Genomic DNA, 140,247 nt, shown 5'->3' on the forward strand with positions numbered 1-140,247 from the left:
CATTTTTGTTGCAGGTTATTCTTCCAAAAATATTGGAAATATATTTAATATTATCTCATCTATAGAAACTCTCTGCATTAAGTTGTTCAAGTATGTTCTAAAGTCCACTAGAGAGAATAGATCACACTTCGGATATTTACTGTTGTATTTCCTTCATGCTGGACTCATTACTACTACCTTGTTAATACTTACACATGCAAAAACCTAAGAGTAAAAATCGTCATGGTTCTTATCAGATAAAAAATACATACGGACTTGATTCTAGGGATAATAAACACAGGGAAGACAATGTTTATCTAAGGACAAATGCTAGCCATATGTTCCAGAAGATGGTAAACAATCTTTAAGACTTTAAGTACTAAATTATAAGCCATCAATTCTTGGTTGTCTGAACTGTAGTTTCCTTTGGTCCATGCAACATTATTTTTTTTAGACAGGGTTTCTCTGTGTAAAAGGACTTGCTGACCTGGAACTCACTCTGTAGACCAGGCTGACCTTGACCTCACAGAGATCCACCTGCCTCTGTCTCCCAAGTGCTGGGATTAAAACATGCATCACTACCACCTGGCTTCATGCAACATTCTTGAACATCAAAAACTTTTATACCAGAAACTCTAATTTACATTTACATACCAATGACTGGATGTTTCTTCTGTCATCAAATTTATCACAATCTTCCTCTGATGTTACTTCTAAGTCTGGCTCTACTAATAAATATATTTAGTTAGACAATATTAATACATTGCACATAAAACTATAGTCTTTATAGCAGTAGATGGAGGTATCTTAAAATTTGTGTTCCTAAGAATTGCATTTTGCATTTTCCCAATTAATTTGTATCCAGCTTAACAGTTAGCTGAATATTCAATGTTGCTTTCATTCACCACCAGTATTTGAATCAACACTAGATTCTGAACAATTCTAGATGTAAAAAGAGCTTTTGTGATTCATCCATACATTCAAACATTCAACATAAAGAAGCAAGCCCTCCGAAGTGAAACTTAAAAATATCACAGAAATGAATAAAATGCACGTGAGTACACTCTTTTTTATTTCATACTATTAGCTTTTAAATAACCCACTAATTATTTTCTAAACAAAATTTCCATCATGCTTCACACCTTTGTCTCTGCCACCCTGTTCCTTATATTCAATTTATTTCTGTCCACTATTCTAACAGTTTTGTTTCATCTTTTTTATACTTAGTTGGCTATATAAAGTACTGAGTTCTGACTCTTCATACATAAATAAATCTTTTCTTGTGTCTGTCTCAGTATTTTATTGATTTTCAGCTTCATCTTTACCACCAGACCTGCAAATTATTTACTTACATGTTTAATCCTTTACATATGCCCTGGAGGGAACTATTCTTTAAGTCATTTCAGCGTAAACAGCCTTTATTTCATTTTACTCAACAACTGTTTATTGTATTCTTATTAGGTGCTGATACCTTATATAGAGGAATATAAATAATGTATGTATAGACTTTTTTTTCTAAACATAATACCTGCTTGATACTTAAAATATGAGGTTAGCCAGACATCAGTAAAGAATGTGCAAGCGTATGAAAGGGAGAAACAAGGGAGAAGTACTGTGTTTAATAGTGATCTATCTAAATGCAGATTGTTAGAAAACATACCACCAGCAGTCTAGTAGTTTCACAGAAAATAGAAGACCGGAGGATGTCTAAAGATGCGCGGTTGGACACAAGTCATGAAAATCTTTCTGGAATTTTAAGAAGGTTGGACACTTTCATTTCAAAATGTTAGTATGCTAACATTTTCAATGAAGACAAATCAAGTTAGTTGCAGGATGGATATGCACAGTACATTCATAAATGGAGGTAGATGCTTTATAAGAAGTTACTGGGGCAAGATAAACACTATCGAGACCATAACTGGTGGAATGTTTACAGGGATATCTAGGTTATAAATTTACCTATGTGTGATGCAGACCAAATTTTACTAAATGAAATAATGTATAAATAGGTTTGTATCATTGGAGAAATAGACTTGTCACTTGAGAAAAACCATAAAGTTAGTTATGTTTAAGTTGCTCGTGTTCGTCATTTTTCTGGTGCACATCTTATTATGGTGAGGGTTCCAGGTTAGTGTTTGTTTTGAATGAACTGATTCTTTAATCTACTAAATTCATCAAGCAATATTATCATTGCAGGGTATTGACTTCTGGGTAAATTACATGAATGGCATCTGTGAAGCAATTGTATGAGTTTATGATGTTGCATGTAAAGATGGGTGCCACTACAGAGCAACTGAAGTCTATAAAATGCAGTCTTGCACCATCACATAGTTCTTTTTAGTAAAATGCTATTCCTACCTTTCATTTGTCTGTTTATATTAACTTTTCCCATTTCATATCCTGCATCAGATAAATGTCCAACACTCATCTGTGGAAGATGCTCCAAGACACTCTTAAAAAAATAAGTATCAATAAGTTACATAAATGTCTCCTAGCTCCCTTCTAAGAAGAGGTCTGACTTTCCAGCTTTAAAAGCAATTAAACTAGAAAATAAGAGTAAGTTGTACGGAGAGTAAAACTCTTGATGGGGACATTGTATATGTTCTTTATATCAATTTAATCCTTTTCTATCAATTGATAGCTGAACATGTAAACAGATCATGGAAGGCCAGGAGAAACAAAGTAACATTTAGAATATTCCTACAATGACAGAAACTGTCATAGAGACAAGAGAAAATATTTTATGTAAAAAGAATTCCTAGCTTGTCATGCTGGCTATACACAAAATACTGAACAAGTTGTTTGTTACATGTGAATAATTCTTAAATCATACATGTTTTTACATAAAATGTTTACTGGTAGAAAAAATACTTAAATGAGTGTGGTAAGTTACAAAATTTCTATTTATGTTGTATTTAAATAATAGCATGAAACTCAATCATTCTCTCATATCCTGTACAAAATTCAACTCCAAATGGATCACAAACGTCAAAATAATACCTGATATCCTGAGAAGGGTCATATGGAAGGCTACTAGTGTAGAAGCTTCCAGATGTGTGGATAGATTCAATTACTGATAAGTACATAATGATTATAGAATGGTGATTTATAGATAGACAGACAGACAGACAGACAGACAGACAGACAGACAGACAGACAGATAGATAGATAGATAGTCAGATTTTTCTTTGGGCCACACACTCATAAATAATGACATGAAGACTTATTATTAATTATAAAAGCTTGGCCTCAGCTTAAGCTTGTTTTTTAGCTAGCTCTTATAACTTAAATTAACCCATTTCTATTCATCTATCTTCTGTCACATACCACTCATCCTACTTTCTCCATGTTTCCTTGAGTCTCTCTCTCGCACACCTAGATTCCTCCTCCTTTCGCTCTCTGCCCCGGAAGTCCTGCCTATACCTTGCCTAGATATTAGCTGTTCAAGCTTTTTTTTTTGGGGGGGGGGGGGTAGAGACAGGGTTTATCTGTGTAGCTTTGGAGCCTATCCTGGCACTCGCTCTGGAGACCAGGCTGGCCTCGAACTCACAAAGATCCACCTGTCTCTGCCTCCCGAGTGCTGGGATTAAAGGCGTGTGCCACCAACGCCCGGTGCTGTTCAGCTTTTTACTACACCAATCATAGCAGTGCACTTTCATACAGTGTACAAATATCTCACAACAGAAATATATAAACAGATGGATGATAGATATAAGCCTGTAGCAAGGCAACAATATCCCTACTAGACTCCAGAAACTATCTAATAAAAAGCCCAGTGTCAGGAATTGGTTCTTTCTTTTGTGGCTGTTGGCCAGTGAGGCAGCATAGATGCCAAACAGCACATGTTGGATGTTTTTACTCTTTTGCTCTTTTCTCTTTTGGAGAGCCCACCATCCAGCTCCTAAATAAATTACACAGAGATTTGTTTCTACTTATAAATGTCCAGCCTTAGCATGACTTATTTCTAGCCAACTTTTCTGATATTATCCCATCTACCTTTTGCCTCTGAGATTTTTCTTTTCTTACTTCTGTAATCATACTTTCACTCTTACTCCATGGCTGGCTGTGTGGCTCAGCGGCTGGCCCCTTCTTCACTTACTCCTTGATCTCTTTTAAGTTAGTATGGAGTTTAAGAATATTCTGAAGTTTTGTCTTGTTTTTGTTTTGAGGGTTTCTCTGTGAAGCCCTGACTGTCTTGGAACTTGCTATGTTAAATTTTATAACAAGGAAAAATGTTTTCAACATTAAGGATTTAGTTACGATCTATTAATTCTATCAAGTAATCTAAAATATGGTTTCATGTGGCTAATGCTATACAATATTATGTGATATTTAAAATTAAATATTTTCATACCAGTGGCTGATTTTTTTCACTTTCATCAGACATGTCTTCTTCCACTGACATCAATTCTAACTCTGGTTCTGTTGGCAAGTACATTTATTTAATTAAACTGCAGAGAATTCTTATAAAGCAATAGTCTATATATTAAAGGGGCTGTTTAAATGACTTAAAAGTAACATTATATTGTTATTTTCTAAGGAAGAATTTCAATTAAATATGTATGTACACATGTATGTATATATGTATGTATTGAGCTGAATAGTTCCAGTTGCCTAAAGCAGTGGTTCTCAACCTGGGATCACATATCTGATCTCTGGCACATCAGATATTTATTGATAACCAGCAGAGGGTGCCATACATCATAAAGACTTGCACATAAATTCATCCACTCAATCTAAACAAATAAAGCCTCAAGAAACAAATTTCCAAAGACCCTAGCAGTGAATAAATTCATGATGTATATTAATTTTTATCCTATGTTACATTTCAAACAATCTGCTAAGCATTTTGATCACAAAATAATAGCTAAGTCAAACATTTTGTCTGTGATCACACAGTTTCCAACATGTGAAGAGGTTTTCACCAAGTATCAGACAATTTTTTCTTCCAAGCCTCAAACTAATGCGTAGAGTCTTCCCTGGTCACAGTTTTCCTTTGTCTGCTTCAGTATTTCAGTGAATTATTACTATAACTGTAAATTATTCCTCCCAGGTCTCTCCTTCACCCCTGCACGAGAGCTATCAATCTTTGCCATCACCCTTGTATAATCAGTTTTTCTTGTTTTACTCAATAATTATTTTGTATCCTGGTAGTAAATGGCATGAGATTTTGGAAAATGGAAATCAAATATTAGGTGAGTATTCTTCTAGAGTTAGTGGGTGGTTTGATAATTAGGTAAGGTGGGACCAGATATAGGGTTTTCAGGGGGAGAGGGGAATGAGGGAAAAAACACAAGTGCAACCAGAACACTTTTATGAGTATCTTTGGCTTTGAATCCTAAAGTCAATTGTATAATATTGTAATTAGTGAGTTGTGGATGCAGATAGGATACGTGGTTGAATAAAAGAACTCATTTCACAGATATAAAAAAAAAGAAAGAAAAGAACACACTTTAGATCCAGACAGCAAACAGACTGAAATCCCTCAGTAGAAATATTTTTTTTTATTTTTAAGTTAAAAAAATATGTTGCTTTGTGCACACACTAGTCCAAAATCTCCTGAGAAAAATGAACATCTAGTCAGAGCTTCTCAAGGGTCTGGGATCACAGGCATGCAACTGAGTAACCAGTTCTCCAAACAGTGTTTTTTAAACTGTGGAGAAACCTCGTGAGTGTAATAATTGCCCTCTGTAAATCATTATGATGAAGATCCTACTGAAACACAAAAGTGGAAGTCCCTCATTAAACTTACATTTAAAAGATTCCTTCTGGCACTCAATATGCTATTTTTAAAAGCATGGATGCTAGCCTTCCCCCTCTGCCAGCCCAACCTCTCCTGAGGTGAGTGTACCCTCTGCTCCTGCTGGAATCCTGCCCATCTCCTGCCATCATCCCCATCTCTCTGGGCCTGTACCTGGCATAGAGTAGACACTCCCAGACAGGGAGGACCTACCTGAGTCCAGAAACACCTCACTCTTCCTTTCCACTCTGCTGCCCCGACCCTCCTGAGCTGAGTGAGGAGACTACCAGGAGAGGCAAGACCATCCAGAGCTGCAGACATTGAAGTCTTGGCCCACACACACCACCAGGAGACAAGAGGAGATAGAGAGACCCCACCTGTACCCACAGGAGAAGAGATGGGAAGAAGACAGAATAAGAAGACACTCAACAACAGAAAGACTCCACACCAGCAAGATCTGAAAAGCACAGCACAGAGGAAGAAGAAGAGACAGACCTACAACTCTACTTTATAAAGATATTCAAGAACCTTAAATAGGAAACAAGAAAAAACAATGAAACAAATGAAGGAGGCACTCAAAACAAGTTCAAGGTATGAAAGCTAAAATAGAAACAATAAAGAAAACACAGAATGAGGGGATGCTGGAAATAGAAAGGCTGGATAAACAATCAGGAACTAAGGATGTGGGTATAACCAATAGAATACAAGAGATGGAAGAGAGAATCTCAGTTGTTGAAGACTCACTGGAGGATATACAGTCATTGACCAAACAAAATCTCAAGACCAACAAATTCCTAACACAAAATATCCAGGAAATATGGGACACAGTAAAAAGACCAAACCTAAGAATAATAGGTATAGAAGAAGGTGAAGAAATACAGCTCAAAGGTACAGAAAACATATTCAACAAAATCATAGAAGAAAACTTCCCCAGCCTACAGAAGGATATGCCTTTGAAATGACAAGAAGCTTACAGAACACCAAATAGACTGGACCACAAAAAGAAGACCCATTGTCACATAATAATCAAAACACCAAACTTACAGAATAAAGAGAAAATGTTAAGAGCAGCAAAAAAAAAAAAGTCAAGTAACATATTAAGGCAGACCTATCCAAATTACACCCGACTTCACAATGGAAACTTTGAAAGCCAGAAGGTCCTGGATAGATGTCCTACAAACACTAAGGGAACATGAATACCAACCCAGATTAGTGTACCCAGGAAAGTTTTCAATCACTATAGATGGAGAAAACAAAATATTCCATGACAAAACCAGATTTAAACAATCCATATCCACAAATCCAGCCCTACAGAAAGTTCTGGAAGGAAATCTCCAAACCAGCAAAGATAACTACACTCACAAAAATACAGGCAATAGATAACCTAAATTTGCCAACACAAAGAGAAAAAGTAGGGCAAAATCCACACACAATGACACCAACAAACAAGAACCAACAATAAATGGACATTAATATCCCTAAATGTCAATGGTCTTAACCTGCATATAAAAAGATACAGGTTAACAGAATGGATATGAAGACAGAATCCATCCTTCTGCTGTATACAAGAAACATGCCTCAACTTCAGACACAGGCATTACCCAAGAGTAAAGGGTTGGGAAAAGATTTTCCAATCAAATGGGCCCAAGAAACAAAGTGGTGTGGCAATCCTAATATCAACAAATTAGACTTCAAAGTAAAATCAATCAAAAGAGATGAAGAAGGGCATTTCATACTCATCACAGGAAAAGTCCATCAAGATGAAATCTCAGTCCTGAACATCTATACCCCAAATATGAAGGCACCCACATTTGTAAAAGAAACATTACTAAAGCTCAATTAACACATAAAACCCCATACACTTATAGTAGGAGATTTCAACACCCTGCTATCACCACTAGACAGGAACATCAGACAGAAACAAAGGATCTAAAAGAAGTTATGACCCAGTTGGATTAACAGACATCTATAGCACATTCCATCCAAACACTAAAGAATATACCTTCTTCTCAGTGTCACATGGAACCTTCTCTAAAACTGACCACATACTTGGCAAAATAGCAAACCTCCACAAACACACAAAAAAATTAAAATAATACCCTGTATCTTGTCAGGCCACCACACTTTAAAGTTAGAATTCAACTGCAATACAAATTACAGAAAACCTTCAAACTCATGGAAATTGAATAACACCCAACTGCACCATTCCTGGGTCAAGGAAGAAATAAAAAAGAAATTAAAGACTTCCTAGAATTTAATGAGAATGTAGACATACCCAAACTTATGGGACACTTTGAAAGCAGTGCTAAGAGGAAACTTCATAGCACTAAGTCACCACATGAAGAAACTGGAGAATAGTCACACTAAAGAATTGACAGAACAAATGAAAGATTTAAAACAAAAAGAAGCAAACTCACCACTGACTGAGGAGGAGTAGACACCATGAAATAAACTGAGGGCTGAAATCAATAAAGTAGAAACTAGGAAAACAGTACAAACAATCAATGAAACAAAGAGTCGGTTCTTTGAGAAGATCAACAAGATAGACAAACCTCTAACCAAACTAACCAAACAGCAGAGAGAGAGCATGCAAATTAACAAAATCAGAAAGGAAAAGGTGGATATAACAACGGACACTGAGGAAATCCAGAGAATCATCAGGTCATATTTTGAAAACCTGTACTCCACAAAATTTGAAAATCTAAAGGAAATGAACAATTTTCTGAATAGATATCACTTCCCAAAATTAAACCAAGAACAGATAAGCAGTTTAAATCTACCTATAACACTTAATGAAATAGAAGCAGTCATCAAAAGTCTCCCAACCAAGAAAAGCCCAGGGGCAGATGGCTTCACTGCAGAATTCTACCAGAAATTCAAACAAGAGCTAATACCAGTACTCCTCAAATTGTTCCACACAATAGAAGCAGGAGGGACATTGCCAAACTCTTTTTACAAGGCTCAATAACCTTGATACCCAAGCCACACAAAGATACAACTAAAAAAGAGAACTACAGACGAATCTACCTCATGAACATAGAAGCTAAAATACTGGCAAATTGAATCCAAGAACACATCAGAGAAATCAGCATGATCAAGTAGACTTCATCCCAGGGATGCAAGGTTGGTTCAACCTACGAAAGTCCATCAATGTAATCCACCATATAAACAAACTGAAAAAGATAAACCACATGATCATCTCACTAGATGCTGAAAAAAGCCTTTGACAAAATCCAACACCCCTTCATGATAAAGGTCGTGGAGAAATCAGGGATAACAGGAACATACCTCAACATAATAAAAGCAATATACAGCAAGCCGATAGCCAAAATTAAACTAAATGGAAAGAAACTCAAAGCAATTACTCTAAAATCAGGAACAAGACAAGGCTGTCCACTCTCTCCATATCTCTTCAACATTGTCCTTGAAGCTCTAGCTAGAGCAATAAGACAACAAAAGGAGATCAAGGGAATACAAATCGGAAAGGAAGAAGTCAAACCTTCACTGTTGGCAGATGATATGATAGTCTACATAAGTGACCCAAAAACTCTACCAGGGAACTCCTACAGCTGATAAACACCTTCAGCAAAGTAAGAGGATACAAAATTGACAAAAAATCAGTAGCCCTACTGTATACAGATGATACATTCCTGGAGAAAGAAATCAGATAAACACCCTTCGCAATATCAACAAACAACATAAAATATCTTGGGGGAATTCTAACCAAAAAAGTGAAAGACCTGTACATTAAGAACGTTGAGTCTTTAAAGAAAGAAATTAAAGAAGATACCAGAAAATGGAAATATCTCCCATGCTCTTGGATAGGTAGAATCAACATAGTAAAAATGGCAATCTTGCCAAAAGCAATCTACAGATTCAACTCAATCCCCATCAAAATCCCAACACAGTTCTTCACAGACCTTTTAAGAATAATACTCAACTTTACATGTAAAAACAAAAAAGAACCCAGGATAGCCAAAACAACCCTGTACAATAAAGGAACTTCTGGAGGCATCACCATCCCTGACTTCAAGCTCTATTATAGAGCCATAGTCCTGAAAACAGCTTGGTATTGGCACAAAAATAGACAGATAGACCAATGGAATTCAATTAAAAACCCTGATCTTAACCCACACACCTATGAACACCTGATTTTTGATAAAGATGCTAAATCTATACATTGGAAAAAAGAAAACATCTTCAACAAATGGTGCTGGCACAAATGAATTAGGACATGCAGATGATTGCAGATAGATCCATATCTATCATCATGCATGAAACAAGTCCAAATGGATCAAAGATCTCAACATAAATGCAACCACACTGAATCTTCTAGAAGAGAAAGTGGGAGATACCTGTGAACAAATTGGTACAGAAGACTGCTTACTAAACATTACACCAGTAGCAGAGACATTGAGATCTATAGTTAATAAATGGGACCTCCTGAAACTGAGAAGCTTCTGTAAGGCAAAGGACACAGTCAGCAAGACAAAACAACAGTGAACAGAATAGGAAAAGATCTTCAACCCCACATCTGACAGAGGGCTGATTTCTAAAATATACAATGAACTCAAGAAGCTAGCCACCAAAACACCAAACAATAAAATTAAAAAGTGGGGTGCAGAACTAAATAGAAAATTCTCAACAGAGGAATCTAAAATGGATGAAAGACACTTAAGAAAGTGCTCAACATCCTTAACCATCAGAGAAATACACATCAAAACTACTCTGAGATACCATCTTACACCAACCAGAATGGCTAAAATCAAAAACAACAATGACAAACTATGCTGGAGAGGATGTCAAGAAAAAGGAACACTCTTCCATTGCTAGTGGGAGTGCAGACTTGTAAGACCACTTTGGAAGTCAGTATGGCAGTTGCTCAGGAAATGGGAATCAGTCTACCTCAAGATCCAGCGATTTCTCTCTTGGGCATATACCCAAATAATGCACATTCATACAACAAGGACATATGTTCAACCATGTTCATAGCTGCATTGTTTGTAATGCCAGAACCTGGAAGCAAACTAGTTGTCCCTCGACTGAAGAATAGATAGAGAAAATGTGGTACATTTACACAATGGAGTACTACTCAGTGGAGAAAAGCAACAGAATCTTGAAATTCTCTGGCAAATGGATGGAACTAGAAAAAACCATCCTGAGTGAGGTAACCCAGCCACAAAAAGACAAACATGGAATGTACTCACTCATATATGAATTTTAGACATAGAGCAAAGGATTACCAGCCTACAATCCTCATCACCAAAGGAACTAGGAAATAAGAAATCTAAGAGAAAAATGCATGGATCCCAGAGAATGGGAGGGGGCAGGATCTCCTGAGCCAATTAGGAGCATGAGGAGCCCTCATCCAGTGGCTGATGGAAGCAGAGGCAGACACCCACAGCTGTACACTGAATTTAACTCTGGAACCCAGTTGCAGAGAGGAAGGAATGAAGATCATTGGGGTCGGGACCAGGCTAGTAAAACCCACAGAAATAGCTAACCTGAACAAGGGGGAGCACATGGACCCCATACTGCTGTCTGGGAAGCCAGCATGGGAAGGATCCAGACCCCCAAAAGTGGATGTCAATGAGGAGGCCTCAGCACTCTATGGGCCTGCTGGTAGTAGATCAGTATTTTTCCCTTGTATAAGAAGGACTTTGAGATCCCATCCCATGTGAAGGGATGTTCTCTCGGCCTGAACACATGGGAGAGGGGCCAGGTCCAGCCCAGGATGATGCTGTGGACTTTGGGGAGCTCCAATGGCGGGCCCTACCCTCCCTGGAGAGCAGAAGGGGGATGGTAGTGGGGAGATGGTAGGGGTCTGAGTGAGAGGGAAGGGAGAGGAGATGGACATGTGAAGCAAGCTTGTTCTTAATTTGAACTAATAAATAAATAAATATAAAAAATATGGATGCTAGCATAAAGTTCACATTTATATCAAATCATACCACCAACTTGGGGGGATCAGAATTAGGATGGCAAAGTCTGCAAGCATTTCATATACTCTATTTTTTTCCAAAATGATTTGCTTTGCAAAACTTACCTGGTATGGGTTGTAGCAGTTCTATTATTTCTACTGCTTCATTTGTAACAGATTCTCTTACTTCTGTGTCAGGCTAAATAGGATTCAAGGCAGGATATTTAAATGTTATGTATGTCACATAAGATATACTTAATAATTAATGATAAAAAATATAAAGCTTATTACCTCCGAGGATAAATCTTTCTCAACCCACGCTAAAAAGCAAAGGGAAATACGATCATTTCTATGCTGATACAACACCAATCATATGCCCAAATAATTAGAACAGAACCAAATTCTCATTCTTATCTTTCCAATTATCACTCTATGATTTTAATATTTGGAAGACTTTTACAGGTCTGGGCAGCAACACAACTGAAATGTGCTAAAAAAAAAAAAAAAACCACAAACAAACAAACAAACAAAAAAAACAACCATGAGGCTCAAGAGAAGACTCAGGATTTTCCCTGGTATCTAACACACCCAGAGACTGCCAAGACCCTGTTACCAGTCCCACCTCCATCCACTGGAACAGGTAGGCAAGGAGCTGTTTCCATTGAGGTTCTGCTGCCATTATGGGGGACATCTGAGGCCGGGGGACTACTCACGAGTTCTGAACTCAGCGGGATCCAACACACCCAGAGACTGCCAAGGCCCCAGTACCAGTCTTTCCTCCATCCACGAGAAGAGGACAGACATCAAAGTATTGGAACTGTATGCATCTACCAGAAGGGAACCTTGGTCTCATACCCACCAAGAGAGGAAGAGACTTCTGCTATTCCCACCGGAAGAAAGGATGGGAAAAAGACAATATAAAAAGCACATTCAACAACAGAAGAACCAATAGAATCCACTGGAGACTAGGGTCCCTACCCCAGCAAGACCTGAACATCACAATGCAGATGAAGCAGAAGAGAATGACCTTAAAAACATCTTCATGAAAATGATAGGGGGCCACAAAGAGGATATGAGAAAATCCCTTAAAGAAATGAAAGGGAAAAACCAAAAAATACAAGATATCAACAAATCTTTCAAGGAAACAGTTCAAGACCTAAAAATTGAAATAGAGACAATAAAGAAAGCACAATCTGAGGGAATGCTGAAAATAGAAAAGCTGGGTAAATGATCAGGAACTACAGATGCAAGCATAACCAACAGAATACAAGAAAAGGAAGAGAGAATCTCAGGACTTGAAGACACACTAAGAGAAATAGACTCATCAACCAAAGAAAATCTTAAGTCCAACAAATCCCTAACACAAAATATTCAGGAAATATGGAATACCATGAAAAGACCAAATCTAAGAATAATAAGTATAGAAGAAGTTGAAGAAATCCAACTCAAAGGCACAGAAAACATATTCAACAAAATAATAGAAGAAAACTTATTCAACCTAAAGAAAGACATGCCAATGAGAGTACAAGAAGCCTATACGTCATCAAATAGACCGGATCAAAAAAAAAAAAAAAAGGTCTCCTCATAACATAATAATCAAAACCCAAACATACAGAATAAAGAGAAAATATTAAGAGCAGCAAAGGAAAAAGGTCAAGTAGCATATAAAGGCAAACCTATCAGAATTACACCTGACTTTTCCAAGGAAACTTTGAAAGCCAGAAGGTCCTGGATAGATATTCCACCTACATTAAGAGACCATGGATGCCAGCCCAGACTATTATACCCAGAAAAGTTTTCAATCAATATAGATGGAGAAAACAAGATATTCCATGACAAAACCAGATTCAAACAATACATATCCAACAATCCAGCCCTACAGAAAGTTTGGAAGGAAAACTGCAACCCAAGAAAGTTAACTACAACCAGAAAAATATAGGCAATAGATAATCCCACTTTACCAACAGACAAAAGAAAAAAGGGGTGGAAACCCACACATAATTCCACCACCACCACCAAATCAAAAACAAACAAGAATGAACAATCAATGGTCATTAATATCCCTCAATATTAACTGTCTTAACTCACCTATGAAAAGACACAGGTTAGCAGAATGGATAAGAAGACAGAATACATCCTTCTGATGCATACAAGAAACACACCTCAACTTCAAGGAGAGATGGTACCTAAGAATTGGGGGTTGGGACAAGATTTTCCAATCAAATGGACCCACGAAACAAGTGGGGGGTAGCAATCCTAATATCCAACAAATTGGACTTTAAACTAAAATCAATCAAAAGAGATGAAGGAGGTCACTTCCTACTCATCACAGGAGAAATCCCTCAGGATGAAGTCTCAATTCTGAACATTTATGCCTGAAATACAAAGGCATCCACATTCATAAAACAAGCATTACTAAAACTCAAATCACACATGATTTATGCCTGAAATACAAAGGCATCCACATTCATAAAACAAGCATTACTAAAACTCAAATCACACATGAAACTGCACACACTTATAATGGGAGACTTCAACACCCCCCTTTCACCACTAGACAGGAACACCAGACAGAAACTTTACAAAGAAGCAAAGGAACTAATAGAAGTTATTCCCATTTGGGTTTAACAGACATCTATAGAACATTCCATCCAGATACAAAAGAATATACCTTCTTCTCAGTGCCACATGGAACCTTCTCTACAATACTTGGCAACATAGCAAACCTCAATAGGTACAGAAAAGTTAAAATAACTCCCTGTATCTTATCAGACCACCATGCTTTAAAGCTAGGATTCAATAACAAAAAAAAATTGTAGAAAATCTACAAACTCATGGAAATTAAATAATGCACAATTGCATAATTCCTGGGCCAAGGAAGAAATAAAAGAATGAAATTAAAGATTTGCAAGAATTCAATGAGAATGTGGACACAACATACCCAACTTTATGGGGCACTTTGAAAGCAGTGCTAAGGAGAAAGTTCATAGTGCTAAGTACCCACATGAAGAAACAGGAGAATGGTCACACTACAAAATTAACAGCACAGCTGAAAGCTCTAGAACACAAAGAAACCAATGCACCCCAGAGTAGTAGATGCCAAGAAATAATCAAATTGAGGGCTGAAATCAATAAAGCAGAAACTAGGAGAACAATACAAAGAATCCATATAACAAAGAGTTGGTTCTTCCAGAAAATCAACAAGATAGACAAACCTTTATCCCAACTTACAAAACAGCAGAAAGAGAACATGAAAATTAATAAAATCAGGAATGAAAGGGGAACATAACAACAGACACAGAGGAAATACAGAGAATCATCAGGTCATATACAAAAATACCTGTATTCCTCAGAGTTCAAATACATAAAGGAAAAGGACAATTTTCAGAATAGATATCACATACCAAAATTAAATCAAGAACATATAAGCAACTTAAATAGGCCTATAACCCTTAATGAAATAGAAGCAGTCATCAAAAGTCTCCCAAACAAAAAAAAGTCGAGGGCCAGATGGCTTCAGTGAAGAATTCTACCAGAAATTCAAGGAATATCTAATACCAGTTCTCCTCAAAGTATGACACACAATAGAAGCAGAAGGGTCATTGCCAAACTCTTTTTACGAGGCTTCAACAAACTTGATACCCAAGCCACACAAAGACACAACTAACAAAGAGAACTACAGACCAATATACCTCATGAACATTGATGCTAAAATACTGGCAAATTGAATCCAAGAACACATCAGAGAAATCACCATGATCAAGTAGGCTTCATCCCAGGGATGCAAGGATGGTTGAACTTATGAAAATCCATCAATGTAATCCACCATATAAACAGACTGAGAAAAAAAAACACATGTCCATCTCACTAGATGCCGTAAAAGGCTTTGGCAAAATCCAACACCCCTTCCTGATAAAGGTCTTGGAGAGATCAGGGATAACAGGAACATACCTAAACATGAAAATAGCAATATACAGCAAACTGACAGTCAACATCAAACTAAATGGAGAGAAACTCAAAGCAATTACTCTACAATCAGTAACAAGACGAGGCTGTCTACTCTCTCCATACATCTTGAATATTGTCCTTGAAGTTCTAGCTAGAGCAATAAGACAACAAAAGGAGATCAAGGGGATACAAATCGGAAAGGAGGAAGTCAAACTTTCACTATTTGCAGATGATATGATAGTCTACATAACTGACCCAAAAAACTCTACCAGGGAACTCCTACAGCTGATAAAAAACCTTCAGTAAAGTAAGAGGATACAAAATTGACTCAAAAAATCAGTAGCCCTACTATATACAGATGATACATTCCTGGAGAAAGAAATCAGAGAAACATCACCCTTTACAATTGCCAAAAACAACATAAAATGCCTTGGGGTAATGCTAACCAAAAAAGTGAAAGACCTGTACAGTAAGAACTTTGAGTCTCTCAAGAAAGAAATTAAAGAAGATACCAGAAAATGAAATGATCTCCCATGCTCTTAGATAGGTAGGATCAACATAGTAAAAATGGCAATCTTGCCAAAAGCAATCTACAGATTCAACTCAATCCCCATCAAAATCCCAGCACAATTCTTCACAGAACTTGAAAGAACAATTCTCAACTTTATATGGAAAAACAAAAGACCTAGGATAGCCAAAACAACCCTATACAATAAAGGAACTTCTGGAGGTATCACCATCCCTGACTTCAAGCTCTATTACACAGCTATAGTGCTGAAAACAGCTTGGTATTGGCACAAAAATAGACAGGTAGACCAATGGAATAGAGTGAAAACCCTGATATTAACCCACACACCTATGAACACCTCATTTTTGACAAAGAAGCTAAAGCTATACAATGGAATAAAGAAAGCACCTTCAACAAATGGTGCTGGCATAACTGAATGCTGGCATGTAGAGGACTGCAGATAGATCTGTGGCTATTGCCATGCACAAAACTTAAGTCCAAATGGATCAAAGACCTCAGAATAAATCCAGCCACACCAAACCTATTAGAAGACAAAGTGGGAAATACCCTTTAAAGAACTGGTACAGGAGACCGCTTCCTGAATATTACACCAGTAGTGCAGACATTGAGATCAACAACTGATAAATGGGACCTGCTGAAACTGAGAAGTTTCTGTTAGTCAAAGGACACAGTCAGCAAGACAAAACGGCAGCCCACAGACTGGGAAAAGATATTCACCAACCCCACATCTGACAAAGGGCTGATCTCCAAAATATACAAAGAAATCAAGACGCTAATCTCCAAAACACTAAACAATCCAATTAAAAAGTGGGGTACAGAACTAAATAGACAATTCTCAATAGAGGAATCTAAAATGGCTGAAAGACAAATAAGAAAGTGCTCAGCATCCTTAGCCATTAGGGAAAGTCAAATCAAAACAACTCTGAGATACCATCTTACTCCTGTCAGAATGGCTAAAATCAAAAACACCAATGACAGTCTATATTGGAGAGGATGTGGAGGAAGGGGCTCACTGCTCTCAGGAGTGTCATCTCGTACAAAAACTTTGGAAATCTGTATGGCAATTCCTCAGAAAATGGGAACCAGTCTACCACAAGATCCAGCAATTCCACTCTTAGGCATATACCCAAAAGAATTACATTCCTACAACAAGGACATCTGTTCAACGATGTTCATCGCAGCATTATTTCCAGAACCTGGAAACAACCTAGATGCCCCTCAACTGAAGAATGGATAGAGAAAATGTGGTACATTTACACAAGGGAGTACTACTCAATGGGGGGAAAAATGAAAACTTGAAATTCGAAGGTAAATGGATAGAACTAGAAGAAACCATTCTGAGCGAGGCAACCCAGTCACAAAAAGACAGGCATGGTATGCACTCACTCATATGTGGATTTTAGACATAGAGTAAAGGATTGCCAGCCTGCAGCCCATGCTGCCTGAGAGGCTGGTAAACAAGGAAGACCCTAAGAGAGACATACATGGTCCCCTGGAGAAGGAGAAAGGGGAAAAAAATCTCATGAGCAAATTGGGAGCATGGAGGAAGGGAGAGGGAACTAAGAGAATGAGAAGGGGATAAGAGGAGGGGCAAAGAAGGCATGATGGGGCAGGGAGGTTGAGTTGGGGGAAGAACAGAAGAGAGCAAGATAAAAGATAATATAATAGAGGGAGACATTATAAATTTAAAGAGAAATCAGGCACTAGGGAAATGTCTGGAGAGCAACAAAGATGACACCAACTAACAATCTAAGCAACAGAGGAGAGGCAACCTTAAATGCCCTCTCCTGATAACAAAATTGATGACTAATTCATATGCCATCATATAGCCTTCATCCAGCAGCTAGTGGAAGTAGAAGCAGACACCCACAGCTAAACCTCGAACTGAACTGAAATCCAGATGCAGAGAAGGAGGACTGATGAGCAAAGGGGTCCAGACGTGGCTGGTGAAACCCACAGAAACAGCTGACCTGAACAAGGGAGAACTCTTGGTCCCCAGACTGATAGCTGGGAAACCAGCATGGGACTGATCCAGACCCCCTGAATGTGGGTGTCAATGAGGAGCCCTTGGAAATCTTTGGGGCCTCTTATAGTGGATCAGTACTTATCCCTATCATAAGAATGGACTGTGGGAGCCCATTCCACATGGAGGGATACTCCCTGAGCCAAGACACACGGGGTGGGCCTAGGCCCTATCCCAAAGAATATGACAGACTTTGAAGACCCACTACGGAAGGCCTCACCTCCCTGGGGAGCAGAAAGGATATGTAATACGTAGGGTTTTAGTTGGGTAGGTGATAGGAGAGGAGGGGAGGGAGAGGGAACTGGGATTGACAAGTTAAACAATCTTGTTTCTAATTCAAATAAAAAATGGAAGAAAAGAGAGAGAGATGACTCAGTGGTTAAAAGCACTTCTTACTTTTCCAGAGGACCCAAGTGCAGTTCCTAGAGCCCACACTGGGTGCCTCACAATTGCCTAAGACTCCAGCTCCAAGGTATCAAATGCCATCTTCTGACTTCTGCTGGCACCCTAACCCTAACCCTAACCCTAACCCTTACACACATGGCAGACATGAACACAGATGTGAACAGAAATTTTAAAATAAAATATATCAGGAAAAAAATCTGTGCAAAATTGAATAAAAATAACAATTTTGTATGACACCTATGATGTTTATCATTTCCCATATTAGGATGTGATGTATGTTAACTGTTTGAAGGACAGCTAATGTATGTTAAATAAGACACATTTAGCGAGGCTAATGTCACATGTTTTACCTCCCGTGTAGCATCTAGACCCACACATGTAAAAGCAGCATAAAAGCAGAGATGGTATTTTACTCAGAGAGGAGCCCCAAGACAAGGAGTGGGGCTGAACAACAGATTTTTAATTGGAGAAACAAACGTGGACACAGTAAAGATGTATTGTGAAATGTGGTGATTAAATAAATAATTGTAGGGGCTAGAGAGATAGTTCTGTGGTTAAGAGTACAGGCTGCTCAGCAGGGGACCTGAGTTCAATTCCCAGCACCCACATGGTATCTAACAACCATCTATAACTCCAGTTCCAGAGAACTCAATGCCCTTATCTGGCCCCCACTGGTACTTTTACTCACACAGATATATACACATACACATAAATAATATAATAAATCTTTAAAAATAAGTAGGAATAGACCCCACTCTTCCTTCCCTTTCCGAAGACCTGATCCTTAACGAGCACCATTCACACCATCTCTCTGGGCCTGAGCCTGCTTGGGGTAGACACGCCCAGGCAGGGAGGAGCTCCCTGAATCTGGAAACACCCCATTCTTCCTTCCTGTCCCACCGACCTGATCCATAATGAGGTGAATGACCCTCTGCTCTTACCCAATTACCGTCCAAAGCCTATTCACCCCTATCTCTCTGGTCCTGCACCCACTTGGAGTAGACCTGCCCAGGCAGGGAGGAACTCCCTGAGTCTGGAAACACCCACTCTTCCTTCCCATCCCGCCAAACTGACCCCTACAGAGGCCTAACTCTTTCAGAGTGAGGAGACTACCAGGAGAGGCAAGACCATACAGAGCTGCAGTCATGGAATCTCTGGCCGACACACACCACTGGGTCACAAGAGGAGATAGAGAGACCCCACCTGCACCCACTAGAAGAAGATATGGGAAGAAGACAGAATAAGAACTCACTCAACAACAGAAAGACCAATATGACACCACCAGAGTCTAGGGACTCCACACCAGCAAGATGTGAAAAGCCCAACACAGAGCATAAAGAAGATATGGACCTCAAAAATTATCTCGGCAAGATGATAGAGACATTTAAAGAGAAAACAAGAAAATCCCTTAAAGAAATAGAAGAAAAAGCAAGCAAAAAATTACATGAAATGCAGGAAAAGACAAACCAAAAAATTCAAGAAATAAACAAATCTCTTAAAGAATCTAAAGAAACCCAAGAAAAAACAACCAAACAAGTGAAGGAAGCTCTTGAAACAGTTCAAAGCATGAAAGCTGAAATAGACACAATAAAGAAAACACAGAATGAGGCGATGCTGGAAATGGAAAGGCTGGATAAATGATCAGGAACTAAAGATGTGATTATAACCAATAGAATTCAAGAGATGACATCCATTCATCAACCAAATAAAACCTCAAGTCTAACAAATCCATAACACAAAATATCCAGGAAATATGGGACACCAGGAAAAGACCAAACCTAAGAATAAGAGGTATAGAAGAAGGTGAAGAAACACTGCTCAAAGATACAGAAAATATATTCAACAAAATCATAGAAGAAAACTTCCCCAACCTACAGAAGGATATGCCTATGAGAGTACAACAAGCTTACAGAACACCAAACAGACTGGACCACAAAAAGAAGTGCCCGACACATAATAATCAAAACACCAAATCTACAGAATAAAGAGAAAATATTAAGAGCAGCAAAGGAAAAGGCCAAGTAACATATAAAGGCAAACCAATCAGAATCACACCCGACTTCTCAATGGAAACTCTGAAAGCCAGAAGGTCTTGGATAGATACCCTACAAGCACTAAGGGAGCATGGATGTCAACCCAGACTACTGTACCCAGCAAAACTTTCAATCACTATAGATGGAGAAAACAAGATATTCCATGACAAAAACAGATTTAAACAATACATATCCACAAATCCAGCACTACAGAAGGTTCTGGAAGGAAAACTCCAACCCAACGAACATAACTACACTCACAAAAAGACAGGCAATAGATAATCTAATTTTACCAAACACAAAAAGAACCAGAAGGGCGAAATCCACACACAATGACACGACCAGCAATAAATCCAAAACAAACAAGAACCAACAATCAATGGACATTAATATCCCTAAATGTCAATGGTCTTAACTTACACATTAAAAAGATATAGGCTGACAGAATGGATATGAAGACAGAATCCATCCTTCTGCTGTTTACAAGAAACACACCTCAACTTCAAAGACAGGCGTTACCTCAGAGTAAAAGGATGGGAAAAGATTTTCCAATCAAATGGGCCCAAGAAACAAAGTGGTGTAGCAATCCTAATATCTTTCAAACTAAAATAAATCAAAAGAGATGAAGAAAGGCATTTCATACTCATCACAGGAAAAGTCCATCAAGATGAAGTCTCAATCCTGAACATCTATGCCCCAAATACAAAGGCACACACATTTGTAAAAGAAACATTACTAAAGCTCAAACCCCACATAAAACCACACACACTTATAGTAGGAGACTTCAACACCACCCTTACACCACTAGACAGGACCGTGAGACAGAAACTTAACAATGAAACAAAGGATCTGACAGAAGTTATGACCCAACTGGGTTTAACAGACATCTATAGAACATTCCATCCAAACACAAAAGAATATACCTTCTTCTCAGTGCCACATGGAACCTTCTCTAAAATTGACCACATAGTTGGCATAAGAATTATGCCAACATAAGCAGTTACATAAGAATTGAAATAACCCCCTGTCTCTTATCAGATCACCATGCATTAAAGCTAGAATTCAACAGCAATACGAATTGCAGAAAACCTACATATTCGCGGAAAATTAATAAGACCCAATTGCACCATTCCTGGGTCAAGGAAGAAATAAAAAAAGACTTCTAGACTTTAATTAGACTAAAAAATTCTAAGACTTCTTAGAATTTAATGAGAATGTAGACACAACATACCCAAACTTATGCAACACTCTGAAAGCAGTGCTAAGAGGAAAGTTCATAGCACTAAGTGCCCACATGAAGAAACTGGAGGAAAGTCACATTAGAGAATTGACAGAACAAATGAAAGCTTTAGAGCAAAAAGAAGCAAACTCACCAAGGAGGAGTAGATGCCAGGAAATAATCAAACTGAGGGCTTAAATTAATAAAGTGGAAAGCAAGAAAACTTTACAAAGAATCAATGAAACAATGAGTCAGTTCTTGGAGATGATCAACAAGATAGACAAACCTCTAGCCAAATTTACCAAAAGGCAGAGAGAGAGCATGCTAATTAACAAAATCAGAAAGGAAAAGGTGAATATAACAACGGACACTGAGGAAATCCAGAGAATCTTCAGGTCATACTTTGAAAACCTGTACTCCACAAAATTTGAAAATCTAAAGGAAACGGGCAGTTTTCTGGATAGATAGCACTTACCAAAATTAAACCAAGATCAGATAAGCAGTTTAAATCGACCTATAACCCCTAATGAAATAGATGTAGTCATCAAAAGCCTCCCAACCAAAAAAAGCCCAGTGCCAAATGGCTTCACTGCAGAATTCTACCAGAAATTCAAACAAGAGCCAATTCCAGTACTCCTCAAACTGTTCCGAACAATAGAAGCAGATGGGTTATTGCCTAACTCTTTCTACGAGGCTACAATCACTTTGATACCTAAGCCACACTAAGATAGAGAACTACAGACCAATATCCCTCATGAACATCAATGCTAAAATACTCAATAAAATATTGGCGAATCGAATCCAAGAACATATCAGAAAACTCATCCACCATGATCAAGTAGGCTTCATCCCAGGGATGCAAGGATGGTTCATCATATGAAAATCCATCAATGTAATCCACCAAATAAACAAACTGAAAAAGAAAAACCACATGATCATCTCACTAGATGCTGAAAAAGCCTTTGACAAAATCCAACATCCCTTCATGATAAAGATCTTGAAAAGAACAGGAATAACAGGAACATATCTAAACATGATAAACACAATATCCACCAAACTAATAGCCAACGTCAAACTAAATGGAAAGAAACTCATTTAGTTTCCTCTAAAATCAGGAACAAGACAAGGCTGTCCACTCTCTCCATATCTCTTCAATATTGTACTTGAAGTTCTGGCTATAGCAATAAGACAAGAAAAGGGGATCAAAGGGATACAAATTGGAAAGGAAGAAGTCAAACTTTCACTATTTGCAGATGACATGATAGTTTACATTAGTGACCCAAAAACTCTACCAGGGAACTCCTACAGCCGATAAACACCTTCAGCAAGGTAGCAGGATACAAAATTAACTAAAAAAAATCAGTAGCCCTACTATATACAGATGATAAGTCCAATGAGAAAGAAATCAGGGAAACATCACCTTTCACAATATCCACAAGCAACATAAAATATCTTGGGGTAACACTAACCAAAAAAGTGAAAGATCTGTACAATAAGAGCTTTGAGACTTTAAAGAAAGAAATTAAAGAAGATACCAGAAAATTGAAAGATCTCCCATGATATTGGATAGGTAGAATCAGCATAGTAAAAATGGCAATCTTGCCAAAAGCAATCTACAGATTCAACTCAATCCCCATCAAAATCCCAACAGTTTTTCACAGACATTGAAAGAACAATACTCAACTTTATATGGAAAAATAAAAAACCCAGGATAGCCAAAACAACTCTTTACAATAAAGGATCTTCTGGAGGCATCACCATCCCTGACTTCAAGCTCTATTATAGAGCCATAGTTCTGAAAACAGCTTGATATTGGCACAAAAATAGACAGATAGACCAATGAAATCCAATCAAAAACCCTGATATTAACCCATGCAGCTAGGAACACCTTATTTTTCACAAAGGTGCTAAATCTATACAATGGAAAAAAGATAGCATCTTCAACAAATGGTGCTGGCACAACTGGATTCGGACATGCAGAAGATTGCAGATAGATCCATACCTGTCACCGTGCACAAAACTTAAGTCCAAATGGATCAAAGATCTCACCTTAAATCCAACCACACTGAATCTTCTAGAAGAGAAAGCGGGAATTACCCTTGAACAAATTGGCACAGGAGACCATTTCCTGAACATTACGCCAGTAGCACAGACAATGAGGTCTGCAATTAATAAATGGGACCTCCTGAAACTGAGAAGCTTCTGCAAGGTAAAGGGCACAGTCAGTAAGACAAAACGACCACCCACAGAATGGGAAAAGATCTTCACCGATCCCACATATGACAGAGGGCTGATTTCCAAAATATATAAGGAGCTCAAGAAGCTAGCCACCAAAACACCAAACTGTAAGGGGGCGTTTTCCTGCATTATAATGGTGCCTAAAGACACCAAGATGTAAATTACTTCACAGGCGCTGGGTAATCTCCATTCCTTTGATCTCTGCCTATCCCGTGGCTCATTTTGGCCTGAGGAGCTAAAGCCATTCATAGGATATCTGCCTATCCCGTGGCTCATTTTTGCCTGAGGAGCTAAAGCCATTCATAGGATAACACGTCCCAGGCGGCTGGTCAGCCTTTATATAGGGATGGTTTTCTTGGTTCAATGTCTCCACTCTGGTAAAATGCATTAAAGCTTGTCTGCAGAAGGATCCGAGTGTCCTGCGTGTATTTCTTGCTGGCGAGGAATACAGAGCGGGCGCGGGACACCAAACAATGAAATAAAAAGTGGGGTGCAGAACTAAATAGAGAATTCTCAACAGAGGAATCTGAAATGGCTGAAAAACATATAAGATAGTGCTCAAAATCTTTGGCCATCAGAGAAATGCAACTCAAAACAGCTCTGAGATACCACCTCACACCTTTCAGAATGGCTAAAATCAAAAATACCAATGACAATCTATGCTGGAGAGGATGTGGAGAAAAAGGAACACTCCTCCATTGCTGGTGGGAGTGAGAACTTGTAAGACCACTCTGGAAATCAGTATGGCAGTTGCTCAGAAAAATGGGAATCAGTCTACCTCAAGATCCAGCCATTCCTCTCTTGGGTATATACCCAAATAGTGCATGTTCATACAACAAGGACATATGTTCAACCATGTTCATAGCAGCATTGTTTGTAATAGCCAGAACCTGGAAGCAACCTAGATGCCCCTCAACTGAAGAATGGATAGAGAAAATGTGGTACATTTATACAATGGAGTACTACTCAGCAGAAAAAAGCAATGGAATCTTGAAATTCGCAGGCAAATGGATGGAACTAGAAGAAACCATCCTGAGTGAGGTAACCCAGTCACAAAAAGACAAACATGGTATGTACTCACTCATATATGAATTTTAGACATATAGCAAAGGATTATCAGCCTATAATCCTCTTCACCCAAGGAACTAGGAAACATGAAGGACTCTAAGGGATAAATGGACCCCACGAATGGGAATTGGCATGAACTCCTAAGCTAATTGGGAGCATGAGGGTAGAGGAGAGGGAGCTGCCACAATAAGAGCAGGAGAAGAGGAGTAGAGGAGAGGAAATGGATGAGCAGAAATATTGAGTTGGGGGAAGAATAGAGGAGAGAGAGCAGAATGAGAGATACCATATTAGAGGGAGCCACTATAGGTCCGAGAAGAGATCTGGAACTAGGGAGATCTCCAGAGACCTACAAGGATGACACAATCAGACAATCCAGGTCATGGTGGAGAGGATAACCTAAACACCCATCCCCTAAAATGAGATTGATGACTACTCTTTATGCCATCCTAGAGCCCTCATCCAGTGGCTGATGGAAGCAGAGACAGACATCCACAGATATACACTGAGCTGAAATCTGGAACCTAGTTGAAGAGAGGGAGGAATGAAGATCGAAGGGGTCTGTACCAGGTTGGAGAAACCCACAGAAACAGTTGGCCTGAACAAGGGAGAGCACATCGACCCCAGATGCTGTCTGGGAGGCCAGTACAAGACTGATCCAGACTCCTGAACATGGATGTCAATAAGGAGGCCTCTGCACTCCAGGGAGCCTCTGATGGTGGATTAGTATTTTTCCCTGGTGCAAGAAGGGACTTTGAGAGCCCATCCCACATGAAGGGATACACTCTGGCCCTGGACACATGGGGAAGGGCCCAGGACCAGCACAGGAAGATTTGGTGGACTTTGCATAGCCCCCCTTGAGGGCCCTACCCTACCTGGGGAGTGGTAGGTGGATGGGGTGGGGGGATAGGTTGGGGGTGGGGAGGAGGTATGGGAGTGATGGGGGTGAGGGGAGGGAGAGGGAGAAGGGACTTACATGTGAAACAAGCTAGTTCCCTAACTTGAACTAATAAAAAAAAATTAAAAATAAAAAAATAAGTAAGAATAAAAATAATTTTAAATAGCATTTTCTTCTACTTTCAATTATTTATTATTGATTTATAACTTATCAATTCAGCATCCATCTTCAGTGCCTGATAATTATGGAAAGGTGAATGAGTGCTGCAGTTTACTACATTTTAGCATTCCTTCAACCCAACCCTTTTCGAGGAGCAGCAATGGTTTGAATACGCATTTATTGAAGTCATCTGAACTAAGGTCACTTAAGTTCCCTAATTAATTCCAGTATTGTGGAAAATTCTTCTCAATATTTCATTTTTCCTTTTCCTTTTCTCTTTTTCTTTTTTGGGGGTATGTACATGGGTGCGTGCGTGCGTGCGTGTGCGTGTGCGTGTGCGTGTGCGTGTGCGTGTGTGTGTGCGTGTCTGAGAGGGGGCTTCATGTTTCCCAAGGTGACTTTGACCTCACTGTGTAGCAGATAATAACCTTACATTTCTGATCCTCCTGCCTCTGTCTATGTGCTCTAGTGAGAGGCCTGTGCCCAGCCTGTGAGATGCTGGACACAGGGATCCTGCCTCCCAGGCAAGCCCTCTGCTGACTGAACCTCGTCCCCAGTCCTCCCTCTTCGTTTCTCTTTTTTTAACTTTTTTATTGGTTGTTTGTGGATTTCACATCATGCATCTTGATCTTACTCGTTCGCCCATCCCTTCCTCATGTGCCCTCTATTCTTGAAACCTCCCCTGACTAGGATAAAACAAAATAAAATTTAAAAGAAAAGAAAAAATTGTCAATGTGGAAGCTGCAGTGCAGCACAGTGAGTCACACAGTATACATTCCAGTCCATGTATCATTACTTGCAAGTGCTCAAGCGCCTTCCTCTCCTTTAAAAAAGGGACATCCACCTCTCTGGTCTTCATACTTTCCATTTTTCTTCTTTCTGTGTGTTATTCTTACCATGAGTTTCCTATTTAACAGTATCACTGTAAGATTATGATTTCTTTGCTTCCTCTACATTTCCTACAAACATGACTGGAAACAAGAGCGCATTCATTCTCTGTCTTAATTTTATTGCATCACTGTTCATTACCCAATAGACTCTTGTCTGTATTTTGCTAAAAAAAAAAAAAAAAGTGGTATGATAGACAGTGGTATTGAGAGGGTGGCTGACCCTTGGGGGCTGAGAACTAACTGCAAACTCAGTTCCTGATGCCCTAAAGCACCCATGTTTAACCAACTATGTTTAACAGCTGCCACATGTTTCTGTGAAGTGTAGGGACCACCAGCTCCCGTGAAGTCTGTTTCCACATCCCTTTACATTAACTTGTATCTTTTCATGTAGCCTGCAGTTCCTCCCTGCTATGCCTGGCAACGGCTTGGCTGAACTTCCTGTAACCGGGCCCTCACATCCCTTCTTTCCAACTTTAATTTTGTCCTATGTAATGCTATCTAGTAAAGCAGTAGCATTACATCACATAACATTGTATCCTATATACATATGTCTGCTCACATAGTCTTATGTTCATCCATGTGCATCAGGCCTCCCTCCCCATGGTTGGGTACATCAATTATTGGTGTCTTTCCAACAGTGAAGGATACATACTGGAGTGGGGGAAAGTTTTCCTACTTCCCAAAACAGTTCTGTACCTAGATTTTTCTTACATTTCTGAGAAATTACCATCTTTTTTTCTAAAGAATAACTTTCTTTCCCCACAGTCCAGTTACACATTTGATTTGTTTCTTTCATTTTCCCCCTGCTCCTCCTGCCTTTTTTTATTCCTCGCACCCTGTACACATTCCCTTTTCCTTATACATGTGTGGCCCTTGATTCTAAGAGTATCTTGAAACGGCCGTCCTAATTTAGTTTAGTGCCTTTAAACTGAAACGACAGTCTCAGTTTAATGTGCTTGGGAAGTTGAGACAAAACACAGCTTATTGGCAGTTCACCTCACTCTGTTGTTACTGTCCATTAGAAGGAAAATGTATTTGGTTAGAAGATCACCAATGCTCATTTTGTAAACAACATTCTCCAAAATGACACTTTTACAAAGTAGAGGGCATACCTTCAACCTTTCTTTTTGCCGTATTCTCAAATATTTTGTCCGTAGCCACAGATGAATTGGCAGCACAAGTCAGAGGAGCACTGTCAGAGATGCTCTGTTAAAATTAATATTAAAATTCACTGCATAAAATTTCTTTAATTGCTTTAAGATATATGAATTGGTTGTTTTTAAGCCATTATACAAAAAAATGGGAAAATGTGTTTAAAATCTCAGTGTTTCAATACCGAACCTTATATGTGCCTCTCTAGATCAAGCCCATCTTCGCAGCTTTATGTGGAAACCTTTTTAAGGCTTATAATTCTGTAAACCAGACATGGCCATTTAGGGGAAAAATAATCCCTGGGCAGGATACTTACTCATATGCATATTTCCAAAGAGGAACTACAATTATAGAACCTAACTCTTATATTCCACATCAAAAACAAAGGGGCATTTTTAAAGTGTTCATATGTAAATACGTTCTTGTAACATGAATAATAAAAACCCAGAGGCAGATACTGGGATTCAAGCTTCAAGCTGAAGATCAGAGAGGCAAAGCAGCCAGCTACCAGCACTTACCTCTACCTCAGACTGAAAGGGTGATCTAGCTAGCTCCACAAATCCTCAGAGACAATTGGTCTCCCTGTCTGGAAACTAAATCTCCACATGAGACCATATGCTCCTTCCTTTTATACCTCTCTCTGCCCAGCCATATCACTCCTGTAATCCTAAGTGCTGAGATCATCTTTTTTAGATGTTTCTCTTTTAGACTGTTTCATGTAGCTCAGTGTGGCCTCAAACTAATAGAGATCCATCTGCTTGTCTCTTCAGTCCTGAGATTAAAGGTGTGCCTCCATTGCCTGGCTCTATGGCTAGCCAGAATGGCTCCTGAGATTAAAGGCGTGTTTCACCACTGGCTGACTCTACAGCTTGTGGCTAACTTTGCATTCTGAACCCTCAGGCAAGCTTTAGTAAATCATAAATAATATATCACCATACATTCTTGTAAATATGATTGATACATTAAAGCAGTAGACACTAAAGTATTTCAGATGAGTGAAATCATTCCAGTGTTAAGGTACTTTGCTTGGGTCTGAGAGATGGATCTGCAGAGAGAAGTATCTGTTAGGAAGCCTGACACATGATCTTGAGCCCAAGAACCCACACATGGTGGAAAGAGGGAAATGACACTACAAAGTTGAACTTTGACCTCTACATGCTCACTGTGAAACATGCATATCTGCACAAATACACACACATAATACACACACACACCACAAACAGTAATAAATAAGTACAATTAGAAGGCATTTGGCTTGAAAAGGTATTTCTATGTATATTAGTTCATGTGAAAACAGAGAAATTTAGAAACTGGATCATTTGGGCAAAGGCCTCCTCAACAAAATTGTTAGTATAAAGCACCCACAGTGGCTAGGGTGTGTTTTTCAGTGGGAAAACATTTGACCATAGGGTGTAAGATGCTGGGTTTGAGCTCCAACACTGAAGAAAAGAAAATATTCCAAACAGAAATACAACAGAAGCTTTTGTAGAGGGTATATGTGTCCAGGAATGCTGTTGTCTAAATGTTGTGTTGCCCTTTGTGAGTATCATAAAATAAGTATTTTATTACTGTAAAATAAAGTATTTAATAGGTATACAACTATTTACCACTAGCTGAAAACAAAGCTAAAAGAAGTACACTAAATGAAATCATCTCTCAATTTTCCACTTGGAGAAAGAATTGATGACCATAATTCTAATATGGCTGTAGACAGGATATTTTTCAAGTGCCTGATTTTTTTAAGTCTCATCTAACAACCATATCTAAGCTTATTACTGGAAGCTGTATAGCCCTTCTTTCCTGTTTATGACATCTCTGATTTCCCCCTTTAATGACACAGTTCCTCTGTGTAACTCTCCTGACCTTGAATAGCCTGAAGGCTGAGAATTATGAGATGCATCACACATATGGCATTATGTACAATATTCCATGATAGAAATCCATGTGTCTATTCATTTATTAACATTCAAATATAATCAAAATTGTCTCATCTGTAAAATCTGATTCTAAATGTTCCAGGGTACATACAAATCTGTTGTCTAAATTCCATTGTGAGTTTTAAGTGAACAAATAAACAGGTCCAAAGCATCTGAAACTTGAAATTGGAGGACATTTTAATGATTGGTACTAGAAAACCAGCCAACTACACATGGCTAGTAAAGATATGAGTCTTGGAGGGAAACCTGCAACTACCGCTTTACTAAACCAGCATAATCCCTAACTACACTCTAAATATTTGTCCTTATACCAACAGATAACTGTAGTTCTCACCCATCATCAAGTAAGCTTTTCTTTGCAACAGACAGAGAGCATTACAGAAAACCATAAGCAACCAAAGTGCACAGTTGTGGAGCCTGGGTCCCAACAGATACAGCTACATCATTACTTCAGCACCTTGCTCAGGGAGCACTGTGGAGAAGAGGGCAGAAAGACTGTAAGATTCAGGGGAACTGGGAGTTTCCTGGGCCAGAGTGTCTCCTAGGAATGTCAGGAGCTACACCCATGAAGTCTCACCAACATGCCTGCCTAACATGTCCATATACACAGTCACATAGACAAAATAAGGCTCACAAGGCCACAACCCAACACAAAAACTATAGGCAACTGATGAATACTGAGAGTGGGAAAAAGAGTCTTCCCAAGGAAGAGCAAACCAACTGGTTACCCAATACTGAATGTTCATCCTTGAAAACATACACATGTGAGAAACACTATACAGACTAAGAAAATTGTATTTATATATTTAGGAACACACACACACACACACACACACACACACACACACACACACACACAATGTAGCTATTTTTTAAAGAGGCCATGAATTTAAAAGAGAGAACAAGGGAGGTACATGAGAGAGTTTGAAGGGAGGAAAGGGAAGGAGGAAATGATGTAATTATAAACTTAAAAAGTGAAGTATTTGACCTTAAGAGAGACATACATGGTTCCCCAGAGAAGGGGAAAGGGATAAAATCTCCTGAGATAATTAGGAGCATTGTGGGAGGGGAGAGGGAGTTAGAAGAAAGAGAAGGGGAGAAGAGGAGGGGAGAGGAGGACAGGAGAGAGCAGGAAGATTGAGTCAGGGGAAGAATAGAGGAGAGCAAGAAAAGAGATACCATCATAGAGGGAGCCATTTTGGGTTTAAAGAGAAATCTGACACTAGGGAAATGTACAGAGATCTACAAAGTTGACCCCAACTAACAATCTAAGCAATAGGCAAGAGGTTGCCTTAAAAATCCTTCTCCGATAATGAGATTGATGACTACCTTATATGTCATCCCATTGCCTTCATCCAGTAGCTGATGGAAGCAGAAGCAGACACCCACAGCTAAACACTGAGCTGAACTCTGGAATAGAGTTGCAGAGAGGTAGGAGTGATGAGCAAAGGGGTCAAGACCAGGCTGGAGAAACGCACAGAAACAGCTGACCTGAACAAGGGGTTGCTCATGGACCCCAGACTGATAGCTGGGAAACCAGGATAGAACTGCTCCAGACACCCTGAATGAGGAGGTCACTTTGGAGGTCTGTGCAATCTATGGGGCCTCTGGTAGTGGATCAGTAGTTATCCCTGGTACACGAATGGACTTTGGGAGCCCAATCCATATAGAGGGATACTCTCTCAGCCTAAACACACCAGAGAGGGACTAGACCCTGCTCCAAATGACATGACAGACTTTGAAGATCCACCATGGAGGGCCTGACCCTCCCTGGGGAGCAGAAAGGGGATGGTAGGGAGCAGGGGAAGAGGGGAGGAAGAAGGAACTAGGATTGACATGTAAAAGAAGCTTGTTTCTAATTTAAATTTTAAAAAAGGAAAAAATGAAGTATTTTTTAAAATATAACATTAAACTTTTGCTATGCATTTATTATTAAAGTTTCTGCTTTTAGAACTGGATTTTGTTTGAAGTGAAACATGCCAACTTTGATCTCCTTAGCAGCTTTCCTTACATTCCTCATTAGACAATTTAGAAAATACTCAATATTCCCTTTAACACGAATTTTGAGAAACATGTTTTTTAAATTCTAGATTTTCACATTTCTAATACTATTTCAATTTAAATAGAGAATCAAAGATAAAAATAGAGAATAGTCTCTCCTAAAAGCTTATAGGATGCCAAAATTCAAAGTATCCTAAAAAATAACAAAAAAATGATACCTCACTCTTTCTTCCCCCTCTGCTGCCCTGACCTATCCTGAGCCCTACTCCTGCCCAAGGCCCTCATCAGCCCAGGAGCTCTCTGGGCGTGGGCCTGGGCCTGCATAGAGTGGACCCGCCCAGACAGGAAGGACCTCCCTGAGTCTGGAAATACCTCACTCTTCCTTCCCCCTCTGCCACCCCGACCTCTCCTGAGCTGAGTGAGGAGACTACCAGGAGAGGCAAGACCATCCAGAGCTGCAGACATTGAAGTCTTGGCCCACACCCATCACCGGGTGACAAGAAGAGATGGAGAAACCCCACCTGCACCCACTGGAAGAAGAAATGGGAAGAAGGGAGAATAAGAACACACTCAACAGAAAAACCAATATGACACCAATAGAATCTAGGGACTCCACACCAGCAAGATTTGAAAAGCACAACACAGAGGAAGAAGAGACAGACATAAAAATCTACGTTATGAAGATGTTCCAGACCCTTAAAGAGGAAACAAGAAAATCTCTTAAAGAAATAGAAGAAAAAACAAAAAAATTCAAAAAAATAAATAATTCTCTTAAATAACCTGAAGAAAAAAATAACTAAACAAGTGAAGGAAACACTGTAAACAGTTCAAGGCATGAAAGCTGAAATAGAAACAATAAAGAAAACACAGAATGGGGGGATTCTGAAAATACAAAGGCTGGATAAACAATCAGGATGTGAGTATAAGCAATAGAATACAAGAGATAGAAGAGAGAATCTCAGTTGTTGAAAACTCGCTAAAGGATATACAGTCATTGACCAAAGAAAATCTCAAGTCCAACAGATCTCTAACACAAAATGTCCAGAAAATATGGGACACTGTGAAAAGGCAGAATCTAAGAATAATAGGTATAGAAGAAGGTGAAGGAATACAGCTCAAAGGTACAGAAAACATATTCAACAGAATCCATAGAAGAAGACTTCCCCAACCTAGAGAAGGATATGCCTTTGAAAGTACAAGAAGCTAACAGAAAACCAAATAGACTGGACCACAAAAAGAAGTCCCCTTGCCAAATAATAATCAAAACACCGAACTTACAGAATAAAAAGAAAATATTAAGAGCAGCAAAGGAAAAAGGTCAAGTAACATATAAAGGCAGACCTATCAGAATCACACCTGACTTCTCAATGGAAACTTTGAAAGCCAGAAGGTCCTGGATAGATGTCCTTTAAACACTAAGGGAACATGGATGCCAACCCAGACTACTGTACCCGGGAAAGCTTTCAATTACTATGCATGGAGAAAACAAGATATTCCAAGACAAAAACAGATTTAAACAACACATATCCACAAATCCAGCCCTACAGAAAGTCTTAGAGGGAAAACTCAAACCCAACGAAGATAACCACACTCACAAAAACATAGGTAATAGATAATCCAACTTTACCAACCAGGAAAAGAAACAGGAGGGTAAAATCCACACACAATGACACCACCAACAATAAATCCAAAACAAACAAGAACCAACAATCAATGGACATTAATATCCCTCAATGTCGATGGTCTTAACCTGCCTATAAAAAGATACAGGATATCAGAATGGATATGAAGACAGAATCCATCCTTCTGCTGTATACAAGAAACACACGTCAATTTCACAGACAGGCATTACCTCAAAGTAAAGGGTTGGGAAAAGATTTTCCAATCAAATGGACCTAAGAAACAAGCTGGTGTAGCAATCCTAATATCTAACAAATTAGATTTTAAACTAAAATCAATAAAAAGAGATGAAGAGGGGCATTTCAAACTCATCACAGGAAAAGTCCATCAAGATGACGTCTCAATTCTAAACATCTATGCCCCAAATACAAAGGCACCCACTTTTGTAAAAGAAACATTACTAAAGCTCAAACCACACATGAAACCACAGACACTTATAATAGGAGACCTTCAACACCCCCATTTCACCACTAGACAGGATCACCAGACAGAAACTTAACAAAGAAACAAAGGATCTAACAGAAGTTATGACACAACTGGGATTAACAGACATCTATAGAACATTGCATCCAAACACAAAAGAATATACCTTCTTCTCAGCGCCATATGGAACCTTCTCTAAAATTGACCACATACTTTGCAACATAGCAAACCTCCACAGATACAAAAAAATTGAAATAACCCCCTGTGTCTTATGGGAACACCACGCTTTAAGATTAGAATTCAAGAGCAACACAAATTGCAGAAAACCTACAAACTCATGGAAATTGAATAACACCCAGTTACACCAATCCTGGGTCAAGGAAGAAATAAAAGAATGAAATTAAAGACTTCCTAGAATTTAATGAGAATGTAGACACAACATACCCAAACTTATGCAACACTCTGAAAGCACTGCTAAGAGGAAAGTTCATAGCACTAAGTGCCCACATGAAGAAACTGGAGAATAGTCACACTAGAGAATTGACAGAACAACTGAAAGCTTTAGAACAAAAAGAAGCAAACTCACCACAGAGGAGTAGATGCCAGGAAATAATCAAACTGAGGGCTTAAATTAATAAAGTGGAAAGCAAGAAAACTTTACAAAGAATCAATGAAACAATGAGTCAGTTCTTGGAGATGATCAACAAGATAGACAAACCTCTAGTCAAACTAACCAAAAGGCAGAGACAGAGCAAGCTAATGAACAAAATCAGAAATAAAAGGGGAGACATAACAACAGACACTGAGGAAATCCAGAGAATCATCAGGTCATACTTTGAAAACCTGTACTCCACAAAATTCAAAAATCTAAAGGAAATGGACAATTTTCTGGATAGATAGCACTTACCAAAATTAAACCAAGATCAGATAAGCAGTTTAAATCTACCTATAACCCCTAATGAAATAGAAGTCGTCATCAAAAACCTCCCAACCAAAAAAAGCCCAGGGCCAGAAGGTTTCAGTTTCAAAAAAAATCCAGTAACCCTTCATGATGAAGATCTTAAAGAAAACAGGAATAACAGGAACATATCTAAATATGATAAAAAGCAATATATAGCAAACCAACAGCCAACATCAAACTAAATGGAGAGAAACTCAAAGTGATTCCTCTAAAATCAGGAACAAGACAAGGCTGTCCACTCTCTCCATACCTCTTCAATATTGTCCTTGAAGTCCTAGCTAGAGCAATAAGACAACAAAAGGAGATCAAGGGAATACAAATCGGAAAGGAAGAAGTCAAACTCTCACTATTTGCAGACGATATGATAGTCTACATTAGTGACCCGAAAAACTCTACCAGGGAACTCCTACAGCTGATAAACACCTTCAGCAAAGTAGCAGGATACAAGATTAACTCAAAAAAAAATTCGTAGCCCTACTCTACACCGATGACACATTGGTGGAGAAAGAAATCAGAGAAACATCACCCTTTACAATTGCCACAAACAACATAAAACATCTTGGGGTAACACTAACCAAAAAAATGAAAGACCTTACAGCAAGAACTTTGAGTCTTTAAAGAAATTAAAGAATATACCAGAAAATGGAAAGATCTCCCACACTCTTGGATAGGTAGAATCAACATAGTAAAAATGGCAATCTTGCCAAAAGTAATCTACAGATTCAATGCAATCCCCACAGTTCTTCACACACCTTGAAAGAACAATACTCAACTTTATATGAAAAAAACAAAAAACCCAGGATATCCAAAACAACCCTGTACAATAAAGGAACCTCTGGAGGCATCACCATTCCTGACTTCAAGCTCTATTATAGAGCCATAGTCCTGAAAACAGCTTGGTATTGGCACAAAAATAGGCAGATAGACCAATAGAGTTGAATTGAAAATCCTGATATTAACCCCAACACCTATGAACACCTGATTTTCGACAAAGATGCTAAATCTAAACAATGGAAAAAAGATAGCATCTTCAACAAATGGTGCTGGCACAACTGGATTCGGACATGTAGAGGACTGCAGATAGAACCATATCTTTCACCATGCACAAAAACATTTTTGTTTCAGACATAGAACAAAGGATTACCAGCCTACAATCCTCTTCACCAAAGGAACTAGGAAACAAGAAGGACTCTAAGAGAAAAATGCATGGTCCCCGGAGAATGGGAAAGGCCAGGATCTCCTAAGCTAATTGGGAGCATGAGGGTAGGGTAGAGAGAGCTGGCAGAATGTGCGGAGGAGAAGAGGGGGGAGAGGAGGAAATGGAGGTTGAGTAGGGGGAAGAATAGAGGAGAGCAGGATGAGAGATATCATAACAGAGGGAGCCATTATAGGTCGGAGGAGAGATCTGGCACTAGGGAGATTTCCAGAGATCTATAAGTATGACACTAACTGACAATCTAGGCAATGGTGGAGAGGCTACCCTAAATGCTGTTCCCCTATAATGAGACTGATGACTATTTTATATGCCATCCTAGAGCCCTCATCCAGTGGCTGATGGAAGCAGAGGCAGACACCCATAGCTATACACTGAACTGAACTCTGGAACCCAGTTGCAAAGAGGGAGAAATGAAGATCAAGGGGGTCGTGACCAGACTGGTGAATCCCACAGAAACAGCTGACCTGAACAAGGGGGAGCACATGAACCCCAGACTGTCATCTGGGAGGCCATCATGGGACTGATCCAGACTCCTGAAAGTGGATGTCAATGAGGAGGCCTAGGCACCTTATGGGGCCTCTGGTAGTGGATCAGTATTTTTCCCTGGTGTAAGAAGGGCTTTGAGCCGGGCGGTGGTGGTGTAGGCCTTTAATCCCAGCACTGGGGAGGCAGGGGGAGGCGGATCTATGTGAGTTCGAGACCAGCCTGGTCTACAAGAGCTAGTTCCAGGATGCCCTCCAAAGCTACCGAGAAACCCTGTCTCAAAAAACCAAGAAAAAAAAATAAAAGGCACTTTGAGAGCCCACCCCACATGAAGGGATGCTCTCTTGGCCTGGACACATGGGGGAGGGCCTAGGGCCAGCCCAGGATGATGTTGTGGAATTTGGGGAGTGCCTGTGGAGGGCCCTACCCTCCATGGGGAGTGGAGGGGGAAGGAGGACGAGGCTGGTAGGGGGCTGGGGAGGGGGGAAGAGGGAGAAGGGCTTGATGTGAAATTATAATTTTGTAAAAATTAAATAAAAAAATTTAAAAAGCAGGCAAGCAAATAAAACACCTGAAATTAAAAGAAAAAACAAAAAGACAAGAAACATGAAATTTTTAAAATATAAGTTTAAAATGTAATGGATAAAAAGTATGCTAGAAAATAAACTTCTAGATGTCCTGTGCTGTTGAATCTAAAGGCACTATGGAAATTGACTACTATAATAACAAATTGAGTCTATTAAAGACTTACTTGGGCATTATAAGTCACAGTAAGTTACGTTTGTCCAAATAATTGTTGGCCAAATTTCAAATATCCTTTATTACTGAAAGCCTACTGCTAATACAATTTCTCTTTGGCTCTGTATTTTTACCCCATTTTCCCACAGCCTCAAAGTAACCACTAGTCCTTTTTGTTGTTTACCATATTGACAATTGTTTTAGGCTACTCACAATCTTGTTTCCACTTATTAATTTTACATATGTTAAAATTACACCCAGAACACTCTAAACCTTAAGAGTAAAAAAATGCAAACCTTGGGCAAGGAAGGTAACTCCTCACAGGAGCATCCCACCTTGGCATCAGAGTTGTAGTTTTCTTCCTTTATTGTAGCCATGGGAGGTCCAGGACCGGGACAGCTGGAAATCCTACAGAGCAAAGTATGCAGTAAAGATGGGTGGGAACAATCTGAAAAATCTTGTACAAATTCAGCCAATTGCATGTGAAATGGGACTTCTTAATCTGTGTAAATATGATGTGACCTTACTGTATCAAAGCTTTCTCTTACCTTTACTTGTCCCTTCCAATTTGGGAATTACTCAGTGAGGACTCACTCTATGTCCCATATTCACCAATTGCCTTTAATGAAGGTGGAATTAGCCAATGGCTCATGTCATTTGGACTAGAATACCTGAAATGAACCTGATCAGCTTAAATAGGAGAAACGAGGCACCATCCTCTCTCCATGTCTTTCCCTGGGTTGAAGAACACTAAGATTGAGCTCTGTAACAGATGGCAGGCATGGTTTCTCAGCTTGAAAAACAACCACTTAAATGAAGCCATTCATCCTCTTCAGTCCAAAACATTTTAAATCTTTTAAAGCTATATAACAATCAAACAAAAAATTATGGCTGTGTGGTTAGTGAAATGTCCTTCCCAAAAAGATTAGACATTCTAAGTTCCTAAATTCCAATTATTATTGAGGTCTTTAATGCACTTGGACTTGAGTTTTGTGAAGGGTGATAAATACGAATCTATTTGCATTCTTCTACATGTAACATATCCAGTTAGACCAGCAACATTTGTCGAAGACATGTTCTTTTTTTTCCACTGTGTATTTTCTGATCCTTTATCAAAAATCAGGTATCTATTGGTCTGTGCATTTAAGTATGGGTCTTCAGTTCCATTCCCTTGTCTGTTTCTATGCCAATACCATGCAGGTTTTTTTTTTTTTTAATACTATAGCTCTGTAGTACATCTTGAAATTAGGGATGGTGATACCTCCAAAAGTTCTTTCATTGTTGATGATTGTTTTAGCTATCCTTTATTTTTCCATATGAACTTGAGGATTGTTCTTTCAAGGTCTGTAAAGAATTCTGTAGGAATTGTGACAGGGATTGTGCTTGATCTGTAGATTTCTTTTGGTAGGGTGGCCATTTTTTACTATGTTGATAGATCCTACTGATCCATGAGCATGGGAGATCTTTCCATCTTTTGACACCTTCTTCAATTTCTTTCTTCAAAGACTTGAAGTTTTTATCATACACTTCTTTTGCTTAGTTGGTTAGAGATAACCCCAAGATATTTTTCCTTTTCGCTTGCATTTTTCAGGTTAATATAAACTATCAGGCACTTAAAAACTCTCAAAAGTTCCCAGACTCTCAAGGGGAAAGACTTCTGGAAAACTAGTCTCCTGTTAGTTGCACCTGGCCCTGCAAGTCTTCTAGAGATACTTCCTTCCAGTGACACCACATCCACTTCTGTGGGTCTCAATAATGACCTCCAAAATGAAGATCTCAAGCACAGGAAAGTCTCAAGTGAAGATGTGTTCAAAGCACCAAGCTAAATAGAGCTTCAACTATTCACGCAGCCGTTTTCCTAACTATCCAACAAAACCTCAGTGATTACAGTACCAGGTGATCTGCAATCACTTTCCTACCCATCATGGAGACTGAAAGATGTCCAGTCTGTTCAGCAAAGCTGGAGGGAGATACTTGTCACATCCACAGGTACACTTTGTTCCTCGACTTCTAGCCCCTGGTGCTTAACAGACTCTAAGGCACCTCGTGTAAATTGAGGTGATGTGAATAGCACCATACTCCTAGCTGCTATAGAGACGTTACCCAATGGCTCAAATTATCTTAGTGATTTTCAACAGAAATGTTGATGTTTTCCAGTTACTACAATTCAAGAAACAAGCCGTGTCTTTATCAAGACTTTCATGAATTCCAGTTTCAATGTGCCTCCCTATAAACTTTCAATATCCTGTGTCCTTAATCCCTGTCTTATTCTTATCATATTTGTCAAAAATGCCTGTATTCCAGTCTTCTCTCTGAAACCTGAATCCAACTGAACCCAGTGTCTTTTCCTCTGTGTGTGTCACCTATTGGTTAACACTATTCTTGTCCTGTGCCATCTTTATTTTATTCTTATTTTGTGCCTGTGGATTTACTGGGATCACTTCCCAGTAGTTTTATTAAAATGACCATCTACTGAATCAAATACAAGAATGAAAATTGGCCTTAATATAAGGTACATGAGTCTAAATTTTTTTCCATCCAGAAAAAGTCATATTAATACATTTTAAGTTTTACATCTGGATGAAATACAACAGTATATTTTAATTAGTACTTTGATTCCTTAAAATTCTGAAATTTCTTATTTTTTTTAATTTTCTCTGCAGAAAATATTTAGTTGATGGAAATTTTTAAAACAGAAGCAAGGGAAAAAGGAAAACAGAAAAGTTGATTTACAGAGAAAAAGTTATTATCACCAAAAAAGAACAAGATTAGGTAGAATTAAAATGTCATTGCACTAGGTATATACAGAAGCTTAAAGAAGAACTTAAAGTTAAGACCATACTAGGCACACAAGGCTCTTTGGGATCTCCTGGCCTGGGGACTGCAGGTATGGCTACCAGCCCCAGGTGGACCAAGCCATCCAGAGTCTGCTGACATCAAGGTACTAGTCCCACCCCCACCAAAGGGGAGAGGTGGGCGTAGACCCTTGTCTCAGGACCAACTTCTGCTTGCCCTCATTGTATTCTCCTGGCCTGAAGACTGTAGGCAGGTCGATTTGCCCCCAACAGACCAAGCCATCCAGAGTCTGCTGACATAGCAGTGCTAGTCCCGCTTCCACCTATGGGGAGAATAAGTATTTCAGACTGGCCTCACCCACCTTGAATGACATTGGAGTATTGGACCTGCTTGCACCCACCAGAAGAGACCAGTACCCACCAGGAGAGGAAAAAAAACCCACCTGCACCCACTGGAAGAAGGGATGAGAAGATTAAAATATAAGAACACATTCAACAACAGAAAAATCAATATGAGACCACCGGAGTCTAGGGACTCCACACCAGCAAGACCTGAACATCCCCACACAGTTGAAGCAGAAGAAAACGACCATAAAAGCCAAGAAAGAACAACCAAACAACTGAAGGAAACAATCCAAACAGTTCAAGGCTTGAAAGCTGAAATAGAGACAAAAAAAAAATAGAGACACAGTCTGAGAAAATGCTGGAATTAGAAAAGATGGGTAAACAATCAGGAACTACAGATGTAAGCATAATCAACAGAATACAAGAGCTGGAAGAGAGAATCTCAGGTGTTGAAGATACACTAGGAGAAATAGATTCATCGACCATAGAAAATCTTAAATCCAACAAATCCCTAACACAAAAATATCCAGGAAATATGGGACACCATGAAAAGGCCAAACTTAAGAATAATAGGTATAGAAGAATGTGAAGAACCCCACCTCAAATGTGCAGAAAACATATTCAACAAAATCATAGAAGAAAACTTTTCCAACCTAAAGAAGGACATGCCTATGAAAGTACAAGCTTACAGAACACCAAATAGACTGGACCACAAAAAAAAAAGTTCCCTTGCCACATAATAATCAAAATACCAAATGTACAGAATAAAGAAAGAATATAAAAGCAGACCTATCAGAATTAAACCTGACTTCTCCATGGAAACTCTGAGAGCCAGAAGGTCTTGGATAGATATTCTACAAACACTAAGAGACCATGATGCCAACCCAGACTACTATATCCAGAAAAGCTTTCAAACACTGTAAAAGGATAAAACAAGATTTTCCATGACAAAACCAGATTTAAACAATATATATCCACTAACCCAGCCCTACAGAACATACTGGAAGGAAAACTCCAACCTGGGGAAGTTAAGTACACTCACAAAAACATAGGCAATAGATAATTCCGCTTTTCCAAAAGACAAAAGAAAGGGAGGGATAAATCCACACACAATACCAACAACAACAAATCCAAAACAAACAAGAATTAACAATCAATGGTCATTAACTTCCCTCAATATCAATGGTCTTAACTCACCTATAAAAAGACACAGGCTAACAGAATGGATACGGAGACAGAATCCATCCTTCTGTTGCATACAAGAAACACATCTCAACTTCAAAGACAGAAATTACATCAGAGTAAAGGAGAAATTTCATCAGAGTAAAGGGTTGGGAAAAATTTTCCAATCAAATGGACCCAAAAACCAACCTGGTATAGCTATCCTAATTTCTAACAAATTAAACTTCAAACTAAAACCAATCCAAAGAGATGAAGAAGGTCATTTCATATTCATCAAAGGAAAAATCCATCAGGATGAAGTCTCAATTCTGAACATCTTTGCCCCAAATACAAAGGCACCCACATTCATAAAAAGAAACATTACTAAAACTCAAATCACACATAAAACCACACACACTTATAGTGCGAGACTTCAACACCCCACTCTCACCACTAGACAGGAACACCAGACAAACTTAACAAAGAAACAAAAGAACAGAAGTTATGACCCAATTGGGTTTAACAAACATCTATGGAACATTTCATCCAAACAAAAAAGAATATACCTTCTTCTCAGCACCACAAAGAACCTTCTCTAAAATCAACCACAGACTTGGCAACATAGCAAACCTCAACAGATACAAAAAAAAAATGGAATAACACCCTGTATCTTATCAAATCACCATGGTTTAAAGTTAGAATTCAACAACACAAATAGCAGAAATCCTACAAACTCATGGAAATTGAACAATGCACAATTGCACAATTCCTAGGTCAAGAAAGAAAACAAAGACTTCCTAGAATTCAATGAAAATGAAGATACAACATACCAAAACTTATGGGTCACTTTGAAAGCAGTGCTAAGAAGAAAATTCATAGTACTAAATACCCACATGAAGAAACTGGAGAATAGTCACACTAGAGAATTGACAGAACAACTGAAAGTTCTAGAACAAAAAAGAAGAAAATTCACCCTGGAGGATGCCAGGAAATAATCAAATTGAGGGCTGAAATCAATAAAGTGGAAACAAAGAAAACTATACAAAGAATCAATGAAAACAAACAGTTGGTTCTTTGAGAAAATCAGTTAGACAGACAAACCTTTATCCAAACTAACCAAAAAGCAGAGAGAGAACATGCAAATTAATAAAATCAGAAATGAAAAGGGGGACATAACAACAGACACAAAGGAAATCCAGAGAATCATCAGGTCATACTTTGAAAAACTGTACTTGACAAAATTCAAAAATCTAAAGGAAATGGATAATTCTGGATAGATATCACTTACCAAAATTAAATCAAGAACAGATAAGCAATTTAAATAGACCTATAACCCCTAATGAAATAGAAGCAATAATCAAAAGTCTCCCAACCAAAAAAAAAAAAAAAAAAAAAAAAAAAAAAAAAAAAAGCCCAGGGCCAGATGGTTTCAGTGCAGAATTCTACCAGAAATTCAAATACAATACTTCTCAAAGTGTTCCACACAATAGAAACAGAAGGTTCATTGACAAACTTTTTTTGTTTTTAACGAGGCTATGATTACCTTGATACCCAAGCCACACAAAAACACAACTAAGAAAGGGAACTAAAGACCAATGTCCCTCATGAACATTGATGCAAAAATACTCAATAAAATACCGGCAAATTGAATCCAAGAGCACATCAGAAAAATCATCCACCATGATCAAGTAGGCTTCATTCCAGGGATGCAAGTATGGTTCTACACATGAAAATCCATCAATGAAATCCACCATTTAAACAAACTGAAAAAGAAGAACCACATGATCATCTCACTAGATGCTGAAAAGGCCTTTGACAAAACCCAACACCCCTTCATGATAAGGGTCTTGGAGAGATCAGGAATAATAATAGGAACACACGTTAACAAAATAAAAGCAATATACAGCAAACCAACAGCCAACATCAAACTAAATGGAGAGAAACTAAAATCAGGAGAAAGACAAGGCTGTCCACTCTCTCCATATCTCTTCAATATTGTCCTTGAAGTACTAGCTAGAGCAATAATAGCACAAAAGGAGATCAATGGGATACAAATTGGAAAGGAAGAAATCTAACTTTCACTATTTGCAAATGATATGATAGTTTACTTAAGTGATCGGAAAAATTCTACCAAGGAACTCCTACAGATGATAAACACCTTTAGTAAAGTGGCAGGATACAAGATTAACTCAAAAAATTAGTAGTCCTACTATATATAGATGATAAATAGGCTAGGAAAGAAATCAGAGAGCATCCCTCTATGTGGAGTGGGCTCATAAAGTCCATTCTTGTACTAGGGATAAATACTGATCCACTATCAGAGGCTCTATAGATTGCCAGACCTCCAAACTGACATCCTCATTCAGGGGATCTGGAATAGTCCTATGCTGGTTCCCCAGCTATCAATCTGGGGTTCATGAGCTCCCCCTACTTCAGGGGAGCTGTTTCTGTGGGTTTCTACAGCTTCGTCTTGATCCCTTTGCTCATCACCCATTACAATAGCCACAAACAACATAAAATATGTCAGGGTAACTCTAACCAAACAAGTGAAAGACCTGTATAACAACAACTTTGAGTCTTTAAGAAAGAAATTAAAGAAGATACCAGAAAAATGAAAATATGTCCCATGCTCTTGGATAGGTAGGATCAACATAGTAAAAATGGTAATCTTGCCAAAAGTAATCTACAGATTCAATGCAATCCCCATCAAAATCCCAGAACAGTTCTTCAAAGATCTTGAAAAAACAATACTCAACTTTATATGGAAAAAACAAAAGACACAGGATAGCCAAAACGACCCTGTATAATAAAGTAACTTCCAAAGGCATCAACATCACTGACTTCAAGCTCTATTATAGAGCTATAGTACTGAAAACATCTTACACCGATCAGAATGGCTAAAATCAAAAACACCAATTGCGGCTTATGCTGGAGAGGATGTGGAAAAAGGGAAACAGTCCTCCAATGCTGGTGAGAGTGCAAACTTGTACAGCCACTTTGGAAATCAGTATGGAGGTTCCTCAGGAAAATGGGAATCAGTATACTTCAAGATCCAGCAATTTCACTCTTAGTCAAATACCCAAAAAATGCACATTCATACAACAAAGACATCTGTTCAACGATGTTAATAGCAGCATTATTTGCAATAGCCAGAACCTGGAAGCAACCTAGATGCCCCTCAACTGAAGAATGGATAAAGAAAATGTAGTACATCTACACAATGGAGTACTACTCAGCAGGAAAAACAAAAACAATGTAATCTTGAAATTCACAGGCAAAAGAATGGAACTAGAAGAAACCATCCTGAGTGAGGTAACCCAGTCACTAAAAGCCCAACATGGTATGTACTCACTCATCATATATGGATATTAGACATCGAGCAAAGGATTACCAGCCTACAATCCACACTATCAGAGAATCTAGGAAACAAGGAGGACCCTAAGAAAGACTTGCATGGTCCCCAGAAAAGGTGAAAAGGACAAGATCTCCTGAGCAAATGGGAGCATGAGAGAGAGGAGAGGGAGTTAGAAGAAAGAGATGGGGAGAAGGGGGGGGATAGGAGGACATAAGAGAGCAGAAATATTGAGTTGGGGGAAGAATAGAGGAGAGCAAGAGAAGAGATACCATAATAGAGGGAACCATTATAGGTTTAAAGAGAAATCTGGCATGAGGGAAAATATCCAGAGATCTACAAGGATGACCCAAAGGATGACCCTAACTATGAATCTAAGCGATAGTGGAGAGGCTACCTGAAATGCCCTTCCCCTATGAGACTGATGACTACCCTATATGCCTTCATCCTAGATGAAGGATGAGTATCCTAGAGCCTTCATCCAGTAGCTGATGGAAGCAGAAGCAGATACCCACAGCTAAGCACTGAGCCAAACTCCTGGAATCCAGATGCAGAGAGGGAGGAGTGATGAGCAAAGGGGTCAAGACCAGGCTGGAGAAACCCACAGAAACACTGACCTGAACAAGGGGGAGCTCATGGACCCCAGACTAATAGCTGGGAAACCAGCATAGGTCCAACACAGGCCCCCTGAAAGTGGGTATCAGTTAGGACGCCTGGGCAGTCTATGGGGGCCTCTGGTAATGGAACAGTATTTATCCCCTAGTGTACGAATGGACTTTGGGAACCCATTCCACATACAGGGATGCTCTCTCAGCCTAGACACATAGGGGAGGGCCTAGGCCGTGCTCCAAATGATATGACAGACTTTGAAAAAAAATCCCCCAAGGAAGGCCTCACCCTCCCTAGGGAGCAGAAAGGGGATGAGAAAGGGGGTCAGTGGGGTACAGGGGAGAATGGGAGGGAGAGAAAACTGAAATTGATATGTAAAACCAGATTGTTTCCAATTTAAATAAAATTTTAAAATGAAAAAGAAGCTTAAAGGAGAAAACAAAAATGAAAAATCAATAGGTAGGGATATTAATTTCCAATTATCCTCTAAAATATATTAAATATAATTTGTATCACATGCTCTGCATATAGATATATATTCTTGATTCCCATAAAAGAAAATCCTCTCCTGGCTTTTTCCTGTTGTCAAAAGTACATGTAAATAAGGTGGGCCAGACAACTCTCATTACTCAAGACAGAGTACTAGCTGGCACTGCGATTATCAAAATTCTAGATAAACTGGTGAGGTATATCTGCACTTCTCAAGAAAACACTAAAGGAGTTCGTATATAAATTTGACTTTTGATATTGATCTGACATAGACCTTATCTAGATTTCAGGGCTACACAGGTCCTTGCCATCCTGTGGACGAGCAAGAGAATGAATGGGGGAGTCAAGCAAGATGACAGTCAAATCATGGATGTGGGGCTCTCAGCTACAGCTGATATAACTGCATATACTTTGAATGTCTATTGTGAGAATTATAATAAACACCATCATTTTAAATATAAAGCATGGTGCCCCCAGAGTAGAATGCCAAACAAATATTGGTTTCTCATCTGCCCATTCCAATATTTAGATAACATACAGATTTTATCTACAAGTAAAACTTACCCAGCTAATGAGTCATTCCCAGAATCCATTTGTTCTTCTAAAGAAAAATATAAAACGCATTTTTAAAAGATGGAAGAAAAGTATCAAATATTACAGATCTGTGACTCAAAAGCATTGCTAGAAAACATTCATTTGGAAACACATCATGGGAATCTTCTACAGTAGATATGAATTATAGTGCTGCTGGAGCAGTTGATGCATTAAGACCATCTCTGTTGTTTGTATTTATGGGACACGAGGAGGAAGGAAAAATATGTATGAAATTTATGAAAAGTACAATGCTGTGTACAATGACCATAATCCCAATGAACTACTAGGAGACTAACTTAAGATGTTGCCATCATTTTATAAACTGATAGTGTCAAGCAAGCTGCCTGATATACCTGGACTAACAGCATTAGGAAGACGAATAAGGGAATGTAGTCTATGGCCATACCACCCTGAATACTCCTAATCTTATCTATTAAGAGAATGTGTTTATTTTGTTGTAAGAGAATAGAGATTTTCCAAGTAATCAGTTGAATTTTTCAGTTTAGGATGAATATACTATCGCAGTGACACTTATCTATGGACACTGCATCCTGCAGGGGACAGGTTGAAAACACAAAGGCAGACTAGGTACCAGAGCCCAACAAAGACTTCTCACGTCCTAATGAAGAGTTCAAAAATTGCCTGTGTGCTGCTTGTTCTAGCTAATCCTTTTTTTCCCACTCTCTTCTTTATTTATCTTTTTTGTCTTCCACATCACACATCTCTATATGATTCATGTACATGGTGCATGCCCATGGCATGTTTCCACAAACATAAAAATAATATATATATATATTATATATATATATATATTGTATGAAGGACTCTGAGGTGAGAGCACCCTGAGAGGCACCAAGTTCCTCACTGCTGTCCTCCTCTGTGGCCACATTCCTAGCAGGCAGTGGATCAGGAAGTAAAGGCAGCCTGGATCCTTCACTTGGAAGTGGAGGCTGAGAACCACTAGTGGCTGACAGCACAAAAGTGATACAGGCCCAGAGGGCAGGGTTCAGGTTTTTGAGGCCATCAAGGCAACAACCACTTCCAAGTTCTCCAAGCATAAATACGTTGCAGACCAACAAGGCCATATCAACATCTGGAAGAAATGGTCCTAACCCTGAAGAATGGTCCTAACCCTGAAGTCCTTTACGTTTATGAATTCCAGACTGCTCTGTCCTTACCTGGTCCCGGAGCTGAAAAAAATATAATTTATGTTTCAGTGTGACATCTTTGACAAGAGTCTTATTCAAACAAACATGATTAATAAATATATATGATTTGTTTCACATGAAAAGTCTTTGTCATCATAACCTGATGATAAGGAAAAGAAGCTGGAGGTAACCTAATTATATAGCACTTACCTAAAATGCAGGAAGTCTTGGTTTCAATTCCTAGTTCCACAGAGATGTAGATATTGATTACTTTTGTTTTCTCCTCTCTCTCTCTCTCTCTCTCTCTCTCTCTCTTCTCTCTCTCTGTGTGTGTGTGTGTGTCTGTCTGTCTGTCTGTCTGTCTGTCTGTCTTGTCTTTTTTTTCTGCCTGCCTCTCTTTCTCTCTGTCTGCCTCTCTGTGTGTCTCTCTCTCTCTCTCTCTCTCTCTCTCTCTCTCTCTCTCTCTCTCTCTCTCTCATATGAACCACACATATTATTGGATTTGGGGGTTGTCTGTGTACATATGTGCACATGCAAGTGGAGTCCAGAGGTCAATATTAATAGTCTCCCTCAATGACTCAGCATGTGAATTTTTGAGACAAGGTCACAATTCTGATTCTAAGTTTCATGTAATTAATATCTGAGATCATTCTGATCTGTATACTATTCAGAAAAAACTTAAGTAAATATAAATGCAATTTTCCACTCTTTTTAAATGAAAACTTTCTTAGTTCAACATTTTTTGTGTGTGGTAGGACTGCAAAGAGCATTGTAAGTCTTACCTTGTTCACTATCGTTTTTGTTATTATGTACGTTTTCTTCAAAATCCAGAAGAATCTGTCTACTATCATTTGAAAAATAATAAACACAATTATTATTTTAATATTTACTTTAAAGCATTTTAGCATACTTAATTCTTAAGAATACTCCAGAGGTTAGAGGTATATCTCCACTGGCAGAGTGTTTGCCTAGCATGCACTAAGCCTTGTCATCTCTAGTCTCACATCTAAACCAGACATAGTGGCACACACCTGTAATCACAGCATTTGGGAGGTAGAGGCAGAAAGAGCAATTGGTTCAAAGTCATCCTCAGACACATAGCTAACTCAAGGCCATATGGGGAACATTAGACCCTGCCTCTAAATAGAGATTATCACTAGGCACTACTAAAAGTTTTTACTACACGTTTGAAATTTATGGGCTCTAAATCTTGTAGCTAAGCCTATAAGAAAAGAAAAATTGAAGTAAAAGGGGGAATGAAATGAGAGAAATAAAGCTTAAGGAGTAGACTGGATTAGCTAGACAAGCAGTGAAGTACCCTGATATCAGAAGACATCCTTGCTCCGAAACTACAGCTGTCAGCTACTGCACAAGTCATTTTCCACAGGCATTAAGTCTCATTCAAAATAAATAATAAATAAATAAATAAAATAAGGATTTGTACTGCTTGTGTTCAGTAGGTTTCTTTTAAGATTTTATTTCATAGTATTAAAAAAAACACATTCAGGGAAGTAACAAATCAACAAGGTATTTCCTGATACTGAGCTCTTTTTAAACTCCAAATGTGTCTAAAATTCAAATGTTGCAACTGTTTGGAAAGTGTTAGGCCCTCATTTTGGTTATTAGCTATTCTATTCTGTGGCTTGTGATTCACAGAAAATGAGTTGCTTAACAATTTGAAGCTAAGTACTTCATGATATATTCCCTCCTTAATTAAATGACTGCTTGCTGTTACTAAAAAATAATCAGTCACTCTGAGGGCAGAGGGAATCCATTCCAAGACATGGCTTTACTCTCCTCTTCATCCTCCCCTGCCTATTTTAAATCATTATATGTACCTCCAAATGACTCATAAACAAAACCCTCTATTACATGTAGATACTAATAAAATCTGACGTGATCTTGTGCTCCTAAGTCCAACTGTTCTTTGGATCCAGAGACATGCTTAGTTGCTTCTTTGTAGGGTAGAACTCAAAAATCTCTGTAAACATGAGACTAGGACTGAAACAATTGGGAAATTGTTACTACTGTAGACAAAAAGAGAGAAAATTAGTTGAGTACTTGCCCAAGAAAAGGTGGACAGCAACCCTAGACAGGTTGATGTGGGGCATTCTAGCACCTAGAAAAAGGTACACAGAGGATATGATGGGGCCTTTGGCTCAGCGTATGATGGGATCTGGTATTAAACAATAAACTGTGATTTTTTTTTGCAGCTTGATTTGAACTTTTATACAGTTCATATTTGTAAGCAAAAAAGACACACAAATTTCTCAATGTGAATTGACCACAAAGGTCTGAGCTAGCATGTGGATTCTATATGAGATTATGGGCAGGTGGGAAGGGTCAGATTGCTAACGATGTATGTGGCAGAAGCTAAAGAGTCCCATTGCCAGAGGATAGTGTGGTTTGAGAATTATAGCTGAGTCTAAACATGTAAGTCCATGTGAACTTGAGATACTGTAACTTTCGGTTCTGAGTGTATATTATTATAAAGCCTTTCAAGTCTGGCTCATCATGGTAGTTAAGATCAATTGCTATGGAATTTCAGGGCATATTTTATAATGATGGAACCAACAGAATTAAGGACTGATAGGCTATCCTCTTCCTTCTTCTCCATCTGTATTTTCTAAGAGAATTGGCTTGCTTGGATCTAAGAACCTCTTCAGCGACAGGAAAGTCAAGGAGGAGGGAACAGAAGACAATCTCCCACAGGAAAGATGTCTACTAAACTAGGCATTTAAAGATCCAAGAAGCTGGCCCTGGGATCTGCAGGCAGACAGAATCGGTCCCTGAGGACCCTGGGATCCTGTCTCTGCTGAGATCGCTGAGCCATTCCAGGCCCCCACAGAGTGCAGATAGTCCAGAGGTGAGCTGATTCAGCCCCTTACTTGGGCCCAACTTCCATCTGCCCACCCTGGACAACCCTGCCCAGGAATCTTCGACAGGACGACTCGACCCCTGAGGACCAGGTAACCCAGAGTCTGCTGACATCTCTGCTCAAGTGCTGCTCTCACCCACCTGGAGAGCGAGTACCTCCGACCTGCCTGCACCCAACTTGAAACCCATCAGAGTATCAAAGTCAATTGCACACACCTGAAGAGAACAACGGACCCATACACACCAGGAAAGGAAGCAACACCAATTGTACCCACTGGAACAAGAGATGGGAAGATGACAATATAAGAACACATCCAACAACAGGAAAACTAATATGACACCACCAGAGCCTAGGGACTCTACACCAGCAAGACATGAACATCCCAACACAGAAGAAGCAGAAAAGAGCAACCTTCAAAACAACTTCATGGAAATGATAGAGAATCTAAGAGAGGAAATCAGAAAATCCTTCAGAGAAATGGAAGAAAAGACAAACCAAAAGATGCAAGAAATCAAGGAAAGCCAAAAAAGCCAAGCAAATACAATTAAACAGCTGAAGGAAACAGTTCAGGACCTGAAAACTGAATTAGAGACAATAAAGAAAACACAAACTGAGGGAATGCTAGAAGTGGAAAAGCTTAGTAAACAATCAGGAACCACAGATGCAAGCATAAGCAATATAATACAAGAGATAGAAGACAGAGTCTCAGACACTGAAGACAAACTAGAGGAAATAAACTCGTCAAGCAAAGAAAATCTGAAGTCTAACAAATCCATAACACAAAATATTCAGGAAATTTGGGACACCGTGAAAAGACAAACCTAAGGATAATAGGTATAGAAGAAGGTGAAGAAACCCAACTCAAAGGTGCAGAAAACATATTCAACAAAATCATAGAAGAAAACTTTCCCAACCTAAAGAAAGACATGCCAATGAAAGTACAAGAAGTCTACAGAACACCAAATAGAGTGGACCACAAAAGAAAGTCCCCTTGTCACATAATAATTAAAACACCAAACGTACAGAATAAAGAAAAAATATTAAGAGCAGCAAGGGAAAAAGACCAAGTAGCATATAAAGGCAAACCTATTAGAATTACACCAGACTTCTCCATGGAAACTCTGAAAGCTAGAAGGACCTGGATAGACATTCTACCAACTCTGAGAGAACATGAATGCCAGCCCAGACTACTATACCCAGAAAAGCTTTCAATCACTATAAATGGAGAAAACAAGATATTCCACGACAAAACCAGATTTAAACAATATGTAACCACTAATCCAGCCCTACAGAAAGTACTGGAAGGAAAACTCCAACCTAAGGAAATTAATTACTCTCACATAAACATAGGCAATAGATAATCTCACTCTACAAAAACACAAAATAAAAGGCAGGGTAAATCCACATACAATACCAGTACCAACAACAAACCAAAAACAAACAAGAATAAACACTGAATGGAACTTAATTTCCCTCAATATTAATGGTCTTAACTCGCCTATAAAAAGACACAGGCTAACAGATTGGATACAAAGACAGAATCCATCCTTCTGCTGCATACAAGAAACACACCTCCAATTCGAAGACAGACATTACCGCAGAGTAAAGGGTTGGGATAAGATACTCCAATCAAATGGGCCGAAGAAACGAGTTGGGGCAGCTATCCTTGTATCTAACAAGATAAACTTCAAACTAAAATCAATCAAAAGAGATGAAGAAAGTCATTTCATATTCATCACAGGAAAAATCCATCAGGAAGAAGTCTCAATTCTAAATATCTATGCCCCAAATACAAAGGCACCAACATTCGTAAAAGAAACATTATTAAAACTCAAATCACAAATAAGGCCTCACACAGTTATAGTGGGAGACTTCAACACCCCACTTTCACCACTGGACAGGACCACCAGACAGAAACTTAACAAAGAGACAAAGGAACTAACAGAAGTTATGACCCAATTGGGATTAACAGACATTTATAGAACTTTCTATCCAAACACAAAAGAAGATACCTTCTTTTCAGCATCACATGGAACCTTCTCAAAAATCGACCACATTATCGGCCACATAGCAAACCTCAACAGGTTCAAAAAAATTGGAATAATCCCCTGTGTCTTATCACACCACCATGCTTTAAAGATAGAAATCAAAAACAAATCAAAGTGCAAAAAACCTACCAACTCATGGAAACTGAACAACATGCATTTGCAACATTCCTGGGTCAAGGAAGAAATAAAGAAAGAAATTAAAGACTTCCTAGAATTCAATGAAAATGTTGACACAACATACCCAAACTTATGGGACACTTTAAAAGCAGTACTAAGAGGAAAGTTCATAGCTCTAAGTGCTCACATGAAGAAACTAGAAAATAGCCACACCAGAGATCTGACATCACAGCTGAAAGCTCTAGAAAAAATGGAAGCAAATTCACCCCGGAGGAGCAGACGCCAGGAAATAATCAAACTGAGGGCAGAAATCAATAAAGTTGAAACAAAGAAAACAATTCAAAGAATCAATATAACAAAGAGTTGGTTCTTTGAGAAAATCAACAAAATAGACAGACTGTTATCCAAATTAACCAAAAGGCAGAGAGAGATCATGCAAATTAACAAAATCAGAAATGAAAAGGGGAACATAACAATGGACACTGAAGAAACCCAGAGAATCATCAGGTCATACTTTGAAAACCTGTACTCCACAAAATTTGAGAATTTAAAGGAAATGAACAATTTTCTGGACGGTTATCTCTTACCAAAATTGAATCAAGAACAGATAAGCAACTTAAGCAGACCTATATCCTCTAAGGAAATAGAAGCAGTCATCAAAAGTCTTCCAACCAAAAAAAGCTTGGGGCCAGATGGATTCACTGCAGAATTCTACCAGAAATTCAAAGAAGTGCTAACACCAATACTCCTCAAAATGTTCCACAAAATAGAAGCAGAAGGGACATTGCCAAACTCTTTTTACGAGGCTACAATAACCTTGATACCCAAGCCACACAAAGACACAACTAAGAAAGAGAACTACAGACCAATATCCCTCATGAACATTGATGCAAAAATTCTCAATAAAATCCTAGCAAATCGAATACAAGATCATATCAGAGAAATCATCCACCATGATCAAGTAGGCTTCATCCCAGGGATGCAAGGATGGTTCAACATACAAAAATCCATCAATGTAATCCACCATATAAACAGACTGCGAAAAAAAACACATGATCATCTCAATAGATGCCAAAAAAGCCTTTGACAAAATCCAACACTCCTTCATGATAAAGGTCTTGGAGAAATCAGGGATAACAGGAACATACCTCAACATAATAAAAGCAATATACAGCGAGCCAACAGCCAACACCAAACTAAACGGAGAGAAACTTGATCCAATTCCTCTAAAATCGAGGACAAGACAAGGCTGTCCACTCTCTCCATACCTCTTCAATATTGTCCTTGAAGTCCTAGCTAGAGCAATAAGACAACAAAAGGAGATCAAGAGAATACAAATCGGAAAGGAAGAAGTCAAACTCCCACTATTTACAGACGATATGATAGTCTACATTAGTGACCCGAAAAACTCTACCAGGGAACTTCTACAGCTGATAAACACCTTCAGCAAAGTAGCAGGATACAAGATTAACTCAAAAAAAAAAAAAAAATCCGTAGCCCTACTATACACTGATGACACATTGGTGGAGAAAGAAATCAGAGAAACATCACCCTTTACAATGTAAGTTTAATTAGCATGTTAATGGAAATACTTACAAAGTACAGTGGCCTTCAATAGCGTACCGTAATGCCGTCCATCCAAAGGCATCCTTGCAGAAGAAGTCAATGCCTTTCTTAAGGAGTAATGTAGCCAAATGTTTTGATCCACACCGTATAGCATATATCAAGGTGTTTCTAAAATAGCAGAAGGATAGATTCACTGTCATAAAATGAATGAAATTAGTTTAATCTACATAGATGTGTCTTACCAACTTAGAATCTCACATTACTGTTGTAGAATTGGCCATTTTCTAACAGACATAGCATCATAGACCCACAATTGTTCTTCTTTGTGAGGCTATCCCCCAGAATAAAAAAGGAAATACCTTTTCCCACTAATCGACTTTGGAGTAGAATTCCTGACCTCTTGACCTTTAAAAAACTAGCTATGCTAAAGTTTTGCATCTGAAATAGTTAAGGAAGAGTTCACATTTTCCTAGCCTAATGTAATATATCAGTTCTTAACCAGCTGAAGATGAAATAATTCAAAGCTATGTGCATGATTTGAATAGTGGTGATATTAAAGTAATAATAATAATAAAATTCATGGTGCTTTTAGTTAATGATGTTGATGACTATGTACTGTACTAAACTAAGGGCCATGTAAATAATCCTATAACTACTTATCAAGGATGTTATCATCTGTTTCACACCAGGGGATATATTTGGGTGTGAGCATCATCCTGAAGATGACATACCTAGCAATTCAGAGACCTGAGAATTTCATCCAGTCTTGAATGAACCTAAAGCTTCCTCTTTTCTCATTCACTTATGATTTATCTTCATTAAATTTTATCCAATTATTGCTTTTATCTCCATTCCAATGTCAAGTAAATATAAATGGGTTAAAATAAATCAGGGATGGTTAGGGGAGAATGAACATTTAATAATAGCAATTAATAGTCACTTAAGGATAACCTGACATCAATATTCTATAAAGAAATGCAATTTAAAGAGTGATTCCACATACTATAATTTTCAACTCCCATTTGGCTGAATATAGTATCTTAAGGATACAAGAAGGAAATGTGAAAATACTATAAGATCTCTGAGACCTCATTAGAGTTTTCTTGTATGGTAAATTATGGTTGTAGCATGAATTCTAATAGGTCTTAATAATAAGAACCCGGAGTGAGATATAGGGATTAATGCTGAAAGATCGGAGAAGCAGAGCAGCCAAATACTCAGGCCAAATGGTGATCCTGTCTCTAGGAATCCTCAGACTAAATGCATGAGCTTGTGTCTCCTCCCGCCTTATATTCTTCTCTAAGCCCAGTGATATCCCTTCCTGTCTCTGCCTCCCTAATGCTGGGATTAGAGGCATTTGACTTCCAAGTACTGTGATTAAAGGTGTGAGCCACCACCGACTAGCTCTGTTTTTCTTTTAGCCTGGATCAATTTTGTGTAGCCCAGGATGGCCTGGAACTAACAGATCTGTCTGCCTCTGTCTCCTGAGTGCTGGGATTAAAGGTGTGTGCCACCACTGCCTGGCCTCTATGGTTAACTAGTGTGGCTAGCTCCCCACTCTGATCTTCAGGCAAGTTTTATTTGTTAAAGCACAAACAAAATGTCACCACATATGGTTAATGCAGAAACTCACAGCTGGTCAAAATCCCACAAATGGGACATCTACCCCTTCCTCAAGGCTAGGGGACCACCAGGAAGAGGACATAGGGAGGATGTGAGAGTCAGATATTGGGGAGGAGTGGACAAAACCATTTCTTCTGTACAAGGTAGGACTGATGTGCTCATGAAGTCACAGCAGCTGTGGTTGCCTATACAAGATCAAGACAACCAATGTCAACCTTTTGTATGCACTGGGGAGTGGCTCAAGAGCCCCTACTCATAGCATAGGAACTATTGACTGTTATGGCTTCTAGGGGAAGGAGAGTCAGATATCTTTAAGGGTGTGGCTCCTAAACCAAGCTTCAGTGGATGGCACCACATCCATAAGTACATGGACAGCACGAATTGGAGTGGATAAGGCATTAATTTATTTTTAAAAAAAAGAGTACACAAAATTGGCGTAGGAAGATGAAGGAATAATCAAAATGCATCACATTAGATTCTCAAAGAGTTACTAAAATATTTTAAATAAAACAAATAAGTAAAAAGTAAATCTAAAAATAAAAAGGGAAATACCATTAGATAATTAGCAATCTTATTGTGAATCAAAACAATCATACAAAAAGTTCATACATTTTAAGAACAAATGAAAACTCATTTAGCTTGTAAATTCCTAAAATCAAAGGACCAAAAAAGTCAGATTACAAATAACAATCTTTAATCAGTACTACAAGGCAATGTGACATTATAAACATATATGTTTATAATCATATATAGAGATACTATTTGCACTGCTCACTTCAAACAATTACTTTTCTTCTCTAACAGACTAAACTGATGCTTATATCTATGCTTTCACTGTATCCTTGGTAATTTAGTCCTTCTTCCAACCAACCATGTTTCTGAGTTGCAAGGTTGCTACAAGTCCAAATACCACTAATGTTCTACCTCTTTTTAGTTCAAATGACTTTACCTTTGCATGTCATCTACAACATGTATATCTGCTCCTTTTTTCACTAAAAATTCTGCCATCTCTATCCTCTTTTCTCTGAGTGCCAGCAAAAGTGGTGTGAAGCCATCCTGGGAAACAATAAAACCAATTTTTAATTTAAAAGTTACATGTTCTCAACTTACCTAAAAATCTTATAAAGAACCGTACAAATACAAACATGTGATAAAAGCATAAAATCACAGTGGATAAATGTTGCCTTTCACTTGCTCTGCTCCCTATCTTTAAAACGATCCTTTCCTGCCTAGGGTAGTCATATGAACCTAAGCCTCTCCAGTCCCATTTCAAACCTACATTGTTGTCTCAAATATTTGCTTCTCTTACAGCACTCATTACTTGAAGTCATGTGACTGCTCTCACATACACTAAAAAACTTCTTAAAAGTAGGGGCTGCATCTTCTTTATGTCAACAAACCAAACCCCACCACACAGTGGCAAATGAAATTTTTGAGTTAGAGTATCATGAGTTCTTTTCTACATCAAGATTTTAAAGTAAGTCACTTGGGCCTCAGCAACATGGCCGCCTTCTGCCTGGGCACCCAACAGTAAAGATTCAGGAGAGACCGGGCTTAATTCTTTAGGAGCAATGTGAAGTTCAGGTTTTTGCAGAAATCTCCTGAAGCCTAACAGTGGGGTCAAGTCATGCAGCAAACTCAGTGTAGCCAAGGCCACTTTGAGCCTGTATCCCCTGTGATTTCCTTGTTGCTGGGGGTGTGTTTTCCAGTGCCTGTATACAAAGCAAGTGTGTTTTTTAAGATCAGTCTCCTAAACTGTAATTTAAAAAAAAAAAAAACTCATAATACTTCATTCTTTCTGCCCTTGGTAATTTATACTCCACTTAAGATCAATTCTCCCAGTGTTCACAAAATAATTACTAGTCAGATAGAAGCTGATTCCTGTGGACTTCAGTGTGTGTGTGTGTGTGTGTGTGTGTGTGTGTGTGTGTGTGTGTGTGTGTTTAAAACTGCCAGACTAATCATGCCAAGGCTCTATCAACTGAACACCTTCACTGAGATTGGCTACAAAATGGACAACTGTTCTTCAAGTGACAAGAAGATTCATGTTTTCTACTCTCCTGACAGAGAAAATCCTGCTTGCAATTCACATTTTGGGATCTGTTAACTTGCTTAATACAATAGTGGTATGAAACCTTTAAAACAGTCTGTACTTACTAAACTATTGAAAACCTTCTAAGAGTAGTAAATTATTATTGATGGCTGGAAGAAAAGTGGTCTAGTCTGTAAGCCAGTAACCATTGTTGATTTTGATGGTAAGCTTTGATTGCCAACTTGACACGACTTAGAATCATCCAGGAAGAGAATCTCAATGAGGAAATGCCTACATTGAGTTGACCTGTGCACGTGTCTGTGGTAGATTGTCTTAAAAGATGTGGAAAGACCCAGCCTACTATGGGTGGCACCATTCCCTAAACAGAGGCTCCAGAACTGTAGAAGAGAAAAGAATTCAAGCTTTGCACTAGCAAGTATTCATGAGTTCATTTCTCTCTGCTTTTGACTATAGAGGTTATGGGACCAGATGACTCAAGCTTCTGATACTGTGACTTCCCAGAAATGATGGACCTAGAATCATGAACTAAAATAAACCCTTTCTCCTCTAAGTTGCTTTTTTGTCAGGTATTTTGTCATAGCAATGGAAATGAAACTACTTGATAGTACTCCATTTAGCTTCTCAACACAGAGGTAAAAGGAAAGTTAGGGTAGCATTATTAGAAAAGACACTTTGGTAGGAAACAGTATCTAATCAACATCTGATCAAATTCTAGTCCTTCTAGACATGTCCAGATTTTAGAACCCAGGAATGCCTATATTGCAGTTATCTATTTATGGTTTCTTTCATAAACTAGAAGTTGTTTCAGAATCCCAAGGAAGTATTTTGGGAGATGCATGCCCATTACTTAGTAGATGTACTGAATCAAACTCCACACAACCACAACTGAGAATTAGAGCCACATAAACAGAACTGTTATATGGACATGGATAATTCTCTTCTTCATTTGCTTATTTGACTAATAACAAGGACTCAATCGCTAAAAATGGGGAGCATGCCACTCAGAATGCAACAAAATTTCAATATACAACAAAAAGCAAAATTAAATATCCCTCTCACCCAGCAAGCCATTGTAGATTTGAGAACAGAGTTTAGTTTTTACCTAAGTGGATGTTTCAGCCAGAAAATACACTTGTGAACTGTTTGATTGTCCCTATAGTTTTCCACATAATTATCACTTAGTCACTACCAGTCTCATTTCTCCAGAGGTTTCCTTAAACCGATCCCTAGACATGTTTGTAGTTAAATACTCTTCATGATCAAACTACGAATTACTACCTTCCACATGGAGAAAGACCGTATCAGCACACATTAACTGATTTTTTTTTTAAATTCCTCTTGCTTTATTCCCTTAGGTACCTAATTTCCAGATGTACATTTCCTTCTGCTCCTTTTCTCCTACAGCCTTAGGTTACTTGATAGTAACTTGCCAACAGCATCACAATTTCCATTTTACATGAGTGTTTTTGTTTTGAGTTCTGAGATGAAGCCATTTCCAAAGTAAACTTTGCTGTCTACTCCGGCAGTTTTACAAAAGTCAAGGGACATGGTTGAGGAAAAGACAAAAATGAGGAAGTTTTGCTTCTAACTGATTCAGTGGTTTCTCAAATAATTCATATTAAATGTGTAAAAGAAAGTTGTGCATCAAATGTTTCTAAGTTTGGGTGTTGAGCTCACAGCTTCTACAGTTGAATCCTTTCCAACTCTTTTCACTCAGGAAATGCTTAGGTTTCTAAATATGAAATGTTGGACCCCCACATTTGACACTATTAAAAGACTTTATTTCAGAGATTTTGAAATAAAAATGCAGTGAACTGTACTTTGGTCTTTTGTTCGATATCAGCATGGTATTTGAGCAGTAGTGACGCCATATCTTCATGCCCATTGTACACAGCATAGTGCAAGGCACAGTTGCCACTGTTATCCCTAATGTTCGCATCAGCACCGTGCTCCAGTAGAACAGCTGCACATTTCTGTTTCCAGCATTGGACAGACTGCATTTTATAACAAAAAGCAGATTATCAGCTCAAGGAATACAAGATAAACATCCCACAGGTTTCATCAGCAGCTACATGTAAATGGAGGTAGCATCCTTTCCATCTTAAACCCTTCAATCAAGTGGAGCCCATGCTGAAGTTAAGGGCAGCAACCTACCTTCATCAGAGGTGTGATGTGGTTCTTGTCCAAGGCATCTATCTCACAGTTATTATTCACTAGAACATTCACCACAGGTAGCCGGCCATAGACACAGGCAAAATGCAAAGCTGTCCTGTGGAAATGAGAGGAGTTTTTGTGACATTGTAGAGCACTGTCTCAACATTTAATTATAACATTAGATATCCTGTCATTTTTCTGCCTTCTAAATAAATCTTTGATGTTCTTAGAAAAAAAGGACAAGATTCCCCCTGCCCCCCCCCTTTTTTTTTTCAATTTTAAAGAAAGGGCAGCCTGTTTGAAGTCCTTTCTCTATGTGAGCCATGGATAGATCACATGACCTCCTTCCTGTTGAGAAATGCTCTGCCATTGAGCTGCTCATTTGAATCAGCCCAGAGCAGTTTATTTGAATAAAAGACAGCATGGCTGGATAAAAAAATGAACTCAGTGCTATTTCTGTAGACGTTTGTCTCATTTTCCTTTGTTTGCCAAAAAAAAGTTGGATCATTGGTATGTTTCTGTATATTTTTGTTTCCATTTTTGTGTTTTTATTGGGCTGTTTTTGTGTGATTCTTGGGGATGGGGGTTGGGGATTTTGTTTGCTTGTTTTATAAAGAGATAAAGATATAAAGAGATAAAGTGCAGAGTTGGGTGGGTGTGGAGGTGGGGAGGATGTGAGAAGAGCTGGAGAAAGGAAAGCTTGATCTGACTGTACTGTATGTAAAAAGATTTTTCTTTCAAAAAAAGAAAAGTATCGCCTTTGAATTAAATTCCCCTTGGGTTTAGTCCTATTCTGAGCTAAATCACTTACCAGGTACCTCTCAGCCTTCCTTAGTCTCAACTTCCTGTTCCATAAATTTAAAAAAAAAAAAAAAAAAAAAAAAAAGGTTATCTAGGTAACTCTCTTGAGAAGCTTGGACACAGTCCTTGATTGACCCCTCCCACCCATCTTGGGTGTGTAGTGTCCTCTATTAATTCTTCTGTTTGCATCTGTTTAACTTTCTAATAAACTCCGTCTCTGCGTCGCACACAGATGGCAGAGCATAGGACACCGTTATGAGAAAGGAGGAAGAAAGGGCAAGAGGGGGGAGGAGGAAAAAGAGGAGGAGGAGGATAATAAAGGAAGGAGGAGGAAAAGGAAGGAGAGGAGGAAGAAGAAAAGGCAAAGAAGGAAAGGAAAACAGGAGGGAAGAGGAGGGGGGCGAAAGAAGTGGGAGGAAGTGCTATTTTTTTCAACACCAGCACTTCAACACGTGGCCCCTTTCTTAACACAGCACCAAAGATCCGTGTGTACGCTGTGAATAGAACACGTGTCACTTCACCCCCAGACCCCAACCAATACTAGGTCTCTGGGAAAACCATGACTCTGGACACAGGGACATCAGGACTTTTGGTGTTTGACGACAGCAGACAAAACTGGCAGATCTCTGATTGCTAGCTCTGTTAGACTAATCAAAAGGAGACTGGGCAGCCTGGCAGTGGTGATGCACGACTTTAATCCCAGCACTCAGGAGGCAGAGGCAGGTGGATCTCTGTGAGTTCCAAACCAGCCTGGTCTACAGAGCTAGTTCCAGGACAGCCTCCAAAGCCACAGAGACCTGTCTCGAAAAACCAAAAAAAAAGGGGGGGGACTGAGTAGCAGTCAAAAGTTACTGTTTGGCAGCTCAGGACCCCTCCCAGGTGTGCAGATCTCGGGTGCAGAGCCCCAGAAGCACAGGCAGACCCCCTTCCCTCACTGCCCACCCGACCTCTTGGGGAAGCCAGGGAGAGAGACAGCCCTTTCTCCCATGCTGGCCTGCCCACAAGTAGACAGTTGCCCGTCCTCTCTCCCCCTTACCTGTCCTTGTGGTCTCTGTCAAACACACTGCACTGCCCGAGCGTGATGAGAACCTCCAGCCGGCCTGCATCACCCTCAGCTGCAACCCGGTGGATCTGCCCCAAGGGTCTGTATGTTGTATGGTATTTTGGATAACTGGGACATTCACCGAAGAAAAACTCAGAGATGGACATTTGTGGGCCATCGCAGAAACCGAAGGGTGTCTTTTCCTTAACCCCAAAGATCTTCTTCATGGCAGAAGCCATTGGTCTCAGGTCCCTTCCCAACTTCTCATCTTTTCTGGTCCCCGAGCCCCGTATTAGGTCTTAGTAAAAACCAAGACTCGACAGCAACATTTGCACAGAGGAGCTCAGGGCTTAAACGTCTGCCAACCAAGGCCTTAAACAGTTGGCAGAAGCACGGTTGCCGAGCAACACTTCTAAACACAACGTGCACGTGCTAGTTCGTACAAGTGAGCAAGAGCGCAACCCTTGACACCCTTAGCATCTATGAGCCAAATGGTAAAGATGCTGAGTGGGCATGTGCCGGGCCCTGCTGGGAAGCGAACCTACAGTCTAAATGTCAATGGGGTTTGGACGAATGTTCCCATAATTTCAGACATAAATTAAGACCAATAGGAAAGCAATCTTTGCAAATATTGGTTTAAAGAAAAGGGCAACCTAAGGATGGTGAAGACATAGTTGCCAAAAATTTTTTGCTCAAGGAGCCAAGGCGGTGCTGCAGAAACCCAAAGAAACAGCTGACCTGACCTAGTGAGAGCATGGAGACCCTAGTCATAAAGCTGGGGAAACAGCATTAGACCAAACCAAGCCCTCGGAATGTGGTTGTCAGCTAGGAGGTCAAGACAGTCTACAGGACCTCTAACAGTGGAGCCAGTCTTTAACCCTAGAGCACAAACGGACTTTGGGAGTCCATTCCCTATGGAGGAATACTATTGCAGCCCAGATACAGCAAGGAGGGCCTAGGCCCTCCCCCAAATGATATGACAGACTTTGAAGGTCCCTGGTGGGGGAGCCTCACTATCCCTGGGGAGGAGTTGGGGATGGTTTGGGGGGGGACATGAGAGGATTGGAGGTCAAGGGAATGGGGGGATGGATATATAAATATGAGTTGCAATTAAAGAATTTTTAAAAATTTTTTGCTCTAATCATGATCTGCGTTGCTTTATCCCTCAGCTGGTTCTCCTTATCTTTGAACTGGACCCTGCCAACCTCCACAACCCAGAAGTTGCATGTTGTAGCTGGCCTCTCTGATGCTGTGATAAAACACTGGCTAAAGGAATATGAGACAGACAAGATTTATTTGTCTTATGAGTTATAGTTCATCATCAAGAGAAGCAAGGCAAGAACTGAATCAGAGACCACAACTGGATACTGCTCCCTGGATTGCTTCCTCTGACTTGTTAAGCTTTCCTTCTTATATGGCCCAGGCCCATCTGCCTAGGGACCACCCCATTCACAGTGGTCTGGACCCTCCCACATCAATCAGCAATCCAGGAAATGCCCCCACAGACATGCCCACAGACCAGTCTGATGGAGTCAATTCTTCAATTGAGATTCCCTCTTCCCAGGTATGTCTAGGTTTGTGTCAAGTTGACAAAAGCTGACTAGGACATGCACTAACAAGATAGTGACTTCATGATTTCAGAGATGGTGGCAATTCATCATCAAATAAAAATTTTTTGAGAAGCAAAAAATATTTTTTGAGAAGCAAGTAGATACCGTTCAAATAAATTGAAAATGCATTTATGCATCCTTCTGTCTCTACCCTTTGACCTGCCTTACACTCGTGTTCTCTTCCCTTTTATTTCCCCTACACATCTGCAATGAATGAAGGATTAGTATGCATTCTAATGTGCCATTTAGAACCCTTATTTTTTAAAACTTATGTGTCACAGGTTAAAACAGGACTTTAGTGGTTCTCTGGTATCAGTATCCAGGCACTTGCTGAACCTCCCTGCACTCCACAAACATACTTTGTTATCATCATCTTTGTTGTAGTCTTTGTAGTCATGGTCTTCTTCCTTTCTCCTGCCCCCTCTTCCACTTTTTCTCCATGGCTCACCTCCCTTCCTCTTCAGCAGTGCTAAGCTGTCCAGCAGCAGCCACTAGCCACAACTCCACATCCTGAACTCTTCACGATTAACTCCTGGAAAGTATATTCTCACTCCACTCTTTCCATTTTATCTCCTATTTTGTCCAGTCCTTCCCCTCCAGGTCTCCCCAAGAGTCCCAACTTCATCCACTCCCTATCCAGTTGACTTCTCCCATGCTGTGTTCATTCCCACTAGAGCCCAAGTCTCCAAGAGTTCCAGAGGCCACAGTGTAGCATCAAGGGAGCCCTGTGCCCTGTGCCCAGGAAAAGCTAAAGCAGATAAATATTTCCTCACTTAGACCCACACCAAGGGTGTCAGGATAGGAAGGATGAAAGATATGAAGAAGTGTAGCAAAGCTGAGAACACCTTCTAAGAGAGGCTGGCTTTCAAGCAGGATACTCTCCAGACGAGCTCTCTCTCTCTCTCTCTCTCTCTCTCTCTCTCTCTCTCTCTCTCTCTCTCTCTCTCTCTCTGTCTCTGTCTCTCTCTCTCTCTCTCTCTCTCTCTCTCTCTCTTCAGGACAACTGCCACCTTTTTAGATCTTAGTGTCTACAAAGTTCCTCTTTAAAGACTCTTAACTAAATCTCCCATAGGATCTGTCAATTTTGGTGTAATTCGGGAGCAGAAATGGAATGTTTCAACAACCTCTACTTCCATTTTGAAATTTGGTGGCCATTCTGTGCTGAGGCAAACACAGAGATGGCCAAGAACAACTGAGGAAGTACTCCAAACCTCAGAACTCTGCTCAGTGCTACCTCCGTTCATTGCCTGATAATCACGTGAGCTCACCGTAGTACACTTACTGTTCAGTCCTGAAGAATGGTCACTGGACCTCTGTTACCTGGGACAGGTAACACCTGTTACTCCCTGCGCTCATCTGCACCGCCTACTGCAGCCCAGGTGCAATGGCTGTCTCCCAACCAGGCTTCTTCTTGGGACTGAAAGTCCCATCAGTTCAGTGGAATTCCATGTGAGAGTTGCTGTAAGTTGTTATGGGGCGAATTCAGCAACTGACATCTACCTGCTCTGCAGAACTGAAACCTGTTGACTGGGAAGCATTCTTCAATGGCTTTATGTAATGTTGGAAAACAAAGTCAAAATGTTTTGCCAGTTTTTGTTAAATTTGCCCATTGTTTTACCCCTTTTTCAACCAGTTTCCTCTTGCATCTCTGCTCTCACCTCCCATGATGGGAAGTTTCCCATATTCTGATTATTGCCAAAATGCAGCACTTGTATATTTTCCTTTCATGCTGACCTGCCAGTTACCAAGTTGAAATTTAATGAAGTCCAAACTCTTTCATGCTTGGAAGATAGTTTCAGCAAAGAGTTGAAATCTGGGAGCTATTCCTTCAAAATTATGAAGGTATTATTCCACTGGTTCTTAGTTCTCTTCTTGCTGTTAAAACTTCTGTTAAGTTATTTTGTCCTAAAAGAGGAACCTTTATGAGGTATGCATGCTTTGTTCATTATTTATTTATTTATTTATTTATTTAACATTTTACTGTGTCATATGTGGGGTTGAATTTGTATTCACTCATTGTTCTTGGGATTCAGAAATCTCCCTGAGACCATAGACTGATTTGATTGTTTCTTTGTTTGTTCTCCCCATTTTTTAAAGATACTCAAATATGTCTTCCAGTACTGATGGTGTCATCATTTTTCTCTCTTCTGGGACTTCAACTATTTTATAGGCAGTCTGTGTTCTAGTTACATTTCTTCTTTTATCCTTCAATGTAGTCCTCCTGTCCCTCTAAGACGACTGTGTGTTCCACTCTGATGTAGGTACAAGGTCCATAATTTAGGGAGGGTGAGAAACAAAAAGTATATTTTTTAGTTTTATTGAAATTTTTTAAATCAGATACTATATTCTGATTGCAGTTCCCCTTCCCCAATTCTTTCAGATCCTGACACTTCCTCACCTACCCAAATCCACAGCCTTTTATTCTCTCTTTCACTAACATACAAACAGGCATCTAACAAAAAATAATAATAAAATACAAACAAACAAGAATGAGAGAAAAACAAACAGAAGAAAAGGAGCCAAAGAAAAAGCACAGGAAACACATATAGATGCAGAGACACACAAATTCACACACAGAGAAAACCAAAAAAATTCAAAACTGAAAAATAATATATAACACAAGGACCTACAAGGAAAAGGAAGCCCCAACAGAGCATTATGAGACAAAGAACGTCCAAAACTGCCATTGAGTTCACTTTGTGTTGGCCATGTACTGGTGGGCATCTAACCTGTCAGCTCTTAAGTGTGGTTTGTATACCAAGTGAGACTCCATTAGAGAAAACTAATTTTTTCTCCCTTTGCAAGCAGTTATCAATTGCAGATAGCTTGTGGGTAAGAGATTGGGGGCTTGTGACCACTTCCCCTCTCAGATATCTGTACAACATCTCACAGACACAATCACACACATACACACACACACACACACACACACACACACACACACACACACACACACACATACACACACACAAGAGAAGGGGGAAGCAAAACTAATAAAAGGAATTATAGATTTCCCCTGCTGTTGCTGGATATTACTTCATATTTATATTCTAGGAATCAGCTCTTGTTCAGTCATGTTGTTGATGCAGTCAGAATGAGCATGGCACAGCTCCGGGCAGGAAAGGCTGGCTAACAATAAAACAACTAGGCTTCCCTTCCCTGCTTTACCTCCTTCACCTCTTCACCTTCCTTGTTCCTTCTTAAGGCTTTTAAAACAGTGCACGGTTTCCTGGCTTACCAAATGCTTTCCTTCACTCCAGCAGCTTGTCCTTGGGTCACAGACCTTTCAAGTGCAGATCAAGGAAGTTGGGTTTATAATTAAACCTCATCTTCACACACAGGTGAGAAGAAAACAGAATTGGGAGCATAATTCCCTGGGAGTCACAGAACCATGCATTGCAAGTCTGGGAGCAGGGTAGCCACAGAAATGGCTTCATGCGTTTCTGCAGTTATTGTCCCCAGGCTCATTAATCATCTCTATGGAAAATAAGGGATTCTGAAGACCAAGGATGTTGTTGAGGTGGTAGCACACTTACCTGCATGCACCAGGCCCTGTACACAATCTGCAGCACTGTCTAAACTGGGTGGGGTAGAATTTATTTCTAATCCCAGAACTCTAGTGGTGGAAGCAGGAGTGCCAGAAGTTCAAAGTCATCCTTAGCTATACAGAGAACTTCCCTGCAAATCTTGGATGAGTTTATATGAAGCCCTGCCTCCCTAAATAAAAAGCAATTAAAACAAAAAGATAAAACATTCTTGGTTGGGAATTGTGATGCGCACTTGTAACCTCAGCACTCAGGATGCTGAAGAAGGAGCATCTTTTATTTGAAGTTATCCAGGACTGCCCAGAGAGCCTGGGACAGGAATGGGGAAGTAGTCAATGTTAAAATGCTTACTAGTGAGTGCAAGGCCCTTGGTTCCATATCCAGTGAGGCAAAAGAGGAGGAAAGGGCATAAAATAGCACACATTCTTAGAGCTAATACATTAGGAAATTGGAATACAATAAAATTTGTGAATTTCCTTGCTTCTTTAAAAATTTAGAAACACTAACATCAATTAGGATGTTACCCTGGATTAGAAAGTAACATTTGTTATCATAAAACTTTCATTATAAAAATTGTAAGATTTTTCTTTTCTTGCTTGCAAAATGCATTATCTCAATCCGCTCCAGAAATACAGGAACACTTTTGACAGGTTATATAAGATAGGGTGTAAGTCTTTTTGAAGTTTGAGGGGATTTTTGACACAGAAAATGCATGAATGAACATTCTGCAGACCTCTCTCCAGCTGTCAATGCGATTTAAATTCAGAACAAGAAAACAATCTGTCTATAAAAAAAAAAGTACATGAAAAAGGCCTTTAAATATGTATAATTTGTGAATCTACTACAGGATAGCACACTCAATAATAGATCATGTGCTTTTTTACTATGTGTTTACTTTGAACTTCAGTGCTCCTCTGTAATAGTTCACCTCCACCATTCTTAGCACTTGCACTGCATGCAAGAAAAGAAAGCAATACATCAAGTGATGAAAATAGTGATGATTTGTAGACCCAGAGGAAACAACCAATTGCTAATTGCTAATCATAGAAGGGCCTCAAACTGTCCCTGTCATGCCCATCTACTATCCTATAAACCTGAGAAAAGGGTGGAGAAAAAGCCAAGAGCAACCAGAATGGTGAGAACAGTAAACAATGATGATAATCCCATCACCACCAAGCACTTCCTGTGTGCCAGCCACTAGCGGACTCCTTTAAATTCTTTCTGTTAATGCCCCCAGCCACATTGTGAGGCAAGACTTCGGTTTGCAAATGAGCACACTGACAATCCAGGAGGTTAAGTAACTTTCCTAAAACCCCATCAGAGCTGGTAAGCAGCAGAGCTAGAATTCCAATCTGGATCTCACCAAAGACTTTGAAACTGTAAAGGCTTTTAGACCCATGAATACTTTATAAATTGAATGTGTTTAGAGTCCTTCCTGAATGGGGTCATGGTCAGCACCACTTCCCTGTTCCTTCCCCTTGGATCCTCCCCTGTGCACAGAACTGGGGAAGGCAGACCTGATGAGAAAATGGAGCTGGACCTTGCACCTGATGCCAGGGAAGAAACCCCACTTGGGTATGTCTGGTCCTAATCAGGAAAACTCCTAACTCCAGGAGAACACTTGGTATAAGCACCGCAAAATTTATGGAATTCTTGCACTTCTGAGGATGGAAGCCTAAGGAGCTTTCTCCCCCTGAGTCACACCCATTTTGGGGCATGATTGTTGAGCCCTGCCATGGGCTCCACTCAGCAACTTCAAGGAAAGGACACATCCTAGTGAAAATGATTGTTGCTAAGAGAGGATTCTGGGAATTCTGGACCTCTCTTCCAAGCTCTAGACTTCTCCCTTTACAAAGCAATTATCTGGGGTGTTCCACATAGAAATAAATGTGCTCCAATTGTAAGTCTCCTAATGCACAACAAATTTCAGTTTCGTTATCATTGTCCTGGAATCCAGAATTCAGTGAAATAAAATGTATTCCACTGCAAGACACCAGCTGTGTGGTTGGAAATGAGAAAGCAATACTAAGTCCTATTGACTTCCTAGGGATCTATAATAAATCACCACAAACTGGGTGGGCTAATAATGCAGAATGATATTTTATTTCATAGCTGAGGATACAAGCACAAACAAAATGCAGGTATTGGATAAGCCAGACACTCCTGTAGGCTCCTACAAAGGGCCTTTCCTTGTCTCCTCCAGCTCTTGATAACCCCACGTGTACCTTGGCTTACAGCTTCCTAATTCAGATCTCTGCATCTGTAGCTACAGGGCTTGGTCTGTGCCCTTGCCCCTTTTCCCCTGTTTCTTTCAAGGAAGGTGGTGATTGGATTTAGAACCCTATCCTCAGACATGCTGCACCTGCAGATCTGGGATCTGACCCAGGATGCTGCAGTTGTAAAGCTCTGTGTCTGTTCTTGATGCCCGTGGCCAGCTCTGTCCACCTGAGGAGAATCTGTTTCCAGAGGGCTGGAGGAGGTTTGCATGTGACTCATTCCCAGCATAACCCTGTGATATTATACACTTGGACATTTCTGGGACATACATGTCTCTGAAAATTTGTGTACCCAAAATCAAAACAGTGAGAGAGATGAAGTTGCTATGCAGGTGCTCTGTTTCATATGAAATAACCCAGTAAGCAGTGGGGTGAAGCCTGCAGTGTTCCTGGTGTAGTGACAAGTGATGAAATGCAGTCACAGGACATGCATATCTACTTTCAAGCACCCATTGAACATTCACAAAAAATGAGTTTTCATTAAGACAAAAAAGTTTTAGCAAACCACAAAAAGCATCCATCCACTGTCCATGCACAGTCAAATCAAAACTCAAATTCAGAACTCTCCCACCTTGCCTCCCTTGAAGGTATCAAAGAGCTGGCTTGGTGCTTTATTTTTCCAGGGCAAAGAGGATAATCCTAATATTGCACAGGAAGTCAATGTTCATGTCTCACCAGAGCGTGCATACAACTGAAGACAATTTTAGTCATAGGGTCTTCGCTACACCAGGTCTAATACCAAAGCAGTGCTCAATGTGGCCATGCCCCAAAGAGTCCTGTTCAACAGGCTTCTCTGTTGCATTCATGAGCGTGGCTACCTTCCCAATGCCAAAGCCACTCTCCAACCTGTGACAAATGAAGAGGACTAGGCATGAGGTGCAGATGGCTATGCAGGTAGGGGACAGAAGGAAGAAGTGGTGCAGTGCCTTGGAAGGACAAAAGCAGAAAGAGAGTCCACCCAGCTGGAGTTGTATTTCCAGCAAAGCTGTCCTTCATGAGCAGAGGCAGAGTAATCATTTCCAGACAGGGGAAAGCAGGAAATCCATCATCTACAGCAAACCTGTGCTACAACCAGTGGTGAACAGAGTCAGCCTGCCTCACCAATAGACAAGGTACAGGCCAGTGAGACCCTCACTCAAAAACAAGGTGGCTAGAACCTGAAGAATGACAGATAGCATAGGTTGTCCTCTGGCTTTCCATGTACAAATGTGCACATACACACATGCATGCATTCTCTCTCTGTGTCTCAGTCTCTGTCTCTCTATCTCAGTCTTTGTCTCTCTGTCTCTGTCCTGCTTCTGTATCTCTGTCTCTGTCTGTGTGTGTGTGTGTGTGTGTGTGTGTGTGTGTCTGTGTGTGTCTGTGTCTGTGTCTGTGTCTGTGTGTGTCTGTGTCTGTGTGTCTGTGTGTCTGTGTGTCTGTGTCTGCCTCCCTGATTGTCTGTCTATCTGGCTGGCTGGCTCTCCTCCATTGCCTAGCTTTAAATCTGAGCTTGGGGAACAAAACTTGTTTTCTCATAGAAGTTAGTAGTTTGGAAACGCTCACAGAATATCCAATGCATGATGGTGTGTCCTTGTTGCTGTGGTTGGTTCTTCATCAGCTTGACAGAAGGAAGAGTTATGTGGAAAGAGGAATCCTAATTGAGAAAATGCCTGAGTAAGTGTGTATACAACTGATGATAATTTTAGACCACTTTTTTTTTTTTTTTTTGGTTTTGGTTTTTCGGGACAGGGTTTATCTGTGTAGCTTTGGAGCCCATCCTGGCACTCGCTCCGGAGACCAGACTGGCCTCGAACTCACAGAGATCGGCCTGCCTCTGCCTCCAGAGTGCTGGGATTAAAGGCATGTGCCAACAACGCCAGGCTTAGAGCACTTTCTTAATTCATGGTTGATGTGGTAAGGATCAGCACACTCTGTGACTGATCCTGGGGTGTATAAGAAAGCAACATGAGCAAGCCATGGCTAGTGAGCCAATAAGCAGCACTCCTCCATGGTCTCAGGTCTAGTTCCTGCCTTGGTCTCTGCCTTGACTTCCTTGAATGATAGACTACAAAATGTAAGATGAAATAAACCCTTTTCTCCTAAGCTGCATTTTGGTCACTGTGTTTTATCTCAGCAATAGAAACCCTAACTAACACAACACTACACTACTGCTTGTACCCAAGAGACTGAGGCAGGATAAATTTGGGATAAATCTGAGCTACAGACTGGGATCCTGTGAAAACACAAACAGGAAACTTTTATTACTTTTACTGCAACTCTTTTAATGAGGGCTTTCATCTGAAAGTGATTTGGTCTTCAGGTTTCTTTCCTGTGATGTATTCTGTGATCATTGTGTTACAGGAATACTAATATCAGAGTAAGGTCGGGAAAGATTTTCTCTTTTGGAAGACTTTGTTAAATATTGGTCCTTAGTTTTAAATGATTGCCAAGCTATCTGATCCTGCTCTTCGTTTATTGGGAGTTGTAAATTCTAATCTCTGTTCCACCTTCTCTTCATCCTCTCCCTTCCTTCCTGTTGCTTACTGTTTTCTAGAATGGTGTCCTTCAAGCTGCTCAGCATGACCCCAGGCACTTGGGCTCAAGAATCCCCCTGCTTCAGCCTCCTGAGAAGCTAGAGCTAAATAAAAGCCATACCACTCATCTTTGTACTTCCTAGGGGTTGATTCAATCATTCTAGAAAATTTTTATTTCATATAATTCATCTAACTTTGACAAACATGTGTTCAACTATCCCTTCATAATCATTCTCACTCCTGGAACAGCAGCACAGACTCCCATCCTCTTCTGATCCTGGTTTATATAGTTTCATTCTTTTCTCTATTTTCTATTTTTTACTTTTATTCACTGTCAATCTAGTTAAATGTTGGCCATTTTGATTTGATGTTTTCAAAACACCAGCTTTTGACTTCACAGTTTCCCTATGGATTTTAACTCTGTTTTGCTGCCATCTCTGCTCTAATCCTGTTTTATTTCATTCTCTGCTTGTTTGGGGTTTCCCATGTTCCAAAGTAGAGGATTAAGTTCTTAGTTTGAGAACCATTTGCAATTTTGTGTGTTTACAGCTACACATTCTCCTCTGAGTGGCTTTCACTGCATCCATAAGACTTCATAAATCACGATTATTTTTTTTTACCACAAAGTATTTCTTATTTCCCCTGTCATCTTCTTCTTTGCCTCATCAGTTGTGCAAAAATGTGTGTTTAATTTTCATATTTTCACAAACTGTCCAGCTTCTGTTAGTCATTATGAATTTCATTCCATTGTGATCAGAAAGTTTGTATTGAAACATTTCCACCTCATCAAATTTATCCCATGCTTTTATAGCCTTTGACATGGTCTAACATAGAGAATGTTCCATCTACTCTTGGACGAAGTGTTTACTGTCTAGGGATAAAAAGTCCTGTGGGCACCTGCAGAATCTGACTGAATTATTGTGCTGTTCCTTTCGAATCTTTGCCTTCTACTTCCTTGTTTCAGACGGTGATGAAAGTGAGGCATTGCCCTCTCCAGCTGTTTCTGCTATGTTTGCTGTGTTCATTTCTATCAGTTTGTCTCAGCAGTTGAGGCTCTGGCATTTGATACAGGCACACTTACAACTGCTATATGTCTCTGGTAATCTGGCTGCTTCATGTCTCTTAAATAATTACTGACGTTTAACACCATTTTTAATTTTAATGTTGATATTACTATAGACATTCCAAGATGCTTTGTATTTTAAAAAGCTTTTACTAAAGCAAACTTATCTGCTTCTTTGTAACCAGTGTGTTTCCTGTAGAGGGCATGTGGGTGAATCCAGGTTTTAATCTCATTCCATCTCATCTTCCTTCATCTGGATCTTTTGTATCATCCACACTCATTGCTGCTATTGATACACTTGGATTCATGTTTGCGTTTTCTCCCTAGGTCTTCTCTGTGTTCTGTTTGTTCCTCTGTGTCTCCATCACTCTTCTGCTTTGTGTTCTATGGATTTTTCCACTGTAAAACGTCAATGCCTTTAACATGTGGCCTCGTGAGCACTTTCCAGATCCTGACCTTGAAGATGCCTCCATCTTCAAGGCACATATCTCTATCCAGGGCATAGCAAACACCTTGTTACATACCAGACTGACAGCCATGTCTCAGGCACAACTTCCTCTGCAGGAAGTCAGCTTGTCACTCCTGCAGTTGACAACGGAATTGCTCATCCTGCTGCAAGTGTAGGTCAGGGGCTAGACTTTCAGGGAGTTAGATGTCCTTAGGAGGTGGACAATGAAGGTACTTGGATTGTTGTTCTTAATGAAGGTCACTCTGGAGATGACACTCTAGCTCTCCACAGTAGAACTGTAAGCTTACAAAATCTCTATCAAGAAAGCCACAGTGTGTTGTGTCCCATCTGAAACAGTAGAAGTCATGGAAAGCTTTGAAGACAGAAACCTGAAAACATGATTAAAATGCAATATTTGCTCCACAAAATAAAAAACAAAAACCTTTTTACTTTGCTGGACTTCACAAGGATGAAAACTCTCACGTGCAAAAAGTGCAAATTGCAACATTGCAAACTTATATTCTGAAAGCAGGTAAGGGCGATGGCATTGCCCTGAAGGACTCCTGCAGATATTTGACCCCAGTGAGATGAGACAAACAGTGCTAATCTGCTCTCTCACATATAGGTAAGACAGAGCTTGAGGTTCTGGGGACCTGTATTTAGAAGGGACTGTGGCCTTCAGTCTCCCCAGCCTTCTTTCTGGCAATGTGATTTCTTACTCATGCACATGAGTACAGACATGTTATCCTATGCTCCAGAGGGTCTTTAGAACTTAGTCAATGTTATTCATTACCTTTGAATCCTCTCCACAATAAACTAAATAAATCTGCTTTTTATATATTTAGAGTGCCTCAGACTACTGAGTTCACCTTCAGAATTTGAAATTAGGGCCAGGCATTGGTGGCACACACCTTAAATCCCAGCACTCGGGAGGCAGAGGTAGGCAGATCTCTGTGAGTTTGAGGCCAGCCTGGTCTCCAGAGTGAGTGCCAGGATAGGCTCCAAAGCTACAGAGAGAAACCCTGTCTCAAAAAACCAAAAAAAAAAAAAAAGAATTTGAAATTAGGGTTTGGAAATTCCATGCCCCAACATGATTCAAATGAACAAACAGAAAACATCTTAAAAGCAGTGGTCTCATTCTGAAGTTTAGCACCACTCTAGCAATGGTGCAGGTGTTTGAAAGAATAGTCTATCACCTAAGATCAAGGAGACAACAATGGGTTTTAAGGGAGTGAGTCTGAAAAGGCAAAGAGAAACCAAAGTTTGAATAATTTATACAAAACCTGGCATCCTAGTTGAAGAAATCCAGCAAGCCAAGCCAGTGTTCACACTGCCTGAATTTGCTGGGCTAGCCTATCATGATTACATCTTTGTGTGAAGAGGCATTTTGAATGTCAGGAAACTAGAAGACAGGGTTGTGATAGCTTTCAAGCTAACATGAAATAAAATTATATCAAGGCCCTGAAGCTTAAGTTTCTATTTATATAAACATTAGACAAATTGCAAGGATGGGAAGTTCAGAGTCTTTTGTTCCTGGCGCCTTGAGCCAGGAAATCTTACAGAAACCCAACTTATAGTCCACAAGGCATCAAGAGAGCTTGTAGCAAATTTAATCAAATGATAATTGGGTTGAAATTAAAACTGTACATAATCATAAGTTTGGGCTTAATATGAATATTTGGAGGAAGTAAATTTACTAAAGCTAAGATTGCATTAGATGACTAAAAGCTAATCAAAGAAAACACAGTGAAGGGCTTGTCTTCTCACTTTTCTGGATGTTGTGTTTAAGAAGTCTTGGGATTATGTGGGGGACCGAATATCTCTGTTATGGAATATTTTGGTTCCCAGGCTCTGGCTGCCATAAACAGTGGTGGCACCAGGAAGCTCTGGGTCACCATTATATTGTTAATTAACACTAGGCTGTTACTGTTTACCATGGCCTAAGGTGATATGCCTCCTAATTTGCATCTGTATGTGCCTAAGCATCTGAGTAGGCCCTCACCTGGGCAGAGGAGCGAGAGGCATGAGTAACTTGGGAGGACAGAGGGTGGGGAGTGAAGGGGCAAGAGGCCAGAGCATCGAGAAAACAAAGAGAAATGGTTGCCTTGTAGTATTTTAGCAAGATGGTTAAGAAACACCAGAAAAGATGGCTAATAAAGAAATGACTCTAGTTCTACAGCATGGAACTGAGAGCTCTCTGAAGATGACAGGATGCCTGTGTTTGATCTTTATCACCGTCAGGTTGCTGGGAGCTTCCAGGTCCACACACCCTCACTCAGGTCGAACCTCGTGGCTGTCGTGGGTTAAAGCTGAGACAAGCTGGGTCACGACAAAATGGCGCCCAACGTGGGGCCTGAAAACAGGGAAAGAAGCCATGGACACCACGAAGAAACGGGCAAGGCAGAGGCTTGGACACTTCGGAGAGATAGTCGTCGTGGGCAAACCAGTTGGGGAAGAAGCACGCGCTGGAAAAAGAAGAAAGAAGTTGCCGAATGTGGTGAGTGAACAGCATTAATTCAGGAATAAAACTGTATATAATTGTAGAAATAGGGAACAGATATATGTAATATAAAATAGGAAGACGTCAGCCAGCAGCTGACGAAAAAAGATAAATTAGGTTATTTAACCCTTAAAGCAGAAATGTGCACAAAATATATATAAGACGAAAATGTCAGCCAGCAGCTGACAAAAAAGGTAAAGCGGGTTATTTAACCCTTAAAGTAATGAAGATGGGCAAATGAGAGAATGTCAGCCAGCAGCTGATGAAAATAGGTAAAGCGGGTTATTTAACCCTTAAAGTGAGAGAAAATGCACACAGTGGGTGTGAGACTGAAATGTCAGTCAGGGGATAAAGTAGTAAAATGTAATGTGTTAAACCCCCAGAATGAAAAATGCAGGTAATTGTAAATATGAAACAGGAATATTAGCCAGAGGTAAAGAGAAGTAAGTTAGCCTTGAAAGTAAAAATGTATATAGTTAGAGAAATCAGGCAGGTAATTGTTAGTCAGATGATTGTATATTTATTTACTTGGGTATAGTTTAATAGCTAGGAGAGCTAAAACAAAGTGAAAGCAAGTACAGGAGATTTTAGAGTTTAAAAGTTTTAAAAGGATCCTTCCCGCTTGCAAAAGCCACTGCCACGATGCAGCATGAGTTGTGCAGAGGCTTGGGAAGACATAAATTCGGCCTCACATACACGCAGGCCCTCGGGAGATATCTAGGAATGTAATGGAGAACAGAAACCTCTGCGCCTACTTAGGGGCAGCTGGATAGTAAAGAATATACTTTATTGGGATGAGCATTGGGACAAATGATTGGGATGAGCAGGGAGAGAGAGTTAATAAGTACCAAAATGGAGAGCCTTCACCTCCTTCTTTCATTTTAAACTGGAAATACAGAAAGGCAAATATTCAATGGTAAAATTCAGCAAGAGCTAAGAGAATTGGAAATTTTATCGAAATTGCTTACAGGAGATAAGAAATTTACAGGTTTCCTTGGATCAGAGAGAGTGGCTAGAGGAACATAGCAGGACGCATGTGCCAATACCATTCAACCAGCTCCAGGATCTAATAATGGCTTATGCCCAGTATGGACCAACAGAGGCTGATAGGGAATATTGCTGTAGAAACCTCACCCGTTAGAAAATTGAAAGTGGGTAACCAAGGCCTGCCAGTCAGGAGGAGGATATTTGTTATAGAGAGCAGGCAGGGACCTAGGGCGTTAGTTCAGAATTGGTTTCTAGGCCTGTATGGACATTATACAAAAAGGTTAGAGACACAGATGATGGAACTTTGATTGTAAAATAGCTAGATTATGATAATGTTGGTACCGCATGCCAGATCACGCTAAGGCCGCACAGGAAGAGGACTGATGAGGCGAGTTCATTAAGAATTGTTCAGATATGGACCTAGCTTACACTCAGGGATTAGAGATGATGGCTGCCTTACAGGAAATTCAGTTAAAAATAAGTTATTCCAACACAAAAAGCGAGGCATAGGGAGGAAGAAATGCACAGAGCCTTCTAGAGGTTGCTTTGGACATATTCAGGAAAAGCACCAGGTCAGACAGAGTCCCAACAAAAGAGAAAATAAGGGATCAGGCTTATGCCCAAAATACAGCCTCAGATTTTTCAGCGGCCCAGAGGGCATAGTTGAGCTAAGGCCAAGATCAGCCATGGCAGCAGCCGTGGTCTGCCGGCCCTCAGCCAGCGGCTTGGTGCCACCTCATGCAGGCGTCTATGGCAGACTAGACAAAATGACTGATGGGGCGGCGGACAGCCTGCCTCCTCGTGGTAACTTACAGCCTTGGGAGGTGCCGCCATGGCTGGTGGCTAATTAATGTATATAAATGCTATTGATACAGCCAGACAGAAACTGTTTTTTGAGACTTATAAAGAAGAAAGGGCAACATATTTAAGCTTAGATTTGTTCAAATTTTGGATGCTTTTATATTTAAAGGTTTGACTATAGCTACTATGTTAGAAATTTCAATTAGGGATTTTTCTTTTCTACAAACTGATCATAACCTAGGCAAAAGGAGAAATGTGAGGCATATGCAAGTTATGAATGAACAGTGTGGCCACACCTGGATGCGTGATGTGATTATGAATTTTTGAATGCGGATTAATGGAAATGCCTAAATTGCCTTGGATATGATTAGAGAGATATCTAATTGGATATGATTAGAGATACATTGCCTAGAATATAGTTTTAAAAATATCAAAACCACTTTAATATGGTCAAAAAGAGCATCCAGTCAGTCAGTCAATGTCTTAGCAGGAAAAATTATGATTTCAGCCCTAGGAGATAGTCAATTAAAAAGTTAGCAAAAACCTATAGCATTAGCTTAGAGACATGAGGAATCTATGATTCTGTAAAATTTGGCAGATGAGAGGATACAGATCTTCCCAAATTTTTATGGATAAAAAAGGAAATCTAGAAAATAAAAGTTGATACATGATTTTAAAAGGGGTTTATGAAAAGCCTCAGGAGAGAGCCAACTTGTTAGATTCACAGCTTGATTGTGTCTTTGCAAATGCAAATTAAGGCAGATCAGCTAACATGCAAATGAGGTCTTATCATCTTGTCAGCTTCGAAGGTTAGATTAGAAAAGGCTACTCAGAAACTTTAAATAAATCTGAAAAATTGTTAAGGACATGTTGTATTCTAAAGAAATTAAGGCTTAATAAATAGCAATTGGGGAAGATAGTTTAAAATCTTTAAATGAGTTTTTTGAAAATTGTTATAAAATATTCATTGGTTAAGTACCTTTTTTGGGACATCTAATGATGATTTAAATCCTTTAACTAAGATTCTATAAGGAGATAATGATCCAGATGTACCCAGACAGCTAACTAAGAAGGTAGACAAGTTCTATAATTAGAGGAAGTGATTCAGCATCATCAGATATATTGACTGTGCAAAACCATGGGAAGCTTATGTACTCCCCACAAAGCATAGTCCGACTTCTGTTCTATGGCAGAAGGAACCGTTACTATGGTTGCGACTACCTGTCTCACCAGCCTAAATATTAAACCCTTATTTTAAAGCATTAGCCCACACGGTACAGAAATGTCATATAGATTCTAGGAAGTATTTTAGGAGAAAACCAAGTATGATACATGTCTCCTACACTAAGCAACAGTTTAATTGGTTGTTTCAGAACAATGATTTATGGGCGATTGCCTTTGCTCAGTTTTCAGGAAGAATTGATAATCAGTTTCTAGCTCATGGACTATTACAATTTGCACTAATACATCCTTTTGTATTTCCAAAATTCCTGTAAAAATATGCTATGTTAGTTTTTAACCAATGGTGCTATTGGGAGAGTCACTTGCATAGGTTATTAATAAAAAAGAATAGATAGAGCAGACAGCTCTGGCTTCAGCTCAAATAATCAAATTGTGAGCTGTTGCAATGGCCTTTCAGATCCTGGTAAATAATTCATTTAATTTGTATACTGACAGTCACTATGTCTTTAAAGCTCTTGAGGTAATAGAGACAATCCCATACATAGGATCCAATATTAGATTAAAATGTTATTTGAGCAAATTCAAAATGTTATTCACCTAAGAGAATTACCATGTTTATGGGTCACACTGGGAACCTATTAAATAGGCCTTTCCCTGATTACTAGCCAAAGGGAAGGAATTAACTGATTAACAAAATTGGTTGATTTGCCTCAAATAGAAAAAGCTCGACAGGCTTGTAACTTTCTTTATCATAATAGCAAAAGTCTAAGAAAGAAATTTGGCTTAACCAGAGAGACTGCTGGTCAAATCATCAAACAATGTGGAATATGTCCACAATATGGCTATGGCTAATTTAAGGGTGAATCCTCAATGCCTGCTTCCCAACCATTTATGGCAAATGGATATGAATCACATTACAGAGTTTGGCAAGTTAAAAATGTGCCACTCCACAAACAGGAGAAGCCACAAGACATGTTATAAGTCACTGTTTAAGATGTTTTGCTTACATGGGAATGCCAAAAGTTATAAAAACAGATAATGGGTCTGGATATACTAGCAAAGCTTTCCAGCTTATTTTGTGCTTAATGGAAAATTGATCAAAAAACAAGTATTCCTTATATATCCCCAAGAACAAGGAATAAGAGATTAGGCCCATAGTGCCCTAAAAGCACAGCTTCTAAGATAAAAAGAGGGGAGCTGTGCCCCCAGTCTCCACATGGTACATTAAAGAATGCACTGTTTATCTTAAACTTTTTAAATATGGATGCCAGTGAGCAATCTGATGCAGACAGATTCTGGCATGAAGGAACTCGAGCGAATTCCGCTCAGGTCATATGGAGAGATGAATAGAGGGGACCAGACCCCGTAATTATTTGGGGGTCGCGGGCATGTCTATGTTCTCTTGCAGGAGGAGAATGAGGCTCACTGGCTACCGGAAAGATTGGTGAGACGCATGGAACAGAGAAAAACAGGACCTGGGCCCACAGGAAACCATCTGAACCAGCTGGAGTGAAACAATGGACCTGTGTTCCTGATCCTTGAGGACATCTGACCTACAGCCAGAGGAAGAAGGGAGAGAACACCCAGTTCCAGTCTCCAGATGCTTTCCAGAGTTCCAGCTTCCCTACAGACGGGCTACATTCACCTCTCTGAATCCATGAGTGCTAATCCAGGAACAGACTAAGAACTTGATAAAAAAAAAAAAAAAAAAAAAAAAAACAGCTTGCTTTCTTGCCACAAACAGACACACAAAACTGTTTTGCCAGTTTTCCCATTGGGAGAAAGGACCCATTTAGGACAGTCAGATACTGGCATAACCCAAAGCAGCAGAAGCTCCTTCACAATGTTTAAACAAGACATGGACAAAAGACTTTTTACTTAACTTTCAAAGACTGATATTACAAACCTTATGTTAGAACTTTGGACTTTGAGCAAGTGATAGAAAAGTTTGAAGGGGCATTGAGTCCCAGACAGGGAATAAAGAAAAAATTTAGAATTGTGAAATTGTTCATACCCCACAGGTTGTGAGAATATCTAATTGTCTTTTGATTGCTTTGTAACTCACCCTAATGTATGTTCATGATGGAATTGTTAATGTTTGTAATCTTGCTATATGTGTTATGCAAATGTTATTAGAAACTAGAAGTCAGAGTTCTTTCTTACAGGAATGTAACATGCAGTTTACAAGCCTTAGGATAGAACTATGTTTTAGGGAGCAAACTTTAATAAGGTCTGTATCAGAGGCAGTAGAGGCATTGCCACAGAGATTTTAAAGGCCATTTTAAACCTTTACTTGTCTTCATCCGCAGGAGAAGGTTTGCAGCCAAGCTAAGATGATATTTTCCTGGAGGTTTCTTGCTGATTCAGAACGCTTGGAGCGGAACTATGGCCCATCCCCCACTAACCTTATTTGTTTTATAGAGACTGGTTCCAGCCAAAGACAGGTACGGTTTTCCTTGCCTTCAGGAATCCTAAAACAGAACACGCATGATGGAATGCGTGATTCCATGACAGGTACCCCTGGTAGGTTGAAGGGAGCCTCCTAAAACAGGCACAGTCATCTGTCCTGATGCAGAAGCACAGGTTTCTTTTTATTAATTTAAGAGAGAGGAATTGTGGGGGACCGAATATCTCTGTTATGGAATATTTTGGGTCCCAGGCTCTGGCTGCCATAAACAGCGGTGGCGCCAGGAAGCTCCATACCGGAACAACGTCTGTGTGGTTTCTTTACAGTTTCATCCTATTATTTCCTTTTTGTGAAAATTTTAAAACTTGACATGCAATAACTGTACATACATATGTGTGATATTTAAATATGGTAAGATTTTTTTAACCTTATGTACAGTGTGTCTCAACCAGACCATAGTAAGTAGCTGTGATGGTAAATATTGTCAACTTGACAAGGTCTAGAATCAGCTGGTAGACCAAAAGCAACTTGGGAAAGAAATGCGTGACCCGTGTTTGACTTATGTGTCACACTCTCAGTGCATCAAGAAGGGCAGGAACCTGGAGGCAGGAACTGAGTCCAGGTCATAGAGGAATGCTGCTTAATGGCTTGCTCCCCATGGTTTGTTAGCTAGTTTCTTATACCACTCAGGACCACCTTCTAGTAGTGCCTCTACCCACAGTTGGCTAGGTCCTCTAATATCTATCATTACTCAGTAGCATGCCCTGCAGGCTTGCCTACAAGCCTAAAGCTGAGGTTCTAAAAACAGTTACTAACCCACTACTGAAAAGGGCAAGTCAGCTTTCCTTAAGGGCATGGTCCCAATAGCTCTACACCCATATGGGCCATATTAATTGGATTCAGTGGATTATTTTATAGGGGGATATTGCTGAACAATCTTATGTGAACTTGGTACCAAGAGTGTGGTATTAATGTGACAGACCTGACCGTGTTGTTTTGGGGAGCACTATGGAAGAACTCTGCAAGTTTGTGCAAGAAAAGTCACTGAGAGTTCAATGCTCAGTGAGCTGTTCTTTAGGAGCTTGGAAAATAAGAATGTTGAGGGCAATGCAGAAGATGAGGGCCCAACTTGTGAAGTTTAAACACCTTATCAGAGCCATTTATTACTTTGAATTAAGATTCTGTGGTTCTAGTTAGGTGGAGCTGCAGAATTAGCTGTGGTTAACAAGTTACCACAACTACTAAAGAGAAACCTTTGCTTTTCTGGGATATTTGGTTCTGATTGGCTAGAGATGAGAAATTAGCAGTGATTAAGAAGAGACCACCATCATTGAGGTGAAATCTTTTTGGAAGTGTTTCCTCAGAGTCAGCACACAGAAGCTGTGTTCCAGAGGTGGCCAAAGTTGTACCTTTGTGCTGGAAGCTAAACTTGGTAGTATTAAGAGTCACCCAGGTGGCCAGGCATTGATGGTGCATGCCTTTAATCCCAGCACTCGGGAGGCAGAGGCAGGTGTATCTCTGTGAGTTTCAGACCAGCCTGGTCTACAAGAGCTAGTTCCAGGACAGCCTCCAAGAGAAATCCTGTCTCAAAAAGAAGAAGAGAGGAGGAGGAGGAGGAGGAGGAGGAGGAGGAGGAGGAGGAGGAGGAGGAGGAGAAGCAGAAGCAGAAGCAGAAGCAGAAGCAGAAGCAGAAGCAGAAGCAGAAGCAGAAGAAGAAGAAGAAGAAGAAGAAGAAGAAGAAGAAGAAGAAGAAGAAGAAGAAGAAGAAGAAGAAGACCATTGATCAAAATACAGCCCAGTTGCAGCAGAAGACCCCAGTATTTTGGAGATACCAGTATCGTCAGATGACCACCATGAACAGCAGCAGCAGAGGTGGAGCACCTCTAACCAGAGTCTAAAAGATAAACTGTGTGTGCTGCAGAGTGTGGAGCTGGAGAAGTGACCTAAGCCCCTTGGAGGATCCCAGAAGACAATGAGTGAATCCCAGATTATTGAGTTTTTACACTATTAGAGTTTGGTTTTGCTTTGTTCAGATTATGATAGCACCCTGGTTCTTCCCTCTTGAATAATGTATTGTAACTTAATATCAATTTGATCCAACAGCTAAAAGAGTTTTTTTAACTTTTGAGAGGGTCTGGAATTTTAAAAGATTGTATATTTTAAGGAGACTGAAATTTTAACGTGCTTGAAGTTGTAAAGGCTGTGGGACATTGAAAACTATCTATGTTTTTAAATGTAAGATCTTGCAATGAAAAAGAAAAGGTTATGGCTTAGCAGCTATGTCTTTGTCAGTTTGTGGGGGTAAGTTGTGCTGGACAGTTTTATGTCAACTTGATACAAACTAAAGTCATCTGAGAGGAAGGAACCTCAACTAAAGAAATACCTACATAAGATCAGGCTGTAGGCAAACCTGTTGCACGTTTTCTTGATTAGTGATTGATGGGGGATGGCCCAGCCCTTTGTGAGTGGGGCCATCCCTGGGCTGGTGGTCCTGGGTTCCTTAAGAAACAGGCTGAGTAAGTCATGTTGAGCAAGTCAGTAAGCAGCACCCTTCCATGGTCTCTGCATCATCTCCTGCCTCCAGGATCCTGCCCTGTTTAAGTTCCTATCCTGACTTTTTTCAGTGATAAACAGCAATGCTGAAGTGTAAGCCAAACATACCCCTTTCTCCCAAACTTGCGTTCTGATCATGTTATTTCATCACAGCAATAGAAACCCTAACTAAGACAGAAGGAAAGAACATGAAGTTGGGAGGGGAGTGTGGTGGCTTGAATGACAATGACCCCATGGGCTCATATGTATGAATAGCCAGTGCCCACTTTGTGGAACTGTTTTGAAAAGATAGGAGGTGTGGCCTTGTTGGAGGAAGTGTGTCACTGGAAGTGGACTTTGAGATTTCAAAAGCCTGTGCCAGGCCCAGTCTCACTCTCTCTGCCTGCTTGCTGCCTGTGGATCAGGATGTAAAGCTCTCAGGAACTGCTCCAGAACCATTCCTGTCCAATTCCTGCCATGATGACCTCTAAAACGGAAAGCAAACCCACAGTTAAGTGCTTACATTTATAAGAGTTGCTTTGGGTGCTATCTCTTCACAGCAATAGAACAGTAACTAAGATGAGGGTTGTTGGGGGGAGAATTGAGTAGTTAGAGGGAGTAGAGAGTGTGAATTTGTCAAATGCATATATGAAATCATCAAAGAATAAATAAAACTATTTCCAAGATTGCAACATATGAAAATCAATGTAGTATTAGTCTTTATAGGACACCTGATTAAATTTATTTTAAATGTAAACAACAGCCACTAGGTGGCAGGAAAAGGCTGACTCTGAGGCTAAAAAGAGAAATCATTTTTGTTCCCCAATCATACAGGATGCCCCCTTTGAAGTTCCTAATCACCAACCACCCGTTGGTGCCTCCCTCCTCTGAAGTCCTTAATCGCACTTTATTTCCTAACCACACTGCCACGCCATTTTCCTTGTCCCTTCATATGTATGCTCCAGTCCCCAGCACCCACAACAACACTGACATCTTTCTTTCTGTGCTTTTATTTCTCCAGTAGGAAAACTGACTGTGCATCTCCTGGTGCCACTGATGTAATGCTCTGAGAAACACTTCTCACTGCACTGGCGTGTGGCTCCGTGGTAGACCATGCTCACAGTTTGTGTGAGACCCTGAATTAAAGAGCCAGCAGGCAATCCCAAACCCAGCCTGAGTTCTCACTTAGGCCTTATCTTCCCAGAGGTCAGGGCAGCATGCATAGTTGCCTGTCAGTCCCTGGTGCACAGCAGCTTTCAGTCCCTGTAGCTCCTTACACTCTGTCCTTTGGCGGACACAGCATTCACACTTGCCAACAAGACCTTGCACCTGTCTCTGTATATTTGTTACACAATTCTAAGCCATACAGAGTTTTAAAAAAAAAGATACATCTAAAGAGTTTACAAGTTAAATAGCATCCTTTCCCCAAGCAATAACTGTATCGGATAGATTGAAGTTCACAGCCTAAATGTGACCAGCAGGGATTTTTTTTTTTTTTTGTGGGGATGCAAATATTTGAAATGTTTATTTTAATTGCACAAAATTAAAAATCAGAGGATTCACATAAAGTCAAAAATTCAGGTTTATGTTGACAGAGGTGTCCTAGCAACACCTTTCCTCACAGTGCAAAGGCTATCCACAAATGCGTGTGCCCCTGCCCATGCAAAGGTTTCATCCTGAGATATTCTTAGCCTCTGATAAGAGTCTCTAAGCAGTCAGAGTTCAGCTTCTCAAAGCCCTGTCTCATCTCACCTAGACCTCATCCTCAGCATGCAATGACTTGTGCAAAGTCCTTTATAGCTCCTAAAGTCACATAGCCAGATCCCTAAGGTGACACAAATCCAAATCCCCTTTAAAGTACCTGCTTGAGAAAGCTCAGGGTTGCCCAAAGAATAACTGCTTGTCCCAGACTTGCTGCCAGTCAGCTTCCTTTGGGACAAGGAGCCCCATACTGGGTGCATGTCATGGGATCAGGCAGTAATCCCAGGTGATTTACATAAGGCCAAGTCCCAACGATGCATCTTGCAATTCTTTTATTTTTCTGACTCATCTCAGCCCACACCCACCGGCTTTAATTCTTTCTGATTCTTATTGTAAATGCATTGGTCACCTCTGTATAATCCAGCAGTCCATGCTGGACTCTCTTCCCTATATATTCCTGGCATCCTTTCAGCCCTACTGAAATCTATTCTTGTCACTTACACAGTGTCTAGTTAAGTCTGTCTCTGACTGCTCTGCAAGTGTTTGCATCTGCAACCCTTACCTTATACAAGGTGGGCTTCAAATGCAGTTGCTTTTAAAAAAATATATCCTGGGTTTATGGGTATAAACATAAATATTTAAAGGTAATATGACAGCATGACCATTTAGGAAATTAGGAAAAGCAAGTTCTAACAGAGGTCCTATGACATTTTCAGCCATGGGCTTTTGACCAGTAACAAAATTCCCTCCTGTGGAACAGATCTTAATTCCAATCAAGAAGTTGTCATAACAGTTATGCCACTATTGTACCAGTGAGCACATTTTGCCTATCAGGTCAGTATTGTCACATGCAGGATCCATCGCTGTACCCAAACTGTTGATAACATTTTTCTTCCCCCTACAGTCCCCACAGGACCTTCTGAAACTGTAAAAACTAGCCAGAAAAAAAAAGGGGGTTGAGATTGATGTCTCTGTGTCCTATAATCAAAGTGTGTGGGATCTTCAACAACAGTTGGTGTTGCTTTGGAGACCTCTCTGGCCTCCTTGACCACACTCATTGAAAGGTAGATATCCCATGCCTAAGAGTACAAGTTTTAGTTAATAACCCATGTCTTCTATGAGTGGCATTGTCCACTCATGTGGATAATTCAGTTGGAATTCTTTTTAAGTTGTATTTTAAAATTAGCTTATTAACTAATGGCATCTATAAGGATTTTCATATATTCTTTGTCTTGAAGAACTTGACCTCTATTCCTTTTTATCCCCCATGCCCCACACCTATCTCAGCTTAATCCTTTAACCATGGTATACCCATCTCTTCTTTCATATCCCATGTATTCTACTATCCCTCCAGTTATGTTGTTCAATCGATTTGTGAGATAGTTGACTTAACCTGGGCTTTCTCCACCCTTTCTTTGAGTTAGCCCTCCCCCAACTGACTAGTTTGCCCATACTCCAGTGCCTTTCATAGCTTAAGACTTTCCACCCTCACAATTCCACCTCCTCTCCAGTTTGCTTTTAGCCACAATCTACTTGCCCCTTCTCTTACTTAACCAAATGCTCCTTTCTGAATTCCAGTTATACTACATAAAAGATTTGAAACTGTGATTCACAAAGAGAAAACTGTCTTTCTGTGCCAGTTATATCATCCAATACAAGTCTTTCTAGTTGTACCCATTTACCTGCAAATTTCATTATTTCTTTTTCTCTATAGTTGAGTAATATTCCATTGTGTATCTGTAGCATATTTTACATTTTAATTAAAATATTATTTTATATCACTTCCTCCCTTCATATCCACTCATATATATCCTCATATATATATATATATATATATATATATATGCCTAAATACATAAATATAATATATATGCCTAAATATATACATTATATATGTATATATATATATATGCCTAAATACATAAATCTAATCTCTGAGGCCATTCAGTGTGGCTTCTGTATACATGATTTCAGGGCTGACCATGTTGTATTAGATAACTAATTAGAGGGCTCATCTCTGGGAGAGGCCAAGTTTCCCTCACTTAGCAGTCACTAGTTGCCTATAGTTCTTTGTCTAAGAGTGGGAACCCTGAGATTTCCCCTTCCACATTAGCCTATCTACTGGTATAACTACTGTTCAGGTCTTGTTAAGGCAGCCATATTGTTGAGGTATCATGAGTGTAGCTCCCCTGTCATTTCCAGGTGATACAGTTGCTCCTCCTGTCACCTCTGCCCTGGTCATTTTTGCTTTCCTGGTGTCTTCAGTTACTCCAGATTATGGACTGACATCTGAAGACTTGGAGCTAGGAGCCACCAACGAGAAAGCTCATTCAATGTTTGTCTTTCTGGGTCTAATCCCCACAATTCTAAAACATGACATTTTTGTGGCAGGTAAAACTGTATGAAAATATGCCCTTCCATGTATTTTTCTTCATTAGCTTTTAGGCATCTAATATGACCTTAAGTATGTGCTATTAAATTTCCTTTCTGCTACATACCTCAGACTAAGTTGAATCTTGCAGCCAATTTTAATTTGAGATCAAATCCTTTGGTTAAATCTCCCACAAGCTCTCTTAATACCTTGCAGAATACAAATGGGGCTTCCAAGTGAGTTTTTGGGATGTGGCTATAAGGCTATAATAAACAAAAAGCCTGACCTTTCCATCTTTGCAATTTGGCCATTATTGTATAAACATAAGTTTAAGCCGCAAGGCCTTGAAATGATTTGATTTAATGTTTAGATAGAAAGCTACCATAATCCTGTCTTTTACTGCCCTGGCATTTAAAATGCCTCTTCACACAAAAGATATAGGAGGGAATATTGCATTTTATTCATGTTTTCAGGTTTCTGTCTTCAAAACTTTCCATGATTTCTACTGTTTCAGATGGGAAACAACACACTGTGGCTTTCTTGATAGAGATTGTGTAAACTTAAGGTTCTACTGTGAAGAGCTACAGTGTCATCTCCAGAGTGACCTTCATTAAGAACAACAATTTGTCTCATTCTTCAGTACCTTCATCAACCACCTGCTAAGGACATCTAACTCCCTGAAAGTCTAGCCCCTGTCCTACACTTGTAGCAGGATGAGCAGTTCCATTGTCAACTGCAGTGACAAGCTGACTTCCTGCAGAGGAAGGTATGCCTGAGACACGACTGTCAGTCTGGTATGTAACAAGGTGTTTGCTATGCCCTGAATAGAGATGTGTGCCTTGAAGATGGAGGCATTGGTCAGGATCTGGAAAGTGCTCATGAGGCCACATGTTAAAGGCATTGAAGTTTTACAGTGGAAAAATCCACAGAACACAGAGCAGCAGAGTGATGGAGACACAGAGGAACAAACAGAACACAGAGAAGACCCAGGGAGAAAACACAAACATGAATCCAAGTGTATCAATGGCAGCAATGAGTGTGGATGATACAAAAGATCCAGATGAAGGAAGATGAGGTGGAATGATTAAAACCCGGATTCACCCACATGCCCTCTACAGGAAACACACCGGTTACAAAGAAGCAGATAAGTTTACTTTAGTGAAAGCTTTTGAAAATACAAAGCATTTTGGACTATCTATAGTAATATCAACATTAAAATTAAAATGGTGCTAAACATAAGTAATCATTTAAGAGACATGAAGCAGCCAGATTACCAGAGACATATAGCAGTTGTAAGTGTGCCTGTATCAAATGCCAGAGCCTCAACTGCTGAGACAAACTGATAGAAATGAACACAGAAAACATAGCAGAAACAGCAGAAATAGCTGGTGAGGCCAATGCCTCACTTTTGGCAACATCTGGAACAAGGAGGTAGAAGGCAAAGATTCCCAAGGAACAGCACAATAAATCAGTCAGATTCTGCAGGTGCCCACAGGACTTTTTATCCCTAAGCAGTAAACACTTCTTCCAAGAGTGGATGGAACATTCTCCAGGTTAGACCACATCAGAGGTTATGAAAGGATGGGATAAATTTGATGAGGTGGAAATGGTTCTATACAAACTTTCTGATCACAATGGAATGAAATTCATAATGACTAACAGAAGCTGGACAGTTTGTGAAAATATGAAAATTAAATACACATTTTTGCACAACTGATGAGGCAAAGAAGAAGATGACAGGGGAAATAAGAAATACTTTGTGGTAAAAAAAAATCGTGATTTATGAAGTCTTATGGATGCAGTGAAAACCATTCAGAGGAGAATGTGCAGCTGTAAGCACAAAAGATTGCAAATGGTTCTCAAACTAAGAACTTAATCCTCTACTTTGGAACATGGGAAACCCCAAACAAGCAGAGAATGAAATAAAACAGGATTAGAGCAGAGATGGCAGCAAAACAGAGTTAAAATCCAAAGGGAAACTGTGAAGCCAAGAGCTGGTGTTTTGAAAACATCAAATAAAATTGGCCAACATTTAACTAGATTGACAGTGAATAAAAGTAAAAATTAAAAAATAGAAAAGAATGAAACTATATAGACCAGGAACAAAAGACGACGACAATGACGGGAGTCTGTGCTGCTGTTCCAGGAGTGAAAGTGATTGTGAAGAGATAGTTGAACACATGTTTGTCAAATTAGATGAATTATATGAAGTTAAAATTTCCTAAAATAATTAAATCAACCCCTGAGATGGAGCCAGTAGTTAGTCAGGTGTGGCATTTAGCTCTAGCTTTTCAGGAGGCTGAGGCAGGAGGATGCTTGAGCCCAAGTGCCTGAGGTTAGGCTGAGCAATGTGAAAACCCATCTTTAGTATAGGATAAAATAACAGTGAGGAAGGGAGAGGATGAAGAGAAGGTGGAACAGAGATTAGAATTTAAAACTCCCAATAAACAAAGAGAAGGATCAGATAGCTTGGCAATCATTTAAAAACTAAGGACCAATATTTAATTAACAAAGTCTTCCAAAAGAGAAAAATCTTTTCCCAGCCTTACTCTGATATTAGTATTCCTGTAATACCATGATCAGAAAAATACATCACAGGAAAGAAACCTGAAGACCAAAATCACTTTCAGATGAAAGCCCTCATTAAAAGAGTTGCAATAAAAGTAATAAAAGTTTCCTGTTTGTGTTTTCACAGAATCTCAGTTTGTAGCTCAGGATTATCCCAAATTTGAGAGTGTGCTGCCTCAGCCTCCTGGGTACAAGCAGTAGTGCTGTGTTAGTTAGGGTGTCTATTGCTGAGATAAAACACAGTGTCCAAAATGCAGCTTAGGAGAAAAGGGTTTATTTCATCTTACATTTTGTAGTCTATCATTCAAGGAAGTCAAGGCAGAGACCAAGGCAGGAACTAGACCTGAGACCATGGAGGAGTGCTGCTTACTGGCTCGACATGGCTTGCTCATGTTGCTTTCTTGTACACCCCAGGATCAGCCACAGAGTAGGCTAAGCTCTCCTTAACATATCAATCATGAATTAAGAAAGGGGTCTAAAATCATCATCAGTTGTATACACACTTACTCAGGCATTTTCTCAATTAGGATTCCTCTTTCCACATAACTCTTCCTTCTGTCAAGCTGATGAAGAACCAACCACAGCAACAAGGATACACCATCATGCACTGGATATTTGTTAAGCATTTCCAAACTATTAACTTCTATGAGAAAACAAGATTTGTCCCCCAAGCCCAGATTTAAAACTAGGTAAAGGAGGGGAGACAGACAGACAAACAGATAAGCAGGCAGGCATGGAGGCAGAGAAAGAGAGACAGAAAGACAGAGACAGGACAGAGACAAAGAGAGACAGAGAGAATGAATGTATGTATGTGCACATTTGTACATGGAAAGCCAGAGGACAACCTATGCTATCTGTCATTCTTCAGGTTCTAGCCACCTTGTTTTTGAATGAGGGTCTCACTGGCCTGTACCTTGTCTATTGGTGAGGCAGGCTGACTCTGTTCACCACTGGTTGTAGCACAGGTTTGCTATAGATGATGGATTTCCTGCTTTCCCCTGTCTGGAAATGATTACTCTGCCTCTGCTCATGAAGGACAGCTTTGCTGGAAATAGAACTCCAGCTGGGTGGACTCTCTTTCTGCTTTTGTCCTTCCAAGGCACTGCACCACTTCTTCCTTCTGTCCCCTACCTGCATAGCCATCTGCACCTCATGCCTAGTCCTCTTCATTTGTCACAGGTTGGAGAGTGGCTTTGGCATTGGGAAGGTAGCCACGCTCATGAATGCAACAGAGAAGCCTGTTGAACAGGACTCTTTGGGGCATGGCCACATTGAGCACTGCTTTGGTATTAGACCTGGTATAGCGAAGACCCTATGACTAAAATTGTCTTCAGTTGTATGCACGCTCTGGTGAGACATGAACATTGACTTCCTGTGCATTATTAGGATTATTCTCTTTGCCCTGGAAAAATAAAGCACCAAGCCAGCTCTTTAATACCTTCAAGGGAGGCAAGGTGGGAGAGTTCTGAATTTGAGTTTTGATTTGACTGTGCATGGACAGTGGATGGATGCTTTTTGTGGTTTGATAAAACTTTTTTGTCTTAATGAAAACTCATTTTTTGTGAATGTTCAATGGGTGCTTGAAAGTAGATATGCATGTCCTGTGACTGCATTTCATCACTTGTCACTACACCAGGAACACTGCAGGCTTCACCCCACTGCTTACTGGGTTGTTTCATATGAAACAGAGTACCTGCATAGCAACTTCATCTCTCTCACTGTTTTGATTTTGGGTACACAAATTTTCAGAGACATGTATGTCCCAGAAATGTCCAAGTGTATAATATCACAGGGTTATGCTGGGAATGAGTCACATGCAAACCTCCTCCAGCCCTCTGGAAACAGATTCTCCTCAGGTGAACAGAGCTGGCCACGGGCATCAAGAACAGACACAGAGCTTTACAAATGTTCCAGCCTGGGTCAGACCCTATATCTGCAAGAGCAGCATGTCTGAGGACAGGGTTCTAAATCTAATCACCACCTTCCTTAGAAGAAACAGGGGCATAGATCAAGCCCTGTAGCTACAGATGCAGAGATCTGAATTAGGAAGCTGTTAAGTCAAGGCACACATGGGGTCATCAAGAGATGGAGGAAACAAGGGAAGGTTCTCTGTAGGAACCTACAGAAGAGCCTGGCCTTGCCAACACTTGTGTTTTGTTTGTGATTTTATACTTAGACCTGTGAAAGGATTACATTCTGTGGTATTAGCCCACCCACTTTGTGGTGATATATTATTGATCACTGAGAAGCCAATAGGACTTGGTGTTGCTGTCTCATTTCTAATCACACAGCTGGTGTCCTGTAGTGGAATACATTTTATTTCACCAAATTCTGGAATCTAGGACAATGGTAAGAAACTGAATTTGGTTATGCATCAGGAGACTTACAGGTGGAGCACATTTATTTGTATGTGGAAGACCCCAGATAATTGCTTTATAAAGGGAGAAATCAAAAAGCTGAAAAGAGGTCCAGGATTCCCAGAATCCTCTCTTAGCAATCATTTTTACTAGGATATGTCCTTCACTGGAAGTTGCTGAGTGGAGCCCATGGCAGGGTTAACAATCATGCCCAAAACAGGGTGTGACTCAGAGAGAGAAAGCTCCCTAGGCTTCTATCCCCAGAAGTGCAAGGAGAAAATCACCGATTCTGCTGTGCTTGGACCAGCTGTTCTAGAGTTAGGAGTCTGCCTGTCTAGGACCAGACACACCCAAGTGGGGTTTCTTTCCTGGCATTGGGTGCAGGGTCCAGCTCCATTTTCCCATCAGGCCTGCCTTTCCCAGCTCTGTGCACAGGGGAGGATTCAAGGAGAAGGAACACGGAAATGGTGCTGACCATGACCCTGTTCGGAAAAGACTCTAAACACATTCAATTTATTAAGTATTCATGGTCTAAAAGCCTTTACAGTTTGAAAGTATTTGCTCAGAACCAGATGGATCCAGATTGGAATTCTAGCTCTACCACTTACCAACTCTGACAGGGTTTTAGGAAAGTTACTTAATCTTCTGGATTGTCACTATGCTCACTTTCATACTGAAGTCTTACCTCACAATGAATAATGGTGGGGTTTAACAGAATGTAAAGGACTACACAGTGAGTAATGGCTGCCACAGGGGAAGTCCGGTTGATGGTTATTGTCAATATTTCCTTTCTCATTAGTGCCATTGCTGTGTTCATCCCACTCCTGTTCCTCAGGCTCTCCCTTTGGATAAAGGATGCAATGATTGGGATATTTGAGCTCCGTCTATGATTAGCAATTTAAAGTTTCTTCTATTCACCCAAATTAGCATATGTTTGAATACTCAAACTACTAAAGGTTGTTCTTCCTGCTTGTGGTGGAAATGCTGAATGTGGTAGAGGTGGACTACTATTAAAGAACAGTGAACACATGAAGTTTTAACACGTGTGGGCATTTTAAACAGCACATGAGATCACTACATTATTGATAGTGTTATGTTGTGGTGGATCATAAATAATACACACGTATCAGGCTCTAGTGTACAATTCTTTACAGACAGGCTTTTTTTCTTATTTTGAGTTTAAAGAGAACTGACAGTTAGACACAAGTCCACCAAATGTTCATTCATGCAGTTTAAACCTGTTTTAAAAAACAAAAGGAAAGGAAAACAAACTTGAAAAAAAGCACACACCTAATTTACATAACCATGCCAAAATATCTCCCTTATTTGGGGGGAGGAATGATGCAGTGCATTTTGGAAGCAGGGAAAATTCTTGAAACATTTTTTATAACAAAAGTGTCCTGTTAAAAAATGTCACTTTCCTTCCCAGGATAATCTTCCAATTAAACTTAGCTCTTATGATAAAAACAAGAAACTCACAAAACAATTATCCTCTGAAGCACTTACTTTCCAATTCTGCTATATATGCTCTAAGAATGTATTCTATTCTCTACGTTTTTCTCTGTCTTTGCCTCACTTGGGGTAGAACTCAAGAGTCTTCCACTCACTAGCATACCTTTTGACTCTGAACTACCCCACCAGTCCCTGTCCCAGACTCTCTGGGAGCCCTAGGTAGCTTCAAATACAAGTCTCTGGGATGCAGAGGTTGCAAGTATGCATCACAATTGCCAGCAAAGGATATTTCATTTAGTCATTTTATTTGCTTTTTCCTTAGTGAGACAGGGTTTCATTTACACTCAACTGAGGCTTGATGAGTGTTCATCGTGTAGCTAAGGATGACCTTGAATTTTTTGGCACTCCTGCTTCTACCACTAGAGTTCTGGGATTAGAAATAAATTCTACCTCACTGTCTAGTGCTGCAGATTGTGTTCAGGGCCTGGTGCATGCTGGGCAAGTGTGCTACCAACAACATCCTTGGTCTTCAGAATCCCTTATTTTCCATAGAGATGATGTAATAAGCCTGAGGACAGTAACTACAGAAATGCATGAAGCCATTTTTGTGACTACCCTGCTTCAAGACTTGCAATGCATGGTTCTGTGACTCCCAGGGAATTATGCTCCCAATTCTGTTTTCTTCTCACCTGTGTGTGAAGATGAGGTTTAATTATAAACCCAACTTCTTTGATCTGCACTTGAAAGGTCTGTGACCCAAGGATAAGCTGCTGGGGTGAAGGAAAGCATTTGGGAAGCCAGGAAACCATGCACTGTTTTGAAAGCCTTAAGAAGGAACAAGGAAGGTGAAGAGGTGAAGGAGGTAAAGCAGGGAAGGGAAGCCTAGTTGTTTTATTGTTAGCCAGCCTTTCCTGCCCGGAGCTGTGCCATGCTCATTCTGGCTGCATCAACAGCATGATGGAACAAGAGCTGATTCCTAGAATATAAATATGAAGTAATATCCAGCAACAGCAGGAGAAATCTATAATTCCTTTTAAGAATTGTTTTATTAGTCCTCCATTCCTCTCCCTCCCTTCCTCCCTCTCTCCCTCTCTTCTGTTCTCCCGTCCCCCCCCCCACTCTGTGTGTGTGTGTGTGTGTGTGTGTGTGTGTGTGTGTGTGTGTGTACAGGTAACCACTGAGGCCAGAATAGGGTATCAGATCCTTGGAGTTAGAGCTACATATGTTGAACTCTCTGAAGAGCAGCAGACACCATTAACCGAGAGCCATCTGTCCAGCTCACCTCCCTTGTTGTTTGAATTAAGATGTTATTAATGATACTGATAAAGATGAGGGTGATGCTATAAGACAGAGGCTGTTACCAACCATTGTAGTCTTGCGGAGGTTAGAGAAGCAATGCTGTGCAGTGCGTTGCAGGGAAGCTTCTCAGATAGGGATCACAAACCCTTAGTGGCTGCTTTTCTGCTGCACGGGCTAGTAGTAATTCTTGGCCCTGAATCTTAAGGAGTGACATTAGTAATTGGAAGATATTATGATTCAAGCCCCCCCCCCTTTCTCGGGAACAGATAATTCTGTAGTTAGTTGTCAGGAAAAGGTTGTCTTTTCCTTGGAGGTCTAGGAGGAGCTGGAAGTGAAGAACTCCCCCCAGAGGACAAGGGGAAATCACTGAAAGACAACTGTCACCAGACAAGATCTTCCAATGCAAGTTTTCATGAGACACAGTCACCATTAGATTGCTTCCCTCAGAGTCTTCCACAGCAACATGCTCACACACACAACTCAGTGCTCAGCCAGGTGAGTTCACAATTAAAGCTGTTAGCATCAACTAATGGCACACAGAGCCCGAGGTTTTTGGAGACTTCCTGAGTAGCAGGCCGAGTTCCCAGAGTTCTCATCGGCTATCTGAAGCTTAGCTGAGATCTGCTGTTTCCTCCTATTTCCTTTCAGGATTTGCTGTGTAACTCAGGATTCATCAGCCTCAGACTCTGCCATGCCTGTCCCAGAATGTCTATGTTGAAAGGGCTAAGAAAGAATGGGGGGAGTAAAGAAGGGGAGAAGCAAAGGTGTTACACTGTCAACCACCCTTCCTGCTGTAGCATCAACCCCCCTTCATGCTATAGACCCTGCTAAGTCATGACAATACTATAAACTTTGGCTGGTTCAGCAACATGGCTGGGCAAGAGCTGGTTCCTTAAATATAAACATGAAAAAGTACTGCAAACATCAGGACAAAATATAAATCTATCTGTCAATAAAGAGGCCTCTGCACTCCAGGAGCCTCTGGAAGTGGATTAGCATTTTTCCCTGGTGTAAGAAGGGACTTTGAGAGCCCATCCCACGTGAAGGGTTATACTCTGGCCCTGGACACATGGGGAAGGGCCCAGGCCCAGCACAGGAAAATTTGGTGGATTTTGCAGAGCCTGCATTGAGGGCCCTACCCTGCCTGGGGAGTGGTGGGTGGATGGATGGGTGGGGGTAGGTTGGGGGTGGGGGAGGAGGGATGGGGGTGAGGGGAGGGAGAGGGAGAAGGGACTTACATGTGAAACAAGCTTGTTCCCTAACTTGAACTAATAATATATATATTGAATTTGTTCTTCAAACTAAATCTTCTAACCCGATTTACTATTCTGTATGTTTTGTTTTTGGTTTGTTTTGTTTGTTTTTACTTTTCCCCCACAACGTAATAAGGCACCCTAGTCCCACTCCCCTCCCATTCCTCCCAGGTCCACCCTCCCATCCTTGTGCCCCCTACATACAAAAAGAAAAAAGAAAAACAAATAGTCCAGACAGGAAGCTGTTGAAGAGAGTGCTTCAAAAGTGCTTGTAACCTATAGCTTGGCCATTTTCCTACAGACTGACCTACAGACTGCTTCAATCAACCCTTTCACAGTGATTGCATATCAGATATCCTGCATATCAGATATTTACAGTTCATAACAGTAGCAAAATTATATTTATCAAGTAGCAACAAAAATAATTTTGTGATTGGGGATCACCACAATGTTAGGAACAGTATTAAAGGGTAGCAGCATTGGGGAGGTTGAGAACGAGTGCCCTAAAGAATAGTGGGTGAGGCTGCAGGTCTTCAAGGGGCCTGTCTGCCCAGTGGCTTGCCCTGCCTTTCTTCATCTTTCTTGCACAGAGATTTAGGGTGACAGGAAATGTGACAGCCCTCCTTCTGCAGCAGTGTTAGCTTTCCTTGCCCTTCGCATCTGCTCCATCCAGCCTGTGATGCTGAGGCAGCTGTGTGATGTTCCGTATTTTCATTTCACAGAAGATCAGTGTGGATTGCCAGGAGCGTCTGTGGCTTTATTGGTCTGGTTCTTGCAGCTGCCTGACAGCTGCTTTTTCTGCAGTCCTTAGTAGAAACCGTAATTCAGGTGCTTTTATCATGCTGACGGGCCAGGACCAGGGATCTCTTCGCTTGGGTTTGTGTCTGTGGTTATGTGGATTCTTGGTTTCCTTTAAAGGTAAGTTACTTGGCTTGTGTCCTAGAATGTTTTTGTTCCATGCATTCAGTCTCTTATGTCCTAGAATTTTTTTAGTTCCATGCATTCACTCTCCTCCCTTATCTTGACTAAATTCAAATGACCAGATGACTTTTATTAGTTATGTTTAACCTAGCAGATGAGATTTGGACAATAGTGTGGGGAAAACATTGAAATATACTGTAAACAGTATTTCATTTTTTTAACTAAAATACATCTTCCAATTAGCACACAGAGTCATCTGTTTTTGTAGGTGTTTGTGCTATCAATATTCTCCATTTATTTATTTGTGACTATGTGCGATATATTTTTCACAAAGTGATTTATGTGTCCCTTGGTACTTACTACCCAACTTGTGAAGCCTCCTGTTGTAATTGTCCTCACTGGTGACACCTGTCTCATTGTCTATGCTAAGAGTGAACTGACTCTTTTCAAAAGCTGACTCAGACATGCCTGCTGTGCTGAGTAGACCACATAACCCCCTCACCCCAACAGCTGTGCTACTAGGTTTCAGGGGGGCTGATAGAGGGCTCCTCAAAAGATTCTCATGGGAGGGAGATGGCAACACTAGCCAGGAAGGTTTCTCAGTGGCTTCTGAAGAAATGTTTTCGTTGTGTTACACTGGGGAGAATGACAGGTGACAGGTGAAAGGTTTCTTTCCTGCTGCTATGCTGACAATCAGTACTTCCAAATGGACTCATGAAGTGGAATTCAGTGAGGAACAGCAGCCACTCTCTGCTCGTTTCCTTTGGTCAGGCTTTCAAGCCCATTCTTCTCTCTGTCTGTCTGTTTCTCTCTCTCTCTCTCTCTCTCTCTCTCTCTCTCTCTCTCTCTGTGTGTGTGTGTGTGTGTGTGTGTGTGTGTGTGTGTGTGTCTGTGTGTGTGTGTGTGTGTGTGTGTGTGTGTGTATGTGTGTGTGTACAAATCTTCTGGGGAAATTTATGGCATAACATTTGTGGAGTCAAATTTGAATTGTACAAAACAAACAGTAGGGATGTGTTTCAGTGGGGTGTTGAGAAAGTGAGTTGTACGTATTGGAGGTGAGAAACCAATTCAATGCCTTTTTAAAGAATTAGAGATATGGGTGACACTACTGTCCAGAATGTAACAGCTAAAAGGGGTACTGAGAACCAATTTGCAATTGCTTTTAAAGGACTTTAAGTGAATTTACTTTAAAACCTTTGCATTCTGTCAAATCTGAAATACATGACTCCAAAGTACATTTTTTAAAGGGCATGGCTTTTGACGATCTGGGCAATGAATAGGTACTGTGTTTGCTGGGTGAGGGTGCCAGTCTTGCCAGTTATAAACCTACAGACCTCCAGAATTCTTGCATAGCTTCTAATTTGATGGTCATGCTGTGAGCTGTTTAGTGACACAACAATTTCCCTGCTCGTGACATCCTATCCCATGACATTTATGGTGCCCTTGACTTAAACAGGCAGTGTTCTTGGGATCACTTTGTGGACATTGTACTAGTTCTGAGAAGCCTGTGTGGTTGTTTTATCTCAGTGTTAAAACAGAGCAAGCAAGGTTTAAAAAGGGGGGTTGAACTGCCCTAGTGCCTGTAGGAGTGAGCCTAGCTGGTGCAGTGATGAGACTCTGACTGAGACGGTAGGCTTGGACTAGGGGAGGAACCAGCTCAGACCCTCCCACAGCCCTTCCCTGATGCTCTCCTCTGTCTGCCACACAGGCTGTACAGGCTGTGCCTCTGAAGAGCAGCTCTTCCGCAAGCTGTTCGCTCGCTACAACCGATTCATCCGGCCAGTGGAAAACGTTTCCGATCCTGTCACAGTGTATTTTGAGTTGGCAATCACACAACTGGCCAATGTGGTGAGTGCCTTAGACTCCAGACGTGTTCCCAGAGGCCTGAGTTCCCAGTGTTCTTGCACTTTGTGCAGCCAGTGGGCACAGAATTCTATCACACAACTTAAAAGTGAATACCAGATTGCATGCGAAGGGTCCCTCGAGGCCCTGCATAATGCTGTCCTTGCTCAGGCTTCCCATGATTAGAAATTCTTTCAGAGTCAGGTTATAAAGTAAAGACATGAAGGCAAGTGGGATGGAGGCTTGAAGAGAACTGAATTATGTGTCATACCCTGTACCTTCTATAAGTTCATTGGGATCATGGTAAGGGCAAGTGGAAGTGAGGCTCTTTTGGTTTACTTTCTTTCTTTCTTTTGTTGTTGTTCTAAATAATCTTCTTTCTCTGGTTCCAGGGACAGGAGGTGGAAATGTCCGATTCTCAAAGTCCATCAGGGGTCTTATCTCCAGGCCTGGACTTCAGCCCCAATTACACTAGTAGGTAGACTAGAAAATTAAGCGAAGCCTGGGGTGTCACCAGAGAGGGCATTAGAGATGGTCCCCAAGCCTGTCAAACACATAGAAGAAGCCTGTCATCTTCTAGCCCAGACCAAGTGTAGGGAAGGATTCCTCCTGCCCTATAGCACCAGTCCTGTGGGTGACAGCATCAGGGGTGACTTCTCTAGGTGTACTTAGGGAAAGACCTAACTACAACATTTAGGCAGACACTGCCAGGCTTCTTCAGTCTACACTGCCCAGTGGACTTTGCTTACCCAACCCATTCCTTTAACTCTGGATTGGACATGTGCATATTTTAGTAAATACTGGCTCGTGTTTCAAAAGCTAAATGTTTCTTCTTACCTAATGAGACCCACTCAGCCCATTAAAAACCACTTATTTCTTATCTGTTCTGACCCCTTCTTGGTTTTACACTGGCCAGGATGCATGGGGACTGGGCTACTGGAAGGTAGAGAACTAAACCGAGTGTCGCCTGAAGTCTTGAAGGGCCACCCCTCTATTCAGTTTTACTGCACAACACCAGATTTTGGAGACTGGTGTTGGCTTTGGGCTTAGGCCAGTTATCTCTAAGACCTCATGGAACAGAGGCAGCAGGGCTCATCTGGGTTTGACCAACAGCTAGTGCATTTATTGGCAAAGCTTCTGTTAGACCTGACAGATTCAAGGTGACTCAAGACCAAAAGGCCCTGATCAAGAAGGGTAACTGTGAAACTGTGCAGGCTCCATTTCTCTAACTCTTCTTGTTAACCTTTACAAATCTCAGTGCCCATGAAGGCTCCATATGAACCACTCATGGGGAAAAACTTGATTTCAACAGGCAGTCTTCTTGGGATCACTTTGTGGACACTGTCTAGTTCTGGAACTCTCCAGGGTGGATAGCAGTAACCATGGAGTGAAGGAGTGGAGCCCAGAGAGAGGCTCAGTGGAGTGGGGAGGAGCTACTGTCAGAGCCCTGCCTAGAAACCTCAACACAGCTGGGTTCCTTCACTCTATAGGGACCTCCAATATCCTGGGAAGTAAGATTTTAGAGTCACCTGATAACTGTTAAGAACCTACCAGACTATTGTGCTGTGACCTACCTGCCATCTAGATGTGTCTTGGGTAGCTGTCCTACTGAGGATCAGTGACCACTTAAGAGTCAACTGTACTGAAGATGGTGACAGGGAATGCCTGCGTATCACCTGCCCTGACTCTCCTTATGTCTCGTAAGGGGCTGCTTGGACAGAAGCCCTCCTCTGAGAAGCCTCCCTTGACTCTTATATAAAACAGTTGTGTGTGCATACTTGAGCCATTCTACCTCTCTTTGTTATATCAAATTATATTTTATGTATGTGTGTGTATATAGTATTAGTTTTGTGTCTTCCCAACTAGCAGCTAAGGAACACATGAAGGCAGGAGCTTGGTCCACTCTGTAACTGAGCACAAAGTGGTCACTCAGTAACTATGAGTGACCATTGCAGCTGAAGGTCGCTCATGCTGGGGAAGAGAATGCATAGGGAGTGGACAGCCAGTTCCCCCTGCAAACTTGCTAATAGGCTGAAGCTGTTATTCCAGTTTGGATCCCATGGCAAATGCACACAGGGAGTTCCAGGCTTCTTTGAGGAAAGAACATGGGCATCTGTAGAGACAGTGAGCACCTGTCACCACCTACAGGGCTGCACCTCATTGTCCCTAAACCTCTTCCCTACACCCTGCCTCCTTCCACTCAGGTTTTATGGGCTCAGGTGATGAGAAAAGATTCCCAAAGGAGGTGAAATTCAAGTGAGATTGGAACAACATTTTGAAGCCATTTATCATTTCTAAGTCAACAGAGCAGGGACAAGAGTAAAAATACCATATTTCTGTGGAAGTTAAAGTTTAGTTCTCTCAATCTTCATGCTTGTCTCCTTCAGCACAATTAACGTAGATTTGTCAATTTTTAGCCATAATTCTTGCATAAAGACTTGTATTAGCAAGTATATAGAAAGCTGAAAATTATTTCTCCCTCCCAGGATGAAGTCAACCAGATCATGGAAACCAATCTATGGCTGCGTCATGTATGTGTCTCCCATGTGTCTCCCCCTTTGAACCATGACCACGCATGTCCACTCAGTGATGAACCCACCTACAATACCTCTCTCTCCCTCTCCAACCTATAATAGATATAGCTTATCCTCGGGCTCTGCTATGGTTGCAGCTAGCTTAATGCAGGCAGCACATGGGCAGAGCCTACTGTCTTTAACATAGAGCCCTCTGGCTTTTCTACTTTACACTCTCTGCTTATCAATTACTGGAAGGCCAAGTCTGATGGCTATTTTCTTCTTTGATAGCTCCAGGAGGTCAGTGGTTGAGTTCTGGAGAACATATTACATAACCAACAGCTGGTTTTTACAAGTTAGACTGCCTTTGCTCTTAAAAGTCTCAATAGTGTACACAATGCAATAGACTCATCCTCATGCATACAACTTATATTTTTATCATTAGAAACAAGCTACTACTCTAGCTTTGAACTGGAGTAGTCCATGAAACACAGTATGAAAGCTAAATATTGGCCAGTTAGCTTGTTATAGGTACGCCCAAATCAGCTCAGCTATTTAGCTCCCTGTGCCCATGGTTATAATTCCTTGCTTTTTAAAATTTTTTTAATTCTTTTTTAATTTTTTTAATTCCTTGCTTTTAATAGGAATAAGTGTATTCTTCAAAATATCTTATTTTTTAATCAAGAAAATTATTGAACCAACATAAACATTTGGGAAAAGTTATGATGATATTTTTCAAAAAGGATTCTTATCCATTTTTAAAGTGAAAGGGGCTTGTAGGGAGGAAGGGGATAAAGGGTAACAGTAATCAGAGCCCCCAATGTACATGTATTAAATTATTAAAGAACAAATTTTAACAAAAGTTAGAACAGAGTGAGACCATCACCACAACCAGAAATGACTATCTCTTTTCCTTTAGATCTGGAAGGACTACAAATTACGTTGGGATCCAATGGAGTATGATGGCATTGAAACACTTCGTGTTCCAGCAGACAAAATCTGGAAGCCAGACATTGTTCTATATAATAAGTATGTGTATCTAGACAGAATCACAGTCAGTTTTCAAAATCTTTAGCCCCTGTGACTCACAGCAAAGGGACAGTGCTGCTAACGATGTGTGGTCTTTCTTGCAGTGCTGTTGGTGACTTCCAAGTGGAAGGCAAGACCAAAGCTCTTCTTAAGTATGATGGCATGATAACCTGGACCCCACCAGCCATCTTCAAGAGTTCTTGCCCTATGGACATCACCTTCTTCCCCTTTGATCATCAAAACTGTTCCCTGAAATTTGGTTCCTGGACTTATGACAAGGCGGAAATTGACCTTTTGATCATTGGTTCCAAAGTGGACATGAATGACTTTTGGGAAAACAGTGAATGGGAAATAGTTGATGCTTCTGGATACAAGCATGACATCAAGTACAACTGTTGTGAAGAGATTTACACAGACATCACCTACTCCTTCTATATCAGGAGGCTGCCCATGTTTTACACCATTAACCTCATCATCCCCTGTCTCTTCATTTCCTTTCTCACTGTATTGGTCTTTTACCTCCCTTCTGACTGTGGCGAGAAAGTAACTCTTTGTATCTCAGTTCTTCTATCTCTGACTGTCTTTTTGCTGGTGATTACTGAGACAATCCCATCCACATCTCTTGTGATCCCACTTGTGGGTGAGTATCTACTGTTCACCATGATCTTTGTCACACTGTCCATTGTGGTGACAGTGTTTGTGTTGAACATACACTACCGCACCCCAGCAACACATACCATGCCCAAATGGGTGAAGACTATTTTCCTTCATGTTTTTCCCTCAATTCTGATGATGAGGAGGCCTTTGGACAAGACCAAGGAAATAGGTGATGCTAAGGACCCAAAAAGCCTTCCCAAGAGACCTGCCAAGATCAAGTTTGCTCACCGAAGAGAGCCCAAACTTCTGAAGGAAAGCTGCCGCTGTCAAAAATCAAGTGAGACAGCCCCTGGCAAGAGAAGATGGAGTCATCAGCCTGCAGGGTGGATGGAAGAGAATTCAGAGCACTCACCAGATGTGGAAGACGTGATTGACAGTGTTCAATTCATAGCAGAAAACATGAAGAACCACAATGAAACAAAGGCGGTAAATATATACCCTTTTCCTCCAGCCAGATGCACCCCTACAGGCCTATAGGCCCTTTAGAGTCTAGTCCGAGCATCGGTGGGAGTCACGTTTGTAGGAAGTCAGACAGAATCATCTAAGACTAGCTCTGTTATCATGCAGCACTGGGGAACCTGGGTTAGAGCTTAGGTAGCTATAGTGAGATGATATGTAGCCCTACAACAACTCTCCCATCTGTATTTATTTACAGTAAAATCCCGCTATAATACATATGCAGGACAAGCCCCAACCCAGCAAATATCAATATCAACCCAGCAAATAGTAGCAAAGAGAGGGTGGGGAGGGAGACTGCCCAAGGGAAAGGAGAACCCACTGTGGTGCTTCCTGAAGGATATGAACTGCAAGGATGAAGGATGTGAGCTCCTTAGCACTCAGCAGCTCTGGTTACACTTCCTCTACTAGAGGTGGACACAGACACAAATCTAAGGCATTGTGGAGATGTGTTCAGTATGTACACAGTCTGCTCCTGTCTCCCACACTCTCATGTCAGTAACTTGGCTCCTCCTTCCCCAAAGAAAGAACTCAAAGCTACTGTGCCAATTCTCCATGCCACCCCTTGACTAGCTGAGGCTTCCAAAAGCTTTTGCCAAGGGCCTGGAGTTGCTTGATACTATAGCTCCTACATCTGTAACACCTAGTGAAAGGATATCAGGACCCCCAATACCACCCTGTTGATGCACTGGGAGACAATGAGAATGCCTGTCATATGACATGTCGCAGGACAGGAATGGCCAATGAGCTCATCTCCAGCCTGGAATCTTTTTGTATGTAGGAGATACAGTTACTGTTGACCTATCATGCTATGCAGGTCTCTATTACACAACCCACAGAGACCATAGCAGAAGGTTAGAAGTTTGGGACTGGAAAGATTTCAGATATGTACACACTTTCCCTGTTAGCATCACTTTGAGGCCCAGAGGCTGCTTATTTCTGTGTAAGGGGTCCTGAATCATACCCCACATCCTCCAGCCTGTTCTCTCACTGCCTCACACTCAGATCCCCCAAAGGGCCAGCATCTCCCTGTACACAAGTGACAAGAGTTGGATTCTCAAGCAGATACTTTGGAAAAGCATCCCTTGAACCAGGAAAGAGGTCCTTTGTCACAAGTAAGGGTTCATAAAAGTCTTCAGCATAGTCCATAGCCAGCTCTAGGAGCCACCCATAATGCATGTCTACCCTTAGACAATGAGCACCACATAGGAGACACAGTCAGGCAAACATAATGCCAATCATTGATTTTGAAAGTATTAGAGAAAGTTGCTTTGGGGGAAAAAAATCACTATGCATAAGACAAAGCATGTTTTCCTATGGTCTTGGATTTTAAAGCTAGCCTTGATCTTTTGTTCACATTTCAGGTAGAAGATGACTGGAAATACATGGCCATGGTGGTGGACAGGGTCTTCCTCTGGGTGTTTATAATCGTCTGTGTGTTTGGAACTGTGGGGCTCTTTCTACAGCCACTGCTTGGGAACACAAGAAAGTCTTAATCTGTATTGTCCTTTTGACTTCTGAATCTTTTAGATGTTGTGTTTGTTCTGAACTACTTACTGCAGGAAAAGGCCAAATACCAATCTCCTAAACCACAATAAGAAGGGAAAGAGGGACAGTATTACAACCATAGGAGCCTGAATATATGTCTTCACTGTGCCAGGTATCCATTAGAGTGTTTTACCACCTTGGAGCCCAGAGCTGGCAGTGCACCTGGACCAGAAGCACTGACTCAGTTTCTCTATGCCATGCATACTTGGTTTCCAGGAATGTGAATGACCTCTCACAGTGCTAGCTAGACCCCACAGCTAGCATCAGTTCACACTGAAAAGTGATGCTCTCATATCTGAAGCTCCTGTTGGTTGTTGCAATGATGTGTAAGACCAGAGAGAAACTCTGGGACACTGCCAACATTTGCAACACCTGTCTACTACTGTACCCTACTTTGTTGTGTACTTCTCTGTGATGGAGCTCACACTAGTCTCCAACACATGCATGATTAAAGAAGAAATCAGATGGTGTCTCTCTTAAAAGACTATTCAATTAGTTGTACTATTGTCTTTCTGCTGCGTGAAAAATCACCTGAGACCATCAATGTGGAAGGTGGAAGTTGCTATGAAATCATGGTTTCAGAGGATTTAGTCCATAACTTGGCCCCGTTGCCTCTGGACCTTTGTGGAGGCAAGTCATCATGACTGGTGTGCCTAGTAGAGGGCAGCTGTCCACTTAATGATAGCTACCAAGAAAGTAAAATGAGAAGAATCTGGGGTGCCAATACTCCTTTCAAAGGCACACCCTAATGACTTAACTTCTTCCTACAGAGCCTCATGTCTCAGAAGCCCCACTACCTCCCTATAGTGCAGAGGACTAAGTCTTTAACAGTGTCCTTGGGGTGATTCAAACCACAGCAGTATGGTTCTGACAGGACAGTTGGCTGGTGTCCAGTACTGTGCTAGGTGCTACAAGGCTAATGTAAATAGATTCTTTCCCCTGTAAAGTTTCAGCCTTTTAGAAAAGTCATACATGCAAAGATCCACAGGATTGGGTAGTGGAGAATATAGCTGGGGCAACCCAAACAAAAGGACCTAATTGGGAAAAACCTAAAAATCACTCTTGTGTTTCAAATCGCTATCTGTCTACTCCTTTTCCCAGGAACCCTTCACATGCTCACTGCATGGACACAAATAAAATTTGTAAGAAATGTTAATCTTGTGCTTTTTGGAGCAATTTCTTTTCCAAGTGGGAGAACATTGGGAGCTGCATAGTGTTCCACTCCAGTTTCTTGTTTGCATGACTGTGATTACTTGCAGGTGTATCTTAGCAGCCCATGGAGTCCAGCAAAAGGAGCTGTTTTCAATTCCACCCTTTTCTCTCCTAGCAAGTCCTTGTTCGTGTGCATAGGTAATTTCAGGATTCAATTTTACCTTATATTCTGTTGTCTCAGAACAATATCAATAACCTTTGGCAGGGCCTGGATGAAGGACTGTCTGTCATCCTTGAGAGGTGACACCTGGTTCCCTTTCAGGATGAGGCTTCGGACACAGCAATACCTCTCACCATGATGGGTGGTTTGATGTGCTCTGGCTCATATTGGATAAAGAGAGCGAGAGAGAGAGAGAGAGAGAGAGAGAGAGAGAGAGAGAGAGAGAGAGAGAGAGAGAGAGATCTGAGATCCACAGGGATGGTGAGTAAACCATGGGCCTTCCCAAAAATCCTTTACAGGTAGAGGGCCACCTTAGCCTGTGCTAAAATAGTGATCTAGCTATACCAAGTAGATGCCTTGGGTGGTACCTCCATCCTCCTGAAGATCTGGGTGGCCAACCATGTGGCTTGTGAGGTTGTTTGGGGGGGTGACTTTTTTAAACATTTGTTTTGTTGTGCTGTAGAACTTCCTTACACGCTGTACAAACAAACTCTCCATCCAATGTTACCGTACACATTTTGTGAATTGCAGTGTGAGAATGAAGGGTAAGAATGATCTCAGGCAGGGACTGGAGGAAAGGGACTGCATCTGAAGGTCTTCATGCTTGAGTGATCCTTAATGTTTCAGAACACTCCAGACTTTCTGGTCCAGCTTCCTAGGAATTACCTAGCAATTACCAAAAGATTCTATACTTAACGAGCTAGCAACACACCTTTAAAAAAGTATTTGGGGAGAGAGGGGGAGCCACATTTTTTTTTCAAAAGAACAAAAGAAAGAATGAACTGAATCTGTAGAGGAGCATGAAATAAATTGTCAAATCAATATTTAAGGTTTTTAATTTCTAGAATATTCCTTGATCGCTATCCATCTTAATTCATTGAGGCAGGACCTCTCAGTCAGATCCAAAGTTCACTGATATGGCTAGTCTACTATCAACCTGGTCCAGGGATGGCCCCTATCTGCTTCCTCAGGCTGGAGTTGACAGGCCAGCTGCCACTCCCACCTGATATTTACCTGTAGACATTACTCCAGCTTGTAGAGTAAGCACTTTAACTGCTGAGTAACCTCCATAGCTCACTGATTTTTGTTACACCAGTCTGAACAAGAATCCAGTCGTTCTTCCCCAGAGATCGCAGACACACACACACACACACACACACACACACACACACACACACACACACACACATTTTCCCGTTGGTGTTCAGAAATGTCTAAAGAAGTGGGGGCTGGAGAGACGAGGGTTCGGGAATAATAGTTACTGTTCTGGCAAAAGAGCAGAGTTGAGTTCCCAGCACTCATGCCATGTCACTACAGCTCCAGGAGATCTGGTGTCCTTTTCTGCCCTACACAGACATGCACACATGTGACAAACATTCATACACATCTCTCTCTCTCTCTCTCTCTCTCTCTCACACACACACACACACACACACACACACACATATATATATATATATATATATATATATATATATATATATATACTTAAATAAAAATAACAGAAGTAAATCTTTAGAAATGTCTAAAAGGCCATTGTGCCTGTCCAAATGAGTAGAGGGATGCCATTATCCCTTGAGACCTGGGGACTAAGGACACTAAGATCCCATAAAAACGGGTTGGTGCAGAGCTTTCCCTGTCAGAATAACCATATGACAAACACCCCCAGAAAAACCAAGACTCTCTTGAGGTTCTTTATTAGGGGTGTAGTGTTAGAATGAACAAACACTCCCTCACACACTGCCTTGCAGCAGGAGCATCTGGCCTGTTGAGGTGAAGCAGAGAGATCTTTGTCTACTCCTTTGTGACCTCCCAGAGGGTGATTTAAAAGCTGAAGATTATTTTCATCTGTAGATCAGACTGACTATAACCTATATTAGTTACTTTTTTTACTACTGTGATGGCATTTGACAAAAATCACTTTATTAATGAAAGGTTTGCTTGCGTTGAGTTGAGAGGCTACAGTCCATCATGGCAGAAAAGACAGGGCAATGGGAGTGGGTAGCCGCTCACCACATAACCTCCATGATCAGAAAGCAGAAAGACAAGGAAGTAGGCCTGGATAGGAAACTCAAGCCCCACGCTTATAGACTCACTTCTTCCAACTAGGCCACACCTCAAGGCCCACATTAGCCGGGAATCATGTGTTCAAACACCTAGGGAGCCATTCCTAATTCAAACAACAATACAGGATTTCTTCATGGGTATTTCTAGGTTACTTGAGTTGATCATGGCAGTTTCACATTCTTCTGGGTACCTTCAGATACTATAATCTTTGTGTCTGTCTGAGTCCGCATTGTTGCTCAGGGCAGAGGCCATCTTCAAGTACTCCGGTGGGCATGTCTGACTCTGCAGTGGCCTGAACTGATATCCTGCAGTGGACAGCCCTGTCCAGAGCCTTGATGATTCACATCAGCTGCTTTCAGATGGTTGTTCAAAGATATGACCATAACCATGAGCCAGAGATATCATAACACTTTTATTTTCACTGTTACTTTTTGGCATACTGAACAGAAAATATACTGAAGAAATGCATGCTGGCTTAAAGAGAAATAGCCATCAACATAATTAAGTGAACCCATTTTAATACAAAACACTACTTGCTTTAGAGATAGAACTTTGGGGCAATCAAAAGGTCCATCTCAGCATTGCATGGAAACATCATTCTCTGGAAATTACAGTGGTCCATGTGTCTAGTTAGATACCATCTTTCCAGGGTCAAGGCAATGGTTATTATAAGTTGACTATGTACTGTAGCCACAGGCTGTGCTACTCAGTTTACTACTGGACATAGAGATGATATCAAACTGTCACCATCTGTACTCAGGAATTAATCATAACAGTAATGATACAGCAGCCAGAGAGTATGAGTGCTCATAAGGTGCACAGTGGTCTTTGCCTTACCATATATAATGTATTGCTGCCAATGATATGAAATCAGAAGTACAGTTAGGATTGCTGTTGTCATGTTAGACTGCAGGAAATTCAAATGACAAATGAATAAGCCAAATGACATCTGAAGCAAAAAGATGGAGAAATGAAAAGGTGGGACATTTTCGGTGATAGCAGAGTTATTCCTCCCAAGAAACCATTGTCAAGGAGGAGACTAAAATGGACTTAGGAGGCATAACAACACATCCCTGCACCAAGTCCTATTTTAGATACACTAACTACAAAGCTAAGGTACTTCTGAGGCAGAAAAACCACAATTAAAATGAACTATTTCGTTAAATATGACAATATTGTTTAGGAAATCTTCTCATGTAAGAAATAATTCTTTCCAGTCATAAGAGTGGGCCCTGTGGGGCTGGAGAGATGGCTCAGAGGTTAAGAGCATTGACTGCTCTTCCAAAGGTCCTGAGTTCAAGTCCCAGCAACCACATGGTGGCTCACAACCATTCTCTATGAGATCTGGTGCCCTAATCTGATGTGCAGATATACATGGAAGCAGAATGTTGTATGCATAATAAATAAATAAAATCTTTAAAAAAAAAAAAAGAGTGGGCCCTGCACCTCACCAGCTGCAGCACTTAGAGTACAGGCCCTGCCCCTCACCTGCCAGGGCAGCACAGTAGAGCTGACCCTGTTAACTGGAGTAAGGATGAGTCAACCACAGGAATGTGAGGGGGGACCTGACCCTTCATCTACCATACAGTAGTGTGAGCAAGGGAGAGATTTCTTCCCCTAACCACCACTACCTGTGGTGGATTGGAGAGCAGGTCCTGAAGTCATGAGAGCAGGGGAGCTGCCCCTGTCCCTCATCAGCTGCAGCACTCAGGAGAGTGGGCCTTGCACCTCACTTGGGCAACACCGTGGAGCTGGATCTGGTGGTGTGGGTGCGGGTGAGCCAACCCAGAATGGCATGAAAGCAAGAGAACCAGCCCCACCCCCTTGTTCATTGCTGTTTAGGGTGAACTAGCCAGGGCAATGCTGGCAAGTTCACCCTGGTGGTGAGAATGGGGGCCAACTGACAAGCTGACCAACCCTGCAACCACTCGGGCCTAGAACAAGGGCTATGAGTTGGCTCCCACCCCAACATCCACCCCATCTGTGATCTGCTGGAGCCCATAAAGGGATTGGTCCTGCAGATCCAAAGCTGGAGAATCTCCATGACACAGAGCAACAACATGATATCCAAGAGAAGGCCCAGTATTGATAGTGTAGCAGAAATCAGAGGCCTTGAACAAGACCAATGACTCTTTGCAATGAACACTTGCAAGTAAAGATATATGGACAAAAGGATATACTAGGTGACTCATTGTGTTACACTATATCTTCCACATGAGATTTCTCTCCATTTATTTCTCTCTCTTTTTCTTTTCTCTTATTTTATTGGGGTGGGGTTGTTGCAGGGACAGAGTGATGGGGAATGTACTTCTTTGTATGTTTATCTTATTGATTATTGAATAAAATACTGTTTGGCCAATGAGACAGCAAGTTAGACAGGACTAGGAGTCAAAGAGGATTCTGGGAAATGTAGTAGAGAAGTGGTGATCCAGGCCAGAAGTGACATAGCAAGGAGACTCATATTTAGCAAGGAGAAACAGGAAGTATTCCCTTTTGCCCCTCTGCTCTTCATCCAGCGGCAGGATGTGAGCCACCAGCAAGAGAGGGCGCCAGCAAAAGACATCCTCTTTAAAGATAAGTCTTATAACGTATATAGATTTATGATAATTAAGACTGACCTAGCAGATGAGAAGTCCTAGTCATTGGCCAAGCAGCTTTGTACTTAATACAAGTTTCTGTGTATTAATTTGGGCCCTAACTCAAGTGGGCGGCTGGCGTAAAGCACACACATGGCGGTGGGGCTCGGCGGCTTTTGGCAGAAAGATTTATTGTAACAACAGAGGGCGGTTACAAAGGGACAGGGATGAATGGGATTGAGATGCATGAGGTGAAATCCACAAGGAAGAAATAAAAAGTTAAAAAAAATATAATTTGTCGGGCGTTGGTGGTACACGCCTTTAATCCCAGCACTCGGGAGGCAGAGGCAGGTGGATCTCTGTGAGTTTGAGGCCAGCCTGGTCTCCAGAGCGAGTGCCAGGATAGGTTCCAAAGCTACACAGAGAAACCCTGTCTTGAAAAAAATTATAATTTTTGCAATGTACACATTGAAAGCTATACACTGAGCTAGAAATGTTGGGAGAGGCTACACAAGAGTACACCATGTGCATAATCCTGTCAAACACTTCTAGTATCCAGAAGGTGTCATGGAAGCTTCCAAAGCAAGGAAGCAACCAACAATCCTACCCAACTATGACGCCTATGAACCTCATCAATGACCAACAAGTCATGATAATACTCCAGGTGCAATAATGGCATGCATGCCTTAATGGTAACCAACAACTCTCTAATAGGACTTATAACTCACTCAATAAGAGGGAAATCATGCCTGGTGCTGAAAACCTAGCTAACAACTCAGTGCTAGTGAAGTCATGGTTACTAGAGGAGAATCTACAACCACCAATTCACTAAGCCAGCATAGTCCCTAACAACAATCTAAAATCACTTGTCTTTATACCCACAGATAAGTGTAGTCTTCTGCCCTCATCAAGGAAACTTCTCTTTGCAACAGATGGAAAACATTACAGAAAACCATAACCAATCAAAATGCAGAGTTGTGGAGCCCAGTTCCAACTGATACACCTACAAAATACTCCCACACCCAAGACTTAGGGAACATGGTCAAAGAGGGGGCAGAAGGATTGTAAGAGCTAGAGGATCAGAGAGTTTTCTGTGTCTCTTTGTAACATCAGAAGCTACATCCATATAGTCTCACCAATATGACTGCCCAAACATGAGCTGAACAAAGACCACACCAATGAGCATTCCAAACTGGATGTAGGAAAACCTCAGCCCCAAAGAACCATAGATAACTGAAGAAAAGCTGGGAATGACTATGCTTAGCCATTTTAACCATTTCAGGCTTAAGTTCATCTAATGAGGAGTTATTGATGAACAAAATTGTTCCATTTTATCTTTAAATGAATTACTTTGTTTCTTGTTATAAATTAGCTCTTAATGACAATCCTCAGATGAAAATAAACCATCTTACCCTAGAGATCATCCCCTGTGAAGATTTGTCTCCTCCCACACTGCTTGGTGGGAATGGCTCCAACAGCTCATGCTGTGTTATTTTCCCATTGAAGATTAATAGAAAAGAAACATAAATATTCAACAGTAGGTGAGTGACTAATGTACTCTTTCTGGACAACTATATACCTTATAGATGCTAATTAAAACATAAAAATGGGATATAATTCTAATAGAAAAACAAATAAGAGAAAACTGAATATATGTGATATAAACATGAGTAAGGAAAATAGAAGCACACCCCTTATTGTATACCAAATTCTCATGCAAAATTTGGTTCCTTTCTGAACTATTATGTATCATTCATCTGCTTGGTGATCTTAGCCCTGGCAACACATATATTTTAATACTTACAAGCTGTTGAAAAGGTTTTTGGGAGTCAAGTATGGTGACAACATGCCTGTAACTTGGAGACTGAAGAAGGAAAATCATGAGTTTGAGGCCAGCCTATGCTGCATAAGGACCACAAGAAAGGGTTGTTGTTGTTGTGGTGGTGGTGGTGGTGGTGGTGGTGGTGGGTATTTTGCACTAGTTGACATACTGTCAGAATGGCAGTAGGCGCTGCAGTACATACATGCTTTTGCCTTCTCAGTCAGAATGGAGAAGTCATACTGGCTTTTTTATCCCCTTTGTTTTTCTGCCTTTTAACGAAAGAATTCAGAAAAAAAAAAACAAGCAGGCTTGAACTTATTTAAAGGGAAAAATGATTCTTTTAAAATAGTAATTTGACAGTATTTTCCCTTGTATGGGAACTTTTACTATTCCTAAAGTTAATGTCACAAAATGATAGTAATAATAATAACTTCTATTTTGAGTAAATCCTACCCACATATGAGTATAAAAGACAGTATTGAATCTGTCATTGCCAAATTACTAGTGAATGTATAGTTCAGTTTTGCTGTTCTTGAAACACAATACTTCTGAGTTTCTAATGGAATTTCAATGTTATTTTGGTGTGTTTGTGACCACTAAGCTGATTTCTTATTATAAAGCTGTTACCTCTATGAAACTGTGCAGGACTTCACTGAAAAGTCTGAAGATGACGAAAGAGAATGGCTGGTTTTAACAGAGGACTTTTTTTAAACAAAACAAAACACTTCTTACTGTAATCATAGACAAGAGAAACGATTCAAGTGATCTGTAGATTTTTCAATGAATGTTTTATGCCTGCTTGCATTTAAACTTGAAATGTATGAACAGAATGAGACAATCCTTAAAATCAGAATTGAGAAGTGTTACAGTTGAATAGCCTTGTGCTGTAGCAATAAAATGACAAAGTGCAAAAAGAAAGAAAGAAAGAAAGAGAGAAAGAAAGAAAGAAAGAAAGAAAGAAAGAAAGAAAAGAGAAAAGAAAAGAAAAGAAAAGAAAAGAAAAGAAAAGAAAAGAAAAGAAAAGCTGGGAATGGGAGAGGTGCTCTTCCCCAAGGAAGAGCATACCAACTGATTGTCTAGGGCCAAACAGTCAACCCTGAAAATATACATGCAAGTAACATTATACAGACTGAACAGATTACACTTAGAAACATATATGCATATTAATACATATATGCGTGCAATAACAATTAGTGAAATAAGAGGCCATAAATGTGAAAGAGAGTGGAGAGGGGTATACAGGAGGGTCAGAGGGAAGAAAGGGGAGGGGAAATGTTGTAATTAAATCATAACCTTAAAAATTAACCTTCTGAGGTCTAGAGCACTGGCTACTCTTCCAGAGGTTTTGAGCTCAATTCCCAGCAACCACATGGTGGATCACAACCATGTGTAATAGGATCTAAAACCCTCTTCTGGCCTGCAGGTATACACGCAGAGCACTCATATGTAAAATATGGATAAATAAGTAAATTTAAAAAAACTTTCTGGGATCTTATTTAATTAGTGAAAATACATTTAATAAGCTTTGTCTACATGCTCAGCCCTATTAGACACTTTGGGGACATGATGGAGATAACACTGGAACAGGCAAAGAACTCACCCTCACCAAACAGAACAAACAAAAACAATCACGTACTTAACGTGATTGTACTATGATTGTTGTACTATGCACAACAATCATAGTACAAAGTGAAACAGCAGAGACAGGGAGATCTCGGGGGCTGTATTCTGTGAACACCCATTCAGAAGGTGTGGGGTGTGAGTAGAGATCCAAAGAATGAGATCAACAGAAGCTGTCTGTCCAGGTCTTGCAACACTCACTGATCAGGATCAGCTGTCAAATTTTACCCACAGATTTTTTCTTCCTATACAGGTGAAGTTAAAATTTCTTTACTTTCCTTTATATTATTTGTGTCAGGGAGAGAGAGAGGGAGAGGGGGGGAGAGGAAGAGAGGGAGGGAAGAAAAGGGAGAGAGACAGAGACAGAGAGAGACTTGTGTGTGCATTTACATATGCTAAGGCATTTGTGAAAGTGTCATTGAAGGATACCTTAATGAGAGTCAGTGCTCTCCTTCCACCAAGTGGGCTATGGGTATTAAATCAGATCCACAGGCTTGAAAGACACTGCCTTTATGTGCTGAGCCTTCCCTCCAGGCCTAAAATTCCCTTGCTTTAGCATTATCTTTTGGAGTATTCTCCCAGGATCATTACACTATGTAAATATTTATCCTTTTCTATATTTGAAACTATTAATGTCTTCTACTTTAGCTGCTGGTAAAAATAAGCCACATGCAAACACTGGTTTAACCTTTTCTATATTTGATTACATCAGGAAAAGTTTCTTGTGGAAAATGGCTCATGCTGGTGTTTTTTAAAATGTAAAACTAAGTTCGATCTAAACACTTTTTCTGATGTTAATACTGCCTTTTTCCTAGCATATTAACAGGTTAAATGTGATGAGGGGGACAATAACTACTTGTCCTTTTATCTACATTATCATTCAGGAAGTCATGACTAAGACTTGATTTTCTGTCCACAAAGCAAACTACAATCTCTCCAAGGAAAAAAGCTGCTTTGAGGAGCACCCAAGATTGTAGAGAACTTCAAAGGTCATGACTCCTTCCCTCCTGCTGCTGACCCACAAGCCACAGTCCTCTAGGACACACAGCTAGTTTAAGGTCACTGCTCACACTATAGCTGGTTAGCCACAGAGCTATAAACAACATCCTTGTTCCATGGTTTTTATTTCACTGTGTTTACTCATTTCTTTAAAAACCCATCTTGTATGCTGGATTGGCCCAGATGCAAGCACACTGTTGGCAGTGGGGTTTGGGGCAATATAGGCTGTGCAACAGCCTCTGAAGAGGCTGAGGCAGAGATTCTCCTTGACTGGCTATGGCTGAGCTTAGTGGGAAGTCCAGACCAGGGTTTACACCATCCCTTCCATACACACATTTAAACACCACCAAAAGAGTCCAGGAATGACCAGCTAGACAACTGTGACCAAGGACTAAATCTACCATAAACAGTGAGGGGCTTGTGCAGGCTGTGGAGCTAGGGGTAGAAGTATGATCCTGGCAGCCTGAGAGCGGAGATGTGACCTGTGCTGTGTTGTGTCAACAAGAAACTATGAACAAAGATTTCCACCAACCTTACCCACACATACCAACACTGACAGCCAGAAAAGGACCAACTGCTGAGATGAGACCAAGGGTTGGGCCCACACCAGAGTATACAAGCAGAACAAATTGGACTCAGAGGGATATTAAAAAATAAATAAATTAGAACATGAAGTTGGAGAATAGATCTGGGAGAAGTTAGGGGATAGGAATTAGAGGTAAATAGGAATCAAACGTGTGAAATTTTCAAAGAATTAAGAAAATACTATATTTTTAAACGAATTTAAAAATATAAGAGAAGAGTCAATCAGTTAATAAACACGGAGAACAGGTCCAGCAATAACAAGATCTCTACCAGAAATTTCAAGAGGAAAAGAGACAAATTGGAGAAAGACAGTAAAAGAAGAAGGTGAAAAATCTACATAGTTTGAGTACATCAGTCAATGAATGCAGAGAGAAAGAGCTGGGAGGAAAGGAGAAAGGAAAGAGGGGAAAAGAGAAGGGTGGAGAGATCAACAGAGATGGATATCACTCTCTGCTTAGACACAATGTGATTTATCTAGGTCTAAAGATAAAAAGAAAAGCTTAAGAGGATTAGGAAGGGGAAAATATGGACTAACAAGAATAAAAGGACTCAACTTTTACTGTGTTTTGCCACAACAATAATCTAAAAATAAAATCTTTGACTGGGGTTTTAAAATCTCAGATGTGAACTACTTAGAAGAACCATGTCTTAAGTAAAACAGAGCAAGCAGGATTTCATCACTGTGAAGAAAAACTCATTTAACAAAACCTGGGAGCGGCAAAGTCAGTCTAATAAACGCTCCCCTCTTGATCCTAGAGAAGCCATTGGGTATGAGTAAAGGAGAGAGACACTGGAAAAGGAACATGAAGGCAGAATTCTCAGCGGAAACCAATTCTATCTGTAGTGGTTTGAAAAGGAATGGCCCCCATTGGCTCATATATTCTAATATTTAGCCATCAGTGAGTGGCACTACTTGAGAGGCATTGGGAGGTGTGACCTTGTTAAAGTAGGTGTGGCCTTGTTGGAAGAAGTATGTCACTGGGGAGTGGGTTTTAGGGCTTCAAAAGTCCAAGCCAGTCTCATTGTCTCTTTTTTCCTGTTGCCTACAGATCCAGATGGGCATAGAACTATAGACTACCTCTCCAACACCATGTCTGCCTGTGTGTCCCTGTGCTTTTGACTGTAATGATAATGAACTAGACCTCTGAAACTATAAAAAAAAAACAACTAAATGCTTTCTTTTGTAAGAGTTGTGATGGTCATGGTGTCTCCTCATAGCAATAGAACACTGGCTGAGACACTATCCAAAGTCGTGATCAAAGAATATTCAGCACTTTTAGTTTCCTAAGAAAAGGAGGACCTGTATTAATAAATGTAGTTCTAGCAACTAATGACTTTTCTGTTCTAAGTTATTTTGATGTGATCTCACAGCAAGTCAAAATCACCAGAGTTCCTACTTGCACCATTAGAAAAGCTTTGCAATGCAGTGAACCAACTTCCAGTCACACCCATCTTAGAGAGCTGTCACAGTCAACCAAGATCATTTTCAATGAACACCGTATTTGTGAGACAGTAGCTGACAGTGTTGTTGGCCAAGAGTTGCACCTGTGGAATTCTTGAAACTGTTGTCAAAATGTGTTCACCCATACTGGTAGAGAAGTACCACATGGCACCAGTATGCCACTCAGGTCAACCCCTAAGGGGATATGCAGATACCAGGAGTACCAGGATGGGCAAAATGCAGGCATTTAGGGATGAGCAGATGGAAGAGCCTGAGGGATCAGCAGACGCAGGAGTTCAGGGAGTAGAAAGGTACAGGAGTGCAGTGATGAACAGATGCAGGAATTAAGGGCCTCCTGCACAAGAATGTAAGTTGGAGTCCTCCTTGAATTGTCCAAATCCATCTCTACCGGCAGCATCCCATCATGTTAGATCAAACCCACATTTTCTAATCCTCTAATCACAGAAAGCTCAGATGACAGGACAAGGGTGCTACAGCTAGTGCATGCATCTGCATTCTGTGAACATGCCAGCAGCTGTTAGTCCTAGGGTCGGACTCATCTCTCTGTCTCTTCTAAATGGATCTGGAGAGTTGTTCCTAGAGGGAATGATGCAGCCACATTTTCAAGGCTGGGATGAAAATCAGAATGGAACCCAAAACTGAAACTGTCAGGAAGAGCCACAGGAAGATTCGGTCAAGAACTTGAGCCACAAATTTCCAGTCTTGCACTACCTGCAAAAGAGGAAAGGGAGCCTTTCATCAAGAGGCTGAGCAACTCTTCTGAACTCATTAGGGTATATAAAAAGAGCAATATTGGATTTAGGTCACTTTTTTAAGTTTTCAAAATGTATAGACACATCACTAATGGGCTTAGAGTTTATCCGGTAATGTTACTCATTGAACCCCAAGAAAATAACTTGCAAGTTAAGTGTTCAGGAAGATGCAGAAACTACAGAATTATTTGTATACTTGGAAATATTGCTAATAAACCACACAAAAAAAAACTGATTTTTATACAATGCCTTCTGGTATACCTATGAAACCAAATCACAAATTGGTATCTTTAGGGCATTTGTAGTCAAGTGTCACAAGATTTTCATCCTACTCCATATGTGGGTGTGGCTCCTATAGCTACAAAAGACAGCACTGAGGAAGAGAAGAAAGGACAGGCAGTATTGGAGCCTTTAGTTAGGCTGGGATGTTGTAGGAGAATGGGTACCAGGCTTGGAGCAGCAGGTACAGTAGGGAACAAACCATAAGCTAAGGAAATCTGTGAGATGCATGGGAGCTCACCTTTCAAGGGACAGAGTCCAGTTTCTACACATAGTCTCAAGCTTAAAGCAGTCACACAGGAAGCTTCAGAGTGTGATCACAAGAAAGAAAATACACTCAGTGGAAACTGCTTCAGATCTTAAAAGAGGAGGGAGGAGAGGGAAATGGATGGAGGAAAGAGAGGACTTTCTGTATTCTAGGGACACACAGTACCATCTCCCCAAGAATCTCCCAACAATATTGAACCTCATGGTAGATTGCCAAGGAAAACCAGGATGCTGTACAGGGAATCGATAACCAGTTGAGTACTGTGATCAGTATTTTCAGTTGCGGTACCTGTAGACAAGGATTTGGTAAAGATGGAATAAGCAGGAGGCCCACCCACTGACAGGAGGGGGACCGCAGGCTGTTCTGAGTTTTCCAAGTATAGAAACAAAACTGTAGCATAAGACACATAAGCAAGATACAGTAAAGTGTTAAAATGTTAACCTTAGGTAGTAGGATTATTAGTGATTGAGATCCTCTTGTCTGAGTTGTCCAAATTATCTGTGCTGATCATATTTTTAAACCCACTTAAATATTTATATTTGTATCTACAAAAGATGTAAAGAAGTAAACAAAAACTACTTTCCTAATAGCTAAAGCATATCTTAAAAAACTGGCAATTTTCTAGTCTTTTTTTTTTACTCAAAATTTTTAATTGTATGAGATAGAGAGTTAAGAAGGAAGATAAATCAGGCTGAACCTACAAAGATAAAATATAAGGCATGCTTTCAAAAACACTTTCCTAAACCTGTTTGTGAGCCTTGATCTAGTTTTTCAAGAATTTTAGAGTGAAATACCTGAACCCTGCCTGTAGATGGGGTATAAATAAAGGCTATTTCAGCCTGTGTACTGACAGATTGTTGTAATTTCTTCCTTGTCTGTTCTTCATTTCAGGGTTCCAGAAAAATGAAGTTCTGGCAAAGTAACATGTCACACGAGTCTGTGGCCAGGATGACAGTACCTCTGAAACCTGAGCATTTCTGTGTCTGAGACAGGCTCTAAATATGTGAGCAATGTTGACCTCAAACTCCTGGCATCTTCTGCTTCTTGGGTAGCTGGAATTCCACTTGTTTTTCTGTAAAGTGTACACTAACTAACGATTTCCTTTTCCCTTGATGAAGTATCTGCTGTAACTAAACTTGTATTACTGTTCAAATTTTGATTCTTTCTAGTCACTAAAGGCATTTCTAAACACTGGGTTTAGAAACATCATAGCATGAAAAAGTGAAAAGTACCACTGACCACGGTAACCCATGTAAAGGTGTAACTGAATTCTTTAAGAAAGAATTGAGGATTTATGGAGAGCGACGCTAAATCTGCAGCTGCTTGTTTTTAATCTCTACACTTTTGTGATCATTTTTTTGTCCTAAACATTTAATGCTAAAATTCCTATGGTTTGTTGGGCTTGTCTTTATATAGTATATAGAGGCTAGCTGATAGTGCCATTGTAAACAAGGACCATATTCTGTTGTAAGGGACACCAGCAGGACATTCTTGTGCATTCCTCAGTGACAGCACTACCACATCACAGTGGTCTCACCTGGCTAATGAAATGTTCCTTCTTCACATGCCTCGAGATGTACCTGATAGACTCAGCTGCCCTTTCCAGGAAAGTGATCAGAACCTTTTCTCCATCACTGGTAGGAGTCTGTTTCTTTTTTCCTGAGACTTTGCCCCTCACTGCTCCTCTCTTCTCCTCTCCATCAGGGAAAGAGAAGCGATCCATGGGGTCCTTCATGCAAAGCCACCTAGGGAGTTTTTGCAGAAACAGCCTCTTCACCCAGGGGGCCATGGGATGGTACGTTGAAGAAGATCTGTGGTGAACGTTAATGACGAACACTGTGACAATAATTGACAGGGTAACGAAAATCATAATGAAGAGGAGGTACTCGCCAATGAGAGGAATGACTTTTGAAGAAGATGGGATTATTTCTTCGATTACTAAAAGAAACACTGTCAAAGAAACCAAAACCGAGGTGGATAGTGAAAGCTTTTCCCCTTCATCAGAAGGTAAGTAGAACACCAAGACTGTGAGAAAAGACAGCCCCAGACAAGGGATTATCAAAAAGAGGGTGTAAAATAATGGCAGGCGTCTCAGAACAAAAGAATAGGTCACAAACGGGTAGGAATAAAAACCTTCTCTTCTGTTGCCCTTCATCCCCTTTGCATTTAATATCTCCCACTCTCCATTATCAAAAAAGTCTTTCCGGTCAACATTTTCATTGATCAGAATGAGGTCAACCATGCTACCATCATAAGTCCAGGATCCAAACTTCATTGAGCAGTTCTGCCTGTCAAATGGGAAAAAGGTGACATCCATGGTGCAGGAACTTTTGTAGCTGGCAGGAGGAGTCCAACTGATGGTTCCACTGGATCTCACAATGGCCTTGGTCATGAGGGAGCCTTCGAAACGTCCATCAGCACTGCCATGAAAGTAGTTACTCTTTAGTGGGTGGCCAAACACTCACTGTTGGGAGGGTTTCCCCACAAGTCCACTATCTATGCTGCATTCGTCACCTACCAAGATGTCAATCAATACTTCACAAACAAATCAATTTGATATATAAAGTTAATTATCCCACCCAAATCAGACTTTTCTGTATCCTGTGCTGATCTGACCAATGCCATACTCTAAGATACTTACTTTTCAAAGAGAACTATGTCAGGAAGCCAGAGAGATTCTGATGGAACCTTTATTGAATTAATTCCACCATACTCTTCAGGATTCCAGCGTAATTTTTGGTCTGTCCATTCCTGAATGAAATGAGTAATGAGACAATTTTATTCTAGAAATTCAGTACTTTAGGTCTTGGAGGTCTTCAATTTTCTAAGATTTACCAACCCACCAGTTTTTGTTACAAAAGGGGTTTTCACCCAGATTAGACCTTGGCATCCCATCTAGGATTCAGTATGGCTTCAGGATGCAACATAAGCCAGCCTGACCTCTGACCCTCCACCTGCTCATGTGTGAACCAGTGAAGAGGTTCATCACAAAGGAAATACAAATGACTTGCGTTTCCACCCTATTTTCTCTTAAGAAACAAACAGAAATGTTGTTTTTACTTTTACTCCTTACTCTTTACTCTTTTGGGGGCCTGACACCCAGCTCTCAAATAAATCACTCACACGGAAACTTACTATTACTTACGAATGCCCAGCCTTAGGTTGGCTTGTTTCTATCCAGCTTTCCTTAACTTAAATTATCCCATCTACCCTTTGCCTCTGGGCTTTTTCCTTCTCTGACTTCTGTATATCTTACTCTCACTCTTACTACATGGCTGGCTATGTACCTGGGTGGCTGGCCCCTGACATCCTCCTTGTTCTCTCATTCCTTCTCCTTCCTTGCTTCTTCTCCAGATTTCTTCCCCTATTTATTCTCTCTGCCTGTCAGCCCTGCCTATTCTTGCTCCTGTCTCAATATTGGCTGTTCAGCTCATTAGACCATCATCTGTTTAAGACAGGCAAAGAATCATAGCTTCACTGAGTTAAACAATTGCAGCATAACAAAAGCAACACACCTTAAAATACTATTCTTCTACACAGAAAAGTCACAGCTGTGTGGGAAGACGCAGGCCTCTAGTCCCAGTACTTGGGAAGTTAAGGCAAGAGGACCATGAGCTCAAAGCCAGCCTGATTTATACAGTAAGACCCTTTCTATAAAATAATATCTGATCTCATCCACTTTATCCTAGAAGAATTTGTCCAATGACATTTCAGTCCCTTGACAATGGGAATATATGATTTGGGCCTATTACTATGAAATGCCCAACATCTCTGGCCATTGCTGATGGCATTGTCACTTTTGAAAAGTGAGAATGGATGGAAGACTTTCCTTTTATGGTTTATCTACAGTGTTTTTGTAATAAGCTCCTAATTAACATTTTAAATTATGTCCCTAATATCCTGGGCCTCCACATGTTTATTTTTTTTCTTCAAGCATTAGAAGAGTATACCCAGTGTGAAACTTCCTGGAGCCCATCTATGTCATTAAAAAATCAGGAATTGGCAAATGGGTGACTTAATTGGATAGCAAAATATTGAAATATGAATGATGCCTAAGAAGTGCAAATTGCTTTCTGAATATTTATGTACCCATAGGTTTGTAAGGCTCTCAACCTTGGTCAAAGAAACTTTGTTTCTAGGAGATAGTGGTCAATGCAGGGACCCATAACTGTTCAGGCTGTTAAGAATAAGTGATTGTGCTTGGTTATAGATAGAGCATCTGTATCAACCTCCCAAAACCCTACCACCCCACCCATGGCTCAGGGAATATCACAGAAGAGGGGACAGAAAAATTTTAAGAGCCAGAAGTCAGGGTCAGACAGTGTCTTCTGGACATGACAGAGTGCGGCACTCCTAAACTCACTGTAGCTATGGTTGCCTACACAAAATGTGCACAGGATCAAGCCAGTCAATATTACTGTACAGACTGGGAAGGGACCCCAAGCTACCACCCCACCTTAGTAATTATTGACAGTTGGTGTACACTAAGGGAGAGAAAGAGAGCGTGTTTCCTTGAGGAGTGGATGGCCCCCACACCCATGCCTATATAGATAGCTCTAATCAAACTCCAAGTGTTATAGAAAATGAGAGGGTTGTAAAAAAAAGGGGGGAGACATAAAACTGATTGTGGGAGCTCCTGGAAGGGGTGGGAGATGCAGAGAGTGAATACAGATAAAATGCACTGTACACAAGTATAAAATTCTAAAAGAATAAACTGAAAATATTATATAATTTAACTATCTTTCCTTTAGATTTGCTGTAATAGGAGAGATGAATACTTGATTTGATATTAAAAAAAAAACTGTTCACTCAAACTGTCTTTTTGTATTATTTCCTGTTCCTTCTGGCAAATCTGCTTATGTGGATTTGTTTGGGGCACAAAGGACACATGTCTACTTATAGCTGACATTTCCATCTATGTGTTGCTTTAATAAATACTGATTTCTACCAAAGCAGTTCTAGAATGGTTGGAGGAGGGGCTACTGAGGCCCCACTCCTGACTGCTGCTGAAGGAAGCAGAGGAGCTTTTCTTCGCAGTATGGCCATGGTACATGGTTTATACCCCAGTGGATGGCCCTATACCCATGCACATCTGGGCAGCACTAATGGGAGTTAATGAGTCATACATATTTTAAAAACAGGACAAGAAGTTAGAAGGGAGGCATGCTGGGGATGCTGGGCAGAGCTGAACTGGCAAGTGGCCAGTGGATTCAATCAAGACCTAATGCATCTATATAAAGTCTTCAAAGACTAAAATGGTTTTTGTTTTTTTTTTAAGAAAATAAACTTGATGCTCCTCGATAATAGCAGTTGCTCTCTAAATGTGAAATCTCTCTACCTTAAAAAGAAGGCGTGGCTTTTGGGAAGCCAGACTCTAAAACATTTAAAACACTGTGTAACTGCAGGAAAACATGCATAGAAGACTAGCAACATAAAAGTTGGGCTAATTAAAGCATGTAGGATATTTTATCAGCATTCTCAGGCTGCTTTGTTTCCCACCCCATTTGGAAGAGCACAGGCAGCTCCCTCCTTGTGACTACCTTGTCTCCTGCTAAGAGCCTCTTGGAATCATCAGAGGGTCCGAGGGTCCGAGGGTCCGAGGGTCTCAGAAATGTTGACACATAGTGGCATTTTCTGTTTCACTTTACTTGCCCCTCAGTTGCCACTGAGGAGTCTGTTCACAATAAAACCCCATGCTGCGAATGGCTCCAAGTGCAAACCCCATACAGTCAATAAAACGTCACCTGTTAACATCTTGTTCCTCTTGTGCTACTGCCTCTTGGGGGTTGGTGGGGCAGTTATTCAAGGTCTCTTTGTAAGCCAGGCTTCACTGAAATGCAGGCATGTCAGAGTTAACTCTAGAACTAGGGATGGGTAGGGATGGGGGTGGGGTGCTCTGTTTTCTGAAAGCCCAAGTTGCTGTGCGATTAAGGCTTGATTATGCTCTTAATGTTTAGCCATGTGGACAGGTGACCTTAATCTGTTAGATTTCATCAAAATATAATTTAGGTTTAACTCTTTTACAAGATATTTGGGGCAGCTAGCAAATGTGTTCGGAAGTTGCTAATGTGAAGAACCAGGTTGAAGATTGCTTTGTCCATGGATCTTCACAAGGAGTCACTTTGTCACAACTTAAAATTCTGTTGGATGTGTGCAATCCTAATGGCAGAAAATGAATTGGGCAGCAAAAGGATTTAAGCTGTGTTTTGTTTCGTAAAGCTATCAAGTATTTTATCTAAAAGTAAAATGATGTTTGCCTGGCTTAAATAATGTTAAAAACAATTTGAAAATGTAAAAGATTTTCTGTGGTCAAATTTTAATACACTGACACTAGTTCTCTAGGAGCCCATCCCACATGGAGGGATACTCCCTGAGCCTAGACACAAAGGGGTTGGCCTAGGCCCTATCCCAAAGACTATGACAGACTTTGAAGACCCCCCTATGGAAGGCCTCACCCTCCCTGGGGAGCAGAAAGGGTATGGGATGGGTAGGGTGTTAGTTGGGGGGGGGGTAGGGGAAGAGGGGAGGGAGAGAGACCTGGGATTGACATGTAAAATAATTTTCTTTCTAATAAAAAAAAGGGGGGGAGAAACTAGTTCTCTGTGCCTGTCTTCATTAGGGTTTCTATTGCTGCCACGAAACACCATGACCAGAAGGGTTTATTTGGCTTACATTTCAGTATTACTGCTCATCGCTGAAGGAGATCAGGACAGGAACTCAAACAGGGCAGGATCTGTGAGGCAGGAGCTGAAGCAGAGGCCATGCAGGGGAACTGCTTACTGACTTGCTCCCCCCTCCCCCAGTCCGGCTTGTTCAGTCTACTTTCTTAATAGAACCCTGGACCACCAGCCCTGGATGGCAACACCCACCAGGGGTTGGGCCCTCCTGCAGTGATCGCTAATTAAGAAAATATCTTACAGCTGGATCTCAAGGAGGTATTTCCTCAGCTGAGGCTCCTTCCTCTGATGACTCTAGCTTGTGTCAAGTTGACACAAAGCCACCAGTACAGTGCCTAAAACAATACGGCTTTCTTTTTTAAAAGAATTAGTGTTTACTTAAGTGTGTGTGTGTGTGTGTGTGTGTGTGTGTGTGTGTGTGTGTGTAGTGTATGTCACACCTATAATGGTGCCCATGGAGGCCAGAAGAGACCTGCGTGGCTTGTGAGAGTAGTGAACACATTTAATCAGAGCCATCTCTCCAGCCCAGCAAATAAGGCTTTCTTAAAAAATATTCCTCTGTTCCGGCTGGAGAGATAGATGGCTTAGTGGCTAAGAGCACTGACTGCTCTTCCAGAAGACTTAGGTTCAATCCCCAGCACCCACATAGCAGCTATACAGCTATCTCTAACTCCAATATCTGGCACCCTCACACAGACATGCATGCAGGAAAAATACCAATGCAAATGAAATAAAAGTAAATAAATTATTTTAAAGAAAATGTTGCTCAGCTCTTAGTAACATTTGCTAAACTTGTGCATCTTATGCTGAATTTGTAACGCTTTTGGCTACTTTGTAAAGTCTTTCAAAGCAACAATAGCTTAGAATACTTTATTGAATTAAAATCGAAGAGGGGTGGGTGTGTCTATAATGAAAAAGAGTTATGTGTCTGACTTGAGTTGAAAAACAGGAAAGTAAGAATAAGTTGAGGGTTCTTGAATTACACTCAAATAACAGGGAAAAAACAAAAAACAGGAAAATATATATTACATGGAAAAATGTAAATAAAACATTATGGAAAAGTTACAAAACTAAAGACATGCAACTTCAACTTTTCACGCATGCAACATGGCCAAGGAGCTCTCTCTTTTATATACCATGAGTTGTATGTCAATCTTTAACATGTAAACTGGCTGATAAAATTTGATAATTCTACTATTTCTAAGCAATATGATTCAGATGGAAAACCAGCCATTTCAGCAGTCTATTAATTTAAATGTTGTCTACCTCTATTTTCCCTGACTCAATGTTTTTACCATATATATTATGGTAATTATTATATATATATAATTCACTTGTACTTCAGAAAAGGATTTTATTGGCATTTGTTGCCCCTCTCTCTGTCTGTCTCTCTGTGTGTGTGTCTCTCTCTGCCTCTCTCTGTCTCTGTCTCTGTCTCTGTCTCTGTCTCTGTCTCTCTCTCTCTCTCTCTCTCTCTCTCTCTCACACACACACACACACACACACACACACACACACACACACCCAATAACCCTTACTTACATACACCACCCCCCCTCCCAAACCCCCCCCCCCCAACTCCTCCCCAGGGATAGTGAGGCCCCCCACCAGGGACCTTCAAAGTCTGTCAAATTGTTTGGGGGAGGGCCTAGGCCCTCCTTGCTGTATCTGGGCTACAATAGTATCCCTCCATAGGGAATGGACTCCCAAAGTCCATTGTGCTCTAGGGATAAAGACTGGCTCCACCATTAAAGATCCCATAGACTGTCTTGGCCTCCTAGCTGGCACCCACATTCAGAGGGCTTGGTTTGGTCCAATGCTGTTTCCCCAGCTTTATGACACGGGTCTCCATGCTATCAGTAGGTCAGGTGTTTCTACAGGTCTCTCCAGCCCTGTCTTGGCTCCTTTGCTCATCCCTCCTCCCTCTCCACAACTGAATTCCAGTAGTGTGGTTCAGTGCTTAGCTGTGGGTGTCTGTTTCTGCTTGGAACAGCAACAGGATGAAGGCTCTCCCTCTCCCTGCCCCCGGGCTCCCACTTTGGTCAGGGGTTGCTTCCTATTTTATCATCAGTAAATATTTATTTTGCATATCTACATACCTATATGTTTAAGGACACCACAAAACTTGGCACAAAAAGGGGTAGAGAGTAAAACAATTTCAGAAACGCTGTTCTAAGAGAACTGAGGCAAGAACCAGGGGACGGTTTCTAAGTCAGAACAATTGCACTTGCTTTCTGCCCTCCCGCAGCAAGATTGGTAGCAGGGGACAGATATGTAAAAAGGAGATGCTGATGGGAATTATGTTGCTTGAGGAATTCGTTGTGTCACTGAATAGGCCATATTAACTGGTACTGGTCCCTAACACTATGCACTCCCAGCCTGAGACTGACTCACACAAGCTGCCAGTGATGCTGTGAAAGGATGATATAGGCATTCTGAGGAGACAACACTTAAGCTGGAATTGGAAGGGTGAAGGATCAGAGTGTGGCTGATGGGGCAGGTTAGGAAGATGGTGGTGGAACTGTGTATGGGAAGGTCCTGAGAAGAAAGAAAGAGTAGATGGATATGGATGGATGGATGGATGCATGGATGGATGGATGGATGGGTGGGTGGGTGGGTGGGTGGGTGGGTGGATGGGTGGCAATGCATTTAGACCTTGAACATGATGGTGCAGAATCTGAGGGGTCATGACATTGTCCTTCCTCATGTGGCTTCAGCAAGTCAGTTAATAAGATATTTATGGTCCCCAGGGATTTGATTACTCTCTGAAAGCTCAAAGAAGAAAGACAAGCAGGTCTGCAAAATAAAATCAATAGAATAAAAATAGGTCCAGCTGGAGGGATTCCTCTGCCTGTGAGAGCTGGGCTTTGTAAAGGTCATGGTTGAGACATCATTGGCCAGTGTGGAAGGGAAAGGAGGAAAGGGGAACTGAGAGCTTTAGTCTTCATTTTGATTAAGGTGTGCTGGGATGGCTGGGACAAGTTGATTTGTTTAGGCATGAGAACATTGTGAAGTCATGGGGGCTATTGGAAAGACAGTTCATGTGGTCCACAAAATCCTCTGCTATCTGGTTTTCAGGCCTTCTGTTTGACCTTGACACCCATGTTAGAGATCTGCTCTTTTTAGGAACAGTCCCTGACTTTCCCCTATCTCGATGGCACCTTTGTATAATCACAGGGGTCTCACATCAACTTATTTACGATGTCCATCCCCTAAAAGTAACTATTCCTTACATAGAGAACCCCCATCCTCTCCTTGAAGACACGGCTATTTTCCGCTTTCCTCCCAGGGTCTTGCACAATGTCTGTCAGTTAGCAGACTCTCAGTAAATAGTGTTGAATAATTGTCAGTCACCACCTGCCCGGTGTCACCCTGCTCCCCACTGTCCCACCCCTGAGGAGCAGTGCCATAGGAAAATGCATCCCCACACACCAACAGGGCTACTCTCCTGTGTTCACAGCTGAAGAGAACACATATATCCTTCCCGGGCATCTCTAAATCTTCCCCTGGGGAACACAGCATGCTTTCTAGGGTGTTTTTCAGAGGGCAACTTGTCTAAGTAGAAAGCAATGTCAGACCCTGGGCTAGCTGGCAGATAGAGCTTTTGTGATCTCACCTGCTTGAGCCACACGTTTGTCGTCATCAGCTGATTCTTTTCATCCTAAGAAAAGGACAATTTAAAAGGTTGAATGTTACACAGTGTCTTCTGGACACAGCATGGTAGCTGCAAATATTAACGGAAAGCAGTTGCAATGATGTGCATAAACCTGTGCAAGCCCACATGCTATGTACTCACTCAGATGTGGACCTGCTGTATGATACATAGTAGTGACCGTGCTTTATCAGAGCTGTTTTTAATGATGTTTCTCAGAATGGTTTCCTTCCAGATGATGATTGAGAAGCTAATTTAAAAAAAAAATGGTGCCAGGTACCACAAGAGTAACAGAACTGTGCTGTTTTCTGGGATTTTGTTTTTTACTTTTGTTGTTGTTGTTGTTGTTGTTTTTAAATGGAGTGTGCTGGATGTCTCTACAATTTTGTTCAAATGACTGCAGAACCTGGAAAAGCTGTTGCTGCTATTGATGCATAACATACTGCTATTATTGATATATATATATATATATATATATATATATATATATATATAATTTGAATTTTTGGAAACTTTAGCTGTGCTGTCAACTTTGGAAAAAAGTATCCCAGTTTACCGTGTTGAGTTGGCATTGTACAGAAATTAACAGCCATATTGGTCTAGAAATGTTGAACTTAATTTTTTTCCATTTGTACAGGGGTAACACACTGTACTTAAATATGTAAGGTCTTATCTATGTGGGTTTGATTACAAAAGCTAATAAAGTATTCTCAAAAAAAAAAAAAAACCTGTGCAAGCCCAAGATAATAAACCAAACCACAGTGTGGAGATGGAGGTTGGGCAGGAAATCCCACTCCAGCTGTGGAGTTTCTGGCCATTGTTAGTTTCTGGAGATGAAAAGACAGTTTTCTGTAAGAGGGTAGCCCTTGTTAAACCAACCACAATGCACACATCCAAGAATATTTAGGTAGCATAAATTGGTGTTGAAGGGTTTGCACTTAAAGGTATAGTGTTGGGTGAGCAGGGGGGAGCTGAACCTGAGAAGAGATGGGACCATTATCAAAGCAAGTTGTATGAAACTCTCAAAGAACTAAGCAAGGATTTGAATGGTTGGCAGTTAAAAAGGATGAAAGCGGAGGGTTTCAATATTTTGGATTTTTCTTAGGGAAAATCCTGAGTCTTATTTTGGAAGTGCTCCAACCCCAAAAGATCAAATATTCCAAACTTAAGAACAGGTCAGTAATATGTGGCCCTAAGGCATTCTGTATATTTTGCTCAAGTGAAACTACCTATTAGAACAAGCAAGAATTCATTGTGGAGATACCTTTATCAACTGAACAACTCAGTAGGCTTTTGATGGTGCCAAAGAAGGAAATCAGACCTGGACTTAAGACAAACTTGGATAATTTTCCAGAAGGCATACCCCAGCCTAGAGAGGCAAGAAGGTCAGGGAGGCTTACCCACATGGGAGAAGTTTTCTAGGGTTTTCAGGACCATCATAGAGTGAGCTCCTGCAATTGGGCAATTTGAGTCTACAGCTTTCCCCACAAATATAAACATAACAGAAGTACAAGCCCAAGAGGAAAGTGAGCAGAGATGCTGGCATGAGGGTGAGTTCAGAAAATGTGAGTCACTTGGGGACTGTAAGAGGGCCTCGTCATCACCACTTTGTCTTCCTCTAGATGTAGGAGCCCTAACAGCCCAGCTCATAGACAGCAGTGAGCTGGGATCTCACCTATCACCTGGGCCTTCATCTTCTCTTCTCCACTACTTGCAACAAGGGGCCAGTTTTCTTCTTGTTGCCCTCTCCACATTCTGCCCAACAGTCCTACAATGCTGGCAGGGGATGACCTGCCTTTCCTTCCTCAGGACATTTCACTGGATCATATTTGTAAAATGCCAGTGTCAGGAACAGGGACAGGTAGATGCCTGGAGTCACAACAGTTAAGGACTGTGTGTTGTTTTCAACTCAGGGTGGAAGATGACTCACCACATCCACGAGCTGAGATATTTTCAATCCAAAATACACTTTGATGGTGTCGCTGGAATTCAACACAGGGCGGACCCATTTCTGATACCCTTGGAACAAATGTCTGAGGAGGGCATCTTCATGTTGGGCTATGGAGCTGAGTCCTTCAGTGGCTGTAAGAGTCACCGGGGAACCTGAATTTAGAGAGCAGTGGATCAGCTGGTTCAGCATCCTGCACCCGGAGCCTTCATCTGTTTCCCATCCGCTGACTCAGCAGAGACACTGAGTGAGGTACTCTAGACCCCACTCTCTACCTGCACCCTATTTCCCTGTACCACACTGGAAAAAACAGAATCTATGCTTTTTCAGAGACTTCTCATCACTGTGTACACACATGGGTCCCAGAAGTGTCACCTGGAGCTTCTCACCTTACCCTCTTCTCACCTTACCTTTAGTTCTCACTGCAAATGCCACCTTCTTATAGACATGTACATTGCCCACATACTGGCTCCTTCTTGGCACCTTGAATCTATCTTTTGCCTTGTCAGTTGGTTGTATATGTATGTTGTTATTGTGATATATATATATATATATATATATATATGTATATATATATATATATTGTATACCCAGGTTGCCCTTGTATATATGTTGTATAAATACACATATGTACAATCACATTATGGGTACATATTATTGTACACATGTGTGTTCACCTTCATATGTGTGTTGTGTGTGTGTAGTTTTATAATGTGTGTGTTGCCTTTGTATGTGTGTGATATATGTACAGTTTTATAACATGTTGTGTGCATATTTACATGTTCTCATTATTTCCCCTCAGACTTGAAGTTGACAGGCACAGACAGTATCTGTTACATGTAACAATACTCCACAATCAGAACAGGGCCTGGCCCACAAAAGGCACTCCTTTTTTATATTTAACTTCTTTATTGACTCTGGGAATTTCCCATCATTCACCCCAATTCTTCTCACTTCCTGCCCCCTCCAGATCCTCCCCTCATCCCTGCTGCGCCACCCACGAAAGGAAATAAATCAAAGTAAGCAAGCAAACAAAAACAAAAACAAAAAACTCAAAACAAACACCACAACAGAAAATCCCTTTCTCTCCTGCCTCTCCAACACCTCTTCATTTGTCCTGGTGGCATTGGAGGCTTCAGTGTGTGTGCCATGCAGCATACCTCTTGGTCCATCAGTTTCACTGCAGGCACTCATCTTTCACACAGAATAAATGAAACATAGAAAGGATTATATCTTTACTAAGCACCCGGTATATTCCTTTGTCTATTTTCTTGTGTTCTTCCCAATGGCATCTTCTGTGAGAAGTCCTTCCCTTGTCATCTCTCAGGAAGAGCTTTTATAAACTCCCAAATATGTAAGTCCCTGAAAATGACCCTGACTTAAAATTGGAGCCTCAAGTTGGAGCAGTGACAAAGACAAGCAATCCAAGGAGTCTTCTTTATATTCAGGCATGTGCTGGAAAACGTGAAGCAATGTCGTCTCTAATTACTGTTTTCAACCTTTCTGTGAATGTTCAGTATCCTGTTGATAGCCCAAAAGAACAAAACCTATAGAATTTTTCTTTACCCAAGAAGACCCCCTGATCCCACAGAGACACACACAATGGGCAACAATCAAGCAAAACGCTCCTACCAAGTTTACTAAGCCAAGTCCAGAGATTACCAGTTGGATGAAAGGCAAGAGGATAACATCCCTTTGTGTATACAAGGTATCCACAAGAAGTTCCCTAAATGAGGAGCAATTCCAGGTGCACACATAACTCTCCTAGGGTGGCTGAGGCTGGGATAAGATGGGCTGAATATGGACATCAGTATAGAAGGTTCTCAAAAGACTAAAATTAGAACTACTATATTCTTCAACTTCATGCCTCCTGGGCGTATATGCAAAGAACTCTACATACTACGTAAGAGATATCATGTTCATTGCTGCCTTATTCACAATGGCAAGGAAATGCAATCTGCCTAGATATCCATCAACTAATGAATGGATAATGAAAATGTGGTACACAATGGAATGTTTCTCAACTGTAAAATATGAAATTCAAAGGAAAATGGATGGAACTGGAAGATACATTGAGGTAAACAAGGCCCAGAAAGACAAGCACAACATGTTCTCTCCTTCGTATATGGATTCCAGCTTCAAATATTTAGATTTGGGTATTGACTTTGGACTTTCTACAGAAGTTGGGAAACTAGAAAGGACCAATGAGAAGGGGAGAAGTGGTCTCAAGGCAGAGGGGATGAAAAGGTTTAAGCAGGGATGGAGGCAGGGGATAGGAAAGAAAAGGGGCATAAGGAGAAAGTTAACCAAAACTACGAATGTGTGAAAAGCCTTATGACTTTATAAGCTAATTAAAAATACAATTTTTAAAATGAATTTGAACAAAGATTCCTTGTATGGATAAATAATGTTTCTCCCAAAAGTCATGGGTCATTAAATGAAAATCCTAGTATCAGGCAGGTAATACCTCCCTATGAGTTGGTCAAGAGGGCTCCAGAAAGCCCCTTTGTGGTTAGTTTTTTGTCAGCTTGACATAAACTAGAGTCATCTAAGATGAGAAGAGGAAATCTCAATTGAGACAATATCTCCATCTGAATGATCTGTGGGCAATTTTGTGAGGGCATTTTTTATATTAATGACTGATGTTGGAGGAGCCAGCCTCCAACAGCACAGAGCTTTGACAGAAATCCACTGAGTCAATGAGGCTAAACTTTTCTATCTAAGGGAGGTTAGGGTAAAGGGCACCCACAAACTCTCTTGATGATTTCCTTCTTTATTCTTTTGTTTCTTTATTTTCTCTCTGTGTACTCTCATGTTTTTTCACAGCTTTTATACCCCAACAAAATCTTCCAGGCAGTACCAGAGTCAAAACAGTTGCATTTCATTTCTCATGTGAATGACTATAGGTAAAAACATGTTTTTAATCTCCCTCACAAGATTAGGCCTTTTTTTAAGATTAGATATTTTATGTATTGGGAGTGAAAAACAAATTATCCCAAGAACCCACGTACATTCATACCCAAGCAACTTGTTATAGATTAACCATGTAGGCAAGCAAGATGTTCTTGTCAGGTCTTTTACTGGCAGGCTGCATTTTGCAGTTACAAACAAAGGTCCAATTACTCTATTACTTATCTTGAAAGGTAATCTTATAAGGAATCTTAAAGGAATCAAAAACCCAAACTTTCATATATGAAAAAGAATCAGTTATCTCTACTTTAAATCTTTAGGGTACAAAGCCATTCATTGATAATCTTTTTTATATCAGGAGATTGGGTATAAGGAATTGATCATCACCTTTAGTCATCAACCAAACCTAGCAAGCAGAGTACATCAGCCAGTAATAATTGAGCTGCTTTGTTCTTGTCCCTTGACCTTAAAGAGTTCCACATTCAACTATGCGCCTTTCTAAAACTTTAGATTGTCTTCTTGGTTTTTTTTACCTCAAAGTTATTTAACAAAAACATCTTAGTCTAACTTTATTATTTTTAAAGCTTTGTTTCCGCTGTGATGCACTCTGAGACCTGAGAACACGTCTCCCGACATTAAGGTTAAATGAATTTAAACTTTCTGGGCTACTGGGACTCAGTTGTTAATCCTTAACTTGAGCTACAACCCATACACAGCCCCTTAGGTGAAACTCACAGACCCTGACTGTGAATCATATCATTACATTTATTTTTGTTCATCAAAAATCTGTAGAGGCTGCCATTATCAAATTAGACAGTACAGCTTAGGGGGGTGTCATCTTCTTGACAATCCACCAGTAAAAATGCCCAGTAGAACAGGATGTTTCCAAGAGATAAGCACACTATATTACAGGCAGTGGAGATCTCTACCTGTCCACTCACACCATGCTAGACACATGCAGCAACATGTAAAGGCACAGAAGAAGTAAAAGACATTCCAGGGTCTGCAGTCCTGTGGCCTTGCCTAAACGAGATTGGCCCATCAGAGGATTACCTTCTGGTGGGCTGACACCTGGAGCTTCAGTTGCAACTCACTGCTCCTCTGGCAGGACCACCAGCAAGACCTCATCCCACTGTGAGTGGCACCACCTCTGGGAAGGTGATCCTGGATTATATAACAAAGAGAATGACCAAGCCTTGGGGTGGGGGGGGGTGGCAGGAAAGGCCAGTTAGCAGCATTTCCTCTGTGGTCTGTGCTTCAGTGCTTTCTTAGTTAAGGTTTCTATTGCTGTGAAGAGACACCATGACCATGACAACTCCAATAAAGGGAAATATTTAGTTGGGTGGTTTACAGTTTCAGAGGTTTAGTCCCTTATCATCACAGTTGGATATGGCAGCATGCAGGCAGACATGGTGCTGGAGAAGGAGCTGAGAGTGGAGAAGGAGCTACATCTTGATCCTGCAGGCAACGGAAAGTAAACTGAGACACTGAGCATAACTTGAGCATATATGAGACCTCAAAGCCCACAGCCACAAAGACACACTTTCTCAAACAAGGCCATACCTACTCCAACAAAGCCACACCTTCTAATAGTGCCATTCCCTATGAGTTTATGGAAGCCAATACATTCAAACTACCACAATTGCTTGCCTCATCAAGTCTCCAGTAATATCAGGGAAAATTGGACAAAAATAATGAAAGAGCAGAAAGATGAGAAGTGCCATGAAATTCTGTCTCCAGAGCCTGACACAGCTTTTGTACTCACAAACTGAAAGCAGATGTGGTTATTCACACAAAATCCAGCACATCAACCTCCGTGTGTGTGTGTGTGTGTGTGTGTGTGTGTGTGTGTGTGTGTGTGTGTGTGTGTGTCTGTGTGTCTCTGTGTGTCTCTGTGTGTCTCTGTGTGTCTCTGTCTGTGTGTCTGTGCATGCATGTGTCTGTGTGTGTGAGACAAAATTAATCAAAGAATAAAAGCCCAAGAATTTTAAAGGTTGTTGAGGGAGGTTCATGAGAGCAGTAGGAGGAAGATAAGGAAGAGGGTTGATGTCATGATTTAAATAAATTTTAAATTTTTAAACAAAAATACTGAAAAAAGGGATATGTAACACTTTTCCCTAGGGAAAAGATTTCCAGTTTCAAACCCAGAAAGTGTTCTTAGATGTTGTCTTAATTAATAATTTATAAATGTTAATATTAATGGATTAAAAATACAAGAATTGTATATTTTATCCTATCACTACATATATGCTTGAAACCCAAAAAGAATGCTATTTGATAAGAATTCGACATTTTTTCAAAATCTGTAATACAAGAAGAGATAAAGAAGATATGATATTAAATTCTATTTATTTAAAAAAAAATTCCTTCCAATATGCAGGGGGAAGGACCTCATGAGGCCCTGTCACTAGCTGAGTTAATGTCAGCTGGGAAATGAAGAGTCATTTTTCTTGAAGGAGGTAATCACTGATAAGTTGTCTATAATCCAACAATAACCCAACATCCATGCCATGCAAGCAACCCTAATAAAACACAGAGTGTTTTAATGGAGAAAAGGCATGATGGTGGGTGGAGGTCGGGTTGGCAAGAATAGTTGTAGAGTTACAGAGTGTGTGGGAGAGGAACAAAATAACACAATGTGTGGGAGTATATGACTAAAATACATCAAACTTCTCAACAATAAAGAAAAGCTATTTTTTTATAACATAACGAAAAGATACGGGCTACAGTTGAAGCTGTGCCTCATCCTTTCCACTCGAGAAGGCTTATGTATGAATACAGCATGCCTTAAAGTAAAAGCATTAAAGTGAACAATAGGGAAAAGTGTGGCCTTACATTTGGGCTTAGCCATGTAAAAACTCACCCTTCTGGAACTTTAGCATTTCAGCTGCTATTAATAAGCAGAGAAGCATCTAAGATCAGAGCAACAGGGCAGCTGCCAGGGCATCAGTGGGTCAAGGGACCTAAAAGCTTCCTGGATATGTCAGGGGAGAGGTAAAATGGAGATTCCCTGAAGTCTACTGATGGAAAAAGTATTCACTTGGCTCCTCCTTCTCCAGAGTTCAAACTAGATCCCAACCAGATGGCTTCTCAGAATCCCCACAGCTTACCCCTACCCCTTGCCTCTATTCTATGTCACAGACTGCATCCCTGAGTTCTGCTGTTATTCTGTCTCTCTTGTCTCTTTTTCCTGCTGCACTGAAGCATGAATTTAAAACCAGATGAGGAACAGGTCTTCATTTCTCCCTCCACACAGCCTCCACACAGCCACCACACTCTCCAAAGAATCACAGAGACTGGACCAGAAAAGAAAGTCTCTGCTGGTCCTGGGTTCTATAAGAAGGTGGGTTGAACAAGCCATGGGAAGCGAGCGAGTAAACTGTGCCCCTCCATGGCCTCTGCTTCAGCTTCTGCCTCCAGGATCCTACCCTGTTTGAATTCCTGTCCTGACTTCCTTCAGTGATGAACAGCAATGCTGAAGTGTAAACCAAATAAGCCCTTTCCTCCCCAACTTGCTTTTTTTTTTTTTTTTGTCATGGTGTTTCGTCACAGTAATAGAAACCCTAACTAAGACACCTACACTTGCCAATAGACAGATCATCCAGACAAAAACTTAACAGAGAAATGCTGAGACTAAATGACATACACCAGATGGGCCTAGCAGATATTTACAGAACATTTCACCCAAACACAAAAGAATATACCTTCTTCTCAGCAGCTTTGTCCATGAAACTTGCTCCAAAATTGACTACAAAGGAAGTCTCAACAGATACAAGACAATTGAAATAACACCCTACATCCTATCTGACCACCACAGATTAAAACTGAATGTCAACAACAGAAACAACAGAAGTCTTACAGATTCATGGAAACTGAACAACTCACTACTGAGTTGGGTCAAAACAAAAATTTAAAAAGAAGTTAAAGACTTTCCAAAACTGACTAAAAATGAATACATGACATACCCAAACTTATGGGACTCAATGAAGGCAGTTTTAAAAGGTAGGTGCGTAGCATTAAGTGCCTAAATTTAAAAATTGGAGAGATCTCATACTAGTAACTTATCAGCACACCTGAGAAGTCTAGAACAAAAAGAGAAACCACACCCAAAAGGAATAGACAGCAAGAAATAATCAAACTCAGGACTGAAATCAGTAAAATAGAAACCAAAACAAACAAAAGAAAAACAATGAAACAAAGAGTTGGTCCTTTTGGGAGCCCATTTCACATAGAGGAATACTCCCTGAGCCAAGACACACAGGGGTGGGCCTAAGCCCTATCCCAAAGGACACGATAGACTCTGATGACACCCTATGGAAGACCTCACCATCCAGGGGAAGAAGAAAGGATATGTGATAGATAGGGTTTTAGTTGGGGAAGGGGGTGGTAGTGGAGGACAGGGGGGAGAGGGGAACTGGGATTGTCATGTAAAACAATCTTGTTTCTAATTCAAATAAAAAAATATCTGCAAAAAAAAAGAGTTGGTCCTTTGAATAGATCATAAGACTGATAAATTCTCAGTCAAATTAAGAAAAAGACAGAGAGAGAACATTTAAATTAACAAAATTAGAGATAAAAGGGGGACTATAATAACAGATACCAAGGAAGTCCAGAGGATCATAAGGGCATATTAAAAACCTGTACTCACTCTACCAAGTTGGAAAATCTAAAAGAAATGGACAATTTCTTGATAGGTGCCACCTACAAAAGTTAAGTCAATACCAGATGAATGATTTAAACAGACCTATAAACCCTAGTGAAACAGAAGCAGTCATTAAAAGTCTCTCAAAAAAAAAAAAAAAAAAAAAAAAAACAGACAAACAAAAGACCCAGGGCAGATTGGTTTAGTAGAATTCTACCAGATTTTCAAACAAGAGTTAATGCCAATACTCCTCAAATTATTCCACAAAATATAAACAGAAGGAACATTGTTCAATTCATTCCATGTGGCCACAGTTACTCTGATACCTAAAACACAAAAAACAAAGAAAGTAAATTATAAACCAGTTTCC

The 140,247-nt window shown here is 40.5% G+C and overlaps 3 protein-coding genes across 4 annotated transcripts; 1 reads left to right on the forward strand and 2 right to left on the reverse strand.

The window, feature by feature from the left end:
- Positions 1-2,302: 2,302 nt before the first annotated feature.
- On the reverse strand, positions 2,303-62,651 carry LOC100774454 (putative ankyrin repeat domain-containing protein 19). The gene is made up of 11 exons (XM_027395401.1): positions 62,407-62,651; positions 60,570-60,684; positions 60,236-60,409; positions 57,312-57,418; positions 54,770-54,907; positions 48,913-48,974; positions 46,953-46,989; positions 37,934-38,045; positions 11,766-11,838; positions 4,334-4,395; positions 2,303-2,431 (listed from the first exon to the last, which is right to left on the reverse strand). Exons 1-11 carry the CDS (start codon positions 62,649-62,651, stop codon positions 2,303-2,305), a joined length of 1,254 nt encoding a protein of 417 aa, XP_027251202.1.
- Positions 62,652-98,119: 35,468 nt separating this feature from the next.
- Chrna6 (cholinergic receptor nicotinic alpha 6 subunit) lies at positions 98,120-106,194 on the forward strand. Of its 2 annotated transcripts, XM_027395230.1 has the most exons (6): positions 98,120-98,198; positions 99,910-100,049; positions 102,530-102,574; positions 103,476-103,585; positions 103,690-104,668; positions 106,063-106,194. In XM_027395230.1, exons 1-6 carry the CDS (start codon positions 98,120-98,122, stop codon positions 106,192-106,194), a joined length of 1,485 nt encoding a protein of 494 aa, XP_027251031.1. The 2 variants fall into 2 exon arrangements, with proteins under 2 accessions (XP_027251031.1, XP_027251032.1); XM_027395231.1 differs by lacking the exon at positions 102,530-102,574.
- A 13,131-nt stretch (positions 106,195-119,325) lies between these two features.
- On the reverse strand, positions 119,326-133,519 carry Chrnb3 (cholinergic receptor nicotinic beta 3 subunit). The gene is made up of 5 exons (XM_035453006.1): positions 133,486-133,519; positions 132,308-132,480; positions 122,690-122,799; positions 121,586-122,468; positions 119,326-119,460 (listed from the first exon to the last, which is right to left on the reverse strand). The coding sequence occupies exons 1-5, from the start codon at positions 133,517-133,519 to the stop codon at positions 119,326-119,328; spliced, it is 1,335 nt and encodes a 444-aa protein (XP_035308897.1).
- Positions 133,520-140,247: the final 6,728 nt, after the last annotated feature.

The sequence above is a fragment of the Cricetulus griseus genome (genome assembly GCF_003668045.3).
Source record: "Cricetulus griseus strain 17A/GY chromosome 1 unlocalized genomic scaffold, alternate assembly CriGri-PICRH-1.0 chr1_1, whole genome shotgun sequence".
In the NCBI taxonomy this organism is placed as follows: domain Eukaryota; kingdom Metazoa; phylum Chordata; class Mammalia; order Rodentia; family Cricetidae; genus Cricetulus; species Cricetulus griseus.

Coding starts and splice junctions, on each gene's coding strand:
- Chrnb3 (XM_035453006.1), bottom strand. CDS start 133,519: ATGAGTGCCTGCAGTGAAACTGATGGACCAAGAG. Junction 132,481..133,485: donor TGAAACTGATGGACCAAGAG/GTATGCTGCATG, acceptor CTCTAAATTCAG/GTTCCCCGGTGACTCTTACA. Junction 122,800..132,307: donor TATCTCAGCTCGTGGATGTG/GTGAGTCATCTT, acceptor CATTTCATTCAG/GAATGGACAGACCAAAAATT.
- LOC100774454 (XM_027395401.1), bottom strand. CDS start 62,651: ATGGCTTCTGCCATGAAGAAGATCTTTGGGGTTAAGGAAAAGACACCC. Junction 57,419..60,235: donor ATATCGAACAAAAGACCAAA/GTACAGTTCACT, acceptor ATTGTTTCCCAG/GATGGCTTCACACCACTTTT. Junction 4,396..11,765: donor ACTGCTACAACCCATACCAG/GTAAGTTTTGCA, acceptor CAACAGAACCAG/AGTTAGAATTGATGTCAGTG.
- Chrna6 (XM_027395230.1), top strand. CDS start 98,120: ATGCTGACGGGCCAGGACCAGGGATCTCTTCGCTTGGGTTTGTGTCTG. Junction 98,199..99,909: donor ATTCTTGGTTTCCTTTAAAG/GTAAGTTACTTG, acceptor TCTGCCACACAG/GCTGTACAGGCTGTGCCTCT. Junction 104,669..106,062: donor ACCACAATGAAACAAAGGCG/GTAAATATATAC, acceptor TTCACATTTCAG/GTAGAAGATGACTGGAAATA.